The following is a 143085-nucleotide window of genomic DNA, read 5'->3' on the forward strand; positions in this document are numbered from 1 at the left end:
GGGGGAGGGAACCCCAATGTCCCAGTGCGGTGCTAGGGGGCGCTGAGTGACAGGGAGCGGGCAGGGGGCTCGATGTAGAGAGGAATGGAAACTAAATGGAGTGAGATTTGGTCAAGTACTCAAGGCTTGGCCATCAGGGGGCTGCAGGTCAGGAGTGAGGGGCACCGGCAGAGCTGTGGTGGCGGGGTTTGAGCTCAGGACTGGGCTAGCAGAGGCTGCAGGTTGAGAGTGAGGGGCAAAGGCAGAGGTGGGTGCGGGGAGCTCAGGGTTGGTCTCTGTTCTCTGTGGGCCCCACTTCAATCCCTCTCTGTCCCCTGCAGAGTCCCTGTCCCAGCTGCCCGGCTTTAACCTGATGGTGCCACAGTCGGTGTCCATGCAGGAGGGCCTCTGCATTCTCGTCCCCTGCAACTTCACATACCCAGCCCGGTACAATGATGAGAATCCCCTGTCCCAGCTCTACTGATACAAGGATAAGGCCAGCAGTGTCCCCAGCGTGAAGGTGTCGCAGGACACCCATGGCCGGTTCCAGCTGATGGGGGATCCGGCACATGGCAACTGCTCCCTGCAAATCAGTGACTCCCGACAGACGGATGCAGGGAGATATTTCCTTACAATCAAGAAAGGAAAATTGAAATACAATTTAGTCTCCAATTCTGATGGTACTGATCTTATGCGCATGATCTCTGTGCCAGGTAAGAGCAGCCGCAGTCACCGCTAATCGTCCCCCCTGAACCAGCCAGTCCCACCCTGGAGTCAGATCTGGGCCAGCACCTCATGAGGGGAAAGGCCCCGTGTCCCCAAGTGATTCTCTCCCCGTGTCTCAGGGCTGACGGAGGAGCCAGAGATCCAGACCTCGCCAGCACAGGAGCTTCCAGGGATACTGCAGGCCGGGCAGCTGGGGACTGTGACCTGCACGGCCCCCGGGCGCTACTCCGGGATGGGACCCCTCCCCATCACCTGAAAAGGGCTGTTCATTGACACAGCCTGGGACGTCTCAGCCCAGCTGGCAAATGGCCCTCCTGAAGCCCTCTGGCCACTCTTGGATCACCCAGGGTGGGGGCAGCAGTTCAGATTTGGGGTGGGGAGGGAAACTTTAAACATGATTCCAGGGACTACTTAAGCACCTGAAAACTCTCGGGTTTTTACAGATAATAACTTAAGGATTAGCTGACAGGAGCACCGTATCTAGCTATTATACAAACTTGGACTGAGGTAGAGATGGACATAGGAGACGGAAGTGTTGAGAGTCCCTGGGTTAGGCTAAAAGGGGTAAAAAACAAGGATGTTGTCATGCTAGGAGTCTACTACAGGCCACCTAACCAGGTGGAAGAGGCTTTTTTTAAACAACTAACAAAATCATCCAAAGGCCAAGATTTGGTGGTGATGGCGGACTTCAACTATCCAGATATATGTCGGGAAAATAACACAGCGGGGCACAGACTATCCAATAAGTTCTTGGACTGCATTGCAGACAACTTTTTATTTCAGAAGGTTGAAAAAGCTACTAGGGGGGAAGCTGTTCTAGACTTGATTTTAACAAATAGGGAGAAACTTGTTGAGAATTTGAAAGTAGAAGGCAGCTTGGGTGAAAGTGATCATGAAATCATAGTGTTTGCAATTCTAAGGAAGGGTAGAAGGGAAAACAGCGAAATAGAGACAGTGGATTTCAGGAAGGCAGATTTTTGGTAAGCTCAGAGAGCTGATAGGTAAGGTCCCATGGGAATCGAGACTGAGGGGAAAAACAACTGAGGAGAGTTGGCAGTTTTTCAAAGGGACACTATTAAGGGCCCAAAAGCAAGCTATTCTGCTGGTTAGGAAAGATAGAAAATGTGGCAAAAGACCACCTTGGCTTAACCACGAGATCTTGCATGATCTAAAAAATAAAAAGGAGTCATATAAAAAATGGAAACTAGGACAGATTACAAAGGATGAATATAGGCAAACAACACAGGAATGCAGGGGCAAGATTAGAAAGGCAAAGGCACAAAATGAGCTCAATTTAGCTACAGGAATAAAAGACTTTTTATCAATACATTAGAAGCAAGAGGAAGATCAAAGACAGGGTAGGCCCACTGCTTAGTGAAGAGGGAGAAACAGTAACAGGAAACTTGGAAATGGCAGAGATGCTTAATGACTTTGTTTCGGTCTTCACCGAGAAGTCTGAAGGAATGCCTAACATAGTGAATGCTAATGGGAAGGGGGTAGGTTTAGCAGATAAAATAAAAAAAGAACAAGTTAAAATGACTTAGAAAAGTTAGATGCCTGCAAGTCACCAAGGCCTGTTGAAATGCATAATAGAATACTCAAGGAGCTAATAGAGGAGGTATCTGAGCCTCTAGCTATTATCTTTGGAAAATCCTGGGAGACAAGAGAGATTCCAGAAGACTGGAAAAGGGCAAATATAGTGCCCATCTATAAAAAGGGAAATAAAAACAACCCAGGAAACTACAGACCAGTTAGTTTAACTTCTGTGCCAGGGAAGATAATGGAGCAAGTAATTAAGGAAATCATCTGCAAACACTTGGAAGGTGGTAAGGTGATAGGGAACAGTCAGCATGGATTTGTAAAGAACAAATCGTGTCAAACCAATCTGGCAGCTTTCTTTGATAGGATAACGAGCTTTGTGGATAAGGGAGAAGTGGTGGATGTGGTATACCTAGACTTTAGTAAGGCATTCGATACGGTCTCGCATGATATTCTTATCAATAAACTAGGCAAATACAATTTAGATGGGGCTACTATAAGGTGGGTGCATAACTGGCTGGATAACCGTACTCAGAGAGTTGTTATTAATGGTTCCCAATCCTGCTGGAAAGGCATAACGTGTGGGGTTCTGCAGGGGTCTGTTTTGGGACCAGCTCTGTTCAATATCTTCATTAACGACTTAGATATTGGCATAGAAAGTACGCTTAGTAAGTTTGCAGATGATACCAAACTGGGAGGGATTGCAACTGCTTTGGAGGACAGGGTCATAATTCAAAATGATCTGGACAAATTGGAGAAATGGGCTGAGGTAAACAGGATGAAGTTTAACAAAGACAAATGCAAAGTGCTCCACTTAAAAAGGAACAATCAGTTTCACACATACAGAATGGGAAGAGACTGTCTAGGAAGGAGTTCACACTGGCAGAAAGGGATCTAGGGGTTATAGTGGACCACAAGCTAAATATGAGTCAACAGTGTGATGCTGTTGCAAAAAAAGCAAACATGATTCTGGGATGTATTAACAGGTGTGTTGTGAGCAAGACACGAGAAGTCATTCTTCCGCTCTACTCTGCTCTGGTTAGGCCTCAGCTGGAGTATTGTGTCCAGTTCTGGGCACCACATTTTAAAAAAGATGTGGAGAAATTGGAAAGGGTCCAGAGAAGAGCGATAAGAATGATTAAAGGTCTTGAGAACATGACCTATGAAGGAAGGCTGAAAGAATTGGGTTTGTTTAGTTTGGAAAAGAGAAGACTGAGAGGGGACATGATAGCAGTTTTCAGGTATTTAAAAGGGTGTCATAAAGAGGAGGGAGTAAACTTGTTCACCTTAGCCTCTAAGGATAGAACCAGAAGCAATGGGTTTAAACTGCAGCAAGGGAGGTCTAGGTTGGACATTAGGAAAAAGTTCCTAACTGTCAGGGTGGTTAAACACTGGAACAAATTGCCTAGGGAGGTTGTGGAATCTCCATCTCTGGAGATATTTAAGAGTAGGTTAGATAAATGTCTATCAGGGATGGTCTAGACAGTATTTGGTCCTGCCATGCAGGCAGGGGACTGGACTCGATGACCTCTTGAGGTCCCTTCTAGTCCTAGAATCTATGAATTTTGGTCTGTATAAGTAGGGGCATTGCCAGCAGATCGAAGGATGTGATCGTTCCCCTCTATTCGACATTGAGGCCTTATGTGGGGTAGTGTGGGGCCCAAAACTGGACACACTTAAAGAAGGATTTTGAAGCATTGGAAAGAGATCAGGGGAGGGCAACAAAAATGATTAGGGGGCTGAAGCACATGACTTATGAGGAGATGCTGAGGGAACTTGGATTGTTTAGTCGGCAGAAGAGAAGAATGAGGGGGGATCTGATAGCAGCTTTCAACTACCCGAAAGGTAGTTCCAAAGAGGATGGAGCTCGGCTGTTCTCAGTGGTAGCAGATGACAGAACAAGGAATAATGGTCTCAAGTTGCAGTGGGGGAGGTTTAGGTTGGATATTAGGAAACACTATTTCACTAGGAGGGTGGTGAAGCACTGGAATGGGTTACCTAGGGAGGTGGTGGTGGCTTGACAAAGCCCTGGCTGGGATGATTTAGTTGGGATTGGTCCTGCTTTGAGCAGGGGCTTGAACTAGATGACCTCCTGAGCTGGATACTTTAACCAGCTGAGGGAGGGATGTTGGGGCTGGGAGTTGGGGGCTGGGGCCCTGGACTTCTAGATTCTATCCCTAGTTCTGGGACTGGAGTGGTGGGGCTGGGAGCCAAGACTCCTGGGTTCTCTTCCAGCCGTGCCACATGCTCTCTGTTTTTGCAGCTTATGAGCCGGTGTGATGGCCTATGGGATCGGGGTCACCATTGGTTTCTTCCTTCTCGGGCTCTATGTGATCAAGTAAGTCTGAGGCCTCCCACCCTGACCCCCAACTGCCCCTCCCAGATCCCACTGAGATCCCTCGCCATTTCCTCTGGGGTATTCCAGCCTCCCCAACCCCCAGTAAAATTTCCCCTCAACCCCTCTCCCTGTCCTATCCAAGTCCCCTGCACTCTAGCCTCCCACACTTGTGTCCCCCTTTCTCCCTCCCCATGGGGCTATTCTACGCCCCTGCCCCAAAGTGTCATGCATCAATCCTGATACGATTCCCTGCAGAGTGCGGTGCCGGAAGATGACACCCCCCAGTGCCAAGGCCGGGGAGACAGCTAACGGGAGCCAAGCGGAGCACAAAGGGACCCTGGTCTCTGTCTAGGTCAATCAGTGCCATGTGATTAGAACTTCTTAATAACAATGTTCTATTAAAGGTAACTTGTTCACTCCAAAGCCAAAAGCATCTGACTGTCAAATGTCCAGTTCACAAGCTGTTACTTGAAATAGATTTTCATGTGTCATTTTTTGTCACTGCTACTTTTTCAACAAAGGGCCAATAACAAATATGACTTATTTGTGTCCAGTAAAGAATCAGTTTTCACGTCTGCCTTTCCCCTGGAAGGCCCTGATTGCAGCTGGTTTCTGGGCAGGGCCGGGCATAACACGGCCCCAATCCCAGCTGGGGCAGGGCCTGTCTCTCGCTGTGTCTGAGCAGCACCTGGCACAATAGGGCCCTTGTCATAAACATACAGCTAAGAGGAGCATAAAATCCCTCCTTTACCTCTAAGGGGTTAAGAAGCTCAAATAACCTGGTTGGCACCTGACCAGAAGGGCCAATGGGGAAGGAAGATACTTTCAAATCTCGGGTTGGGGAAGGTTTTGTTTGTGCTCTTTGTGTGTGCTCCGTTGGGATAGAAAGGGACCAGGGAAGGAAAAAAAACTCTCCTAAAACCCTATCTGAAATAAGCATCAAAGGTTACAAAAATTGTAAGTAAAGCAAGGAAATGCATTAGATTATCTTTTGTTGTAGCTTGTGAATTTTCCCTATGCTAAGAGGGAGATTTATTCCTGTTTTTTGTAACTTTGCAGTTTTGTCTATAGGGGAATCCTCTGTGTTTTCAATCTTATTACCCTGTAAAATTCCCTTCCATCCTGATTTTACAGAGGTGCTTCTTTTACTTTTTTCTTTATAATAAAGTTCTGCTTTTAAGAACCTGATTGGTTTTTAGTGTCCTAAAACCCAAGGGTCTGGTCTGTGCTCACCTTGTTTACCTATTTGGTTGGTATATTATTCTCAAGACACCCCAGCAATGGGGGTGAAAGGGCTTGGGGGGATATTTGGGGGAAACAGGAACTCCAAGTGGTCCTTTTCCTGAATCTTTCTCTAACTCCCTTGGTGGTGGCAGTGATACCGTCCAAGGACAAGGAAGGATTTGTGCCTTGGGGAAGTTTTTAACCCAAGCTGGTAGAAATAAGCTTAGGGGGTCTTTCATGCGGGTCCCCACATCTGTACCCCAAAGTTCAGAGTGGGGAGGGAACCCTGACAGCCCTGATCCCAGCTGGGGCAAGGCCTGTCCTTTGCTGTGTCTGGGCAGCCCCCAGCTGTCAGTGACTCACAGGACTCATTCTTGCTAACAGCCAGTTTTAAATCTGGGTCACGGTAATTTCATATCCTTCTAGTTTTTGACTCAAAATGTCGAGTGGTGCCAAATGAAACTCCCAACGGACGGCGATGGATATTACATCACCACCACTGCCTGTAGCAACAGGGTGAAAATCAGGACGGAGGACTTGTAAGACCCTATGTGTGCGTGTGATTTGTATTGCAATAGTGCTTTTGAAACCCTGGCTGAGCTCAGGGCTTCGTCGTACCTGGCTAAGTGGTTAGCTGCTAGATCTCCATAAGTAACTGTCACCAGGGAATCAGCAGTGAGCACGTGTTTCCAGAGGGATCCCACAGGGAACTGTCCTTGGCCCAACGCTCGTTAACACCTTTTTTTACAACCTGGAAGACAACATAAAATCAGCCCTGATCAAGTTTGCAGATGACACACAGATGGGAGGAGCGGCAAATAATGACAAGACCAGGTTACAGTTACAGAGCACTCCGGGTCCTTGGTAAACTGGGCACAAGCAAACAGTGTGTGTTTTTAATAGGGCTAAATGTCAACATGTTCACCTAGGAACACAGGGTGTCAGCCGGACTCACAGGATGGGGGACGCTCTCCTGGGCAGCAGGGACTCTGACCACAATTCGGGCGTGATGGTGGATAAGTAGCTGCACATGAGCTCCCGGTGCGATGCTGCAGCCAAAACAGCTGTGGCCGTCCTGGGTGCATCAACAGTGGGCTCTGGAGTGAGAGCAGGGAGGTGATTTTCCCTCTGGATCTGGCCCTGGTGCGACCGCTGCTGGGATCCTGTGTCCAGTTCTGGTGCCTGCAGTTCCAGAAGGACGTTGACCCACTGGGAAGGGCTCAGAGGGGAGGCAGGAGACTGATTAAAAGGTTAGAAAACCTGCCTCAGAGTGCACATCTTTCCTTCAGTAACTGTCTAACGACGACGTGCACATCGTAATCTTTGGAACTGTGTGCTAGTAACGGGCAGTCCCAGAACTCTTTGCCAAAAAAGGTCTTAACAAAGGTAGAAAGACACTCACTGCCCTTAAATTCCCAGGATTTGTCCAGCTTTAGGGACATTACAACAACGTAATTGGGCATGTGCAGCCCCACCTCCTGCGTGCATTCAAAATAATAAAAAATACACTTTTCCAATGATTTGGGCTTTCTAATGCTGTCCATAAAACAGAGGTGGCTGTCTACATCACCGGTGATCAAACCCTGATACTGCTTACACAGCCTCCCTTTACACCTGTGCCCCTTGTCCACTTAAGACTGACACTGATCACATAAAGTTTTAGACAGGCATTCAACTTGTTTTTTCAATGCACAGTCGACGTGTCTGTCTAAACACTCTTTGGAGCGACAATACTGTGTACAGCTAGGACACCTCAGCAGCACAGCCACGCCGTCCGAGCACGTTACACTCAAGCAGCGGCAGCAGCGATACCTGCAAGGGTGGTTGTGACTGTACACCACGTGGCAAAACTCACAATAATTTTTCACCCTGAACAACTTTTTCACATCCAGAACCACGTAGTAATGCTCATCGTGCAACAGGATGAAAAAAAGTCATGGGGTACACCGGGCTCCTCGTTTTAAAAATGCCCTATCCGCCTTTCACCACATACAGCACCACCTGTATATTGACTCCTAAATGCTTTTTAAACATTGCTACGTCCCTGAGCAGAACCTTTTTTTGATCTGACCACCCCAGTTTCTCATGCAACTTTCTCACCCCTGCTAACAATTCTACGTCCATAGGTTTATGGTCGGACATGACAGCCAAGAGCCCACCAGCAAAAAAAAGATTGGTACCGGTATAAGTCAGGTCTACCAAACACTGTCTCTTTTTATGGACGATTTGACTACTGAGGATAGAATTTATAACTCTACGATGGCCCCCACCCCTATTTTTTACAACCGTAACAACGAGGCGCAACGTCCCATCGACATGCCGCTCTCTATTGCTCTGTAGCAGCTTTGAGGTCTGATTTAAGAAATCCTCAGCAGACAGCTCATCCCTGGTTCTTCTGACTGAAAACAAAGGGTTAGTTCAATTCCTGCTCTCTAAATGTAAGTGAACGGAATCATCAGGGCCTACCCTGCCATGAACGTCCTTGAGAACTTACTGTGTCCCCCTGGGCATGGCTTCAACAACCTGCTGAGCTGAATTTATTCACTTAAGATTGACAAAACAAAATTCCTCACAATACATCGACCCCCCAAATCTAGGCAATTCACATTGCCAACGTCTCACTCTCTCCATCTACACCTCTGCATTTTCAGGGTTACTTGGTGGTTCCTCTATGGGACCATCAGTGGCATCTTCTACGTCAGATGCTATTTGAGAGTCAGACTTCGAGGATCCTCCGCGAGGATCATCAGGAGCAGACGGGGACCCCTCTAGAGAGTCTTCTGGGGGATTTTCTAAATCAGACTCTGTGTGAGAATCACCACCACCCTGCAGGTCAGATTCTGTGTGGTGGTGACCGCTGAGGAACTGGAGTTGTGTTTGCGTGGTTGGTTTTTACCAGAGTTTTTTGTTTTGTCCTTGGGTTTGACGTATAGGAGGTTTGGACTGCCCGGATGCTTCATCTGCACTCCTGTGCTGTTTTGCGTTGGTGTTGTTAAAGGACACACAGGAGATTCCTGGTTCTTTGGCTGTTCCGATGGAGGTGTCCCTGTAGCTCCAACTACAGCATTGTCAGGAGAGTTGCACATGCCTGATTGGGGGAAAACACATTTTACAAAATTTAACTTTACCATCTTTCTCACCTACAGCTATGTATTTGCTTTAAATACAAAACAGGATGAATAATAATCAATGATTTAAAAAAAATAAAAAATCGGATTTTTTTTATTTAAATTGAATTATTTTTGATAAAATGCTTTTTGAGGAAAAAAATCTATCTAAAATTGTTTTAATTAAAATACATTATAGCCCCAAAATATCTCATCGTGGAATAGGGATTATAAATTCTAATTCTATAGTATGAGACAATATATTCATGTAATGTTAAGAAAAGTTTTGTAAATGTGTTCCAGTAAGGAATGGCATTATTATTATTAGTTAAACTGGAAAAGATGGGGATCAATATGAAAATTGAAAAGTGGATAAGGAACTGGTTAAATGGGAGAGTACAACGGGTCATACTGAAAGGTGAACTGTCAGGCTGGAGGGAGGTTACTAGTGGAGTTCCTCAGGGACTGGTTTTGGGACCAATCTTATTTAATCTTCTTATTACTGACCTTGGCACAAAAAGTGGCAATGTGCTGATAAAGTTCGCGGATGACACAAAGCTGGGAGGTATTGCCAATACAGAGGGGGACCGGGATATCCTACAGGAAGATCTGGATGACCTTGTAAACTGGAGTAGTAGAAATAGGGTGAAATTTAATAGTGAAAAGTGCAAGGTCATGCATTTAGGGATTAATAACAAGAATTTTGGTTATAAATTGGGGAGGCATCAGTTGGAAGTAACAGAGGAGGAGAAGGATCTCACAGTATTGGTTGATCACAGGATGACTGTGAACTGCCAATGTGATATGGCCGTGAAAGAAGCTAATGTGGTCTTGGAATCCATCAGGCGAGGTATTTCCAGTAGTGATAAGGAGGTGTTAGTACCATTATCCAAGGCACTGGTGAGACCTCATCTGGAATACTGTGTGCAGTTCTGGTCTCCCATGTGTAATAAGGATGAATTCAAACTGGAACAGATACAGAGAAGGGCTACTAGGATGATCCGAGGAATGGAAAACCTGTCTTATGAAAGGAGACTCTATGAGTTTGGCATGTTTAGCCTAACCCAAAGAAGGCTGAGGGGAGATATGATTGCTCTCTATAAATATATCAGGGGGATAAATACCAGTGAGGGAGAGGAATTATTTAAGCTCAGAACCAATGTGGACACAAGAAGAAATGGATATAAACTGGCCATCAGGAAGTTTAGACTTGAAATTAAATGAAGGTTTCTAACCATCAGAGGAGTGAAGTTCTGGAATTGTCTTCCAAGGGTAGCAGTGGGGCAAAAGACATATCTAACTTCAAGCTGGGATGTTCTAATTTTGACAATTAATTGATCTGTGACTATTAGTGGTAAATACACCCAATGGCCTGTGATGGGATGTTAGATGAGGTGGGATCTGAGTTACTACAGATAATTCTTTCCTGGGTGCTGGCTGGTGAGTCTTGCCCACATGCTCAGGGTTTAACTGATCGCCATATTTGGGGTCAGGAAGGAATTTTCCTCCAGGGCAGATTGGCAGAGGCCCTGGGGGTTTTTCACCTTCCTCTGCAGCATGGGGCACGAGTCACTTGCTGGAGGATTCTCTGCACATTTATGTCTTTAAACCATGATTTGAGGACTTCAATAGCTCAGACATAGATTAGGGGTTTATTACAGGAGTAGGTGGGTGAGATTCTGTGGCCGGCATTGTGCAGGAGGTCAGATTAGACTATCATAATAGTCCCTTCTGACCTTAAAGTCTATGAATCTATGAATCTATCTGTCATTGTTTCCCCTCTGGATGGAACCAGCTGGTCAGGTCACCAGGGTTCTCTCTCCACAGCCCATTGTCCTTCCACTGGCCAGAACCGGCTGTGACTCCCGAGCTGAGCTTCCCAGTCACCAGTAGCTGTGGTATCCATTCTCCAGTCCATTCGCTGGCTCCCTGTAACATCAAACTCCCTCTCCCACCACCTCGCTAAACCAGTAACACCCAGGGAAACTGAATCCCAACCCCTCTGCATGCAAACCATTGAAAAAATAAAACAAAAAATCCTGCTTCATCACACCCACTCACCTGCTCTCCGCAGGTTTCGCCCGACCCCGAACTGGGGCTGATCGCTGGAGGTGGAGCAAACTCACCGACTGAAAACTTCCTGTTGGATGAGATCTGCTTAGCAACCAGCCTCCCAGCACAGCCACTGATGCCCACATGCAGGGGCGCAGAGCTGACGTGCCACTGACCTGGGGAAGAGTGGGCCAGAGTGGGAGACTCAGGAGGGCCTGGCCGTCAGGGCTGGCTTCAATGCATCTAGGGGGCGCTGCGTTTCTTTTAGTTATAGGTTTTTCCCAGACATTTCTACAGCTCAGCACAGGGTGAGAGAGCCCTGAAAAAAACAACCCCTGCACCCCACCCCAGATTCAGCGGCATCTCAGCTCTTAAATCGAAGGCTGGAGTCAGCGGCCCCTGGAATCCATCTGCCTTTCCTGAGACCCGCTGACCCAGCTCTCATCACTAGGGAATCCTCAGTGACCCGGGACCTGGGAGGCGTTTGAGGAACCGAGAGACAAAAAACAAACATCTCCGCTCAATGGACCAGTTCCGATCTGCTGACGTTTCCCCTGGTAAGAGACCCCAGAGGGGAAATACCCATGTCCCAATTCCCCCATCCCACAGCCAGTCCCCACCATAGTGGGGTCAGAAGCCATCTGTCCGTGGGAGCTGGCCTGTATCTGTGACAATCTCTCTCCTTGCGTTGATGGCACCGAGATCTCCAGCCAGCGGATCCAGGTTGAGCAAGACATTCTAGGGCCGTGTTTCTCAAATGCGGCTTTTACTGTGGCCAGAGCCTCCTGGGTGGTTATTGGGGGGTCAAAGCAGAGGCCCCTCCCCTGAGGCCACCAGCAGGGGTTTGGCCCTGACCCTCTGGAGACACAAACACTGGAGGAGCAGGGGCAAGTGAGTTCCCCACCTTCCCAGGGGTGGTCGTGTCAGTCTTCAGCCCTGGGGTGGTGGGCTCCGGCTGTGGGGTTTGGGGCTCTAACTCCGGGCCCCGGGGTCTGTCCCTGGGCCCCGTCCCATGGGTTTTGGGCTCTTTCTCCTGGCCACGCAGCGGTGGGCTCTGGCCCTGGACCCTGGCCACGCAGCAGTAGGTTCTGGCCCCAGGCTTATCCCCATATCACCCCTGGCCCCCACTGCCTCCCTACTGACCTCCCCATCCGGGGTTTAATTTGTCCCCTGCACATCCGGGGCTGAGTAAGTCTGCTGGGAAAAAGGATCCGTGTATGTTTGTCCCTTTTCACAGCAGACTTAGGGGCTAGCTGGGAGGCTGTAAAAAGCTCAGGGCCAACTCTGTGGGTGCCCCCGGGCTGGAACACCCATGGGAAAAAATAGTAACAACAACAGAAGACAGGAATGTTCAAAGCCCCTTATTTGTGTTTCTAGTCTGTGTATGTCCAGGAAAGAATAGAGAGACCTGAACATTATTTTTATTATTGAGTCAGCAAAACCCCCTAAATAATTGAATGACAATGATTTTGACATGGATCTGTGCATATTTCTTTGTTTTTCCTAAAGTTAATTCAGTATTTTAGGATTTAGTATTTAGGAGGAATTCTCTGAGCGGCCGCCAGTGCGCTCTTTGCAGCCACCCCACCCCAGAGGCAAATGCATCTCAGCTCCGGGTAAGTGATCAGTATCTGCAGCATGTACAATATGATAAGAGGTGCAAACTGCTAGTGTTCAAATATTGTTTTGTAACTGGAGATAGCTGTGATAAAGGGTTAGAGCCGATGCAGGGGCTGGGCGCCCCACCACTACTGGATTCTATCCCTGGCTCTTGGAGGTGAGGGGGGTCTGGCAGGTTAGAGTAGTGGGGCTGGAAGCAAGGACTCCTGGGTTGTATCCCAGCTCTGGGAGGGGAGTGGGGGTTCGAGGGGCTCAGAGTCTGGACTCCTGGGTTCTATTTCCAGCCCCACAAGCAATATGCAGCCTGCCCCTGTTGCAGGGAAGCCGCAGGCAGCCCCTGCCACAGGGAGAGGAAGTTGGCAGGATGCTGATACTGGGGATTCTGAGAAAGCATCTCCCCCCAACGGCCCCTGCCAGCGCCCACTTCTGCTTTCACGTTCCTGTGCATGCTGCTTCCCCAGGCTCCGAGTCACAAACCCTGGGGAACCCGGGCTGCAGGGTCAGAGAGCCAGGCGCTGAGCCCCCCCTGCAGGTCTAGTGGTGAGTGGAAATAGGGGGGAGGGAGCTGGAAGGTCTGTGGAGACTGGGGTGCCCCTCAATCCCGACCCGCAGCCGCTTGCTATCCCAGCCCTGGGCTCCGCTCCCCCACAGCTCTGCTTGCGCTCCTCAAGCCCGAGCAGAGTCCTGCCCCAGGGCTCCTCCACCATGGGGACCACACTGGAGGCATTGGCTCAGGGGGCCACGTACAGCAGGGGGTTCCCCAGATCTCATCTCTCAGCCTCCTTCCCGAGAACACCTGAGGGCATCACCCATAGTACAATTGCGCTCACTCCATTGCCCCCCATGGAGTTGGGTCAGCAAAAGTGGGGGTGGGGGTGGGGCACAGACCCCCTGGGGCTCCCAGATACTCTGCAGGGGCAGGGCATCCCCCCAGGGATGCCGATGGAGTCTGGATCTCTCGGGGCTGGCCCCTTCCCTTCCAGCCCTGGGCAATGGGGCCCATCCCACCCTGCTCTGGCAGGGGATGGTGCATGGGTAATGGGGGATCTGGGCTGAGACCCACCCAGCCCACAGCAGTGGATGGGGGAGGGGGAGGCAGGAGTGAGAGGCCCGTACCATTTTAACAGGTAAAGACGGGGGGAGGTGTGAATGGCCCAACTCACATGCGAGGAGGGGAAAGGAGGGAGTGGTCCCTACCATTCTCACAAGAATGAAGAGGATGGAGGATCCATAGCACTGACAAGGAGGAGAGTCCCAGCTGCAGAAGGAGCAGGGTGGAGCAGGGGAGGGGGAATGCAGCTGTGGGGCAGAGAGGGCAGCATTAGCCCCCCACCCTGTCTGCAGAGGGTGGAGCCATGAGATCTCTACAGCACACCCCCCCGGGATGATTTACCCACATCCAGTTCCCTTTGGTCCCTGCAGAACCAGCCCCTCACCATGCGGGGGCGACACCATCACTGGGGGGGGGCGCTGAGCCAACGGGCTGCAAACAATGAGGTGTTTGGAGGCAAAGCACAAATCTGTGGATTTTAAAAGCCAATCTCAGGATTTTGAAACCTTTTTCAGCCAATTACATGATTCTTAGAGGAAATCTCTAATCTCAGGATTTATAAGTGAATTTCGGACGGGGGGAGTTGCCGATGTCATGACCTTCACATTAAATCTCGGGATTTTTCAGCGAATCCTGGAATCACAGACCCACAGGGTGAGAAGGGACCGCAGGGGTCACCTAGTCGAATCTCTGCCAAGATGCAGGATTTCTTTGGACTAACTCATCCTAGAGAAATACGGTCCAGCCTCCTCTCGAAACCCTCCAGTGAAGGTGCTTTCATGACCTCCATGGGCGTCTGGTCCATTGTCCAATGGCTCACAGTTGTCCCTCGTCCTACCCTCTGGGGTGAGAGAGAACAATCTTTATGGCAGCCTTTCCAGTATTTGAAAACCGCGATAATGTCCCCTCCCACCCTGCCAATTTCTTTTCCAAACTAACCAAACCCAGTTCCCTCAGGCTGTGTCCCTAGGGCTTGCATTCCATCCCTTTGATCATCTTCATCCCTCGTCTCTGGATCCTTTCCAGTTTCTCTACATCCTTTCTATACATTGGTGACCAAAACTGGACACAGTCCTCCAGCTGAGGCCTAGCCAGTACCGAGTAGAGCGGTACTGTCATTTCCCGTGACTTGTATGCTCAGCCTCTGTTAATGTAATCTAAAATTGCATTTGTTGGGGTTTTTTTGCACCAGCATCACATTGCTGACTCATGTCATGGCTGTGATCCGCCAGAACTCCCAGCTCCTTTTCAGCAGTGCTGCTGCCAAGCCAGTTCTTCCCAATCCTGTATTTGTGCATTTGGTTTTTCTTCTCTAAGTGGAGCACCTTCCATTTCCCTTGATGAATTTCATTGTGTCATCTACAGCCTAGTTCTCCAATTTATCGAGGTCCCTCTGAGTTTTAGCTGCATCCTCCAAAGTGTTGGCAACCCCCACAGCTTTGTGTCATCTGCAGATCTTATCAGTCTGCTTTCTAGTCCTACATCCAGGTCATTGATAAAGATGTTAAACAACACGGGACCTAGAACAGATCCCTGTAGAACCCCACTTGGGACCTCCCTCCAATCCCACATCGTTCCATTAACAGTTACTCGTTGTTTGTGGTTGTTTAACCAGTTATGTATCCACTTAAGGGTAGTTCCACTGAGCCCACATTTCTGCATAAGAACGGCCATACTGGGTCGGACCAAAGGTCCATCTAGCCCAGTATCCTGACTTCTGACCATGGACAATGACAGGCACCCCAGAAGGAATGAACATGTAGAAGCAGAGAAAAGAACTGACAGAAGGGAACTGCAACGCATGACGTTTGTTAGCAAGAGTCAGGCTAACTGTAACCCTAATAACGCGAGATTTGTAGAAGCGAGGATTGTGTGAGGCGGGTGAGAAAGAACTGTGTAAGAAGTCATGGTGACCTCAGTATAGATAAGGTGTAGAAGACCTTGTGTAGATAAGGTATAGAAAATAATTGTATGTTGGCAAGAGTCAAAACAAGTGAGGAAATGAGATATCAAGATGGCCTATGTATAAACAAAACGCAGCTGTCCCTCATTATTTCTGTAATGAAAGGTATAAATGCTTGCTGTAATTAGTTACCAGAGAGAAACCTGCTTTGCTCTCTCCTCTGCACATGTGAGAGTTAATAAAGCTTCTGACTTGCTGTACCTAAACAAAATAGTGAGAACTCAGTTTTTCTCCGACAAACAGAACATGATCCATCCCCTGTCGCCCATTCCCAGCTTCTGGCAAACAGAGGCTACAGACACTATCCCTGTCCATCCTGCCTAATAGGCATTGATGGACCTATCCTCCATGGATTTATCCAGTTCTTTTTGAACCCTGTTATAGTTTTGGCCTTCACAATATCCTCTGGCAAAGAGTTTGACTGTGCGTTGTGTGAAGTAATACTTCCTTACGTTTGTTTTAAACCTGCTGCCTATTAATTTCATTTCAGGACTCCTAGTTCTTGTGTTATTAGAAAGAGTATATATGTATATCTATATTATATACCTTATATGTATAGTTGGGATTATGTTTCAGAATGTGCATTACTTTGCATTTATTAACATTGCATTTCATCTGCCATTTTGTTACCCAGTCATCCATTTTTGTAAGATCCCTTTGTAGCTCTTCGCAGTCAGATTTGAACTTAACTACCTTCAGTAGTTTTATATCATCTGCAAATTTTGCCATCTCACTGTTTACCCCTTTTTCCAGATCATTTATAAATATCTTGAACAGTACTGGTCCCAGTACTGACCCCTAGGAGATACCACTATTTATCTCTCTCCGCTGTGAAAATTGACTATTTATTCCTATCCTTTGTTTCCTATCATTTAATCAGTTACTGATCCAGGAAAGGACCTTCCCATTTATCCCATGACAGCTCATACTGCTTAAGAGCCTTTCAGGAGGGACCTTGTCAGAGACTTTCTGAAAATCTAAGTACACTACATTGACTGGGTCACCCTTGTCCACTCCTTCAGAAAATTATAGTAGATTGGTGAGGCATGATTTCTCTTTACAAAAACCATGTTGACTCTTCCCCAACAAATCATGTTCATCTATGCATCTGATAATTCTGGTTTCAGAGTAACAGCCGTGTTAGTCTGTATCCGCGAAAAGAAGAACAGGAGTACTTGTGGCACCTTAGAGACTAACAAATTTATTAGAGCATAAGCTTTCGTGGACTACAGCCCACTTCTTCGGATGCATCCGAAGAAGTGGGCTGTAGCCCACGAAAGCTTATGCTCTAATAAATTTGTTAGTCTCTAAGGTGCCACAAGTACTCCTGTTCTTCTGATAATTCTGTTCTTTACTATAGTTTCAACCAGTTTGCCCGGCACTGAAGTTAGGCTTAGTGGCCTCTAATTGCTGGGATCACCTCTGGAGCCTTTTTCAAAAATTGGTGTCACATTAGCTATCGTCCAGTCATCTGGTTCAGAAGCTGATTTAAATGATAGGTTACATACCACAATTAGTAGTTCTGCAATTTCACATTTGGGTTCCGTCAGAAGTCTTCTCCAGCTTACTTATGAGAATGTCATGTGGGACTGTGTCAAAAGCCTTCCTGAAGTCCATGTATATATGTCCACTGCGTTCCCCCTGCTACTAACCAGTTACCTTGTCAAAGAAGGAAATCAAGCTGGTTGGGAAGGATTTGTTCTTGGTAAATCCATGCTGGTGACCACCCCTTTGTCCTCACAAATTGAAGGTTTTATACGTTGCTGTAGTAGCTTTTCAGGTGTCGAGGTCAGGCTGACTGATCTGTAGTTCCCTGGCTCCTCCTTTTCCCCCTTTTAAAGATGATCATACTGTTAGCCCTTCTCCCATCTTCTGGGATGTCTCCTGGCATCCATGAGTGGCTCCAAGATTTCTTCAACTAATTCCTTCAGCACCCTGGGTTGAACAGCATCCTGCCCCACTGATTTGAATTTATTCAAATTGGTCTGAACTTCTCTGACATGTTCTTTCCTTATCCAAATTTGCAACTCTTCCCCTTTGCTGTACGAGGTAACTTCGCTGGTCGCCCGCTCGCATGTTGTTTTTTGTGGGAAGACTGAAGCAAAGCAGGCACTGAGCAGCACTGCCTTCCCACCATCTTCTGTCACCAGCTTGGGATTTTCTGGCTGATCACATGATTCTGAGAGAAAATCACAGAGGTTTTTTTTTGCCAATTTATGGAATTTTTTAGCCTACGATCTCTTGGGACCGTCTGGTGACTTGGGGTGTCACTGCGCTGCCAGCAGCCTCAGATCAGATGCCTGCAGATCCCGGCAATATTGATGGTCCCCCAGGCAGATATGTCGTCCCCCGCACAGCCTCCGCTTTCATAGTATCCACCCCCCATCTGTCTCTAGGTCTGTCCCAGACGGACACCGCACCCATGGGCAGAACCCTGCCGCCACAGCAGGAAACTGGGGAATGGGACCACCCATCTCAAGGCACTCCCTGGAGAGGATGGGGTGCTGCCCCCGCTGCAGCCACACTGAGGTTCCTGATTCTCGTCCTGCTCTGGAGGAGTAAGTAAGCGGCACATGCAGCCCCCGTGCAGGGGAGGGCAGAACCTGCGCTAAGCGGGGCCAGGTCTGTCCCAGAACTTGAAAAGGAGACTGACCAGAGGGGGAGGGGAGCCCAGTGCCCCAGTGTGGTGCTAGGGGGCACTGAGTGACAGGGAGTGGGCAGGGGGCTCGATGTAGGGAAGAATGGAAACTAAATGGAGTGAGAATTGGTCAAGGATCCAGGGCTGGGCTCAGAGGGGGCTGCAGGTCGGGAGCGAGGGGAACAGCTGTGGGGTGCAGCTCAGGGTTGGTCTCTGCTCTTTATGAGTCCCAGTTCAATCCCTGTCTGTCCCCTGCAGGGTCCCTGTCCCAGCAGCCCGGATTTACCGTGACGGTGCCACAGTCGGTGTCAGTGCAGGAAGGTCTCTGTGTTCTTGTTCCCTGCACCTTCACATATCCAGCCTCGTATGACACCGACAATGCCCGGGCCCAGCTCTACAGATACTGGTACAAAGATCCGGCCGATGTGCACAATAATCCACCCGTGGCCAGCAGTGATTCCAACCGGAGGGTATCGCAGGAGACCCAGGGCCGGTTCCGGCTGGCGGAGAATCCGGCGCCCGGCGACTGCTCCATGCAAATCAGCGACGCCCGACGGACGGATGCAGGGAGATATTTCCTTAGAGTCGAGAAAGGAGACTTTAAATACAGTTACCTCTCCAGTACCGACTTTAAGCTCACGATCTCCGTGCCAGGTAAGAGCCACCGCAGTCACCGCTTATCAGCCCCCCCTGAGTCAGCCAGTCCCCGCCCTCGGGCCGGATCGGAGACGCTCCTCTAGAGGGGAAAGGCCCCATGTCCCTGAGTGATTCTCTCCCTTCTCCCCATGTCTCAGAGTTGACGGAGGAGCCAGAGATACAGATCTCGCCGGCGCAGAGGGTGCCAGGGACGCTGCTGACTGGGGAGCCGGTGACTGTGACCTGCACAGCCCCTGGGCGATGCTCCGGGTCCCCTCCCCGAGTCACCTGGACGGGGCCGTTCAGCGACACAGCCCGCGATGTCTCAGCCCAGCTGGCGAACGGCACCTGGGCCCACAGCTCCGCGCTCAGCTTCACGCCCAGCCCAGGGGACCACGGCCAAGAGCTCAATTGCAGCGTCATCTACGGCCCAGCACAGGGACCTTCCACCCGCAGAACCATCCGGCTCCACGTTGTCTGTGAGTGACCAAATCCAGCCCCTCCACACCGGCCCCAAACTCCCTATGCTGGGATCCCCACCTCTGGGCTCTCCACCCCCCACCATGCACACTCAGCCAATTCTACTCCAGGCCCTTCTCTCCATACCTTGCAGCCCCTTCTCCCTTGGGATCTTCACCCCTTCCTGCCCCCCTTGGCTATGGCTCCCCCCTCCCATCCACATCCCCAGGCCCCCAAGCCATTCTTTTCTGAGATCTTTTCTACCCCTGCCCTGCCCTGCCCCGGAATCCTCCTGTGCTGGGATCCAACCTCCCCAATTCCAGTCCCCCCTTGCTGGGATTCCCCCCTCACAACAGTGACCCCAGTTCCCCCTGAGATCCCCCCGGGCTGTCCCACTGTGTCTCCTCCATCCCCTCCCTTTTCTGTCAGGATTGGTGGATGCTCTATATGGGGCAGAATTTTAATGACACCCAGACCCAGTCACTGTCCGGCACTAAACATGCTCCGGGCTCAGTGCCCAGAGACCTCAGCCTGTTCTGCCCCAGGGAAACCCCCGTTAAATGGCCCATGACCCTTGTGCTGCAGATCCAGGCCAGAGGGAAAATCAGTGGCCGCCTTTGCAAGGTGAAGGATCAAGTCAGGTATCAGTGTAAGGACGGCCCTTGTTCCATTCAGCCGGAGGGAGATTTAGAAGGAACCTGCCCCCCAGTCCCCCACCATGTCTGAGCCCAGGCCCCAGCCTGATCCCAAATGTCTACACAGACCTCAGAGGAAACGTCCGCGCTGCAATCAGAGACCCACAGCCCGAGCCCCGCGAGCCCGAACCAACGGACCCAGGCTCTGATGCTCGGCGCCTCGGGGCTTTGACGGCAGCGTGGACGGACCCTGCCAGGCCTGTCGAGCCGGTATCAGCGTCCGGCTGTTCCAGGTTTTGCTTTCAGCCACCCCTCTGGGCACAGTCGGGCTGCAAAATACCCCGGCCTGGTAGGCCAAGCCTGTGGGCAAAAGAAGAGGGCTGGGGAGGGGAATTGGGTGGGGAGGGGAATTGGGTGGGGAGGCAAAGGACCCATGACGGGGATTTCTGATGTCCCTGGTGGTGGCCGGGTCTGGGGCGGGGGTGGGAGTGGAGTTATTTAGACCCCTGGCCCCGACCTGCCCTGGGGAGGAGACATTTGGGGAGCAGGATGCTGAACGCCCGGGCACCCAGCACATGGTGGCATTGAGATGGTGACGCTCGCTCCAGTACCCAGGCCTTAACAGCCCAGCCCCTTGTTAATGACTCTGCAAATTAGGCCAAATTTTGACTCACCGGTTTTGGTCTCTTGGGTTTCCATTTCACACGGTTCTGGTTCCCCGGTGCGGCTCTAACCCGGCCCCTGGGTTCCGTCGGACACCTCTTGGGTCGGGCTCGGTGGGGTCTGTCACTTCCCTTCCCCGCCCATGGGTCTTGTGTCACATCAGGGACTTTCCCGTCCCCCAGCTGAGCTCACAGCGAGGGGCCATGATTAGTCTCAGTGATCACTAGTGACCCCCCCTCCGGTGCTGTCCAATCCCCCTGATCCCCCATGTCTGGTTTGTGTTACAGACCCACCTGGGGCCCCCAACATCACCGGGAACCTGACCAGGAACGGACGCCCTGGTGAGAGGCCGCGCTGTGACCCCCGGGAACCAATGAGTGCCTCCTAGTCACGCTCTGCCCGCGCTCAGGGCCAGGCACCAGGCTCAGCGAGGCGAGGCTGGTCCGTCCCCGGAGGGGAGAGCCCAAGGAAGCCGCAGGGCTGTGGGGAGGGTGGTGGGAGCAGTAGGCCCAGTTCCTTCTGTCTCCAGACCCCAGGTTGGCATTAAGGGGGCGCTGGGCAGCGGGGAGGAGATTGGTTAGGGACCGATGTCTGCAACGGAGACCTGCTGCCATGGCAAGGCACTGAGATTGTGCATCAACCCCAGAGGGGGGCTGTGTCTCCACACCAGGCACAGGGTCCCTGTATAAAGAGCACCCGTGGCTCACCCCAAAGGTGGCTGTGTCTTGGCTCCTAGGTGGGGAATCTCTGGGGGGACCAAACTCGCTTGCTTGTCTCTTCTAGTGCGGGCCCCATTGGTAGCTGAGGGCGATATCATGTCTCTGGAGACCCAGGAGGGCGACTCCCTGAGTCTGAGCTGTGAGGCTGTGAGCAAACCCGAGGCCACCCTGAGCTGGGCCAGGACAAATGGGTCCCTGAGCTCTGGCCAGGGAGGGGCCGGGCACCTGGAGCTGTTGAATCTCAGCCGAGGGGACGCTGGGGAGTATCGGTGCTGGGCGAAGAATTCCTATGGGTCGGCCAAACGGGCCCTGCGTGTGCACGTGCAGTGTAAGGCTCTAGGGGGCGCTGTGCACAGGGAGGGGCCTCAATGGAGGGTCCTGGGGGGCGGGTTGTCATTAGGGGCACTGTGCTGCAGGGGGGCAGGGGAGGGGGCTGGGCTTCAGGTAGGGGTGGGGGGTCATTGGGGGGTGCTGGCCTGTGGAGCATGGGGTCAGTGGCGAGCATGCTCTGATCTAATACGTTGCCGTGGGTATTTCAGCTCTAGAGAGGACTCTGCAAATCACCGTCTCCCGAGCTAACAGGAGCGACCCCCAGCTATTCCAAGGTATCTCTAGGGGGTGGGGAGTGGGGCACGGGGCCTTTCCCCTCTAGGGGGTGCCAGCCCCGATCCAGCCCCTGGGCAGGGACTGGCTGGCTCAGGGTGCGAGTGGCTCTGTGTTATTTCTATTCCCAGATCCCGACCCCCTGGTGGGGAATGGGTCACAGCTCACGGGCCGGGAGGGCGACTCCCTACGGTTCCTCTGCTCCGTCGCCAGCAACCCCCCCACTGTGCTGGGCTGGGTGAGGGGGGGGCGAGCCGTCGAGGGCACCCCCCCCGTGGGGGAGAATCAGCTGCGGCTGGAACTGCCCAACGTAACGGCCGAGGACGGGGGGCTGTACGTGTGCTGGGCCCAGAACAATGAGAGCTCTGCCCAGGGGACGTTCCAGCTGCTCGTCGAGTGTAAGTGGAGTTAATCTGCGGGACTCCCTGCGACTGGGTGTGAGTGGGGTAAACCTGTGGGTCTTTCTGCCACTGGATATTAGTGAGGTTAATCTATGGGACTCCCTGCCCCTGGGTATTAGTAGGTTTAACCCATGAGTTTCCCTGACACTGGATTTCTCTCTCTGACTGTGTTGCTGTGTCTCCTGCTCTCCCCAGACAGCCCCCGGCCAGGGACAGGGCTGAACTCGTCCTGCCAGCGCCAGGGGCCCGGCGTCAGCTGCAGCTGCTCCCTGCGCTCCCAGCCCCCACCCCAGCTCCAGTGGCAGGTGGACGGGGAGCCCCTGGCTGGGAATGGCTCACGGGGGGCCCTGCAGGTCAGCTCGTGGGCCCAGGGGGACGAGGCCATCAGTACCCTGAGCTGGACGGGGAGCGTGGATGGAGGCCACCAGATCTTTTGCCTCGGCTCCAACCCCTACGGGTTCCATATTTTACTGCTGAGCCCACCAGAAATAGGTGAGAGTCCCTCCCCTCTAGGGGTCACCAGCTCTATCCTGGCCCCAGGGTGGGGGGATTGGCTTCCTCTGGGGGCAGGGAATGCAGCACAGGGCTTTTCTGCTCTAGGGGGCGCCGTCTCTGACCCAGACCCAGGGCAGGGACTGGCTGGCCCAGGGGGCTGAGAATTTCCCCTCTAGTAGGCATCGGCTCTGACCTGGCCCCAGGACAGGGTTGAGTGGCTCAAGGGTGGCCAGTTGTACCGATTTTATAGGGACAGTTCTGATGTTTGGGTCTTTTTAGTATATAGGCTCCTACTACCCCCCCCCCGTCCCGATTTTAAACATTTGCCTGGTCACCCTAGCTGGCTCATGGGACTGGGAATTTCCCCTCTAGGAGGCACCAGTTCTGACCTAGCCCCAGGGCGGGGGCTGGCTGGCTTGGGACAGGGGTTGCAGTAATATACCCCAGACTCTCGGCTTGTTCCAGCTCCCACAGGTGGCCTCTCTTGGGAAATTATCGAAATCAGCTGCAAACTCATCTTCGTAGCGACTGGATTCTTCCTGGCCTATTACCTCACCCTGCTCTATTACAGATGGTAACTCAGCTACCGACCCACCTACCCATATACCTACCCACCAATCTACCCACCTACTACCCTGCCTAGCTCCCTACCAACTAACTTACCATCCTACTCACCCACCCACCTACCATCCCATCCACTTACCTACCCATCTTCCTACCTATATAACCATTGACTCACCCATCTACCTACTACCCCGCCTAGATACCAACCCATTGACCCAACCAACCACTGATCTACCCACCTACCTCCTAACTAACTACCCACCCACCCACCTATGTACCCATCTACCCACCTACCACCAGGTCTAGCCACCTATTCACCCTCTCAGCCATCTACCTACGCACCTATCATCCCACCCATCTAGCTATCCCAACTGCCAGCCATGAATTGGCCTCATTAGCACTACAAAGAGTAATTTTCCCTCCGTTGATATTAACCCCTTCTTGTCAACTGTTAAGAATGGGCCTCATACACCCTAATTGAATTGTCCTCGTTAGCACTGACCCCCCACTTGGTAAGGCAACTCCCATCTGTTCATGTACTGTATATTTTCCACTCCATGCATCTGATGAAGTGGGTTATATCCAACGAAAGCTTATGCCCAAATAAATCTGTTAGTCTCTAAGGTGCCACAAGGACTCCTTGTTTTTACTGTTACAGACGAACACGGCTACCCCTCTGAAAGCTAATGTACCCCAGAATCTCTCTCTCTCTCTCCCAGGAAACCCTTCTGCTGTCGTGGAAGCAGAAGGAAGGACAGGCCGGGTGCCAGGGAATACATGGTGCCTGAATTCGGCGTCTAGATCGGGCTGTTCCTCAGCCACCAGAGAGATGACAAGGATCTGGAATGTCACGAGACTGAGATAACGGAGAATGAGACCTCAGCTGGGGGGACTGCCACCCGGATGAGGACAACTGAACTGTTTAGCCCAGTATCCCGCTCCCTCCCTACCCCTCCAGCTCAGACCCATGGGCCTGGGAAGCACATGGAAGCTGCCTGTAATATTTGTATGACCAGTAGATGATCTGTTTGTTGCCCTGATGGTTATGACCAGGGCCAGCCTTAGGGAAAAATCGCACCCTGGCTGAACTTGTATTTCATCACCCCCTCCCCCATCACTTCTGCCCCCCACGGGTTCCCTCGACCTCCCCTCACGCCCATCACCTCTGGGCCCTGTTGCCTCCCACAGTGTTTAATTTCTATTGAAAGAGATGCCAGAGCTCAGCTGTGGCTCAGATTAAGCCCTGGCAGGGTGGCCTGATACTGGCGGGAGCTGACCGGGCACCCAGCTCTGAAGGCAATGCCACCTCCAGCAGCAGCGCAGAAGTCAGGGGGGCCTGGCACATGGGGTATTGCCACCTTCCTGCGCTGCTGCTGGAGCTTGTGGTGCCTGGTGCTCGGCATGTGGCTCAAGGCTACGTGCTGTCACACGTGGGCTGCATCTCGCCAGAGCCCACGGCCTCCTGCAGCCCCCTGGCCACTCCTGGCTCACCCGGGGCGGGGGCACCAGTTCAGATTTGGGGTGGGGGTGGTGGCAGGAAACTTTAACCATGATTCCAGGGACTACTTAGGCACCTAAAAACTCTCCGTTTTTTTTCAAGATAACTTCGGGATTAGCTGACAGGAGCTCTGTATCTAATTGTTATATAAAGAAACAAACAATAGATACAAACGCCAGTTAAAGTCATGTTTAAAGCTGATATGTAAATTTAGAACAGTCAGGAGATAATACAGCAAGATATTCCCAATCCCAAGCCTTGAGGTGTCAGTTCTGGAGCTTTAACGCAGATATCAGTGTGGGAGTTGGAAAAGGAGCAGACATCTTAGTCTTCCGGGAAGAGCAAAAGTCAGGCTAACTCTAACAGCTAATAACGCGAGACTTCCCAGCAGGGCCTGGGCGAGTGGCAAAGAACTGTAACAGATGCTGGTTTTCATCCTTGTGTTAGATAAGAACGGAGCACAGACTGTAGCAGAAATTGCTGAGGAAAGTAAGGTATCAGGAAGGAATATGTATAAACAAACTGCAGTTGTTGATCATTACTGTATGTCACAAAAGGTATCAAAGCTTGTCCTCATTGTTTATCTTTTGGGAGACCTGTGGTTGTGCATTCTCCACCTCGCTATATTGCTTGAGAATAAACTGCCTCTGACATGTTGCAACCGACCTCAGAGTGAGGACTCGTTTTTCTCCCACATCTGAAACACACGTTTGATACTTCGCACACTATCTTTAGTAGAGCTAAATAGAAATAAATAAAATCTGCTTACACAGACAGACTGTGTTACTGCCATTATCTCCTCTATTTTAGTCAATTGTTTTTCCACTAAAAACATAATTTTAACATATGTTCTTAAGGTTTTTTTCTCTTGTATTAAGAAAAGGAATTCATTTTTCTAATTCTTTTGGCATTTCTGTTTACCGACCACAATCATGTATGTGACTCACTAACATTTGACTCCATCATTGCTATTGGTATCATAGTTCGAACTGCTTTAATTTTCATGCAAATTAAATTAATTTACAGCTATAACTAAAAATACAATTTCAAAAAAAGCGACTTGCATCTGCCCACTGTCTAAAGCTGTGTTTAGCTAATGTTTATTAAACTGGAATTACTAAAGTGAGTACAAGCTAAAGTTCCATTCTAGGAGGATACTATTATTTGATTGTACCACTTTAAATAATGAATGACAAAGCACAATATGTTAATAACCGTAATAATGATAATTACTCCAGCCAGGACAGGTTAGGCAGTTTAGAACTCACTACTCAAAGAATTCAATGTAATCATTAGAGAGAAATAAAATTATGAAATGCAGAGACCAGTCAAAAAACTCAAATAACGGCACTTTGAAAGAATAAAATTCCAGAGAATATATGTGCATTGCAGGAAGTACCAACAAGTAACACCAACAATATTAATATATGTTGGGGGGTGCCGAGTGTGAAAGAGACTGTGTGTGAGCTGGGGGAGTGGCACTCAGCAGTCTGAACGAAAGCTTCTTCAGACACTACAGCACCTGCCAGCAGCTCCATCCCTCTCTCTCCATGAGCCCTGTCCACCCACCCCACTTTCTCTGCGGAGATGGGGTACCTGGGGGGGGGTCAGGGAACAGCCTGACATCAGAGCCCCTCCTCCCCCTGCTCCTTACAGCAGACAGGAATCTCCGGGGAGCAGCTGGCCAGAGGCCACTGCAAGGCAGTGGGCAGGACACCAGCAGTGGGGGGCACCCCGCTCCAGAGGCACCCCTGTGACTTTGCACTCCAAAAATGCTTTAAAAAAACATGTTTATAAGTGTGAATATAATTTAACTGTAATATGCTTTATGCAAAAGGTCTCTTGTAAGGTATCATTATAAAGCTTATAATCTACTGTGTTCATTCTATTTGTATGAATGCATCATTCTTGTACCTGAATCTAGGATTAGGTAGCATAACTCTGAGGTCCTATTGTAATTATGCAAAGTGTGGGCCATTAATGTTGGTTAGAATCTTGATGGCTCCCATTGACTAGGACAATTGACTCTAGATGGCTTTGTTTACCTGAACATCTCCACTGCATGCCTGTGGGCTAGTCCTGGACAAATGGAGTGGAGCTCACAAGACATGTGATCATGTCACCTGAACTGGAATCCATCTTTAACCTGGTGCTTTTCAAGTTAGAAGGAGGGGTGGGAACCCAGAGAGAGACAAAATATTCCCCTCTTGTGCCAAAGATATAAAAGGAGGTGGAACAGAACAGAGGAGGCTGCCGGTCATGAAGAAATCCTCTAGTTACCACCTGAGCTGGAATTAACAAGGATTGTACCAGGGGAAAGGATTGGGCCCAGACTAGGAAGGAGTCTAGTCTGTGAAAGAAGCTTATTGGAACATCTCTCAGGGTGAGATTTACATGTATTCAGTTTATTGATGTATTAGGCTTAGATTTGCATATTTTGCTTGGTGACTTACTTTGGTCTGTCTGTTATTACTTCAAACCACTTAATTTCTACTTTTTATACTTAATAAAATCACTTTTGTTTATTAATTAACCCAGAGTAAGTGATTAATTCCTGGGGGAGCAAACAGCTGTGCATATCTTTCTATCGGTGTTAGAGAGGACAACAATTTATGAGTTTATCCTTTATAAGCTTTATACAGAGTAAAGCGGATTTATTTGGGGTTTGAATCCCATTTGGAGCTGGGTCTCTGGGTGCTGGAGACAGGAGTGTTTGCTAAGCCATTTGCATTTAAGTCTGCAGCTTTGGGGGCGTGTTGAAGTAGGCTAGCATGTCTGGCTCAACAAGGCAGGGTTCTGAAGTCCCAAGCTGGCAGTGAAAATGGGCTCAGAGGTAGTCTCAGCACATCAGGTGACAGTCCCAAGGGGGTCTCTGTGACAGAACCCATCACAGCCCCGTTCACCCATGGCTAAGGCTGGCCCTGGATGACTGTGTTTGCTCTGTGATCACCACAAGGTGCTGAGATATCCTGGTGAAGACCGCAGTAGAATGCCCTCTAGCACAGTGGTTCTAAAACTGCATCAGGACCCCAAAGTGGGTCACAGTCCCATTTTAATACGGTCACCACGGCTGGCTTAGACTTGCTGGGGCACAGGGCCAAAGCCTGAGCTTCACTGTCTGGGGCTCCGGCAGGCTCAGACTTCTACTCCTCCCCCTGGGGTCCTGTAGTAATTTCTGTTGTCAGAAGGGGGTCATGGTGGGATGAAGTTTGAGAACCCCTGCGAGAACAGAGCAGATCAGCTAATGCTAGTTACTGATTCCTGCAAGGCAACACCCAACCCAGCAGCTCTCATGGTCATTCCCAGCCAGCGCGGGGAGAAATTTTCACAAACTTTTTTGGTGACAAATGCAAATTTGGCAACACCAAAACTTTATGTGAATCTGGTCAATTTTGCCAAATTGCTTGTTTCGGGGGGAAAAAACAACCCAAATCCCCCAAAGTCGAAATACTTCATTTAGGCATTTTCAAAAAGAAACGTTTCACCTTTCTCGATTCAAAATCATTGTATGGTTTGAAATTTCCTGACATTTTACTTTGTAGTTAAAAAACATCTAAAATGCTTGATCAAAAGAAAATATTTCATTCTGAAACCAAATCTATTTCTGACCTTCCGGTTCACTGAAAATTTTGATTTTTGGTATAAAGTGAAAAGATTTCCCCGCCCCGCGACTTTTGGTTCCCTCAAAATTAATCAAATTATGCTTTCAGATTGACCCCCAAATATTTTTTTCAAATGTTTGGTTCAGCAAAAACCTCAACAATTTTTCTTTTTGTTTCGACCCAAACCGTTTTCAGTTTACCAAAAATTTTGACACTTCCCCTCCCCCCATGCCATTAGCCCCATAGGGAATGTGCCACTTTTCCCATCTTGTGGGTGATGGCTTAGATCCAGGCCCAATGTGGGGGACCAGCTAGCTCAGGTGGCAGGGGTGGAATACTTGTGACGGTGAGCAGACACCCACCCAGGCTTACACCGATACTGGGACCCTCAGGCCCAGGTCTGGGCTGTGAGGAAAGAACCCTGCGTATGAGAGATGGGATGGGAGGGGTAGGCCGTTCTGGAGGCAGCCACCAGATGGCGCAGTTACACAAAGCCAGACAAAATCTTAGCATGAAAGTAAGAGAAATGCTGAATCGATTGTGTTCAATATTTTTATGTAGGTAAATACCTCTCTGTGTATATGTATGTGGGTGTGTGTATCTATATCTATTATATACACACAAAGTATAGATAGACTATATATCTAATTATGCTCAATTTTATGTTAATGTAATATTATATATATAGACAGTGAACACACATACACTGGATATATTCACATATTGACTCTTAATTTAGGATACATTTTATGTAATGATGCTAATTTTGTTTTGTTAAAACAGGAATGCAGAGGCAAGATTAGAAAGGCAAAGGCACAAAATGAGCTCAAATTAGCTACAGGAATAAAGGGAAACGCTAATGGTAAGGGGGTAGGTTTAGAAGATAAAATAAAAAAAGAACGAGTTAAAAATCATTTAGAAAAGTTAGATGCCTGCAAGACACTAGGGCCTGATGAAAGGCATCCTAGAATACTCAAGGAGCTAATAGAGGAGGTATCTGAGCCTCTAGCTATTATCTTTGGAAAATCATGGGAGACAGGAGAGATTCCAGAAGACTGGAAAAGGGCTAATATAGTGCCCATCTATAAAAAGGGAAATAAAAACAACCCAGGAAACTACAGACCAGTTAGATTAACTTCTATGCCGGGGAAGATAATGGAGCAAGTACTTAAGGAAATCATCTGCAAACACTTGGAAGGTGGTAAGGTGATATGGAATAGCCAGCATGGATTTGTAAAGAACAAATCATGTCAAACCAATCGGATAGCTTTCTTTGATAGGATAATGAGTCTTGTGGATAAGGGAGAAGTGGTGGATGTGGTATACCTAGATTTTAGTAAGGCATTTGATACGGTCTCGCATGATATTTTTATCAATAAACTAGGCAAATACAACTTAGATGGGGCTACTATAGGGTGGGTGCATAACTGGCTGGATAACCATACTCAGAGAGATTAGTTATTAATGGTGCCCAATCCTGCTCGAAAGGTATAACAAGTGGGGTTCCACAGGGGTCTGTTTTGGGACCGGCTCTGTTCAATATCTTCATTGACGACTTAGATATTGGCATAGAAAGTACGCTTATTAAGTTTGCAGGTTATACCAAACTCGGAGGGATTGCAACTGCTTTGGAGGACAGGGTCATAATTCAAAATGATCTGGACAAATTGGAGAAATGGTCTGAGGTAAACAGGATGAAGTTTAACAAAGACAAATGCAAAGTGCTCCACTTAAAAAGGATCAATCAGTTTCACACATACAGAATGGGAAGAGACTGTCTAGGAAGGAGTACGGCAGAAAGGGATCTAGGGGTTATAGTGGACCACAAGCTAAATATGCGACAACAGTGTGATGCTGTTGCAAAAAAAGCAAACATGATTCTGGGATGTATTAACAGGTACCTTGTGAGCAAGACACGAGAAGTCATTCTTCCGCTCTACTCTGCACTGTTTAGGCCTCAACTGGAGTATCGTGTCCAGTTCTGGGCACCGCATTTCAAGAAAGATGTGGAGAAATTGGAGAGGGTCCAGAGAAGAGCGATAAGAATGATTAAAAGTCTTGAGAACATGACCTATGAAGGAAGGCTGAAAGAATTGGGTTTGTTTAGTTTGGAAAAGAGAATATTGAGAGGGGACATGATAGCAGTTTTCAGGTATCTAAAAGGGTGTCATAAGGAGGAGGGAGAAAACTTGTTCACCTTAGCCTCTAAGGATAGAACAAGAAGCAATGGGCTTAAACTGCAGCAAGGGAGGTTTAGGTTGGACATTAGGAAAAAGTTCCTAACTATCAGGGTGGTTAAACACTGGAATAAATTGCCTAGGGAGGTTGTGGAATCTCCATCTCTGGAGATATTTAAGAGTAGGTTAGATAAATGTCAATCAGGGATGGTCTAGACAGTATTTGGTCCTGCCATGAGGGCAGGGGACTTGACTCGATGACATCTCAAGGTCCCTTCCAGTCCTAGAATCTATGAATCTATGAATGAATCTATGAACAACAAGGGAAAGAAATGCCTGACCAACATGATTGCCTTCTATGATTAGATAACTGGCTCTGTAGACATGGGGGAAGCAATGGACGTGCTATATCTTGACTTTAGCAAAGCTTTTGATACCTCTCCCACAGTATACATGCCAGCAAGTTAAAAAAATATCGATTGGATGAATGGACTATAAGGTGGATAGAAGGCTGGCTAGATTGTCGGGCTCAATGGGTAGGGATCAACAGTTTGATGTCTAGTTGGCAGCCGGTATCAAGCGGAGTGCCCCAGGGGTCGGTCCTGGGGCGGGTTTTGTTCAACATCTTTATTAATTATGTGGATGGTGGGATGGATTGCACCCTCAGCAAGTTCATGGATGATACTAAGCTGGGGGGGAGTGGTCCATATGCTGGAGGGTAGGGATAGGGTCCAGAGTGACCTAGACAATTTGGAGGATTGGGCCAAAAGAAATCTGATGAGGTTCAACAAGGACAAGTGCAGAGTCCTGCACTTAGGAAGGAAGAATCCCATGCACCGCTACAGGCTGGGGACCGACTGGCTAAGCAGCATTTCTACAGAAAAGGACCTGGGGATTACAGTGGATATGAAGCTAGATATGAGTCAGCAGTGTGCCCTTATTGGGCTGTATTGGTAGGAGCACTGCCAGCAGATCGAGGAAAGTGATTATTCCCCTCTATTTTGCACTGGGGAGGCCGCACCTGGAGTATTGCATCTGGTTTTGGGCCCCCCATTACAGAAAGGATGTGGACAAATTGGAGAGAGTCCAGCAGAGGGCAACAGAAATGATCAGGGGGTTGGGGCACATGATTTCTGAGGAGAGACTGAGGGAACTGGGCTTGTTTAGTCTGCAGAAGAGAAGAGTGAGGGGGAATTTGATAGCAGCCTTCAACTACCTGAAGGGGGGGTCCAAAGAGGATGGAGCTCGGCTGTTCTCAGTGGCAGGATGACAGAACATGGTCTCAAGTTGCAGTGGGGGAGGTCTAGGTGGGGCATGCTGTGCTGCCGGCCATGGGGTGGAGAGTTGTGGGGGACTGTGCTGGGGGGAGAGGGGAGAGGCTCACAGCTCACAGCCTGTTTGGGTGATTCCCTGTGGTTCCTCTGCTCTGTCACAAGCAGCCCCCCAGCGGAGCTGCACTGGGTGAGGGGGGGCAGAGCCTTCGAGGGTGCCCACCCTGCGGGGGAGAATCAGCTGTGACTGGCGCTGCCAAATGTGACGGCCGAGGACGGGGGGGTGGGGCTGTACGGGTGCTGGGCCTGGAACAAGGAGAGTTCTGCTCAGGGGATGTTCCAGCTGCTAGTCAACTGTGAGAGAAGTTAACTCACAGAACTCCCTTTCACTGGGTGTGAGTGGGGTAAACCCATGGGACTCCCAGCAATGGGTGTGAGTGGGGTTAATCAACAGGACTCCCTGCCACTGGGTGTGAGTGGGGTTAACACGGGGGACTCCCTGCCCCAGGGTTTCTCTCTCCGACTATTCATTTGTTGCTGTGTCTCCTGCACTCCTCAGACAGCCCCAGGCCAGGGACCAGGCTGAACTCGTCCTGCCAGCGCCAGGGGCCCAGCGTCAGCTGCAGCTTCTCCCTGTGCTCCCACCTGCTGCCCTTGTTCCAATGGCAGGTGGACGGGGAGCCCCTGGCTGTGAAGGGCTCCTGGGGGGCCCTGCATGTCAGCTCCTGGGCCCAGGGGCATGAGGCCATCAGCACCCTGAGATGGAAGAGGATTGGGGACGGGGGGTGCTGGCTGGCTCGGGGCAAGGGTTGCAGGGATCTATCCAAGACTCTCAACATCTTCCAGCTCCATCAGATGGCCTCACTCAGGCATTTATTGAAATCAGCTGCAAACTCGTCTTCATGGCGACTAGATTCTTCCTGGCCTATTACCTCACCCTGCTCTATTACAGACGGTAACTCAGCTACCGACCCACCTACTGACCCACCCACCCGTTTACCCACCTACCCATATACCTACCCACCAATCTACCCATCTACCTACTGTCTATCCACCACCCACCAAACTATGTACCTACCCACCCATCTATGCATCTATTCATCCCCATACACGCACGTATCTAATCTAATCTATCTATCTATCTATCCTGACTGCCAGCCACTTACATACCCCAGAATATTTCTCTCTCTCTCTCTCTCTCTCTCTCTCTCTCTCTATCTATCTCAGGACACCCTGCTGCTCTCATGAAAGCAGAAGGAAGGACCGGCCGGGGGCCAAGGAATCCACTGTGCACGAGTCCGGCGTGTAGATCGGGATGTTCCTCGGCCAACGAAGAGGCGACAAGGAATTAGAAACTCAAGGGACTGAGGAAACAGAGAATGAGACCTCAGCTGGGGGCACTGCCACCCTGGGTGAGGTCAATGGGCCCCGTTGCCTCCCACGGTGTTTAATTTGTATTGAAAGAGATGCCAGAGCTCAGCTGTGGCTCAAATTAAGCCCTGGCAGGGCGGCCTGATACTGGCGGGAGCTGGCCGGGCACCCAGCTTTGAAGGCAACGCCACCTCCAGCAGCAGCGCAGAAGTCAGGGGGGCCTGGCACATGGGGTATTGCCACACTCCTGCGCTGCAGCTGTGGCTTGTGGTGCCTGATGCTCGGCATGTGGCTCAAGGCTTCACGCTGTCACATGTGGGCTGCATCTCGCCAGAGCCCACGGCCTCCTGCAGCCCCCTGGCCACTCCTGGCTCACCCGGGGCAGGGGCACCAGTTCAGATTTGGGGTTGGGGGAGGAAACTTTAACCATTATTCCAGGGACTACTTAGGGGCTTTGTTGAAAACTCTCGGGGCTTTGCAGATAATAACTTAGGGATTAGTTGACAGGAGCTCTGTATCTAATTGTTGTACGTAACCCTTCTGCCCCTCTGAGTTGGCAGCAACAAGGGCCGGGTTCTGTATCTAGGGGTTCCATTTCAATAACACAATGCAAAACCGGCTCGAGCCCCCACCCAGTGACCTGGGACAATTACATACCACCTCCTGGGCGCCTCTAAGAGGCAATACTTCCCCTGTCGCAAGCACGGAGTCTGAGTGTAGCAAACGCCTTTAATAAAGGAGGGAAACAATGCAGCATTATGTTCGGGAAACACCACAAACAGGATTCATAACACAAACCATGAGCAAAAGACCCACCTCCAAGTAAGTTTGGCCTTGTCCTTTTCCCCTCAGGGTCTTAAGTCCAATCACCCCAAAGTCCAACAGCCCCAAAGTCTCTGTCCCTGGTCAGTGCCGCCCCAGAGTTCAAAAGTTTATCTGCAGAGTTTTACCCCCCCCCCCCCCCCCGGCCTGCGCGGAAATGGGGGGGGCACACGGGATGTTAAGGGGCACCTTACGTGGTCCGAGGCCGACTGCCCCACCCCTCCGTGGAGTTCTGTGGCAGCCTTTACCACGAATGACTCCGCTCTACCAGCCGTGCCACGCCACTCCACTCCACTCCGCTCTTCCAGCCGTCCCCGCAAACTGCTCCGCTCTGCTCTGCTCCCCGTTCCGTGGGCCGCTCCAACCATCCCACAAACTGCTGAGCTCTGCCAGCCGCTCCTCTCCACCAGCCGTCCCATGAACTGCTCCAGCTGCCCCTGCAAATGGCTCAGCTCCGCTCTGTGCCACTCCGCTCGCTGAGCCATAGGCTGCTCCAACCGTCCCACAAACTGCTTGGCTCTGCCAGCTGCTTAGCAATATATCTTCAGGCTCCCTCACTAGTTAACACAGCACTCAGTGATCTCAGCTCAGCAATTTTAGCTCTTTTAATGATTTCAGCTTGTAGCAGGGGAGCCCCAGTGCTGGTGCACCATTGGTCCAAAGTGAATTCAGTTCAGCAACTTCTAGCTAGACTCCTAATAGAAGGAAACTTAGCTCTGCCATTCAACAGTGGAGGGGGGGATAATGCAATTGGTGTTCCAGGCCCCAAAAGGGGCCCATACCATCAGGTACACATACTTGTCCCCAACCTCTCTCAATTCACTGGGTTTTGTAACCTATGCCCCTTGTCTAGCAAGTGCTACATAGTTACTGGTGAGTCCCTCTGTCATACAACAGTTACACTGGCCTTGATTCACAGAATCAGGGTAACAAAACTTTATTCTTCCTGCCTATCATAACTATAAAGGGAAGGGTAACAGCTCTCCTGTGTACAGTACTATAAAATCCCTCCTGGCCAGAGACTCCAAAATCCTTTTACCTGTAAAGGGTTAAGAAGCTCGGATAACCTGGCTGGCATCTGACCAAAGGACCAATAAGGGAACAAGATACTTTCAAATCTTGGTGGGGGGGAAGGCTTTTGTTTGTGCTCTTTGTTTAAGGGGTTGTTCACTCCTGGGACTGAGAGGGACCAGACATCAATCCAGGTTCTCCACATCTTTCTAAACAAGTCTCTCATATTTCAAACTTGTAAGTCAAAAGCCAGGCAAGGCGTGTTAGTTTTCCTTTGTTTTCTCAACTTGTAAATGTACCTTTTACTAGAGTGTTTATCTTTGTTTGCTGTACTTTGAACCTGAGACTAGAGGGGGGTCCTCTGAGCTCTTTAAGTTTGATTACCCTGTAAAGTTATTTTCCATACTGATTTTACAGAGATAATTTTTACCTTTTTCTTTAATTAAAAGCCTTCTTTTTGAGAACCTGATTGATTTTTCCTTGTTTTTAGATCCAAGGGAGTTGGATCTGTATTCACCAGGAGTTGGTGAAAGGAAGGAGGGGGGAAGGGTTAATTTCTCCTTGTTTTAAGATCCAAGGGGTTTGGATCTGTATTCACCAGGGAATTGGTGAAAGGTTTCTCAAAGCTTCCCAGGGAAGGGAATTAATTTTTGGGAATGGTGGCAGCGGACCAGATCTAAGCTGGTAGTTAAGCTTAGAAGTCTTCATGCAGGCCCCCACAGTTGTACCCTAAAGTTCAAAGTGGGGATACAGCCTTGACACTGCCCCAATAACAGAGAAACTGGGGATCCCACACCAGCCAAAGTAACCACTTTCAGTTGTTGTTGTCCCAGGCTAGGCGGGTGGGTGTGCCTATGCAAACAAGATCAGCCCCTGAAGTTCTTTACAACCCTCACCATAATTCACCACCAGATGTCAGGGAAGAGCTTATTCTGACTCTGCTTACATATATAAAGAAAGAAAAAATATATACAAACACCAATTAAAGCCACATTTAAAGCTTATATGTAAATATAGAACAATCAGGAGATAATACAGCAAGATGTTCCCAATCCCAAGCCTTGAGGTGTCAGTTCTGGAGCTTTAACGCAGATATCAGTGGGGAAGTTGGAAAAAGAGCAGACATCTTAGTCATCCGGGAAGAGCAAGAGTCAGGCTAACTCTAACAGCTAATAACGCGAGACTTCCAAGCAGGGCCTGGGCGAGTGGCAAAGAACTGTAAGAGATGCTGGTTTTCAACCTTGTGTTAGATAAGAACGGAACACAGACTGTAGCAGAAATTGCTGAGGAAAGTAAGGTATCAGGAAGGAAAATGTATAAGCAAAATGCAGTTGTTGAGCATTACTGTATATCACAAAAGGTATCAATGCTTGCCCTCATTGTTTAGCTTTTGGGAGACCTGCCGTTGTGCATTCTCCCCCTTGCTATATTGCTTGAAAACAAACTGCCTCTGACATGTTGCAACCAATCTCTGAGTGAGGACTCGTTTTTCTTCCACATCAGAAACACGTTAGATACTTCACACACTATCTTTAGGAGAGATAAATAAAAATAAATAAAATCTGCTTACACAGACACACTGTGTTACTGCCATTATCTCCTCTATTTTAGTCAATTTTTTTCACTAAAAATGTAATTTTAACATATGTGATTAAGTTTTTTTTTCTTTTTTATGAAGAAAGGGAATTAATTTTTCTAAGTATTTTGGCATTTCTGTTTACCGACCACAATCATGTATGTGACTCACTAACATTTGACTCGATCATTGCTATTGGTATCATAGTTGGAGCTGCAGTTATTTCCATACAAATTTTAAGTTAATTTACAGATATAACTAAAAATACAATTTGAAAATAAGTGACTTTCATCTGTACAGTGTCTAAAGTTGTGTTTAGCTAATGTTTTTGAAACTGGAATTACTAAAGTGAGTACAAGCTAAAGTTACATTCTAGGAGAATGCTATTATTTGATTGTACCACTTTACATAATGAATGATAAAGCACAATATGATAACAACAATAAAGGTCATTACTTCAGCCAGGACAGGTTAGGCAGTTTAGAACTCACTACTCAAAGAATTCAATGTAAGCATAAAAGAGAAATAAATTTATGAAATGCAGAGACCAGTAAAAAACTCAAATAATGGCATTTTGAAATAATAAAATTACAGAGCATATATGTGCATTGCAGGAAGTAACAACAAGAAACAACAGCAATATAAGTATATATTGGGTGGTGTGAGTGTGAAAGAGACAGTGTGTGTGAACTGTGGCTGTGTGTGAGCTGGGGGAGTGTGTACAAGACCGCATGCTGCCCCTTTAAGAGAGCAGCTCTTAGCAGTCTGAAGGAAAGTTCCTTCAGACATAGCAGCAGCCACTAGCAGCACCGTCCCACTCTCGGTGAGCCTGTCCCCCCACCCCACCTGCTCTGCGGAGATGGGGTACATTGGGAGGACAGGGGACAGCCTGATATCAGAGCCCCTCCCCCCTGCTCCTTACAGCAGACAGGAAGCTCCCAGGAGCAGCTGGCCAGGGGCGGCTCCAAGGCAGGAGGCAGGAGCCACAGGGCTGAAGGCCAGCAGGGGGAGGGGCACCCCTGCTCCGGAGGCGCCCCTGTGACGTTACACTCCATCATGCTTTATAAAAATATGTGTATAAGTGTGAATATAATGTAACTGGAATATGCTTTATGCAAAAGGTCTCTTGTAAGGTATCATTACAAAGCTTATAATCTACTGAGTGTGTTCCTCCTATTTGTACAAATGCATCATTCTTGTACCTGAATCTAGGAATATGTAGAATAACTCTGAGGTCCTATTTTAATTATGCAAAGTGTGGGCCATTCATGGTATTTTGGAATCTTAATGGCTCCCATTGACTAGAATAATTGACTCTTGATGGCTCTGTTTACCTCCAAGTCTCCACTGAATATGTGCGGCCAGTCCTGGAGGAATGGAGGGGGGCTCACAGGACATGTGATCATGTCACCTGAACTGGAATCCATCTTTAACCTGGTGCTTTTCCAGTTAGAAGGAGGGGTGGGGACACAGAGAGACAAAAGATTCCCACCTTGTGCCGAAGATATAAAAGGGGGTGGAACAGAACAAAGGGGGCTGGAGCTAATAAGAATTGAACCAGGGGAAAGGATTGGGCCCAGACTAGGAAGGAGTCTAGTCTGTGAAAGAAGCTTATTGGAACATAGCTGAGGTTGAAATTTACCTGTATTCAGTTTCTTGAAGTATTAGGCTTAGACTTGCGTGTTTTGTTTTATTTTACTTGGTAACTTACTTTGTTCTGTCTGTTATTACTTGAAACCACTTAAATTCTATTTTTTATACTTAATAAAATCACTTTTGTTTATTAATTAACCCAGAGTTAGTGATTTATACCTGGGGAGCAAACAGATGTGCATATCTCTCTATCGGTGTTACAGAGAGTAGACTATTCATGAGTTTACCCTTTGTAAGCTTTACACAGAGTAAAATGGATTTATTAGGGGTTTGGATCCCATTGGGAACTGGGTGTCTGGGTGCTGGAGAGAGGAGCACGTGCTAAGCCGTTTTCAGTTAAGTCTGCAGCTTTGGGGAGTGGCTCAGACCCTGGGTCTGTGTTGCAGCAGGCTAGCATGTCTGGCTCAACAAGACAGATTTCTGCATTCCCAAGCTGGCAGGGCAAATCGGCTCTGAGGTAGTATCAGTACATCAGGTGACAGTCCCAAGGGGGTCTCTGTGACCGAACCCATCACAGCCATGGTCGCCCGTGGCTAAGGCTAGTCCTGGATGACTTTGCTTTTTCTGTGATGACCACAAGGCGTCCAGATACCCCGGTGACGAGCGCAGGACGATACCCTCTAGAGCAGTGGCTCTCCAATTGTGGATCAGGAGCTCAAAGTGGGTCACGATCCCATTTTAATGGGGTCACCAAGGCTGTCTTAGCCTTGCTGCAGCCCGGAACCAAAGCCCAAGCCTCACTGCCCGGGGCTCCGATGGGCTCAGACTTTGATCCCCCTTCCTGGGGTTGTGTAGTAATTTTTGTTGTCAGAAGGGGATTATGGTGCGAGAACAGAGCAGACCTGGTGATGCTAGTTACTGATCCCTGCAAGACAATGCAGTTACCACAAAGCCAGATCTTAGAATGAAAGCAAGTGTTCAGTCTTTGAGAAATGCTGAATCAATTGTGTTTGTCTTTGTGTTACAGTAGCACCTACTATGTGCTTGGATTGCTCCAAACGCAGCAGAATCCTTGGTTTCTAGACATGTCTGAGGATCATAGAAACTGTAAACTTGCAAATAGGAATAAAACTCACTTTTTATTTCCATATGTTTTTCAAATTAGGAAGAGCAATTGTGATCAGGAATCAAGATATACTCCACTGGAGATGCAGGATTGTAATTAGCACATGCCAAAAGAAATCAATACCTTTGCTATGCCATGACACTTTTTAAAACACACTCTGGGGGGTTAAGACTTGGGCTCCAGCACCTCCTGGAATAGCACCTCCCCGAGCCTTCAGCCTGCCTGTGTCTCACCTTCAGGGAGTCCCCTACCTCTGGTCACCTGCGGCCTCCACCCCCAGAGGGAGCAACGCCCCCCGATCTCTATCCTTCAGTGACTCTCAGCCAGCGTAACACAGGAGGCTTATTGAATGTCTGAACTCAGCACAGGCAGTTCTCAGGGCTCTCGGGCCTGGCCAGTCTCAGCAGCGTCCAGCTGGGTCTGATCCCGTCCAGATAGCTCAGGCCCCTCTTTGTCCCCAGTCCAGAAGTGACCTCCTTCCAGCCGAGCTCCCCAACCAGCCCCGCCTCCACCCTTTGTCTTTGTTCCTGGGCAAACAGGTCACCTGAGTCCCCTCTCTTCCGTCCTTTGTTCCCCGACTGGCCAGAACCGACTGCCTTCTGGGCCATCTCTCCTCTGGCCTTTGTCCTCCCATGGGCCAGAACCAGCTGGCTCCCAAGATGGGCTGGGCCTCCAGCTCACCGGTTGCTAAGTTCTACAGTGTCCAGGCCAATGTCCAGGGTCTGGGCTGTTAGGCGAGGTCACTCCTGGCCCTCTGCAACCACAACCCCCCTCTTCCACCACCTCGTTAGACATGCAGCACACAGGGAAACTGAGGCACAGACAGTATTCATGCAAATCACTAACAAAATCCCCCACTTCGTCACAGGCTGTTTTTAAAATAAAAGTTTCATAAAAACTAATCACAGAATTTTTTGGATTTTAGAAAGATTTCACAGAGAATTGGCCATTTAAAACTAATGATCACCAAAAATATCCCACATTTTTCAATTCCTCCCCATGTTTTAAAATATTTTCAGGACACAGAAGAAAACAGACATTTGAATTATTAAGACAGATAGATAGAAAATGACTGGTAATTAACCCTTCCCCTGCCATATCTGTAAGAGACGGACCCCAGTCACCATGATCTTCAGAAATGTAAGATTTCGATCTTGACCTGGCGGTTCCAAGGTTTCCCAGTTCATCATGTTTTTTCCTACATCTCAACCTGGTAATTCACAAGACCAAAGAAATACACACAAGTCATATACTGAGCTCAATACAATGCACAAATATCCCTTGCTCAGCACTGAGATGCAGCCACCTCTGCGGAAGGGTGCGGGGGCTGTTTATACCGGGACCCCTCGGCAAGCGCTGAGATGCAGTGACCTCTGGGGTGGGGTGCGGGGGCTGTTTATATAAGGATCTGTTCCCGGCTGGTGCTAACATGCAGCCACCTCCAGATGGGGCATCTGTTTAACAGCAGCTGAGGGAAAACATCCGGGCAGCTAATTTTAAAAGAGTTTGAAACCAAATGGGGATTAACCAGAGGCAGAATGTACCACAGCAAGCTGGGACCGGCCCGGACACTGGGGTTCCTGACCCGGATCTCACCCCAATGACCAGGGGTCTGCCCTGATCCACATGGATCCAGCGCAGCGAGTTCTAACCCACTAGACGTGGCAGCCACAGTCCCAGCAGGAATCTGCCCCGGGCTCGCCCCTTCCGCCACTGGCTGGGGACATACGTCCAAGCGGCCGCGCCCCACTGTTCAATGGGACCCTCTCCCCTGCTCTCCGCGGCTCTCGCCCGGCCCTGAACAGGGGCCGACCGGTGGAGGAAACTCACCAACTGGAAACTTCCTGTTGTGAAAAATCCGCTAACCAACTAGCCTCCCAGCACAGCCGCCGGTGCCCACACACAGGGGGCAGAGCTGACATGCCACTGCCCTGGGCCAGAGCGGGCCAGGGTCTGGCTGGATTGGGAGACTCGGGAGGGCCCGGCCATCGGGGCTGGAGCCAATGCCCCTAGGGGACGCTGTGTTTGTTTTAGTTCTAGGTTTCTCCCAAACCCTTGTGTATCTCAACAACAGTCAAGAAGTCCTTGTATAAACAGTCCCGGCACCCCACCCCAGGGGCAGCCATATCTCAGCACTGGGGAGAGGTCCCTGTGTAAACAGCCCCCATGACCCAGGCCAAATTCAGCTGCGTCTCAGCTCTTAAATCGAAGGACGGTGTCTATGGTGGGCTGTGGAATCCAGCTGCTTCTCCTGATCCAGCCGATAACCCGGGTCCCATGAAAAGGGATTCCCCAGACTCAGTGACCCGGGACCTGGGAGACGTTTGAGGAACCGAGAGACAGAGAATAAAAGAGACTGTAGAGGGGAAGGACCCCTTGTCCCACTCCCACTCCCCAGAGCCAACCAGTGCCGCACCCTTGAGCAGATTGGAGTCAGGACCCCCTACAGGGGAAAGGCCCCTTGCCCCATTCCCTCCACCCCCAGCCAGTCCCTCTGTGGTGGGGCCAGAAGCCTGCTGTCCCTGGGAGCAGGCCTCTGTCTGTGACAATCTCCCACTTGCGTTGATGGCACCGAGATCTCCAGCAACTGGAACCGGCTTCTGCAACACATTCTAGGGCCAGATTCACACGCTGACTTCCCCTTCCTGTCATGAAATCTCACATCTCTCCACAGCCTACGCCCTGCCACTCACACCCACTCCGTCCCAGGCAGATCTTCACATGCACCGAGCTCTTCAAATTGGAGTCAGGATTCGCTAGCTGTCCTAACCGGGCACCTGCTGTTCCAGTGCGCTGTTCCCAGGCACCCCACCCCAGAGGCAGACGCATCTCAGCTTCGGGTGAGCAACCTCTGGACAGTGTATCTTTTGTGGCTGTTCCCCAGCTATCTTGCCTTGAGGGTCTGCATCTCAGCTCGGGGTGAGTGATTAGCGTCTGCAGCATGTACAATAGGATAAGAGGTGTGAGCTGCTGGTGTTCAGATATTAAAAGAAGTAATGAAGGGATAGAGTTGGGACAGGTGGCTGGGAGCCAGGACTCCTGGGTTCCATCCACGGCTCTAGGAGGAGAGTGAGATATAGAGGGTCTCGAAGCCAGAACTCCTGGGTTCTGTCCTTGGCTCTGGGAGGGGAGCAGGGTCTAGTGGGTTACAGTGGGGGTTGGAGGCAGGGAGTCAGGACTCCTGGGCTCTATCCCAGCTCTGGGAGGAGAGTGAGGTGTAGAGGGGCTCAGAACCCGGACTGCTGGGATCTAGTTCCAGCCCCACAAGCAATATGCAGCCTGGCCCTGTTGCAGGAAAATCACAGGCAGCCCCAGCCAGAATGAGGGGAAGTCGGCAGGATGCTGGTGCTGGGGTTCCTGAGAGAGCATCTCCCTCCAACCCCCTCCCACTTCTACTTTCACGTTCCTGTGCACACCGCTTCCCCAGGCTCCGAGTCTCAAACCCTGGGGAACCCGGGCTGCAGGGTCAGAGACCATAGTGACTCTCAGATCTCTTCCTTGAGCAGTATCAGCTAATTTATACCCCATCACTTTATATGTATTGTTGGGATTATGTTCCCCAATGTGAATAACTTTGCATTTATTAACAATGAATTTCATCTGCCATTTTGTTATCCAGTGACCCAGTTTTGTGAGATCCCTTTGTAGCTCATCACAGTCAGCTTTCAACTTAACTCTTTTGAGCAGTTTTGTATCATCTGCAGATTTTTCGACCTCACTGTTTACCCCTTTTTCTAGATCATTTATGAACATGTTGAACAGCACTGGTCCACATACAGAACGCTGGTGGACACCACTATTTACCTCTCTCCACTGTGAAAATTAGACATTTATTACTACCCTTTTAACAAACTACTGATCCAGGAGAGGACCTGCCTACTTATCCCATGACACCTTACCTTGCTTAAAAGCCTTTTGGGAGGAAACTTGTCAAAGGCTTTCTGAAAATCTAAGTAAATGGACTAGGTCACCCTTGTTCACATGCTGTTGACTCCCTCAAAAAATTCTAGTAGTTTGGCGAGCCATGATTTCCCTTTACAAAATTGGAGGTTTTATACATTGCTCCAGTAGCTTTCCATCTGTCGAGGTCAGGCTGACTGGCCTATAGTTCCCCGGCTCCTCCTTTTTACCCTTTTAAAGATGGCCTCTCTGTTAGCCCTTCTCCTATCTTCTGAGACCTCTCCTGGCATCCATGAGTTTGCAAATATTATTGCCAGTGGCTCCAAGATTTCTTCGACTAATTCCTTCAGCACCCTGGGTTGAACAGCTTCCTGCCCCACTGATCTGAATTCATTCAAATTGGTCGGAACATCTCTGACGTGTTCTTTACTTATCCCGATCTGCAGCCCTTCCCCTTTGTTGTACGAGGTAACTTCGCTGGTCGCCCGCTCACATGTTGTTTTTTGTGGGAAGACTGAAGCAAAGCAGGCACTGAGCAGCGCTGCCTTCCCACCATCTTCTGTCACCAGATCAGGATTTAATGGCCGATCTCATGATTCTTAGAGAAAATCTCAGTTTTTTCCCACCAATTTAAGGATTTTTTTAGCCCACGATCTCTCAGGACCGTCTGGTGATTTGGGGATTTCTGTGTGAGGGGGAGGTCACTGCACTGCCATCAGCCCCAGATCAGCCCCCGGCAGAGCCCAGCAGTACTGACGGTCCCCAGGGAGATCTGTCCCCTTCAAACAGCCTCTGCTCTCACACTTCTAACCCCCCGTCTGTCTCTAGGTCTGTCCCAGCCAGACGGCCCACCCATGGGCAGAGCCCTGCTGCCACAGCATGACACCAGGGAAAGGGAGCTCCCACCTCAGGGCCCCCTCTGGAGAGCAGGGGGTCCTGCCACGCTGAGGGTCCTGATCCTCGCCCTGCTCTGGAGGGGTAAGTAAGCAGCACCTGCAGCCCCAGTGCAGGGGGAAGGTCAGATCCTGCGCTAAGCGGTGCCAGGTCTGTCCCAGAACTTGAATGGGAGATTGGCCAGAGGGGGAGGGGAGCCCATTGCCCCAGTGTGGTGCTAGGGGGCTCTGAGTGACAGGGAGCGGACAGGGGGGTCGATTGAGGGAGGGATGGAAACTAAATGGAGTGAGAATTGGTCAAGGACCCAGGCCTGGGATCACATGGGGCTGTCAGTTGGGAGTGAGGGGCACTGACAGACCTCGAGGGTGGATTGAGCTCGGGGCTGGGCTCGCATGGGGCTGCAGGTCAGGAGTGAGGGGAACCTGCAGTGCTGGGGGGTGCAGCTCAGGGTTGGTCTCTGCTCTCTCTGAGTCCTACTTCCATCCCTCCCCATCCCCTGCAGGGTCCCTGTCCCAGCCACCTGGATTTACCCTGGCGGTGCCGCAGTCAGTGTCGGTGCAGGAGGGTCTCTGCGTTCTCGTCCCCTGCAACTTCACGTACCCAGCCTCGTATGACACCGACAATCCCTCGGCCCAGCTATACGGAAAATGGTACAAGGAGCCTGCTACTGTGGGCCAGTATCCTCCCGTGGCCAGCAGTGTCCCCAGCGCGGGGGTGTCGCTGGAGACCCAGGGCAGGTTCCGGCTGACGGGGGATCCAGCGCACGGCGACTGCTCCCTGCAAATCAGTGATGCCCGATGGACGGATGCAGGGAGATATTTCCTTAACATCGAGAAAGGCATTTTTGAACACACTTACCGCTCCAATTCCGATGGCACTGCCCCTGCGCTCACGATCTCTGTGACAGGTAAGAGCAGCCGCAGGCACCGCTTGTGAGGGTCCCCCCCCACTCTGAACTCTGGGGTACAGATGTGGGGACCCGTATGAAAGACCCCTTAACCTTATATTCTACCAGCTTAGGTTAAAAACTTCCCCAAGGCACAAATTCGTTCCCTTGTCCTTGGACGGTATTGCTGTCACCACCAAGTGATTTATAGAAAAATTCAGGGCAGGGTAACTTGGAATCCCTATTCCCCAAATATCCCCCCGAGTCCCTTCACCCCCTTTCCTGGGGAGGCTTGAGAATAGTATACCAACCAATTGGTGAGCAATGTGAGCACAGACCAGACTCTTTTTAAAACATAGAGGGTTCCCCTCTGGCTCAGCTTCATAGTTACAAAAACAGGAATCAAACTACATCTGTAGCATAGGAAAATTCAGAAGCTAAAACAGAAGATAACCAACGCCTTTCCCTGCCTACTTACAATTTCTGTGGGTTTAGGTCTATTATTCCAGGTATATTTCCAGGAGACGTTGTACCTGCTTGGTCTCTCCCTCCGTCCAGAGAGGGAACAACAAAGAGACAGCAACAAACAAATCCTCCCCTCACCCCCCCAGATTTGAAAGTATCTTCTTTCCTCATTGGTCCTTCTGGTAAGGTGCCAACTAGGTTATTTGAGCGGATTAATCCCTTACAGGGAAGGTGATTTAGTACAGCTGCCAAAGAGGGATTTTATTCAATTGGATACATAAAGTTGTTACTCTTCCCTCTATATTTATGACACTGCTCATCAGCCCCCCTGAGCCAGCCAGTCCCCGTCCTGGGGCCGGATCAGACCCAGAGGCCCTAAAGGGCAAATGCCCCATGTCCCCGAGTGATTCTCTCCACTCTCCCCATGTCTCAGAGTTGACAGAGGAGCCAGAGATCCAGATCTCACCAGCACGGGGGCTGCCAGGGACGTTGCTGGCCGGGGAGCTAGTGACTATGACCTGCACCGCCCCTGGGCGCTGCTCCGGGTTCCCTCCCCAAGTCATCTGGACGGGGCCATTCAATGACAAAGCTCGGAATGTTTCAGCCCAGCTGGCGAACGGCACCTGGGCCCACAGCTCCGAGCTCAGCTTCACGCCTGGCCTGGGAGACAATGGCAAAGAGCTCATCTGCACCGTCACCTACAGCCCACCACGGGGACCTTCCACCAGCAGAACCATCCGGCTCCATGTCAGCTGTGAGTGACCCACCCAGCCCCTCCATGCCGGCCCCAAACTCCCTATGCTGGGATCCCCACCCCTGGGCTCCCCAGCCCTGCTCTCCAGCCCCTCCCAGAACTCAGCCCTGTGCTGGGATACCCACTCCGCACCATGCACCCTCAGCCAATTCTACTCCAGGCCCTTTCCCTTTACGCCTTGGAGCCCTTCTCCCTTGGGATCTTCACCCCTTCTTGTCCCCATTGGTTATGGTTTCCCTCTCTACCCCCGATCTGCCTTGGCTCCAGAATCCACCTGTGCTGTGATCCACCCCCCCCCCCATTGCAATCTCCCCTTGTTGGGATTTTCCCTCACAACAGCCACCCGAGTTCTCCCTGAGATCCCCCCAGGCTGTCCCACCATGTCTCCTCCACCCCCTCCCCTTTCTGCCGGGATCAGTGGATGCTTTATATGGGGCAGAGCATTAATGGGACCGAGTCACCATAGGGCACTAAACATTCTCTGGGCTCGGTGCCCAGAGACCTCGGCCCGCCCTGCCCCAGGGCAAACCCCCATTAAATAGCCTGTGACCCTAGCGCTGCAGATCCAGGGCACAGGGAAAATCAGCGGCCACCTTTGCAAGGTGAAGGATCAAATCAGGCATCAGTGTATGGACGGCCCTTGTTCCCTTCAGCCGGAGGGAGATTTAGAAGGAACCAACACCCCAATCCCCTGCCCGTGTCTGAGCCCAGGCCCCAGTCCGACCCCGAACGTCTACACAGACCTCGGAGGAAACGTCCGCGCTGCAATCAAAGACCCGCAGCCCGAGCTCCCGAGCCCGACCCAACGGACCCAGGCTCTGAGGCTCGGCGCTGTGGGGTTTGAGGGAAGCGTGGATGGACCCTGCCAGGCCTGGCCAGCCAGTATCAGAGTCCAGCTGTTCTACGTGTTACTTTTAGCCGCCCCTCTGGGCGCAGCCGGGCTGCAAAATATCCAGTCCTGACCAGCTAAGCCAGAGGGTGAAAGGAGAGGGCTACAGAGAGACGAACCGAGGGGGGAAGGGAAAGTACCCATGAGGGACATGTCTGATGTCCCTGGTGGTGGCTGGGTCTGGGTTGGGGGTGGGAATGTGGTTACGTAGACCTCTGGCTCTGTCCCGCCCTGGGGAGGACACGTTTCGGGAGCAGGACGCTGAATGCCCAGGAGCCCGGCAGACAGTGGCACTGGTGACGCTCGCTCAAGTATCCAGGCTGAAGCAGCCCTGCCCCTCGTTAGTGACTCTGTCAATTAGGCCCAATTGTGACCAACCAGTTTTGGTCCCTTGGGTTTCCATTTCCCACGGTTCTGGTTCCCCGGAGCAGCCTAACCAGGCCTCTGGGTTCTGTCGGGCATCTCTTGGGTCAGGCCCAGTCGGGTCTGTTGCTTCCCTTCCACGCCCACGTGTCTTGTGTCACTTCAGGAACTTTCCCATCCCCCAGCTGAGCTCACAGCGAGGGGCCATGTCTAGGCTCAGTGATCGCTAGCGACAACCCCCCCCCACGTTGCTGTCTAGTCCCCCTCATGCCCCCTGTCTGGTTTGTGTTACAGACCCGACTGGGCCCCCCAACACCACTGGGAACCTGACCAGGAACAGACGCCCCGGTGAGAGGCCACGCTGCGAGCCCCAGGAATCAGCGAGCACCTCCTAGTCACGCTCTGCCCGCACCGGGCCAGGCTCATGGGCAGTGGATATCACAGGCCAGGAGAAGCTGAGCTGCCCCAAACAGCCCTACGTGGCCCCACCCATCCTCTGCCCCCAGGTCCTCTCCTGCTCACTGCCCATGCTGTTCCCGCTTGGCAGCGTTGGGGCCGGGGCTAGGGTTAGAGGGGTCGGCCTGTGGCCCGGGACTCCAGGAGGCTAGTGCCACGCCTCCCTCCTGCCCAGTGCTCTGGGGCCGGGGTGCTCTGGTGGCCCAGGCCTGGCTCAGGGGGGCCAGAGCCATGGTGGGGGGGCTCCGGACTCCAGTGGGGGTGTGGTCTCTGGCAGAAGGGGTGGGGCCAAGGGCTAGCCTCTCTGAGCTGGCATTTCATATGTCGCCCATGGCCAGACTAGTCTATGCCCGGAGGGGAGAGCCCAACGAAGCCTCAGGGCTGTAGGGACGATGGTGGGAGGTTCGGCCCAGTTCCCTCTGTCTCCAGCCCGCGGGGCGGCAGTTTGGGGCACTGGGCAGTGGGGATGAGATGGGTTAGGGACCAATCTCTGCAACAGAGACCTGCTGCCATGGAAAGGTACCGAGATTGTGCACCCACCTAGAGCTGGCTACGTTTCCACGCTGGGTGAGGGGTGCCTGTATAGCCACCGGTGCTGTCCAGCCGCCCTGATCCACCCTGTCTGGTTTGTGTTACACACCCGACCGGGCACCCCAATATCACCAGGAACCTGACCAGGAACCGAGGCCCTGGTGAGAGGCCCTGCTGTGAGCCCCGGGAATCAGCGAGCGCCTCCTAGCCACGCTCTGCCCGTGCTCAGGGCCAGGCACCAGACTCAGCTGGGCCAGGCTGGGCCGTGCCCAGAGGGGAGATCCCGAGGGATGCCATAGGATTGTATAGAAGGTGGTGGGGGGAGTAGGCCTGGTTCCCTTGGTCTCCAGTCCCTGGGGTGGCATTAAGGGGGCACTGGGCAGTGGGGATGGGATGGGTCAGGGACCGATCTCTGCGACAGAGATCTGCTGCCATGGAAAGTCACCAAGATTGTGCTCCAACCCCAGAGCTGGCTACGTCTCCACACTGGCCGAGGGCCAGGGAGGGGCTGGCATCCTAGAGCTGCTGAATCTCAGCAGAGGGGACGCTGGGGAGTATTGGTTCTGGGCAAAGAATTCCTATGGGTCGGCCAGCCAGGCCTGAATATGCAAACGGAGCAGGGCAGGGCATCAGTGGGGCATGCTGTGCTGCTGGGAGTGGGGTGGAGAGTTAGTGGGGGGAACTGTGCTGGGGAGATTGGGAAGAGGCTCACAGCTCATGGCCCGGGAGGGTGATTCCCTGAAGTTCCTCTGCTCCGTCACGAGCTGGATGAGGGGGTGCTGAGCCTTCGAAAGTGCCCTCCCTGTCGGGGAGAATCAGCTGTGACTGGAGCTGCCCAAGCGATGGCCCAGGATGGGCAGCTGTACGTGTGCTGGGCTCAGAGAGAGGAGAGCTGTACCCTGGGGACATTCGAGCTGCTCATTGAGCGTTAGTGAGGTTAACCCACGGAACTCCCTGTCATGGGTGTGTGTGGGTTTAACCCGGGAAACTCCCTGCCCCAGGGTTTCACTCTCTGAGTATTAATTTGTTGCTGTGTCTCCTGCGCTCCCCAGACAGCCCCCGGCCAGGGACCGGGCTGAACTCGTCCTGACAGCGCCAGGGGCCCAGCATCAGCTGCAGCTGCTCCCTGTGCTCCCACTCCCTACCCTGGCTCCAGTGGCAGGTGAACGGGGAGCCCTTGGCTGTGAAGGGCTCCTGCGGGGCCCTGCAGGTCAGCTCCTGGGCCCAGGGGCATGAGGCCATCAGCACCCTGAGCTAGAAGAGGAGTGGGGATGGGGGGGAAGCTGGCTGGCTCGGGGCAGGGTTTGCAGGAATCTATGCCAGACTCTCAACTTCTTTAGCTCCATCAGGTGGCCTCACTTGGGCATTTATCGAAATCAGCTTCAAACTCGTCTTCGTGGCGACTGGATTCTTCCTGGCCTATTACCTCACCCTGCTCTATTACAGAGGGTAATTCAGCTACCGACCCACCCACAACGTTCCTATGCACCCATCTACCCACCTACGCCTATACCTACCCACCAATCTACCCACCTACCTATCTTCTATCCACCCACCCACCCAACTATGTACCTACCCACCTGTCTATGCATCTATTCATCCCATACAACCACCCATCATCCATCCATCTATCTATCTGTCCCGACTGCCAGCCACTTACATACCCCAGAATCTCTCTCTCTTTCTCTCTCAGGACACCCTGCTGCTCTCGTGGAAGAAGGAAGGACAGGCCGGGGGTCAGGGAATCCACTGTGCCCGAGTTTGGCATGTAGATAGGGCTGTTCCTCAGCCACTGAAGAGCCGACAAGGAATTAGAAACTCAAGGGACTGAGGAAACAGAGAATGAGACCTCAGGTGGGGGACTGCCACTCTGGGTGAGGCCAATGGGCCCCGTTGCCTCCCACGGTGTTTAATTTGTATTGAAAGAGATGCCAGAGCTCAGCTGTGGCTTAAATTAAGCTCTGGCAGGACGGCCTGATACTGGTGGGGGCTGGCCAGGCACCCAGCTCTGAAGGCAACGCCACCGCCAGGAGCAGCGCAGTAGTCAGGGGGGACTGGCACATGGGGTATTACCATCCTCCTGAGCTGCTACTGCGGCTTGAGGTGCCTGATTCTTGGCATGTAGCTCAAGGCTTCGCGCTGTCACACGTGGGCTGAATCTCACCAGAGCCCACGGCCTCCTGCAGCCCCCTGGCCACTCCTGGCTCATCCGGGGTGTGGGCACTAGTTCAGATTTGGGGCGGGGGAGGAAAGTATAACCATGATTCGAGGGACTCCTTAGGCACCTGAAAACTCTCGGGGCTTTGCAGATAATAACTTAGGGATTAGCTGACAGGAGCTCTGTATCTAATTGTTATATAAAGAAAGAAAAAATAGATACAAACACCAATTAAAACCACATTTAAAGCTTATATGTCAATTTAGAACAATCAGGAGATAATAGAGCAAGATATTCCCAATCCCAAGCCTTGAGGTGTCAGTTCTGGAGCTTTAACACAGATATCGGTGTGGAAGTTGGAAAAAGAGCCGACATCTTAGTCTTCCGGGAAGAGCAAGAGTCAGGCTAACTCTAACAGCTAATAACGCGAGACTTCCAAGCAGGGCCTGAGCGAGAGGAAAAGAACTGTAAGAGATGCTGGTTTTCAACCTTGTGTTAGATAAGAACGGAACACGGACTGTAGCAGAAATTGCTGAGGAAAGTAAGGAATCAGGAAGGAATATGTATAAACAAACTGCAGTTGTTGAGCATTACTGTATGTCACAAAAGGTATCAATGCTTGCCCTCATTGTTTATCTTTTGGGAGACCTGCCGTTGTGCATTCTCCCCCTTGCGATATTGCTTGAGAATAAACTGCCTCTGACATGTTGCAACCGACCTCAGAGTGAGGACTCGTTTTTTTCCCACATCCGAAACACACGTTTGATACTTCACACACCATCTTTAGTAGAGATAAATAGAAATAAATAAAATCTGCTTACACTGACACACTGTGTTACTGCCATTATCTCCTCGATTTTAGTCAATTGTTTTTCACTAAAAATGTAATTTTAACATATGTGATTAAAGTTTTTTTTCTTTTTTATTAAGAAAGGGAATTAATTTTTCTAATTCTTTTGGCATTTCTGTTTACCGACCACAATCATGTATGTGACTCACTAACATTTGACTCCATCATTGCTATTGGTATCATAGATGGAATTGCAGTTATTTGCATGCAAATTTTAAGTTAATTTACAGATATAACTAAAAATACAATTTGAAAATAAGCTACTTTTATCTGCCCACTTTCTAAAGTTCTGTGTTTAGCTAATGTTTTTTAAACTGGAATTACTAAAGTGAGTACAAGCTAAAGTTCCATTCTAGGAGAATGCTATTATTTGATTCTACAATTTTACATAATGAATGATAAAGCACAATATGATAACAACAATAATGATAATTACTCCAGCCAGGACAAGTTACGCAGTTTAGAACTCACTGCTCAAATAATTCAATGTAAGCATAAAAGAGAAATAAAATTATGAAATGCAGAGACCCGTCAAAAAACTCAAATAACGGCACTTTGAAAGAATAAAGTTACAGAGCATGTATGTACATTGCAGGAAGTAACAACAAGAAACACCAGCAATACAAGTATATGTTGGGTGGGGTGAGTGTGAAAGAGGCAGTGTGTGTGACCTGCGGGTGTGTGTGAGCTGGGGGAATGGGTGCGAGACCGCATGCTGCTCCTTTAGGAGAGCAGGTCGTAGCAGTCTGAAGGAAAGCTCCCTCAGACACAGCAGCAGCTGCTAGTACAACCAACCCACTCTCGGTGAACCCTGTCCCCCCACCCCACCTGCTCTGCGGAGATGGGGTACATTGGGAGGACAGGGGACAGCCTGACATCAGAGCCCCTCCCCCCTGCTCCTTACAGCAGACAGGAAGCTCCCAGGAGTAGCTGGCCGGGGCAGCTCCAAGGCAGGGAGCAGGAGCCACAGGGCTGCAGAGGCCAGCAGGGGGAGGGGCACCCCTGCTCTGGAGGTGCCCCTGTGTCGTTACACTCCATCATGCTTTATAAAAATATGTGTATAAGTGTGAATATAATGTAACTGGAATATGCTTAATGCAAAAGATCTCTTGTAAGGTATCATTACAAAGCTTCAGAGGCGTAGCCGTGTTAGTCTGAATCTGTAAAAAAGCAACAGAGGGTCCTGTAGCACCTTTAAGACTAACAGAAGTATTGGGAGCATAAGCTTTCGTGGGTAAGAACCTCACTTCTTCAGATGCAAGTAATGGAAATCTCCAGAGGCAGGTATAAATCAGTATGGAGATAACGAGGATAGTTCAATCAGGGAGGGTGAGGTGCTCTGCTAGCAGTTGAGGTGTGAACACCAAGGGAGGAGAAACTGCTTCTGTAGTTGGAAAGCCATTCACAGTCTTTGTTTAATCCTGATCTGATGGTGTCAAAGTACAGGTTTTTGTATATTGCAATTCCTGATATCTGACTTGTGTCCATTTATCCTCAATCACCTGCACGTCCCCCAATGTTATATATGCCATCATATGCCAGCAATGCCCCTCTGCTATGTACATTGGCCAAACTGGACAGTCACTACACAAGAGGATAAATGGACACAAGTTGTCAAGGCTGTATCCCCACTTTGAACTTTAGGGTACAAATGTAGGGGCCTGCATGAAAACTTCTAAGCTTAACTACCAGCTTAGTTCTAGTCCGCAGCCACCATTCTCAAAAACTAATTCCCTTCCCTGGGTAGCCTTGAGAAACCTTTCACCCATTCCATGGTGAATACAGATCCAAACCCCTTGGATCTTAAAACAAGGAGAAATTAACCATCCCCCCTCCTTCCTCCCACCAACTCCTGGTGAATACAGATCCAACCCCCTTGGATCTAAAACAAGGAAAAATCAATCAGGTTCTTAAAAAGAAGGCTTTTAATTAAAGAAAAAGGTAAAAATCATCTCTGTAAAATCAGTATGGAAAATAACTTTACAGGGTAATCAAACTTAAAGAGCTCAGAGGATTCCCCTCTAGTCTTAGGTTCAAAGTACAGCAAACAAAGATAAACACTCTAGTAAAAGGTACATTTACAAGTTGAGAAAACAAAGAAAAACTAAGACAGCTTGCCTGGCTATTTACTTACAAGTTTGAAATAGGAGAGACTTGTTTAGAAAGATGTGGAGAACCTGGATTGATGTCTGGTCCCTCTCAGTCCCAAGAGCGAACAAACTCCCAAACAAATAGCACAAAGAAAAGCCTTCCTCCCCCCCCCCCCCCCCAAGATTTGAAAGTATCTTGTCCCCTTATTGGTCCTTTGGGTCAGATGCCAGCCAGGTTACCTGAGCTTCTTAACCCTTTACAGGGAAAAGGATTTTGGAGTCTCTGGCCAGGAGGGATTTTATAGTACTGTACACAGGACAGCTGTTACCCTTCCCTTTATAGTTATGACACGCCCCCCAAATCACAGATAGTGTTGGACATTCGGTTCTATAGTGGCTGTGATTTCTTCCTGGAGTTCTAGGAGAAAACAGAGTTAATAAGACACATGTACCTTTAGACATACTACTGATTATATAAAAACTAACAATATGTTTCATTCCAAGAACAATTGTTAACCAGTTAACTCTGGGAAACTTTCCCGGGAGAGTGCATCAGCCACTTTGTTAGAAGCTCCCGAAATGTGTTGTATTTCAAAATCAAAATCTTGGAGAGCTAAACTCTACCGAAGAAGTTTTTTGTTATTCCCCTTGGCGGTATGAAGCCACTGTAGCGCAGCATGGTCTGTTTGTAGTTGGAAACGCCGTCCCCAAACATATGGGTGTAGCTTTTCCAGCGCGTACACAATGGCATAGCATTCCTTTTCGCTGATTGACCAGTGGCTTTCCCTCTCAGACAGTTTCTTGCTGAGAAACATGACAGGATGGAATTCTTGATCTGGTCCTTCCTGCATTAAAACTGCTCCCACGCCTCGCTCGGATGCATCTGTGGTTACTAGGAACGGTTTGTCAAAGTCTGGGGCCCTTAGCACAGGGTCAGACATGAGTGTTGCCTTAAGCTGGTTAAAGGCCTTTTGACACTCATCAGTCCACTGAACTGCATTTGGCTGTTTCTTTCTGGTTAGGTCTGTCAGCGGGGCGGCGATTTGGCTGTAGTGGGGTAGAAATCACTTATAATATCCAGCCAAGCCTAAGAAGGATTGGACCTGTTTCTTAGACTTTGGAACCAGCCACTTTTGGATAGCATCCACTTTGGCCTGTAGGGGATTTATAGTTCCTTGACCCACCTGGTGCCCCAGGTAAGTCACTCTGTTTTGGCCTATTTGACACTTTTTAGCCTTAACAGTTAGTCCTGCTGCCGGATGCGCTCGAAGACTTTTTCAGGTGCTCCAGGTGCTCTGCCCATGAATCAGAAAAATGGCCACATCATCGAGGTAGGCAACTGCAGATTCTCCCAATCCCGCTAGGAGACCATCTACAAGTCTTTGGAAGGTGGCGGGCGCATTTTGCAACCCGAAAGGGAGTACATTGAATTCATACACCCCTGCCTGGGTGACGAAGGCTGACCTTTCCTTAGTGGGTTCATCTAGTGGTACTTGCCAGTACCCCTTGGTTAAGTCTAAAGTAGAGATGAATTGGGCATGTCCCAATTTCTCCAATAGCTCATCTGTGCGTGGCATTGGATAGTTGTCAGGACGAGTTACAGCATTTAGCTTACGGTAGTCCACGCAAAAGCGTATTTCCCCATCTGGTTTGGGAACTAGAACCACTGGAGATGCCCATGCACTCTTAGAGGGGCGGATTATACCCATCTGTAGCATGTCCTGGATCTCCCTTTGTATAGCAGTTTTGGCATGAGGTGACTCCCGGTAGGGTGGGGTTCTAATTGGGTGAGCATTACCTGTGTCAATGGAGTGGTATGCCAGTTCGGTCCGTCCTGGAGTGGCTGAGAAAATTGGTGCAAAGCTTGTGCACAGCTCCTTGATCTGCTGTCACTGCAGACGTCCAAGGGTCTTGGAGAGGTTCACCTCTTCCACGCCACCATCCTTTTTTCCTTCATAGTAGACACCTTCAGGCCACTCCGCATCATCTGTTTCCTGGGCTGTAAACTGGCAAACGTTTAATTCTCTGGAATAAAAGGGCTTAAGCGAGTTAACATGGTATACCTTAGGCTTTATGTTGGAGGTGGGGGAGGCTATGAGATAGTTAACAGCTCCTATGCGCTCCTGGACCATGAATGGTCCTTCCCACGACACTTCCATTTTATGGGCCTGGAGCGCCTTTAAGACCATGACTTGGTCTCCTCCTTTGAAGGACCGTTCTCTGGAATGTTTATCATACCAGGCCTTTTGCTCTTCCTGAGCATCCTTTAGGTTTTCTTTAGCAAGGGCTAAAGAGTGTCGGAGCGTGCTTTGTAGGTTGCTTACAAAGTCTAGAATGTTAGTTCCTGGAGAAGGCGTAAACCCCTCCCATTGCTGCTTCACCAACTGTAATGGCCACTTAACCTCGCGGCCATACACAAGTTCAAATGGTGAAAACCCTAAACTGGGATGTGGTACAGCTCTGTAGTCGAAAAGCAACTGCTGCAACACTAGGTCCCAATCATTGGAGTGTTCATTTACGAATTTACGTATCATGGCCCCCAAAGTTCCATTAAACCTCTCCACCAGGCCGTTGGTTTCATGGTGGTAAGGGGTGGCAACCAAGTGATTCACCCCGTGAGCTTCCCACAGGTTTTCCATGGTCCCTGCCAGGAAATTAATTCCCGAATCTGTAAGGATGTCGGAGGGCCAACCTACCCTGGCAAAAATGTCTGTTAATACCTGGCACAGACTTTAGCCCTGGTGTTGCTTAAGGGTACTGCTTCCGGCCATCGGGTAGCAAAATCCATGAAAGTCAGTACGTACTGCTTTCCTCTGGGTGTCTTCTTTGGGAAAGGACCCAGAATATCCACAGCTATTCGCTGAAATGGGACCTCAATTATTGGTAGTGGCTGGAGAGGGGCTTTAACCTGGTCTTGGGGCTTTCCCACTCGTTGGCACACCTCACAAGACTGGACATAATTAGCAATGTCCTTGCCCATTCCCTCCCAGTGGAAGGACTTCCCCAACCGGTCTTTGGTTCTGTTCACCCCAGAATGGCCACTGGGATGATCATGGGCTAAGCTCAAGAGCTTTACCCGATACTTAGTGGGAACTACCAACTGTCTTTGAGGATGCCAGTCTTCCTGGTGCCCACCAGAAAGAGTCTCCTTGTATAAAAGTCCTTGTTCTACAACAAACCGGGATCGATTCGAAGAGCTGAGAGGCGGTGGGGTGCTCCGCGCCGCCGCCCAAGCTTTCTGAAGGCTGTCATCTGCTTCCTGCTCGGCCTGGAACTGTTCACTTGATGCTGGAGACATCAGTTCCTCCTTGGACTGTGGACTGGGGCTTGGTCCCTCTGGAAGCGATGCAGGTGCTGGGGCTGTTTCCATTGACTGTGAACCGCTGTCCACTGGTGCACTATGTGGTATCTCAGGCTCTGGCTGAGCCTCTTGGGTAGGGTTATCTGCTGCTTCTGCCAGGTCAGGTTCGCTGGTGCCCTCTGGCATTGGAGTTGTAGACGGGTTTGCAAGCGCTGGACTCAGTGCTGGCAATGGTTCTGGTGCTGGTTGCGTTGCCAGTTCCGGTTCCGGGACTGGCTTTGGCTGGGTCTCTGGGATTCGATCCACTACGGCTGTTGCAGTCGTTGGCAGGGGATCCGGTTCCACCACCTTTGTTTGGGTCTCTGGTAACACTGACGGAGCCCTGGTGGACGGCTCAGGAACAGGGATGGGGGTGAAAGCTTGCTTAGCCTGGCTGCGGGTGACTATTCCCACCCTCTTGGTTAGCTTCACATGGTTGGGATAATTGTCATAGACCACAAAAGTCCGCATTCCTGACCAGCCTTTGTACTGGACATGCAACTTGGCTGTAGGCAAGGTTACAGACTGTGACACAAAGGGTTGAATTGTCACTGGAGCCTCCGGGTTGATGAGTTTGGGGTCCACTAGGGATTCATGGATAGTTGAAACTTGGGCCCCAGTGTCCCTCCAAGCGATAACCTTCTTTCCGCTCACTCTCAAGGTTTCCCTTTGCTCCGAGGGTATGAGAGAGGCATCTGGGTCTGGGGATCTTTGGTGTGATTGTGGTGTAATGAACTGTAATCGGTTGGGGTTCTTGGGGCAGTGAGCCTTTATATGTCCCAGTTCATTACATTTAAAACATCGCCCTGCTAAGGTATCACCGGGGCGATGTTGGTTGGTGGAGACTGGTGTGGTGGGGTGAGAAGGCGTCTGGGGTTTCCCTTGGGATGTGGGTGGGGCCTTGGGTTGTCCCCAGTGGTAAGGTTTGGTTTCGGGGTGCCCCTTCTGATATTCGCTCCAACTGCTACTAGTTTTTTTCTTTTCTGTCACCTCCACCTATTTGGCTCCAATCTCCCCCACCTTGGTTACAGTTTTGGGCTTCCTATCTAGGATGTACCTTTCTATTTCCTCAGGAACACCCTCTAAAAACTGCTCCATTTTTACTAGGGAAACCAGATCTTCCAGAGATTTAACATTTGCTCCTGATACCAGGCATCACAATTTTTGTCAAAGTGGTAGGCATCCCGGGTAAATGACACATCTGGTTTCCACCTTAGGGCTCTGAACCGCCGACGGGCATGCTCGGGTGTTAGCCCCATTCTGAGTCTGGCCTTGTTTTTAAAAAGTTCATAACTGTTCATGTGTTCCTTAGGCATTTCAGCCGCCACCTCCACTGAGCTGCGGCCTCAGCTCTACCATGTACTGGTCTATAGGGATGCTGTATCCAAGGCAGGCCCTCTCAAAATTTTCTAAGAAGGCCTCAGCATCATCGCCTGCCTTGTAGGTGGGAATTTTCTGGGATGGGAAGTGGTACTTGGAGAGGGGTTGTTAGGCTTGGCTGTTGTATCCGGCCTAGCCTTTGCTACTTCCAGTTCATGCTTCCTTTCTTTTTCTCTCTCCTCCATCTCTTTTTCTTTCAGCTCCATTTCTCTCTTGTGGGCCTCCTCTTTGGCTTTCTCTTCTCTTTCTCTCTGCTCTGTCTTGAGTTTTGTTAATTGAAGCAGTCTCTGATGTTTTCTTTCATTTTCTTCTGCTTCTAGTTTGGCCAGTTCTATTTTTTTAGCTACTTCTTTGGTAGTCATTTTCCTGTTTTCTTGTGCTGGGTCACCCCCTCTGCAGTTGACTGAAACTGGGATGTACTCGGCTCTGGCTGCTGCTGAGTTAACAGAGACTTTCTAACTAGCTACTCCCGAGGATGTAAAAAGAAAAAAAAAACAATTCAACTTGTAAATTCCTTTTACCAGTCATTTGTTTGCTCATTAATTGAACCCTTCTCTTAACAAAGGACCTTGTTAAAAAAACTTAACACCTCTGCCTTCAGGCAAGGAGAGATAAGATATGCATCTACCTTCAGCTCTGCTTTCCAAGCAGCTAGAAGGAAAAAAAACATCTTACTGGCTTTTGGGTTTAAAATGAATCCCACCGCTCTGCCACCATGTCAAGGCTGTATCACCCTTTGAACTTTAGGGTACAAATGTAGGGGCCTGCAAGAAAAATTCTAAGCTTAACTACCAGCTTAGTTCTGGTCCGCTGCCACCATTCTCAAAAACTAATTCCCTTCCCTGGGTAGCCTTGAGAAACCTTTCACCAATTCCCTGGTGAATACAGTTCCAACCCCCTGGGATCTTAAAACAAGGAGAAATTAACCATCCCCCTCCTTTCTCCCACCAACTCCTGGTGAATACAGATCCAACCCCCTTGGATCTAAAACAAGGAAAAATCAATCAGATTCTTAAAAAGAAGGCTTTTAATTAAAGAAAAAGGTAAAAATCATCTCTGTAAAATCAGTATGGAAAATAACTTTATAGGGTAATCAAACTTAAAGAGCTCAGAGGACTCCCCTCTAGTCTCAGGTTCAAAGTACAGCAAACAAAGATAAACACTCTAGTAAAAGGTACATTTACAAGTTGAGAAAACAAAGGAAAACTAAGGCAGCTTGCCTGGCTATTTACTTACAAGTTTGAAATAGGAGAGACTTGTTTAGAAAGATGTGGAGAACCTGGATTGATGTCTGGTCCTCTCAGTCCCAAGAGTGAACAATCTCCCAAACAAAGAACACAAACAAAAGCCTTCCCCCCTTGTCCCCTTACTGGTCCTTTGGGTCAGACGCCAGCAAGTTACCGGAGCTTCTTAACCTTTTACAGAGAAAAGGATTTTGGAGTCTCTGGCCAGGAGGGATTTTATAGTACTGTACACAGGACAGCTGTTACCCTTCCCTTTATAGTTATGACACAAGTCAGATATCAGGAATGGCAATATACAAAAACCTGTAAGAGAACACTTCAACCTCCCTGGCCACTCAATAGAAGATGTAAAGGTAGCCATCTTACAGCAAAAAAATTTCAGGACCAGACTCCAAAGGGAAACTGCTGAGCTCCAGTTCATTTGCAAATTTGACACCATCAGAACAGGATTAAACAAAGACTGTAAATGGCTTTCCAACTACAGAAGCAGTTTCTCCTCCCTTGGTGTTCACACCTCAAACTGCTAGCAGAACACCTCACCCTCCCTGATTGAACTAACCTCGTTATCTCCATACTGATTTATAACCTGCCTCTGGAGATTTCCATTACTTGCATCTGAAGAAGTGAGGTTCTTACCCACGAAAGCTTATGCTCCCAGTACTTCTGTCAGTCTTAAAGGTGCTACAGGACCCTCTGTTGCTTATTACAAACCTTATAATCTACTTAGTGTGTTCCTTCTATTTGTACAAATGCATCATTCTTGTACCTGAATCTAGGAATAGATAGCATATCTCTAAGGTCCTATTGTAATTATGCAAAGTGTGGGTCATTAATGGTGGTTTGGAATCTTAATGGCTCCCATTGACTAGGACAATTGACTCTAGATGGCTCTGTTCACCTGCAAGTCTCCACTGCATAGGTGCGGGCCAGTCCTGGAGGAATGGAGGTGGGCTCACAGGAAATGTGATCATGTCACCTGAACTGGAATCCATCTTTAACCTGGTGCTTTTCCAGTTAGAAGGATGGTTGGGGACACAGAGATACAAAAGATTGCCACCTTGTGCCAAAGATATAAATGGGGGGTGGAACAGAACACAGGGGACTGGAGCTAACAAGGATTGAACCGGGGAGAGGATTGGGCCCAAACTAGGAAGGAGTCTGATCTGTGAAAGAAGCTTATTGGAACATAGCTGAGGGTGAGTTTTACCTGTATTCAGTTTCTTGATGTATTTGAGTTAGACTTGTGTGTTTTGTTTTATTTTGCTTGGTAACTTACTTTCTTCCATCTGTTATTACTTGAAACCACTTACATTCTATTTTTATACTTAATAAAATCACTTTTGTTTATTAATTAACCCAGAGTTAGTGATTTATACCTGGGAACAAACAGCTGTACATATCTCTCTATCAGTGTTATAGAGAATAGACAATTCACGAGTTTACCTTTCATAAGCTTTATACAGAGTAAAATGGATTTATTTGGGGTTTGGATCCCATTGGGAACTGGGTGTCTGGGTACTGGAGACAGGAGCATGTGCTCAGCTTTGAGGGCGTGGTTCAGACCCTGGGTCTGTGTTGCAGCAGGCTAGCATGTCTGGCTCAGGTTTCTTCAGTCCCAAGCTGGCAGGGAAAATGGGCTCTGAGGTAGAGTCAGCACATCAGGTGACATTCCCAAAGGGGTCTCTGTGACCGAACCCATCCCAGCCCCGGTTGCCCATGGCTAATGACGGCCCTGGATGACTTGGTTTTTTCTGTGATGACCGCAAGGCGTCCAGATACCCCGGTGACGAGCGCAATACCATACCCTCTAGAGCAGTGGCTTTCAAATTGTGGATCAGGACCTCAAAGTTGGTCATGACCCCATTTTAATGGGGTCACCAAGGCTGGCTTAGACTTCCTGTAGCCTGGGACCAAATCCCAAGCCTCACTGCCCAGGGCTCCAATGGCCTCAGACTTTGATCACCCCTCCTGCGATTGTGTAGTAATTTTTGTTGTCAGAAGGGGGTTATGGTGCGAGAACAGAGCAGACCAGGTGATACTGATCCTGCAAGACAATGCAGTTACCACAAAGCCAGATCTTAGCATGAAAGCAAGTGTTCAGTCTTTGAGAAATGCTGAATCGATTGTTTGTCTTTGTGTTACAGTGACACCTACTATGTGCTTGGATTGGTCCAAACGCAGCAGAATCCTTGGTTTCTAGACATGTCTGAGAATCATAGAAACTGTAAACTTGCAAATAGGAATAAAACTCACTTTTTATTTCCATATGTTTTTCAAATTAGGAAGAGCAATTGTGATCAGGAATCAAGATACACTCCACTGGAGATACAGGATTGTAATTAGCACATGCCAAAAGAAATCGATACCTGTGCTAGGCCATGACACTTTTAAAAATGACTTATAAACCCCTTGCTGGCTTGGAATGATTCAGCCCCTCTTAAATTTTCAAATTTTGTTGCTTGGGCTTGAAGAATTGGGCCACTTAGCGGCATTCCTTCCAGCCTTTCCTGAGCAAACCACGTGCGCATGGCTTTGTCTATTGTGGTTTTGCTGAATAGCGCTCAAGATTTCCCTTAAGCCCCATGGCAGAATCGATAATTTGTACAAAGCCATTCAGTTTAGATTAGTTTTTTAGCCATCCTCGGAGAGTAGATTCAGCAATCCCAATAGCTTTTGAAACTTTGCACTGGATTTCTCCGCTATTTCTTCGATGTATTGCAGCTAGCTTTTCTTCTACTCTGCAAGGAACGCTGACACTTGCCCTCTGCCCTCTAGCGTGACAATGACTAAGTGTGCTAGATACGTCTTTATGAATATTGGTAAAGACATACAACGTGTTTCCGCTACACACTTCCTGTCAATTTCTATGTCAGTGAGTTAATGAGCTAATATGTAGCACTACATAGCCATTTCCTGTACCACGTGTTAATGAGTCTCGCATGTTTCCTAGGTAGCACTGGAAAGCATGGAGCTACCGTGCGTTAAGCGGATTCGCGCATAAACTAGTCTGTACTGTACATACACGCACGCACACGCTACACACACACACATATATATACAGAGAGAGAGAGTACATATAGACAGTGCACACACACATACACTGATATATAAATACATTGACTACTATTTTAGGATATATTTTATATAAGGATGCTATTTATGTTTCATTTCTTGTATTAAACCTATTACACCAGATCTGGGTTGTGTCACAGACTCCCAGGCCCCAGACTTTCTTGACTCCGTATGGTCCCCGGGAGGACCCCCCTTCAGTGTCACAGCCCTTCTCGCGGGTCACACACACTCTAGGGGGTTAAGACTTGGGCTCCAGCACCTCCTGGATTGGCACCTCCCCAAGCCTTCAGCCTGCCTGTGTCTCACCGACAGGGAGTCCCATACCTCTGGTCACCCGCGGCCTCCACCCTCAGAGGGAGCAACACCCCCCCGATCTCTATCCTTCAGTGACTCTCGGCCAGCGTAACACAGGAGGTTTATTGAACGTCTGAACCCAGCACAGGCAGTTCTCAGGGCCCTCGGGCTTGGCCAGTGTCAGCACCGTCCAGCTGGGTCTGACCTCGTCCAGGTGGCTCAGGCCCCTCTTTGTCCCCAGTCCAGCTGAGCTCCCCCAACAGCCCCGCCTCCACTCTTTGTCTTTGTGCCTGGGCAAACAGGTCACCTGAGTCCCCTGTCTCCTGTCCTTTGTTCCCTGACTGGCCAGAACCAGCTGCCTTCCTGGGCCACCTCTCCTCTGGCCTTTGTCCTCCCATGGGCCACAACCAGCTGGCTCCCAAGATGAGCTGGGCCTCCGGCTCACCGGTTGCTAAGTTCTACAGTGTCCAGGTCGATGTCCAGGGTCTGGGCTGTTAGGCGAGGTCACACCTGCCCCTCTGCAACCACAACCCCCTTCTCCCACCACCTCATTACACACACAGCACACAGGGAAACTGAGGCACAGACAGTATTCATGCAAATCACTAACAAAATCCCATACTTTGTCACAGGCTGTTTTTAAAATAGAAGTCTCATAAAAACTAATCACAGTACTTTTTGGATTTTAGAAAGATTTCACAGAGAACATGGCCATTTAAAACTAATGATCACAAAAAATATCCCACATTTTTCCATTCCTGCCCCATGTTTTAAAATACTTTCAGGACACTGAAAAAAACAGACTTTTAAATTATTAAGATAGATAGATAGATAATGACTGTTAATTAACTTTGCCCTGCCATATGTGTAAGAGACGGACCCCAGTCACCATGATCTTCAGAAATGTAAGATTTCGATCTTGACCTGGCGGTTCCAAGGTTTCCCAGTTAATCATTTTTTTCCCTACAACTCAACTTGTTAATTCACAAGACCCAGGAAAAACACATGAGTCATATACTGAGCTCAATACAATGTACAAATATCCCTTGCTCAGCACTGAGATGCGGCCACCTCTGGGGTAGGGTGTGGGGGCTGTTTATACAGAGACCCCTCGGCAAGTGCTGAGATGCAGTGAACTCTGGGGTGGGGTGCGGGGGCTGTTTATATAAGGATTTGTTCCCGGCTGGCACTGAGATGCAGCCACCTCCAAGTGGGGCATCTGTTTAACAGCAACCAAGGTTAAACGCTCGGGCAGCTAATTTTAAAATAGTTTGAAACCAAATGGGGATTAACCAGAGGCAGAATGTACCACAGCAAGCTAGGGGCCGGCCCGGACAATGGGGTTCCTGCCGTGGATCTCGCCACAATGACCAGGGGTCTGCCCTGATCCGCATTGATCCAGTGCAGCGAGTTCTAACCCACTAGACCCGGCAGCCACAGTCCCAGCAGGAATCTGCCCCGGGCTCGTCCCTTCTGCCACTGGCTGGGGACCTGTGTCCAAGCGGCCGCGCCCCACTGTTCAATGGGACCCTCTCCCCTGCTCTCCATGGCTCTTGCCCAGTCCCAAACAGGGGCCAACCAGCAGGAGCTGGAGTAAACTCGCCAACTGGAAACTTCCTGTTGTGGAAGATCCTCTCAGCAACCATCCTCCCAGCACAGCCGCCGGTGCCCACACACAGAGGGCAGAGCTGACGTGCCACTGGCCTGGGGCAGAGCGGGCCAGAGTCTGGCTGGGGTGGGAGACTCGGGAGGGTCCGGCCATCGGGGCTGGTGCCAATGCCCCTAGGGTGCGCTGTGTTTCTTTAAGTTCTAGGTTTCTCCCAAACCCTTGTGTATCTCAGCACCGGTCAAGAAGTCCTTGTATAAACAGTCCCGGCATCCCACCCCAGAGGCAGACATATCTCAGCAATGGGGAGAGGTCCCTATGTAAACAGCCCCCATGAACCAGGACAGATTCAGCTGCGTCTCTTAAATCGAAGGACGGTGTTTGTGGTGGGTCGTGGAATCCAGGTGCCTCTTCTGATCCAGCCGATAACCTGGGTCCCATCAAAAAGGATTCCCCAGACTCAGTGACCAGGGACCTGGGAGATGTTTGAGGAACTGAGAGACAGAGAATAAAAGAGACTCTAGAGGGGAAGGCCCCTTGGTCCCACTCCCACTTCCCAGAGCCAACCAGTGTCGCACCCTGCAGCAGATTGGAGCCAGGGCCCCCTACAGGAGAAAGGCCCCGTGCCCCATTCCCTCCACCTCCAGCCAGTCCTCCTGCGGTGGGGCCAGAAGCCGGCTGTCCCTGGGAGCAGGCCTCTGTCTGTGACAATCTCACACTTGCATCAATGGCACTGAGATCTCCAGCCATTGGAACCGGCTTCTGCAAGACCTTCTAGGGCCAGAATCACACGCTGACTTCCCCTTCCTGTCTTGAAATCTCACATCTCGCCACAGCCCACGCGCTGACACTCGCGCCCGCTCCGTCCCTGGCAGCTCTTCACACACACCCGGCTCTTCAAATTGGAGTCAGGATTCGCTAGCTCTCCTAACCGGGCACCTGCTGTTCCTGTGCGCTGTTCCAAGACACCCCAACCCAGAAGCGGACGCATCTCAACTCCGGGTGAGCAACGTCTGGACAGTGTCGCTCTGTGGCTATTCCCCAGCTGCCCTGCCTGGAGGTGGCTGCATCGCAGCGCTGGTGAGTGATTAGCATCTGCAGCATGTACAATAGGATAAGAGGTGTGAGCTGCTAGTGTTCAAATATTAAAAGAAGTAATGAAGGGATTGAGCTGGGACAGGCGCCTGGGAGCCAGGACACCTGGGTTCCATCCACGGCTCTGGGAGGAGAGTGAGATATAGAGGGTCTCGAAGCCAGGACTCCTGGGTTCTGTCCCTGGCTCTGGGCGGGGAGCAAGGTCTAGTGGATTAGAGTGGGGGTTCGAGGCAGGGAGTCAGGACTCCTGGGCTCTATCCCAGCTCTGGGAGGAGAGTGAGGTGTAGAGGGGCTCAGAGCCAGGAATGCTGGGATCTAATTCCAGCCCCATAAGCAATATGCAGCCTGCCCCCGTTGCAGGGAAGCCACAGGGAGCCCCAGCGGAAAAGAGGGGAAGTCGGCAGGATGCTGGTGCTGGGGTTCCTGAGAGAGCATCTCCCCCCACCCTCGTCCTGTCTGCACCCACTTCTACTTTAACATTCCCGTGCATGCCGCTTCCCCAGGCTCTGAGTCATAAACCCTGGAGAACCCCGGCTGCAGGGTCGGAGACCCAGGCTCCGTGCCCCCCTCTGCAGGTCTAGGGGTGAGTGGAACTGTGGAGGGAGCTGGATGGTCTGTGGCAACTGGCGTGACCCTCAATCCCGACCCGAAGCCTTTTGTGATCCCAGCCCTCGCTCCCTGCCCCCACAGCTCTGAGAGTGCCCTGCAGCCCAAGCATTGTCCCACCACAGGGCTCCCCGACCATGGGGACCACACTGGAGGTGTTGGCTCCGGGGGCCACGTACAGCGGGGGGATCCCCAGCTCTCATGTCTCAGCCTCCTTCCCGAGAACACCTGAGGGCAGCAGAGGGATGGTGGGAAATGGAACTCCTCCGGCTTTCCCCTTCCCCAAATGGATAATTTTGGGCGGAAAGGAGGGTAGATACCCGAGGTTGAGCACATATGTGCAAACTTCTCACCCATAGTCCAACTGCGCTCACTCCATTGCCCCCTATGGAGTTGGGTCAGCATAAAGTGTGTGTGGTCCCCAAGGGATGGGGATGGAGTCTGGATCTCTCGAGGCTGGCCCCTTCCCCTCCAGCCCTGGGCTACGGGGCCCGTCCCACCCTGCTCTGGCAGGGGATGGTGCATGGGCCTTGGGGGAATCCAAGCTGAGACCCACCCAGTTCACTGCAGTGGATGGGGTAGGGGCAGGCAGAAGTGAGAGGACCATCCCATTTAACAAGAAAAGACGGGGCGGAGGGAAGGTGTGAGTGGCCGAAATCACATGTGCGGAGGGGAACGGAGGGAGTGGTCCCTACAATTCTCACAAGAATGAAGAGGATGGAGGATCCGTAACACTGACAAGGAGGAGAGTCCCAGCTGCAGAAGGAGGAGGGTGGAGCAGGGGAGCAGGGAAGGCAGCTGAGGGGCAGGGAGAGCAGCATTAGTGCCCCCCCCTTTCTGCAGTGGGGGGAGCCATGAGATCTCTACAGCACTCCCACCCCAGGGATGATTTACCCACATCCAGTTCCACTGGGTCTCTGCAGAACCAGCCGCTCACCATGCGGGGGTGACACCATCACTGGGGGGGTAGGCTGAGCCAACGGGCTGCAAAGAATGGGGTGTTTGGAGGCAAAGCACACATCTGTGGATTTTAAAAGCCAGTTTCAGGATTTTGAAACCTTTTTCAGCCAAGCACATGATTCTTAGAGGAAATCTCAGGATTTATTAGTGAATTTCGGAAGGGGGGGTTGCCGATGTCATGACATTCACATTAAATCTCAGGATTCTTTAGCAAATCCTGGAATCACAGATCCACAGGTGAGAAGGGACCTCAGGGGTCACCTAGTACAACCCCTGCCAAGGTGTAGGATTGGTTGGGTCTAACCCATCCAAGACAGATGCGGTCCAGCCTCCTCTCGAAACCCTCCAGGGAAGGACCTTTCATGACCTCCATGGGTGTCTGGTTCATAGTCCAACTGCTCACACAGCTGGGGAGTTTTCTATGAGATTTAATCTCAATTGACTCTACTGTAGTTTGAACCTGTTGCCCCTCGTCCTGCCCTGTGGGGCGAGAGAGAACAATCTTCTTGATGGCAGCCTTTCCAATATTTGCAAACCGCGATAATGTACCCTCCCGAGCCACCAATCTCCTTTCCAAACTAACTATGCCAAGTTCCTTCCGGCTGTGCCCCTAGGGCTTCCATACCACCCCTTTCATCATCTTTATCCCTCACCTCTGGACGTTTTCCAGTTTCTCTACATCCTTTCTATACAATGATGGCCAAAACTGGACACAGTCTCCAGCTGAGGTATAGAGAGGTACTGTCACCTCCCGTGACTTGCATGCTCTGCTTCTGTTCATGCAACCTGAAATTGCATTTGCTTTTTTGCAACAGCATCGCATTGCTGACTCATGTCATTGCTATGATCCCCCATGACTCCCAGATCCTTTTCAGCAGTGTTGCTGCCAAGCCAGTTCTTCCCCATCCTGTATTTGTGCATTTGTGTTTTCTTCCCTAAATGGAGCACCTTCCATTTGTCCTTCATGAATTTCATTGTGTCTTATTCTATACAGCCCAATTCTCCAATTATCAATATTCCTCTTAATTTTAGCTCCATCTTCCAAAGTGTTGGCAACCCCCACTAGCTTTGTGTCATCTGCAGATTTGAAAAGTCTGCTCCCTAGTCCTAAATCCAGGTCAATGATAAAGATGTTAAACAACACGGGACCCAGAACAGATCCCTGTGGAACCCCACTTGAGACGTCCCTCCAATCCCACATCATTCCATTAACAGTTACTTCTTGTTTGCGGTTGTTTAACCAGTTCTGTATCCACTTAATAGTAGTTTCACCAAGCCCCCATTTCTCCATAAAAATGGCCATATTGGGTGAGACCAAAGGATAATCTAGCTCAGTATCCTGTCTTCCGACAGTGGCCAGTGCCAGGTGCCCCAGAGGGAATGAACAGAACAGGTAATTAACAAGTGATCCATCACCTGTCGCCCATTTTATAGACCGCTGTCATAGCCCCCCTTAGTCGTCTCTTCTCCAAGCTGAACAGTCCCAGTTTTATTAATCTCTCCTTTTATGAAAGCTGTTCCACACCCATAATCATTTTTGTTGCGCTTTTCTGAGCCTTTTCCAATTTAAATTGGAGATAGGGCCACCAGAACTGCACGCAGTATTCAAGATGTGGGTGTACCATGGATTTATATAGAGGCAATATGATATTTTCTGTCTTATTATCTATCCCTTTCTTAATGATTTTTGATGGCCGCTGCACATTGCGTGGGTGTTTTCAGAGAACTATCCATAGTGACTCTCAGATCTCTTACTTGACCAGTATCAGCTAATTTGTATCCCATCACTTTATATGTATTGTTGGGATTATGTTCCCCAATGTGCATAACTTTGCATTTATTGACATTGAATTTCATCTGCCATTTTGTTATCCAGTCACCCAGTTTTGTGAGATCCCTTTGTAGCTCATCGCAGTCAGCTTTGTATTTAACTTTCTTTAGAAGTTTTGTATCATCTGCAAATTTTTCCACTTCACTGTTTACCCCTTTTCCAGATCATTTATGAACATGTTGAACAGCACTGGTCCCAATACAGAACGCTGGTGGACACGACTATTTACCTCTCTCCACTCTGAAAATTAGCCATTCATTACTACCCTTTTAACCAATTACTGATCCAGGAGAGGACCTGCCTACTTATCCCATGACACCTTACCTTGCTTAAAAGCCTTTTGGGAGGAAGCTTGTCAAAGGCTTTCTGAAAATCTAAGTAAATGGACTAGGTCACCCATGTTCACATGCTGTTGACTCCCTCCAAAAATTCTAGTAGTTTGGCGAGCCATGATTTCCCTTTACAAAACTGGAGGTTTTATACATTGCTCTAGTACCTTTCCATCTGTCGAGGTCAGGCTGACTGGTCTATAGTTCCCCGGCTCCTCCTTTTTCCCTTTTTAAAGATGGCCAGTCTGTCAGCCCTTCTCCTGTCTTCTGAGACCTCTCCTGGCATCCAGGAGTTTGCAAATATTATTGCCAGTGGCTCCAAGATTTCTTCGACTAATTCCTTTAGCACCCTGGGTTGAACAGCTTCCCGCCCCACTGATCTGAATTCATTCAAATTGGTCGGAACATCTCTGACGTGTTCTTTACTTATCCCAATCTGCAGCCTTTCCCCTTTGTTGTCCGTGGTAACTTCACTGGTCGCTCGCTCACATGTTGGTTTTTTGTGACTGAAGCAAAGCAGACACGGAGCAGCGCTGCCTTCCCACCATCTTCTGTCACCAGATCAGGATTTTCTGGCCGCTCTCATGATTCTTAGAGAAAATCTCATTTTTTTTCCACCAATTTAAGGATTTTTTTAGCCCACGATCTCTCAGGAAAGTCTGGTGATTTGGGGTTTTCTGTGTGAGGGCAGGTCACTGCACTGCCAACAGCCCCAGATCATCCCCCTGCAGAGCCCAGCAGTACTGATGGTCCCCAGGCAGATCTGCTCCCCCAAACAGCCTCTGCTCTCACACTTCTCACCCCTCGTCTGTCTCTAGGTCTGTCCCAGCCGGACGCCCCAGCCATGGGCAGAGCTCTGCTGCCACAGCATGACGCCGGGGAAAGGGAGCTCCCACCTCAGGGCCCCCTCTGGAGAGCAGGGGGTCCTTCCACGCTGAGGGTCCTGATCCTCGCCGTGCTCTGGAGGGGTAAGTAAGCAGCCGCTGGAGCCCCAGTGCAGGGGAAGGGCAGAACCTGTGCTAAGCAGTGCCAGGTCTGTCCCAGAATGTGAAAGGGAGACTGGCCAGAGGGGGAGGGGAGCCCAGTGCCCCAGTGTGGTGTTAGGGGGCGCTGAGTGACAGGGAGCGGACAGGAGGCTCCATGTAGGGGGGAATGAAAACTAAATGGAGTGAGAATTGGTCAAGGACCTAGGGCTGGGCTCACATGGGGCTGTCAGTCGGGAGTGAGGGGCACTGATAGACCTCGAGCGGGGGGTTGATCTCATGGCTGGGCTCATAGGGGGCTGCAGGTCAGGAGTGAGGGGAACCTGCAGTGCCGGGGAGTGCCGCTCAGGGTTGGTCTCTGCTCTCTATGGGACCTACTTCCATCTCTCCCCGTCCCCTGCAGGGTCCGTGTCCCAGCCACCTGGATTTACCCTGGCAGTGCCGCAGTCGGTGTCCGTGCAGGAGGGTCTCTGCGTTCTCGTCCCCTGCAACTTTACGTACCCAGCCTCGTACGACACCGACAATCCCTCGGCCCAGCTATACGGAAAATGGTTCAAGGAGCCTGCTACTGTGGGCCAGGATCCTCCTGTGGCCAGCAGTGTCCCCATCGGGAATGTGTCGCAGGAGACCCAGGGCCGGTTCCGGCTGACGGGGGATCCGGCGCACGGCGACTGCTCCGTGCAAATCAGTGATGCCCGACAGACGGATGCAGGGAGATATTTCCTTAACATCGAGAAAGGCATGTTAGATCACACTTACCGCTCCAATTCCGATGGCACAGACCCTGCGCTAACGATCTCCGTGCCAGGTAAGAGCAGCTGCAGTCACTGCTTGTGAGGGTTCCCCCCACTCTGAACTCTGGGGTACAGATGTGGGGACTGGCAGGAAAGGCCCCTTAAGCTAATATTCCACCAGCTTAGGTTAAAAACTTCCCCAAGGCACAAATTCCTTCCCTTGTCCTTGGACGGTATTGCTGTCACCACCAAGTGATTTATAGAAAAATTCAGGGCAGGGTAACTTGGAATCCCTATCCCCAAAAATATCCCCCCAAGCCCCTTCACCCCCTTTCCTGCGGAGGCTTGAGAATAATATACCAACCAATGAGTTAGCAATTTGAGCACAGACCAGACTCTTTTTAAAACACAGAGGATTCCCCCCGGGCTCAGCGTCACAGTTACAAAAACAGGAATCAAACTACATCTGTAGCATAGGAAAATTCAGAAGCTAAAACAAAAGAGAACCTAACGCCTTTCCCTGCCTACTTATGATTTCTGTCGGTTTAGATCTATTATTACAGGTATATTTGCAGGAGATGTTGTACCTGCTTGGTCTCTCCCTCCGTACAGAGAGGGAACAACAAAGAGACAGCAACAAACAAATCCTCCCCCCACCCCCACAGATTTGAAAGTATCTTCTTTCCTCATTGGTCCTTCTCGTAAAGTGCCAACTAGGTTATTTGAGCGGATTAATCCCTTACAGGGAAGGCGATTTAGTACAGCTGCCAAAGAGGGATTTTATGCTACTACATACAGAAAGTTGTTACTCTTCCCTCTATATTTATGACACCACTCATCAGCCCCCCTGAGCCAGCCAGTCCCCGTCCTGTGGCCGGATCGGACCCGGCGCCCCAAAGGGCAAATGCCCCATGTCCCCGAGTGATTCTCTCCCCTCTCCCCATGTCTCAGAGTTGACGGAGGAGCCAGAGATCCAGATCTCGCCGGCGCGGGGGCTGCCAGGGACGTTGCTGCCCGGGGAGCCGGTGACTGTGACCTGCACGGCCCCTGGGCGCTGCTCCGGGTCCCCTCCGCAAGTCACCTGGACCGGGCCATTCAATGACACAGCTCGGAATGTCTCAGCCCAGCTGGCAAACGGCACCTGGGCCCACAGCTCCGAGCTCAGCTTGACACCTTGCCTGGGAGACAAAGGGAAAGAGCTCGTCTGCACCGTCACCTACAGCTCAGCACAGGGACCTTCCACCAGCAGAACCATCCAGCTCCACGTAGGCTGTGAGTGACCCACCCAGCTCCTCCATGCCGGCCCCAAACTCCCTATGCTGGGATCCCCACCCCTGGGCTCCCCAGCCCTGCTCTCCAGCCCCTCCCCGAACTGAGCCCTGTACTGGGATACCCACCCCGCACCATGCACCCTCCGCCAGTTCTACTCCAGGCCCCTTCCCTCCACACCTTGGAGCCCTTCTCCCTTGGGATCTTCACCCCTTCTTGTCCCCACTGGTTATGGCTTCCCTCTATACCCCCGACCTGCCCTGCCTCCAGAACCCACCTGTGCTGTGATCCACCCCCCCCCCATTGTAATCTCCCTTTGTTGGGATTTCCCCTCACAACAGCCATGCCAGTTCTCCCTGAGATCCCACCAGGCTGTCTCACCGCTTCTCCTCCACCCCGTCCCCTTTCTGCCAGGATCGGTGGATGTTTTATATGGGGCAGAGCATTAATGGGACTGAGTCACCATCCGGACTAAACATCCTCCGGGCTTGGTGCCCAGAGACCTCGGCCTGCCCTGCCCCAGGGAAACCCCCATTAAATGGCCTGTGATCCTAGCGCTGCAGATCCAGGCCAGAGGGGAAATCAGCGGCCGCCTTTGCGATGTGAAGGATCAAATCAGGCATCAGTGTAAGGACGGCCCTTGTTCCCGCCAGCCAGTGGGAGATTTAGAAGGAACCTGCCTCCCAGTCTCCCGCCCGTGTCTGAGCCCAGGCCCCAGTCCGACCCCGAACGTCTACACAGACCTCGGAGGAAATGTTCGCGCTGCAATCAAAGACCCACAGCCCGAGCCACCGAGCCCGACCCAACGGACCCAGGCTCTGAGGCTCGGTGCCGTGGGGCTCTGAGGGCAGCATGGACGGACCCTGCCAGGCCTGGCCAGTCAGTATCATGGTCCGGCTGTTCTGCGTGTTACTTTTAGCCGCCCCTCTGGACGCAGCCGGGCTGCAAAACATCCAGTCCTGACCAGCTAAGCCAGAGGGTGAAAGGAGAGGGCTGCAGAGAGACAAACCAAGGGGGGAAAGGAAAGGACCCATGAGGGACATGTCTGATGTCCCTGGTGGTGGTTGAGTCTGGGGTGGGGGTGGGAATGGGGTTACGTAGACCCCTGGCTCTGTCCCGCCCTGGGGAGGACACGTTTGGGGAGCAGGACGCTGAATGCCCAGGTGCCCGGCAGACAGTGGCGCTGGTGACGCTCGCTCAAGTACCCAGGCTGAAGCAGCCTGTCCCCTCTTTAGGTCCAATTTTGACCAACCAGTTTTGGTCCCTTGGGTTTCCATTTCCCACGGTTCTGGTTCCCCGGCGCAGCCCTAACCCAGCCCCTGGGTTCTGTCGGGCGCCTCTTAGTTCAGCCCCAGTCGGGTCTGTCGCTTCCCTTCCACGCCCACGTGTCTTGTGTCACTTCAGGAACTTTCCCGTTCCCCAGCTGAGCTCACAGCGAGGGGCCATGTCTAGGCTCAGTGACCACTAGCGACACCCTCCCCCCCCGGTGCTGTCCAGTGCCCCTCATGCCCCCTGTCTGGTTTGTGTTACAGACCCGACTGGGCCCCCCAACACCACTGGGACCCTGACCAGGAACGGACGCCCCGGTGAGAGGCCACGCTGCGAGCCCCGGGGATAACCGAGCGCCTCCAAGTCACGCTCTGCCCGCGCTCAGGGCCAGGCGCAAGGCTCAGCCGGGCCAGGCTCATGGGTGTTGCATATAACAGGCCAGGGGAGGCTGAGCTGCCCCAAACAGCCCTACGTGGCCCCGCCCATTCTCTGCCCCCAGGTCCTCTCCTGCTCACTGCCCATGCTGTTCCCCCTTGGCAGCGCTGGGGCCGGGGCTAGGGTTAGAGGGGTCGGCCTGCGGCCTGGGACTCCAGGAGGCTAGTGCCACTCCTCCCTCCCGCCCAGTGCTCTGGGGCCGGGGTGCTCCGGTGGCCCAGGTCTGATTTGGGGGGGGCAGAGACACTGGCGGTGGGGCTCTGGACTCCAGTGGGGGTGTGGCCTCTGGCAGAAGGGGTGGGGCCAGGGGCTAGCCTCTCTGAGCTGTCAGTTCATAAGTCGCCCCTGGCCAGACTAGTCTATGTCCGCAGGGGAGAGCCCAAGGAAGCCTCAGGGCTGTAGAGAGGATGGCGGGAGGTTCGGCCCAGTTCCCTCTGTTTTCAGCCCGCGTGGCAGCTGTAGGGGGCGCTGGGCAGTGGGGAGGAGATGGGTTAGGGACCGATCTGTGCGACAAAGATCTGCTGCCATGGAAAGGTACCGAGATTGTGCACCCACCTAAGAGCTGGCTACGTTCCCACGCTGGGTGAGGGGTGCCTGTATAGCCACCGGTGCTGTCCAGCCCCCTGATCCACCCTGTCTGGTTTGTGTTACAGACCCGACCGGGCACCCCAACATCACCGGGAACCTGACCAGGAACGGACGCCCCGGTGAGAGGCCGCACTGTGAGCCCCGGGAATCAGCGAGCGCGTCCTAGTCATGCTCTGTCAGCACTCAGGGCCAGGCACCAGGCTGAGCCAGGAAGCCAGAGGAAGCCACAGGACTGTAGGGAGGGTGGTGGGGGAAGCGGACCCAGTTATTTCTGTCTCCAGACCCAGGGGTGGCATTAAGGGGGCACTAGGCAATGGGGAGGAGATAGGTCAGGGACTGACCTCTGCGACAGAGACCTGCTGCCATGGAAAGTCAGCAAGTTTATGCTCCGACCCCAGAGCTGGCTATGTCTCCAAACTGGGCGAGGGCTCCTCATGCAAACAGCCCCCGTTTCCTACCCCAGAGGTGGCTGAATCTCAGTTTCTTGGCAGAGAATCTCTGGGGGGGGCCTAACCTGCCTGCTCGTCTCCTCCAGTGCCGGCCCCATTGGGAGCTGAGCGTGACATTGTGTCTCTGGAGACCCAGGAAGGCGACTCCATGTGTCTGAGCTGTGACGCTGGGAGCAGAGCTGACACCTACCTGAGCTGGGCCAAGGGGAAGGAGTCGCTGAGCTCCAGCCAGGGATGGGCCGGGTGCCTGGAGTTGCTGAATCTCAGCAGGGGGGATGCTGGGGAGTATCGGTGCTGGGCGAAAAATTCCTATGGATCGGCCAGTCAGGCCCTGCGTGTCCAGGTGCAGTGTATGGTGCGAGGGGACGCCATGCTGCAGGCAGTGTCGCAGGGGACCAGTGGGGGTCACTCTCCAATTTAACATGTTGCCGTGGGTATTTCAGCTCCAGTGAGTACTCTGCAAATCACCGTCTCCAGAGCTAACAGGAAGGACCCGCAGCTATTCCAACGTATCACTAGGGTTGGGGAGTGGGGCACGGGGACTTTCCCCTCCATTGTCGCTGTCCCTGATCCGGCCCCTGGGCAGGGACTGGTTGGTTCAGGCTGTGAGTGGCTTCCTGTTATTCCTGTTACAGGATCCGGGCACACTGGTGACCAACGGTTCACAGCTCATGGCCCGGTAGGGCAACTCCCTGCAGTTCCTCTGCTCCCTCACCAGCAGCCCCCCCGTGGAGCTGGGCTGGGTGATGGGGAGCTGAGCCGTTGGGGGCAGCCGCCCCATGGGGGAGAATCAGCTGTGGCTGGAGCTGCCCAATGTAATGGCTGAGGACAGGGGGCTGTACAGGCACTGGGACCAGAAAGAGAGCTCTGCCCAGGGGACATTCCAGCTGCTCATCGAGTGTGAATGGGTTTAACCCATGGGACTCCCTGCCACTGGATTTCTCTCTCTGACTATTGTCACTATATCTCCTGCTCTCCCCTGACAGTCCCCAGCCGGGGACCGGGCTGAACTCGTCCTGCCAGCACCAGGGGCCCAGTATCAACTGCACCTGCTCCCTGCGCTCCAACCAACCTCCCTGGCTCCAGTGGCAGGTGGACAGGGAGCCCCTGGCTGGGAACGGCTCACACTGGGCCCTGCACATCAGCTCGTGGGCCCAGGGGAACGAGACTGTCAGAAAAGTGTAGGCGACAATTTCCTAGTGCAAGTGCTGGAGGAACCAGCTAGGGGCAGAGCTCTTCTTGATCTGCTGCTCACAAACCAGGAAGAATTAGTAGGGGAAGCAAAAGTGGATGGGAACCTGGGAGGAAGTGACCATGAGATGGTCGAGTTCAGGATCCTGACACAAGGAAGAAAGGAGAGCAGCAGAATACGGACCCTGGACTTCAGAAAAGCAGACTTTGACTCCCTCGGGGAACTGATGGGCAGGATCCCCTGGGAGAATAACATGAGGGGGAAAGGGGTCCAGGAGAGCTGGCTGTATTTTAAAGAATCCTTATTGACGTTGCAGGAACAAACCATCCCAGTTTGTAGAAGGAATAGTAAATAAGGCAGGCGACCAGCTTGGGTTAACAGTGAAATAATTTCTGACCTTAAACACACAAAAAAATAAAGCTTACAAGAAGCGGAAGATTGAACAAATGACCAGGGAGGAGTATAAAAATATTGCTCAGGCATGCAGGAGTGAAATCAGGAAGGCCAAATCACACTTGGAGTTGCAGGTACAAGAGCTGTTAAGAGTAACAAGACGGGTTTCTTCAGGTATGTTAGCAACAAGGAGAAAGTCAAGGAAAGTGTGGGCCCCTTACTGAATGAGGGAGGCAACCTAGTGCCAGAGGATGTGGAAAAAGCTAATGTACTCAATGCTTTTTTTGCCTCTGTCTTCACGAACAAGGGCAGCTCCCAGACTGCTGCACTGGGCAGCACAGCATGGGGAGGAGGTGACCAGCCCTCTGTGGAGAAAGAAGTGGTTCGGTGCTATTTAGAAAAGCTGGATGAGCACAAGTCCTTGGGGCCGGATGCGCCGCATCCGAGGTGCTAAAGGAGTTGGCGGATGTGATTGCAGAGCCATTGGCCATTATCTTTGAAAACTCATGGCGATCGGGGGAGGTCCCAGATGACTGGGAAAAGGCGAATGTAGTGCCCATCTTTAAAAAAGGTCAGCTTCACTTCAGTCCATGGAAATATCATGGAGCAGGTCCTCAAGGAATCAATTCTGAAGCACTTAGAGGTGAGGAAAGTGATCAGGAACAGTCAGCATGGATTCACCAAGGGCAAGTCATGCCTGACTAACCTAATTGCCTTCTATGATGAGACAACTGGCTCTGTGGATGAGGGGAAAGCAGTGGATGTGTTAATCCTTCACTTTAATAAAGCTTTTGATACAGTCTCCCACAGTTTTCTTGCCAGCAAGTTAAAGAAGTATGGGCTGGATGAATGGAATATAAGGTGGATAGAAAGCTGGCTAGATCGTCGGGCTCAACGGTTTGTGATCAATGGCTCCATGTCTAGTTGGCAGCCGATATCAAGTGGAGAGCCCCAAGGGTCGGTCCTGGGTCGGCTTATTCAATATATTCATTAATGATCTGGAGGTTCGCGTAGACTGCACCCTCAGCAAGTTTTCAGATGACACTAAACTGGGAGGAGTGGTAGATACGCTGGAGGGTAGGGATAGTATACAGAAGGACCTAGAAATTTTAGAGGCTTGGGCCAAAAGAAATCTGATGAGGATCAACAAGGACAAGTGCAGAGTCCTGCACTTAGGACGGATGTATCCCATGCACTGCTACAGACTAGTGACCAACTGGCTAGGCAGCAGTTCTGCAGAAAAAGACCTAGTGGTTAAAGTGGAGGAGAAGCTGGATATGAGTCAACAGTGTGCCCTTGTTGCCAAGAAGGCTAACGGTATTTTGGGCTGTATAAGTAGGGGCATTGCCAGCAGATCCAGGGATGTGAGCGTTCCCCTCTATTCGACATTGGTGATGCCTAACTGGAGTACTGTGTCCAGTTTTGGGCCCCACACTACAAGAAGGATGTGGAAAAATTGGAAAGAGTCCAGCGGAGGACAACAAAAATGATTAGGGCTCTGGAGCACATGACTTATGAGCAGAGGCTGAGGGAACTGAGATTGCTTAGTCTGCAGAAGAGAAGAGTGAGTGGGGATTTGATAGCTGCTTTCAACTACCTGAAAGGGGGTTCCAAAGAGGATGGATCTAGACTGATCACGGTGATACTAGATGACAGAACAAGGAGTAATGGTCTCAATTTGCAGTGGGGGAGGTTTAGGTTGGATATAAGGAAAAACTTTTTCACCAAAAGGGTGGTGAAGCAGTGGAATGGGTTACTTAGGGAGGTGATGGAATCTCCTTCCTTAGAGGTTTTTAAGGTCAGGTTTGACAAAGCCCTGGCTGGGATGATTTCGTTGGGGATTGGTTTGAGCAGGGGGTTGGACTAGATGACCTCCTAAGGTGCCTTCCAACCATGGTATTCTATGATTCTGCCCTGACCTGGACTGGGAGTGGGGAAAGGGGGCTCTTGATCTTCTGCCTTGGCTCCAACCCCCATGGAAGCTACATCACCCTGCACTTTGAACTCAGCCCCCTGCACAGAGGTGAGACATTTGTCTCCTGGAGTCTGTAACCAGCTCAGGATGGGAAGTTGGGGGCTGGGGCTGGGATCCAGGAATTCTAGATTCTATCCCCAGCTCTGGGATGGGAGTGGCGGGCTGGGAGCCAGGATTCGTGGGCTCTCTTCCAGCCATGTTCTGTGTTTTTCCAGGTTTGGAGGATCCTGACAAGCTGGTGTTCATCGGGATGGGCTGTGGGCTGGGGTTCGCCATTGGATTCTTCCTTCTTGGGCTCTGTGTGATCAAGTAAGTCTGAAGCCTCCTGCCCTGACCCCCAACTGCCCCTCCCACAACCCTCTGAGATACCATTCCATTATCCCTGGTGTGCCTTCATTCTCCCTCCCCACGGGGCTATTCTGTGCCCCTCCCCACGGGGCTATTCTACGCCCCTCCCCACAGTCTCATTCATCAGTCCTGATACATTTGTCTGCAGATGGCGGAGCAGGGAGCCGGCGCCCCCCAGCGCAGAGACCATGGAGACAGCTAACGGGAGCCAGGCGGAGCACACGGCCGACGAGGCCAGCCTGATCTACACTACTGTCACCAGCATCCCCATGGTATGTACCTGGGGGGAGCAGGGGACCAAGCCCACCTGTCCTTCCCACCCCACCCCTTCTCTGCCCCCTCCATTTCTTCTCCTTCCCACCCCAAATGCACAAATATAAGTCAGGCTTCCAGCAGGGCACCCGACCCCCCACGCATGCCTGGTGCAAGAAATACATCCCTGCCACCAGCCTGGGCTCCCCAAACTGCGTGGGATCGGCTCCTGCATGTAGAAAATGCACCTCATCCCTCGGGTCTCGCTCAGAGGGGAAGACATGCAGCGAATGCATTCATGTGCATTCACAAAGTGCATGGACTAGATTGGGGCTGCAATGCTGCCAGTCCCTGGGTATCTCCGGAATGCACCAGCTGGGCAAGAAATGCATTTCTGTGGCTGCCTGCTATCGTATGACGTACACGTAATCAGACAATGCCTGCAGGGTGCACCTTGTCTGTTGCAAATATATGCACCCTCCAGAAAATGCAATGAACACATCAGCATCGTCTATAGAAACACGACATGCATGGGATCAAATCATGCATGCACAGTGCATAAAATGTACACAACCCCTTGCATATTGCTACTGCATGGTGAGTGCAGGGAATGCAGAGAATGCATTAACTTAACCAGTGCTGCCCCAAGTGCTCGGTGCCTGAAATGCAGAAAATACATTTTCTGAACCTGTTCTACAATGAGATGCATGGGATGTAATACTTCATTCATAGTGCATAAAATGCACACACCCACATTCATCTTGCGAATGCATAGCCAATGCAGGCAATGCAGAGAATGCATTAACTTAACCAGTGTTGCCCCAAGTGCTCGGTGCCTGAAATGCAGAAAATACATTTCCTGAACCTGTTCTGTGATGAGATGCATGGGATGAAATACTTCATTCATAGTGCATGAAATGAACACACCCACATGCATCTTGCGAATGCATGGCCAGTGCAGGTGAGGCAGTGAATGCGTTAAATGGGCTGGTGCTGGCATGGGATTGGCTCATGCGTGCAGAGTGTGAAACAAACCCAATCCCACGCCTCTTGCTAGTGCACGCCCGATGCAGGAAATGCATTTGCACGGAGGGTGGGAGAAACGAGGCCTGGGGCAGCCCATGCAATCAGCTCAACAGGGTGGATGCAAGTCTCTGCCTGGTGTCTCTGCCTTGCTTCTCGCTCAGGATCACAAGACTCCAGCCGCCCGCCGGACCAAAGGCATCCAGGACAGGGCTGCCACAGCACAGGCCCCGGACGAGCTGCACTACGCCTCCATCGAATTCTCCAAGCCGCAGCGCAAACGGGGGGAGCCTCTGGAGGCACCAGCCATGGTATATGCTGAGGTCCGGCGGAAATAGCCCCCTCGCGCCATGGGCCCAGGCTGGGCATCTCTGGCCCATCCAGTGCAGGGGGGGTCACAATGTGGAGGGAAGGGGGAAGGGGTCGGCCCAGGGCTGGACTCACGATGTGGGAAACCTGGGTACAAACCCCTGCTCTGGCCTGGACTCAGGGCGGAGTCAACTAGGCCTTGGAGATGCTGGAGCACTGCATTGAGGGGAGGTATCCCAGAGTCCTCTGCAGCCGGGTCTCAAAGCCTGCCCCCTCCCAAACCCCACTGCCCCCGGGGGAAAGAGCCTCTCACCCCTCAGCCACAGAGAGTCTCTCTTCTACCCTGCCTGAGCCATCACCCCCTCATTTCACAGATGGACAGAATTTTCAAGCTCAGGGGTAGCAGTTGGCAGGAGTGGAGGGATGGGCTTGTGTCTAAGCTGCTGGCTGGGTACTCTGGGTTCTAATTTCTGCTTTGCTAAAAATGCTGTCGGTGAGGTTAGCCCAGTTGCTACATCTGTCTAGTCTCAGTTTTCTTACCCCAAAAATCAGGATAATAATGGTGCCCTGGGTTACTTACAGTATAAACTCTTAGGGGCAGGGAAGGTCTCTCGCTGTGTCTGGGCAGCGCCTGGCACAACAGGGACCTGGTCTCTGTCTAGGTCAATCAGTGCCACGTGATTCTAACTTCTTAATAACAATGTTCTATTGAAGGTAACTTGTTCACTGCAAAGCCAAAAACATCCGACTGTAAAATTCCCTGTTTACAAACTGTTACTTGAAATAGATTTTCATGTATCATTTTTTGTCACTGCTATTTTTTCAACGAAGAGCCAATAACAATTATGACTTATTTGTGTCCGGTAAAGAATGAGTTTTCACTTCTCCCTTTCCCCTGGAAGGCCCTGATTGCAGCTGGTTTCTGGGCAGGGCCGGGCATAACACAGCCCCGATCCCAGCTGGGGCAGGGCCTGTCTCTCGCTGTGTCTGAGAAGCACCTGGCACAATAGGGCCCTTGTCATAAACATACAGCTAAGGGGAGCGTAAAATCCCTCCTTTACCTCTAAGGGGTTAAGAAGCTCAAATAACCTGGTTGGCACCTGACCACAAGGACCAGTGGGGAAGTAAGATACTTTCCAATCTGGGGCAGGGGAAGATTTTGTTTGTGCTCTTTGTGTGTACTCCCTTGGGATAGAAAGGGACCAGGGCAGGAAAAAAACCTCTCCTAAACCCCTACCTGAAATAAGCATCAAAGGTTTCAAAAATTGTAAGTAAAGCAAGGAAATGCGTTAGATTATCTTTTTTGTGGCTTGTGAATTTTCCCCATGCTAAGAGGAAGGTTTATTCCTGTTTTTTGTAACTTTGCAGTTTTGCCTGGAGGGGAATCCTCTTTGTTTTCAATCTTATTACCCTGTAAAATTACCTTTCATCCTGATTTTACAGAGGTACTTCTTTACTTTTTTCTTTATAATAAAATTCTTCTTTTAAGAACCTGATTGTTTTTTAGTGTCCTAAAACCCAAGGGTCTGGTCTGTGCTCACCTTTTTTACCTATTTGGTTGGTCTATTATTCTCCAGCCTCCCCAGTAAAGGAGGTGAAGGATCTTGGGGGGATATTTGGGGGAAACAGGAACTCTAGGGTTACCATATCTCATAAATAAAAAAAGAGGACCCTCCACGGGCCATGGCCCCGCCCCTTTCCCCACCCCTAGCCCCGCCCCAACTCCGCCCCTTCCCCCACCCTAACACCGCCCCCTCCTCCCTCCCACTCCCAGCCAGGGGGAAAGGGCTGCCCCAGTGCTACCAGCTTCACGGTTTGCCAGGCAGCCCCCAGACCCTGCGCCCCCGGCCGGCGCTTCCCCAGCGCAGCTGGAGCCCCAGCGCGCAGGGTCTGGAGGCTGCCCAGCAAACCATGAAGCTGGTAGCGCTCGGGCTTTGGGCAGCCCCTATGCCTCCGGACCCTGCGCCCCCAGCCGGGCACTTCCCCTCCGGGGCTCTGGCGGCTCTGCGTAACTTACACTGTATAAGTTACACAGAGCCGAAGAGGAGCAGAGCCCCCGCAGCTGGAGGCTCTGCTCCTCTTAGGCTCTAAGAGCCGGGCTGCCCCAGCGCTACCGGCTTCGGGCAGCCCCCGTGCCTCCGGACCCTGCGCCGCCGGAGCCCGGGAGGGGAAGTGCCCGGCTGGCGGCGCAGGGTCCGGAGGCAAGGGGGCTGCCTGAAGCCGGTAGCTCTCGGGCAGCCCGGTTCTTAAACAGAGCCTCTGTGTCAGTTACACACAGCCCAGGGGGCTGGAGGCTTTGCTCCTCTTTGGCTCTGTGTAACTGACACTGGGTCAGTTACACAGAGCCCCGGGGGCTGGAGGCTCCAGCCGCCCCCGCTCTGTTTAAGAGCCGGGCTGCCCGAGCGCTACCGGCTTCGGGCAGCCCCCGTGCCTCCAGATCCTGCACCCCCAGCCGGGCACTTCCCGTCCCGGGCTCCGGCGGCGCAGGGTCTCCAGGCACGGGGCTGCCCGAAGCCGGTAGCTCTGGGGCAGCCCGGCTCTTAAACAGAGCCTCCAGCGGCTGGGGCTCTGTGTAACTGACACTGTGTCTGTTACACACAGCCCCGGCGGCTGGAGGCTCCAGCTGACCCCGCTCTATTTAAGAGCCGGGCTGCCCGAGCGCTACCAGCTTCGGGCAGCCCCGTGCCTCCAGACCCTGCGCCGCCGGAGCCCGGGAGGGGAAGTGCCCGGCAGCAATGATACCTGCAAGAGTGGTTGTAACTGTACACCACCTGGCAAAATTCACAATATTTTTTCACCCCAAACAACTTTTTCACATCCAGAACCCCATAGTAATGTTCATCGTGTAACAGGATGAAAAAAGTCTTGGGGTACACCGGCCCCCCATTTAAAAAAAGCCCCATCAGCCTTTCGTGGTGTACCGCACCACCTGTATGTTGACTCCTAAATGCTGTTCAAACATTGCTACGTCCCTGAGCAGAACCTTTTTTTGATCTGACCACCACAGTTTCTCATGCAACTTTCTTGCCCCCGCTAACAATTCCACGTCCATAGGTTTATGGTCGGACATGACATTCAAGAGCCCAAAAGCAAAACACAGATTGGTACCGGTGTATGTCAGGTCTACCAAACACTGTCTCTTTTTATGGACGATTTGACTACTGAGCACAGAATTTATAACTCTATGATGGCCCCTACCCCTGTTTTTTACAACCGTAACAACGAGGTGCAATGTCCCATTGACATGCCTCTCTCTATTGCTTCGTAGCAGCTTTGGGGTCTGATTTAAGCAATCCTCAGCAGACAGCTCATCCCTGGTTCTTCTGACTAAAAACAAAGGGTTAGTTCAATTCCTGCTCTCTAAACGTATCTGAACAGAATCATCAGGGCCTACCCTGCCATGAACGTCATCAAGAACTTACTGTCTCCCCCTGGGTACGGCTTCAACAACCTGCTGAGCTGAATTAATTTGCTCAAGATTGACAAAACAAAATTCCTCAAAATACATCGACCCCAAAATCTAGGGTTACCATATTTCCACAATCAAAAAAGAGGACACTGGGGGGGGGGGAGGAGCCCCGCTCTAGCCCTATCCCATCCACTCCCTCTCACTTCCCACCCCTTGACTGCCCCCCTCAGAACTCCCAACCCCCCCTGCTCCTTGTCCCCTGACTGCCCCCTCCTGGGACCTCTGCCACTAACTGCCCCCTAGGACCTCACCCCCTATCTAAGCCTCCCTGCTTCTTTTCCCCTCACTGTCCCCTCCTGAGAACCCCCCACCCTAACTGCCCCCCTAGGACCCTACCTGTCCCCTGATTGCCCCGACACTTATCCACACCCCCACCCCATATTTACACCCCTGCCCCCAGACAGACCACAGGGACTCCCATGCCCTATCCAACTGCTCCCTGCCCACTGACAGGACCCCCAGAACTCCTAACCCATCCAACCCCCTCCGCTCCCTGCCTGCCTCGTACCCTCTCCACACCCCTGCCCCCCTGACAGCCCGCCCAGAATCCGTGACCCATCGAACCCCCCTGCTGACTGTCCCAACCCCTCTCCACACCCCTGCCCCGCTGACAGGCTTCCCCGAACTCCCGACCCATCCAACCCCCACCTCCCTGTCTCCTGACCAGGGCCGGCTTTAGCCAGAGCCCAGGAATTGGGCTTTGCTCCAGCTGGGGTCACAGGGCTTGGGGCCAGGCTGGAGGTGGTTGGCCGGTGCCGGGTGGCGCGATCGGCAGGAACCGGGGCCGCCGCCCTGGGGCCCGAGCTGGGGTGGAGCTCCTGGGGCCGGCGCACTCGACCAGAAGCATGGCTGGTGCCCCGGGGCTCGAGCCAAGCTGGACTGGAGCCACTGGAGCCAGGGCCGGAGCCGGAGCTGGAGCCGGGGCTGGGGGTGCTTGGTCGGTGCTGCTCGGCCGGGGCCGGGCCGACGCATTCAGCCGGGGCCGGTGACCCGGGGCCCGAGCTGAACTGGGCCAGAGCTGCTGGGGCCAGGGCCAGAGCCGCTGGGGCTGGCCAGGGCCGGAGCCGCTTGGTCAGGGCTGGAGGGGGACGCTCGGTCAGGGCAGGACTGGGCCGTGCCGCGCTGCTTCTCCCCGGAGCCCTCCTCCTCATGTCCCCGCCCTGCTACAGCTTACTTGCTGCTGCCCGCCTGTCCCTGCTTGTTTTCAGACTTCCCGCGACTATCTGATTCGCAGGAAGCAGGGGAGGGGGAGGAGCAGGGGGGCAGAGCGTTCAGGGGTGGGGGAAGACAGCTGCGGGGCCGGGGGCATGATAAGGCTGCAGGGGATGGGGGGAGCCCTGAAGGGGCTTTGGCTGCCCAGCTAAAAATAGCTGACTGGGGGGAAATCCCGGACATTTTTAAATTTTTAGAATACCCTCCCCCGGATGGCTATTTATAGACTGAAAAGCCGGACATGTCCGGGGAAATCCGGACATATGGTAGCTCTAGCCAAATCTAGGTAATTCGTGTTGCCAACTTCTCACTCTCCATCTACACCTCTGCATTTTCAGGGTTACTTGGGGGTTCCTCTATGGGACCATCAGCAGCATCTTCTACGTCAGATGCTATTTGAGAGTCAGACTCCGAGGGGCCTCCGTGAGGATCATCAGGAGCAGACAGGGACCCCTCAAGAGAGTCTTCTGGGGTGTTTTCTAAATCAGATTCTGTGTGAGAGTCACCATCACCCTGCAGGTCAGATTCAGCCTCCCCATTTTTAGATGAGCCAGTTGGAGAGAGTCCACTAGGGAGCATCTCTTTTTTTTCCTCATTACCTCTTTAGCCTTTTGAAAAATCTGTATAGCAACCCTGGCCTGGAACTTTTTGGCAGCCATCTGTTTATCTCCCATGCGCTGTCCCCCTTTTGTTTACACCTGAGCTGACGTGTACCCTTGAGGGTGCCCCTTTTACCCAGGCCCCTTTCCACTACTAGTCACACCTGCTCAGAGCCACCCTTTGGAAAAATTGAAGTTTTTTCAAAAAGTCACCCTCAAGAGCTTTTGCATTTTTATGTAGTTTCCAGCCATCCTTTCTTTTAGAACCCCCGAGGATACAGTGTCCATCAGTTTTCTGAACAAAGCATCATACTTTTCTGAAATACTAGCATATGGGGGAGCTGTAACGAGCTTATGGTGTTAGGAGAATGGTTTGTCAGTCCTTGGTTTTTTATTCACAACCCCTAGAGCGCGTGCTCCAGGCTTGTGAATGTGGGCATTTTTGCTCACAGTTTTCTCAGGGCTTGGTGTGGTTGTGGCCGCTGACGAACTGAAGTTGTGTTCGTGTGGTTGGTTTTTACTAGAGTCTTTCGTGTTGTCCTTGGGTTTGACGTATAGGAGGTTTAGGACTGCCCTGATGCTTCATCTGCACTCCTGTGCTGTTTTGCGTTGGCGTTGTTAAAGGCCTCAAAGCAGATTCCTGGTTCTTTGGTTGTTCCGGTGGAGATGTCCCTAATCTATCTATCTATCCAGACTGCCAGCCACATAAATACCCCAGAATCTCTCTCTCTCTCTCAGGATACCCTGTTGCTCTCATGAAAGCAGAAGGAAGGACAGGCTGGGGGTCAGGGAATCCACGGTGCCCAAGTCTGGCATGTAGATCGGGTTGTTACTCAGCCACCCAAGAGCCAACAAGGAATTAGAAACTCAAGAGACTGAGGAAACAGAGAATGAGACCTCAGCTGGGGGCACTGCCACTCCGGGTGAGGCCAATGGGCCCCGTTGCCTCCCACGGTGTTTAATTTGTATTGAAAGAGATGCCAGAGCTCAGCTGTGGCTCAAATTAAGCCTTGGCAGGGCGACCTGATACTGTTGGGTGCTGGCCGGGCACCCAGCTCTGAAGGCAACGCCACCTCCAGCAGCAGCGCAGAAGTCAGGGGGGCCTGGCACATGGTGTACTGCCACCCTCCTGCGCTGCTGCTGGAGCTTGTGGTGCCTGATGCTCGGCCTGTGGCTCAAGGCTTCGCGCTGTCACATGTGGGCTGCATCTCGCCAGAGCCCACGGCCTCCTGCAGCCCCCTGGCCACTCCTGGCTCACCCGGGGCGGGGGCACCAGTTCAGATTTGGGGCGGGGGAGGAAATTTTAGCCATTATTCCAGGGACGACTTAGCCACCTACTTAGGGGCTTTGCTGAAAACTCTCGGGGCTTTGCAGATAAGAACTTAGGGATTAGCTGACAGGAGCTCTGTATCCAATTGTTATATAAAGAAAGAAAAAATAGATACAAACGCCAATTAAAGCCAAGTTTAAAGCTTATATGTCAATTTAGAACAATCAGGAGATAATACAGCAAGATATTCCCAATCCCAAGCCTTGAGGTGTCAGTTCTGGAGCTTTAACGCAGATATAGGGGGGAAGTTGGAAAAAGAGCAGACATCTTAGTCTTCTGGGAAGAGCAAGAGTCAGGCTAACGCTAACAGCTAATAACGCGAGACTTCCCAGCAGGGCCTGGGCGAGTGGCAAAGAACTGTAAGAGATGCTGGTTTTCAACCTTGTGTTAGATAAGAACGGAACACAGACTGTAGAAATTGCTGAGGAAAGTAAGGTATCAGGAAGGAATATGTATAAACAAAATGCAGGTGTTGATCATTACTGTATGTCACAAAAGGTATCAATGCTTGCCCTCATTGTTTATCTTTTGGGAGACCTGCCGTTGTGCATTCTCCCCCTTGCGATATTGCTTGAGAATAAACTGCCTCTGACATGTTGCAACCAACCTCAAAGTGAGGACTCGTTTTTCTCCCACATCAGAAACACGTTTGATACTTCACACACTATCTTTAGTAGAGATAAATAAAAATAAATAACATCAGCTTACACAGACACACTGTGTTACTGCCATTATCTCCTCTATTTTAGTCAATAGTTTTTCACTAAAAACATCATTTTAACATATGTTTATGTTTATTTAACATAATTTTTCTCTTTTATTAAGAAAGGGGAATTAATTTTTCTAATTCTTTTGGCATTTCTGTTTACCAACCACAATCATGTATGTGACTCACTAACGTTTGACTCCATCATTGCTATTGGTATCATAGTTGGAACTGCAGTTATTTCCATACAAATTTTAAGTTAATTTACAGATATAACTAAAAATACAATTTGAAAATAAGCGACTTTTATTTGCCCACTGTCTAAACTTCTGTGTTTAGGTAATGATTTTAAAACTGGAATTACTAAAGTGAGTACAAGCTAAAGTTCCATTCTAGGAGAATGCTATTATTTGATTTTTCAACTTTACATAATGAATGATAAAGCACAATATGATAACGACAATAATGATAATTACTCCGGCCAGGACAGGTTAGGCAGTTGAGAATTCACTACTCAAAGAATTCAATGTAAGAATAAAAGAGAAATAAATTTACGAAATGCAGAGACCAGTCAAAAAACTCAGACAACGGCACTTTGAAAAAATAAAGTTACAGAGCATAGATGTGCCTTGAAGGAAGTAACAACAAGAAACAACAGCAATATAAGTATATGTTGGGTGGGGTGAGTGTGAAAGAGACAGTGTGTGTGACCTGCGGGTGTGTGTGAGTTGGGGAGTGTGTGCGAGACCGCATGCTGCCCCTTTAAGAGAGCAGCTCTTAGCAGTCTGAAGGAAAGCTCCTTCAGACAAAGCAGCACCGTCCGACTGTCGGTGAGCCTGTCCCCCCACCCTACCTGCTCTGCGGAGATGGGGTACATGGGGGGACAGGGGACAGCCTGACAGCAGAGCCCCTCCCCCCTGCTCCTTACAGCAGACAGGAAGCTCCCAGGAGCAGCTGACCAGGGGCAGCTCCGAGGCAGGGGGCAGGAGCCACAGGGCTGCAGAGGCCAGCAGGGGAAGGGGCACCCCTGCTCTGGAGGCGCCCCTGTGACGTTACACTCCATCATGCTTTATAAAAATATGTGTATAAGTGTGAATATAATGTAACTGGAATATGCTTTATGCAAAAGGTTTTTCGTAAGGTAACATTACAAAGCTTATAATCTACTTAGTGTGTTCCTCCTATTTCTACAAATGCATCATTCTTGTACCTGAATCTAAGAATATGTAGCATAACTCTGAGTTCCTATTGTAATTATGGAAATAGTGGGACATTAATGGTGGTTTGGAATCTTAATGGCTCCCATTGACTAGGATAGTTGACTCTAGATGGCTCTTTTACCTGCAAGTCTCTACTGCATAGGTGCAGGTCAGTCCTGGAGGAATGGAGGGGGGCTCAGAGGACATGTGATCATGTCACCTGAACTGGAATCCATCTTTAACCTGGTGCTTTTCCAGTTAGAAGGAGGGGTGGGGACACAGAGAGACAAAAGATTCCCGCCTTGTGCCGAAGATATAAAAGGGGGTGGAACAGAACAAAGGGGGCTGGAGCTAACAAGAATTGAACCAGGGGAGAGGATTGGGCCCAGACTAGGAAGGAGTCTAGTCTGTGAAAGAAGCTTATTGGAACATAGCTGAGGGTGAGTTTTACCTGTATTCAGTTTCTTGATGTATTAGGCTTAGACTTGAGTGTTTAATTTTATTTTGCTTGGTAACTTACTTTGTTCTGTCTGTTATTACTTGAAACCATTTAAATCCTATTTTTTATACGTAATAAAATCACTTTTGTTTATTAATTAACCCAGAGATAGTGATTTATACCTGGGGAGCAAACAGATGTGCATATCTCTCTATCAGTGTTATAGAGAGTAGACAATTGATGAGTTTACACTTTATAAGCTTTATACAGAGTAAAATGGATTTATTTGGGGTTTGGATCCCATTGGGAGCTGGGTGTCTGGGTATGGAGACAGGAGCACGTGCTCAGCCATTTTCATTTAAGTCTGCAGCTTTGGGGGCGTGGTTCAGACCCTGGGTCTGTGTTGCCACAGGCTAGCATGTTTGGCTCAACAAGGCAGATTTCTGCAGTCCCAAGCTGGCCAGGAAAATGGACTCTGAGGTAGTGTGAGCACATCAGGTGACAGTCCCAAGGGGGTCTCTGTGACCGAATCCATCACAGCCCTGGTCGCCTGTAGCTAAGGTCGGTCCTGGATGACTTTGTTTTTTCTGTGATGACCGCAAGGCGTCCAGATACCCCTGTGACAAGTGCAGTACGATACCCTCTAGAACAGTGGCTCTCAAATTGTGGATCAGACCTCAAAGTGGGTTATGACCCCATTTTAATGGGGTGACCCAGGCTGGCTTAGACTTGCTGTAACCCGGGACCAAAGCCCAAGCCTCACTGCCGGGGGCTCCGATGGGCTCAGACTTTGATCCCCCCTCCTGGGGTTGGGTAATAATTTTTGTTGTCAGAAGGGGGTTATGGTGTGAGAACAGAGCAGACCAGGTGATGTTAGTTACTGATCCCTTCAAGACAATGCAGTTACCACAAAGCCCGATCTTAGCATGAAAGCAAGTGTTCAGTCTTTGAGAAATGCTGAATCGATTGTGTTTGTCTTTTTGTTACAGTAGCACCTACTATGTGCTTGGATTGCTCCAAACACAGCAGAATCCTTGGTTTCTAGACATGTCTGAGAATCATAGAAACTGTAAACTTGCAAATAGGAATAAAACTCACTTTTTATTCCCATATGTTTTTCGAATTAGTAAGATCAATTGTGATCAGGAATCAAGATACACTCCACTGGAGATGCAGGATTGTAATTGGCACATGCCAAAAGAAATCGATACCTGTGCTAGGCCATGACGCTTTTTCAAATGACTTATAAACCAATTGCTGACTTCGAATGATTCATCCCCTGTTAAATTTCCAAATTTTGTCACTTGGGCTTGAAGAATTGGCCCACTTAGCGGCATTCCTTTCAGCCTTTCCTGAGCAAACCATGTTCACATGGCTTTGTCTATTGTGGGTTTTGCTGAATAGCGCACACGTTTTTGCTTAAGCTCTGCAGAAGAATCCATATTTTGCACAAAGCCATTCAGTTTAAATTCGGTTTTTAGCCATCCTCGGAGAGTAGATTAGACAATCCCAATATCTTTTGAAACTTTGGCCTGGGTTTCTCCGCTATTTACTTGCTCTATTGCAGCTAACTTTCTTCTACAGTGTAGGAACGCTGACGCTTGCCCTGTGCCCTCTAGCGTGACAATGACTAAGCGTGCGTGATACGTCTTTACGAATATTGGTAAAGACGTACAACACGTTTCCGCTACACACTTCCTGTCGATTTCTATGTTAGTGAATTAGTGAGCAAATCTGTAGCACTACGTAGCAAGTTCCTGTGCCATGTATTAGCATGTCTCGCATGTTAACAAGTCTTGCGTGTTAAATAGGTGGCATTGGGCACCACGGCACCACCGCGTGTTAAGCGGATTCGCGCATAAACGGGTCTGTACTGTACATGCACACACACAAACACAGAGACACACATGTATATATACAGAGAGAGAGACAGGGAGAGAGAGAGTACATATAGACAGTGGTCACACACATACACTTATATATACATACATTGACTATTATTTTAGGATATATTTTATATAATGATGCCATTTATGTTGTATTTCTTGTATTAAACCTATTACACGAGATCTGGGTTGTGTCACAGACTCACAGACCCCGGGCTTTCTTGACTCTGAATGGTCCCTGGGAGGACCCCCCTTCAGTGTGACAGCCCTTCTTGGGGTCACACACACTCTGGGGGGTTAAGACCTGGGCTCCAGCCCCTCCTGGAACCGCACTTCTCTGAAACTTGAGCCTGCCTATCTCTCGCTGTGGGCCCCCTGAGGGAGTCTCCTCGCTCTGCACCCCACGGCCTCCCCATCCAGAGGGAGCAATGCCCCCCCCGATCTCTACCCTGCAGTGACTCTCAGCCAGTGTAACACAGGAGGTTTATTGAACGTCTGAACCCAGCACAGGCAGTTCTCAGGGCCCTCGGACCTGGCCAGGCTCAGCACCGTCCAGCTGGGTCTGACCCCATCCAGGTAGCTCAGGCCCCTCTTTGTCCCCAGTCCAGAAGCGACCTCCTTCCAGCCGAGCTCCCCCACCCGCCCCGCCCCCACCCTTTGTCTTTGTTCCTGGGTGAACAGGTCACCTGAGTCCCCTCCCTCCCGTCCTTTGTTCTCCGACTGGCCAGAACCAGCTGCCTTCCTGGGCCATCTCTCCTCTGGCCTTTGTCCTCCCACGGGCCAGAACCGGTTGGCTCCCAAGATGAGCTGGGCCTCCAGCTCACCGGTTGCTAAGTTCCACAGTGTCCAGGCCGATGTCCAGGGTCTGGGCTGTTAGGCAAGGTCACACCTGCCCCTCTGCAACCACAACCCCCCTCTCCCACCACATCGTTACACACGCAGCACACAGATAAACTGAGGCACAGACAGTATTCATGCAAATCACTAACAAAATCCCACACTTCGTCACAGGCTGTTTTTAAAATAAAAGTTTCATAAAAACTAATCACAGTATCTTTTGGATTTCAGAAAGATTTCACAGAGATCTTTGCCATTTAAAAGTAATGATCACAAAAAATATCCCACATTTTTGAATTCCTGCCTCATGTTTTAAAATATTTTCAGGACACAGAAAAAAACAGACATCTAAATTATTAAGATAGATAGATAGATAATGACTGGTAATTATCCCTTCCCCTGCCATATCTGTAAGAGACGGACCCCAGTCACCATGATCTCCAGAAATGTAAGATTTCAATATTGACCTGGCGGTTCCAAGGTTTCCCAGTGAATCATTTTTTTTCCTGCATCTCAACCTGGTAATTCACAAGATCCAGTAAAAACACACGAGTCATATACTGAGCTCAATACAATGCACAAATATCCCTTGCTCAGCACTGAGATGCGGCCATCTCTGGGGTAGGGTGTGGGGGCTGTTTATACAGGGACCCCTCGGCAAGCGCTGAGATGCAGTGACCTCTGGGGTGGGGTGCGGGGGCTGTTTATATAAGGGTCTGTTCCCGGCTGGCACTGAGATGCAGCCACCTCTAGGTGGGGCATCTGTTTAACAGCAACCGAGGGAAACCTCCTGGGCAGCTAATTTAAAAGAGTTTGAAACCAAATGGGGATTAACCAGAGGCAGAATGTACCACACCAAGCTAGGGGCCAGCCCAGACACCAGGGTTCCTGCCCCGGCTCTCACCCGAAGGACCAGGGGTCTGCCCTGATCCGCATGGATCCAGCGCAGTGAGTTCTAACCCACTAGACCCGGCAGCCACAGTCCCAGCAGGAACCTGCCCCAGGCTCGCCCCTTCCGCCACTGGCCGGGGACCTATGTCCAAGCGACTGTGCCCCACTGTTCAATGGGACCCTCTCCCCTGCACTCCGCGGCTCTCGCCTAGCCCCAAACAGGGGCCGACCAGCTGGAGGTGGAGCAAACTCACCAACTGGTAACTTCCTGTTGTGGAAGATCCGCTCATCAACCAGCCTCCCAGCACAGTCGCTGCGGCCCACACATGGGGGGCAGAGCTGACATGCCACTGGCCTGGGTCAGAGCGGGCCAGGGTCTGGCTGGGGTGGGAGACTCGGGAGGGCCCGACCATCGGAGCTGGTTCCAATGCCCCTAGGGGGCGCCGTGTTTCTTTTAGTTCTAGGTTTCTCCCAAACCGTTGTGTATCTCAACACCGGGCAAGCAGTCCTTGTATAAACAGCCCCCGTGGCCCCCCCCCCAGAGGCAGCCATATCTCAGCACTGGGGAGAGGTCCCTGTGTAAACAGCCCCCATGAACCAGGACAGATTCAGCTGCGTCTCAGCTCTTAAATCGAAGGACGGTGTCTATGGGGGGCCGTGGAATCCAGCCGCTTCTCCTGATCCAGCCGATCACCTGGGTCCCATGAAAAGGGATTCCCCAGACTCAATGACCCGGGACCTGGAAGACGTTTGAGGAGCCGAGAGACAGAGAATAAAAGAGACCCTAGAGGGGAAGGACCCCTGGCCCCACTCCCCAGAACCAGCCAGAGACCCACCCTGGAGCAGATTGGAGCCAGGGGCCCCTACAGGGGAAAGGCCCCATGCCCCATTCCCTCCACCCCCAGCCAGTCCCCCTGCGGTGGGGCAGAAGCTGGCTGTCCCTGGGAGCAGGCCTCTGTCTGTGACAATCTCCCGCTTGTGTCGATGGCACCGAGATCTCCAGCCACTGGAACCGGCTTCTGCAAGGCAATCTACAGCCAGAATCACATGCTGACTTCCCCTTCCTGTCTTGAAATCTCACATCTCTCCACAGCCCACGCCCTAACACTCGCGCCCGCTCCATCCCAGGCAGGTCTTCACACGCACCCTGCTCTTCAAATTGGAGTCAGGATTCGCTAGCTGTCCTACCGGGCACCTGTTGTTCCAGTGCGCTGTTCCCAGACACCCCACCCCAGAGGCGGATGCATCTCAGCTCCGGGTGAACAACCCCTGGGCAGTGTCGCTGTGTGGCTGTTCCCCAGCTACCCCGCCTGGAGGTGGCTGCATCTCAGCTCGTGGTGAGTGATTAGCATCTGCAGCATGTACTATAGGATAAGAGGTGTGAGCTGCTAGTGTTCAAATATTAAAAGAAGTAATGAAGGGATAGAGCTGGGACAGGCGCCTGGGAGCCAGGACTCCTGGGTTCCATCCACGGCTCTGGGAGGAGAGTGAGGTATAGAGGGTCTCAAAGCCAGGACTCCTGGGTCCTATCCCTGTCTCTGGGAGGTGAGCAGGGTCTAGTGGGTTAGAGTGGGCGTTGGAGGCAGGGAGGCAGGACTCCTGGGCTCTATCCCAGCTCTGGAAGCAGAGTGAGGTGTAGAGGGGCTCAGAGCCAGCAATGCTGGGATCTAGTTCCAGCCCCATAAGCAATATGTAGCCTGCCCCTGTTGCAGGGAAGCCACAGGCAGCCCCAGCCAGAAGGTGGGGAAGTCGGCAGGATGCTGGTGCTGGGGTTCCTCAGAGAGCATCTCCCCCCAATCCCCTCCTGTCAGCACCCATTGTGCATGCCGCTTCCCCAGGCTCCGAGTCACAAACCCTGAGGAACCCGAACTGAAGGGTCGGAGAGCCAGGTGCCGGGCCCCCCTCTGCAGGTCTAGGGGTGAGTGGAACTAGGGTGGGGGAGGGAGCTTGATGGTCTGTGGCGACTGGCATGCCCCTCAATCCCGACCCAAAGCCCTTTGCGATCCCAGCCCTCGCTCCCTGCCCCCACAGCTCTGAGGGTGCCCTCCAGCCCAAGCAGGGTCCCGCCCCAGGGCTCCCCGACCCTGGGGACCACACTGGAGGCATCAGCTCAGGGGACCACGTACATCGGGGGTTACCTAGCTCTCATCTCTCAGCCTCCTTCCTGAGAACACCTGAGGGCAGCAGAGGGATGGTGGGAAATGGAACTGCTGGGGGTTTCCCCTTCCCCATATGGGTAATTTTGGGCTGGAAGGACAGCAGATACCCCAGGTTGAGCACATATGTGCAAACTTCTCACCCATAGTCCAACTGCTCTCACTCCATTGCCCCTATGGAGTTGGGTCAACACAAAGTGTGGGGTGTGTGGGGCACAGACCCCCTGGGGCTCCCAGATAGCCTACAGGGGCAGGGCAACTTTGCCTTGTGTGAAGAAACACTTCCTTACATTTCTTTTAAACCTGCCACCCATTAATTTCATTTGGGGACTTCTAGTTCTTGTGTTATGGGAAGGAGTAAATCGTACTACCTTATTTACTTCCTCCACACTAGTCAGGATTTTATAGACCTCTATCATAGCCCCCTTATTCGTCTCTTTTCCAAGCTGAACAGTCCCAGTTTTATTAATCTCTCCTTTTAGGAAAGCTGTTCCACACCCATAATCAGTTTTGTTGCGCTTTTCTGAGCCTTTTCCAATTCCAGTTTGAGATAGAGCCACCAGAACTGCACGCAGTATTCAAGATGTGGGTGTACCATGGATTTATATAGAGGCAATATGATATTTTCTCTCTTATTATCTATCCCTTTCTTCATGATTTTTGATGGCTGCTGCACATTGAGTGGGTGTTTTCAGAGAACTATCCAGAGTGATTCTCAGGTCTCTTCCTTGAGCAGTAACAGCTAATTTATACCCCATCACTTTATATGTATTGTTGGGATTATGTTTCCCAGTGTGCATAACTATGCATTTATTAACAATGAATTTCATCTGCCATTTTGTTACCCAGTCACCCAGTTTTGTAAGATCCCTTTGTAACTCATCACAGTCAGCTTTGAACTTAACTCTCTTGAGTAGTTTTGTATCATCTGTAAATTTGTCCACCTCACTGTTTACCCCTTTTCTAGATCATTTATGAACATGTTGAACAGCACTGGTCCCAATACAGAACGCTGGTGGATACCTTACCTTGCTTAAAAGCCTTTTGGGAGGAAACTTGTCAAGGCTTTCTGAAAATCTAAGTACATGGACTAGGTCACCCTTTTTCACATGCTGTTGACTCCCTCAAAAAATTCTAGTAGTTTGGTGAGCCATGATTTCCTTTACAACATTGAAGGTTTTATACTTTGCTCTAGTAGCTTTCCAGGCGTTGAGGTAAGCCTGACTGCTCTATAGTTCCTGACTCCTCCTTTTCCCCCTTTAAAGATGGCCACTCTGTTAGTCCTTCTCCTGTCTTCTGGGACCTCTCCTGGCATTCAGGACTTTGCAAATATTATTGCCAGTGGCTCCAAGGTTTCTTCCACTAATTCCTTCAGCCCCTGGGTTGAACAGCTTCCTGCCCCACTGATCTGAATTCATTCAAATCGGTCAGAAGATCTCTGACGTGTTCTTTACTTATCCCGATCTGCAGCCTTTCCCCTTTGTTGTCCATTGTAACATCACTGGTGGCCTGCTCACATGTTGTTTTTTGTGGGAAGACTGAAGCAAAGCAGACACGGAGCAGCGCTGCCTTCCCACCATCTTCTACCACCAGATCAGGATTTTCTGGCCGCTCTCATGATTCTTAGAGAAAATCTCATTTTTTTCTGCCAATTTAAGGATTTTTTTAGCCTACGATCTCTCAGGAAAGTCTGGTGATTTGGGGATTTGGAGGGTCACTGTGCTGCCAACAGCCCCAGATCAGCCCCCTGCAGAGCCCAGCAATACTGATGGTCCCCCAGGCAGATCTGTCCCCCCCAAACAGCCTCTGCTCTCACACTTCTCACCCCCCGTCTGTCTCTAGGTCTGTCCCAGCCAGACGGCCCACCCATGGGCAGAGCCCTGCTGCCACAGCAGGACGCCGGGGAAAGGGAGATCCCACCTCAGGGCCCCCTCTGGAGAGCAGGGGGTCCTGCCACGCTGAGGGTCCTGATCCTCGCCCTGCTCTGGAGGGGTAAGTAAGCAGCACCTGCAGCCCCAGTGCAGGGGGAAGGGCAGAACCTGCTCTAAGCGGGGCCAGGTCTGTCCCAGAACTTGGAAGGGAGACTGGCCAGAGGGGGAGGGGAGCCAGTGCCCCAGTGTGGTGCTAGGGGGCGCTGAGTGACAGGGAGCGGGCAGGGGGCTCGATGGAGGGAGGAATGGAAACTAAATGCAGTGAGAATTGGTCAAGGACCCAGGGCTTGGCTCATATGGGGCTATTGGTCAGGAGTGAGGGGCACTGATAGACCTCGGGGGGGGGGGGTTGATCTCAGGGCTGGGCTCGCCGGGGGCTGCAGCTTGGGAGTGAGGGGAACCAGCAGAGCTCGGGGTGCAGCTCAGGGTTGGTCTCTGCTCTCTATGGGTCCCACTTCCATCCCTCCCCGTCCCCTGCAGGGTCCCTGTCCCAGCCACCTGGATTTACCCTGGCGGTGCCGCAGTCAGTGTCCGTGCAGGAGGGTCTCTGCATTCTCATCCCCTGCAACTTCACGTACCCAGCCTCGTATGACACCGACAATCCCTCGGACCAGCTATACGGACAATGGTACAAGGAGCCTGCTATTATGGGCCAGGATCCGCCTGTGGCCAGCAGTGTCCCCAACGTGGGGGTGTCGCAGGAGACCCAGGGCCGGTTCCGGCTGACGGGGGATCCAGTGCACGGCGACTGCTCCCTGCAAATCAGTGATGCCCTACGGACGGATGCAGGGAGATATTTCCTTTACATCGAGAAAGGCATGTTAGATCACACTTACCGCTCCAATTCCGATGGCACAGACCCTGCGCTCACGATCTCTGTGACAGGTAAGAGCAGCCGCAGTCACCACTTGTCAGGGTTCCCCCCCCACTCTGAACTCTGGGGTACAGATGTGGGGACCCGCAGGAAAGAACCTTAAGCTTATATTCTACCAGCTTAGGTTAAAAACTTCCCCAAGGCACAAATTCCTTCCCTTGTCCTTGGACGGTATTGCTGCCACCACCACGTGATTTATAGAAAAATTCAGGGCAGGGTAACTTGGAATCCCTATCCCCCAAATATCCCCCCAAGCTCCTTCACCCCCTTTCCTGTGGAGCCTTGAGAATAATATACCAACCAATTGGTTAGCAATGTGAGCACAGACCAGACTTTTTGTCTTCAGGACACTGAAAATCAATCAGGTTATTAAAAGAAGATCTTTATTTATATATATGGAAAAAAATAATCACAGCTGCAAAATCTGTTCTGCAGGTAACTTCACAGGGTAAATAAAAGATTTCAAACACAGACGACTCCCCTCTGGCTCAGCTTCACAGTTACAAAAACAGGAATCAAACTACATCTGTAGCATAGGAAAATTCACAAGCTAAAACAAAAGATAACCAACGCCTTTCCTTGCCTACTTACAATTTCTGTGGGTTTAAATCTATTATTCCAGATATATTTTCAGGAGATGTTGTACCTGCTCGGTCCCTCCCTCCGTCCAGAGAGGGAACAACAGAGACAGCAATAAACAAATCCTCCCCCCACCCCCACAGATTTGAAAGTATCTTCTTTCCTCATTGGTACTTCTGGTAAGGTGCCAACTAGGTTATTTGAGCGGATTAATCCCTTACAGGGAAGGTGATTTAGTACAGCTGCCAAAGAGGGATTTTATGCTACTGCATACAGAAAGTTGTTACTCTTCCCTCTATATTTATGACACTGCTCATCAGCCCCCCTGAGCCAGCCAGTCCCCGTCCTGGGGCCAGGTCAGAGCTGGCGCCCCTGAAGGGCAAATGCCCCATGTCCCTGAGTGATTCTCTTCCCTCTCCCCATGTCTCAGAGCTGACGGAGGAGCCAGAGATCCAGATCTCACCGGCGCGGGGGATGCCAGGGATGCTGCTGGCCGGGGAGCCAGTAACTGTGACCTGCACGGCCCCCGGGCGCTGCTCCAGGACCCCTCCCCGAGTTACCTGGATGGGGCCATTCAGCAACACAGCCCGGGGCGTCTCAGCCCAGCTGCCAAACGGCACCTGGGCCCACAGCTCCGAGCTCACCATCACACCCGGCCTCGGGGACCACGGCAAAGAGCTGGTCTGCAACGTCACCTACCACCCACCACAAGGACCTTCCACCAGCAGAACCATCCAGCTCCACGTTGACTGTGAGTGACCCACCCAGTCCCACCATGCTGGCCCTCAGCCCCCTCTGCTGGGTTCCACACCACTGGGCTCCCCAGCCCTGCCATCCAGCCCCTCCCCGAACTCTGCCCTCTCCTGGGATCCCCACCCCCCACCATGCACCCTCAGCCAATTCTACTCCAGGCCTCTTCCCTCCACACACCAGCCCCTTCTCCCTTGGGATCTTCCCCCTTCCTGCCCCCCTTGGCTATGGCTCCCCTCTCTACCGCTGACCTGCTCTGCTCCAGAATCCTCTTGTGCTGGGATCCACCCACATCCCCATTCCAGTCCCCCCTTGCAGGGATTCCCCCCTCTCAGAACAGCCACCCCAGTTCCCCCTGAGATCCCCCCAGGCTGTCCCACCACGTCTCCTCCATCCCCTCCCCTTTCTGCCGGGATCGGTGGATGCTCTATATGGGGCAGAGTGTTAATGGGATCTAGTCGCTGTCCGGCACTAAACATGCTCCGGGCTCGGTGCCCAGAGACCTCGGCCCGCCCTGCCCCAGGGCAACCCCCCATTAAACGGCCCTTCCCCGCCCACGGGTCTTGTGTCACTTCAGAGACTTTACCGTCCCCCAGCTGAGCTCACAGTGAGGGTCCATGCCTAGGCTCAGTGATCACTAGTGACCCCCCCCGGTGCTGTCCAGCCCCCCTGATCCCCCTGTCTGGTTTGTGTTACAGACCCACCCGGGCCCCCCAACATCACCGGAACCCTGACCAGGAACGGACGCCCCGGTGAGAGGCTGCGCTGCGAGCCCCAGGAATCAGCGACCGCCTCCTAGTCACGCTCTGCCCGCACTCAGGTCCAGGCGCCAGGCTCAGTCAGGCCAGGCTGCTTCATGCCCAGAGGGGATAGCCCGAGGGATGCCAAAGGACTGTGGGGAGGGTGGTGCGGGGAGTGGGCCCGGTTCCCTCTGTGTCCAGACCCCGGGGTGGCACTAGAGGGCGCTGGGGAGTGGGGATGAGATGGGTCAGGGACCGATCTCTGCGACAGAGACCTGCTGCCATGGAGAGTCAGTAGGGTTGTGCTCCAACCCCAGACCTGGGTACGTCTCCACACTGGGCGAGGGCTTCTCATGTAAACAGCCCCCGTTTCCCACCCCAAAGGTGTCTGAACCTCGGTTCCTTGGCAGAGGATCTCTGGGGGGGCCTAACCGGCCTGCTCGTCTCCTCCAGTGCCAGATGTGTGGGGAGCTGAGGGCGATGTTGTGTCTCTGGAGACCCAGGAGGGCGACTCCCTGAGTCTGAGCTGTGAGGCTGGGAGCAGAGTTGACGCCAACCTGAGCTGGGCCAAGGAGAACGAGTCCCTGAGCCCCGGCCAGGGAGGGGCCGGGCGCCTGGAGCTGCCGAATCTCAGCCGAGGGGACGCAGGGGAGTATCGGTGCTGGGCAAAGAATTCCTATGGATCGGCCAGCCAGGTCCTGCGTGTGCACGTGCAGTGTAAGGCTCTAGGGGGCACTGTGCTGCAGGCAGTGTGGCAGAGGGTCAGTGGGGGGGGGCGCTCTCCAATCTAACATGTTGCAGTGGGTATTTCAGCTCCGGTTAGGATTCTGGAAATCACCGTCTCCAGAGCTAACAGGAGCAACCCCCAGCTATTCCAATATATTGCTAGGGGGTGAGGAGTGGGGAATGGGGCCTTTCCTCTCTAGTCGGGGCTGGCCCGATCCGGCCCCCGGGCAGAAACTGGTTGGCTCAGGGTGCGAGTGGTTTCTTGTTATTCCTGTTCCCAGATCCCGGCATCCTGGTGGCCACCGGTTCACAGCTCACGACCTGGGAGGGCGACTCCCTGCAGTTCCTCTGCTCCCTCGCCAGCAGCCCCTCCATGGTGCTGGGCTGGGTGAGGGGGGGCCGAGCCGCTGGGGGCACCCACCCCATGGGGGTGAATCAGCTGTGGCTGGAGCTGCACAACGTGACATGACAGCTGAGGACAGGGGGCTGGGCCTATAATGAGAGCTCTGCCAATGGGACGTTCCAGCTGCTCACTGAGTGTGAATGGGGTTAACCCACGGGACTCCCTGCCACCAGGTGTGAGTGGGGCTAACCCGCGGGACTCCCTGCCACTGGATTTCTCTCTCTGACTATTGTTGCTGGGTCTCCTGCTCTCCCCAGACAGCCCCCAGCCGGGGACCAGGCTGAACTTATCCTGCCAGCGCCAGGGGCTCAGCATCAGCTGCAGTTGCTCCCTGCGCTCCCACCCCCCACCCCAGCTCCAGTGGCAGGTGGACGGGGAGCCCCTGGCTGGGAATGGCTCACAGGGGACCCTGCAGGTCAGCTCGTGGGCCCAGGGTGACGAGACTGTAAGAAAAGTGTAGGGGACAATTTCCTGGTGCAAGTGCTGGAGGAACCAGCTAGGGGCAGAGCTCTTCTAGACCTGTTGCTCACAAACCAGGAAGAATTAGTAGGAGAAGCAAAAGTGGATGGGAACCTGGGAGGCAGTGACCATGAGATGGTCGAGTTCAGGATCCTGACACAAGGAAGAAAGGAGAGCAGCAGAATACGGACCCTGGACTTCAGAAAAGCAGACTTTGACTCCCTGAGGGAACTGATGGGCAGGATCCCCTGGGAGAATAACATGAACGGGAAAGGGGTCCAGGAGAGCTGGCTGTATTTTAAAGAATCCTTATTGAGGTGCAGGAACAAACCATCCCGATGTGTAGAAAGAATAGTAAATATGGCAGGCGACCAGCTTGGCTAAACAGTGAAATCGTTGCTGATCTTAAACACAAAAAAGAAGATTTGACAAATGACCAGAGAGGAGTAAAAAATGTTGCTCAGGCATGCAGGAGTGAAATCAGGAAGACCGAATCACACCTGGAGTTGCAGGTACAAGAGATGTTAAGAGTAAGAAGAAGGGTTTCTTCAGGTGTGTTAGCAACAAGAAGAAATTCAAGGAAAGTGTGGGCCCCTTACTGAACGAGGGAGGCAACCTAGTGACACAGGATGTGGAAAAAGCTAATGTACTCAATGCTTTTTTGCCTCTGTCTTCACGAACAAGGTGAGCTCCCAGACGGCTGCACTGGGCAGCACAGCATGGGGAGGAGGTGACCAGCCCTCTGAGGAGAAAGAAGTGGTTCGGGACTATTTAGAAAAGCTGGACGAGCACAAGTCCATGGGGCCGGATGCGCTGCATCCGAGGGTGCTAAAGGAGTTGGCGGATGTGATTGCAGAGCCGTTGGCCATTATCTTTGAAAATTCATGGCGATCGGGGGAGGTCCCGGATGACTGGAAAGAGGCTAATGTAGTGCCCATCTTTAAAAAAGGGAAGAAGGAGGATCCAGGGAACTACAGGCCAGTCATCCTCACCTCAGTCCCTGGAAAAATCATGGCACAGGTCCTCAAGGGCTCAATTCTGAAGCACTTAGAGGAGAGGAATATGATCAGGAACAGTCAGCATGGATTCACCAAGGGCAAATCATACCTGACTAACCTAACTTCTTTCTACGACGAGATAACTGGCTCTGAGGATGAGGGGAAAGCAGTGAATGTGTTATTCCTGGACTTTAGCAAAGCTTTTGATATGGTCTCCCACAGTATTCTTGCCAGCAAGTTAAAGATGTATGGGCTGGATGAATGGACTATAAGTTGGATAGAAAGCTGGCTAGATCGTCGGGCTCAATGGGTAGTGATCAATGGCTCCATGTCTAGTTGGCAGCCAGTATCAAGAGGAGTGCCCCAAGGGTCGGTCCTGGGTCCGGTTTTGTTCAATATCTTCATTAGGGATCTGGAGGATGGCGTGGACTGCACCCTCAGCAAGTTCGCAGATGACACTAAACTGGGAGGAGTGGTAGATACGCTGGAGGGTAGGGATAGGACACAGAAGGACCTACACAAATTACAGGCTTGGGCCAAGAGTAATCTGATAACGTTCAACAAGGAGAAGTGCAGTGTCCTGCTCTTAAGATGGAAGAATCCCATACACTACTACAGACTAGGGACCGAGTGGCTCTAGGCAGCAGTTCTTCAGAAAAGGACCCGGGGGGTTACAGTGAATGAGAAGGTGGATATGAGTCGACAGTGTGCTCTTGTTGCCAAGAAGGCTAATGGCATTTTGCGCTGTATAAGTAGGGGCAGCAGGCTCCGCTCTCTACCCTAACTTGCCCTGCCCCCCAAATCCTCCTCTGCTGCCATCCACACTCCTCATTACAATCCCCCCTTGTTGGGATTTCTCCTTACACCAGACACCTCGGTTCCCCCTGAGATCCCCCCAGGCTGTCCCACCATTTCTCCTCCACCCCCTCCCCTTTCTGCCGGGATCGGTGGATGCTCTATATGGGGCAGAGTGTTAATGGGACCCAGTCACTGTCTGGCACTAAACATGCTCCAGGATCAGTGTCCAGAGACCGCGGCCTGCCCTGCCCCAGGGCAAACCCCCATTAAATGGCCTGTGACCCTCGCGCTGCAGATCCAGGCCAGAGGGGAAACCAGCGGCTGTCTTTGCGAGGTGAAGGATCAAATCAGGCATCACTGTAAGGACGGCCCTTGTTCCCTTCAGCCGGAGGGAGAGTTAGAAGGAACCTGCCCCTCAGTCCCCCGCCCGTGTCTGAGCCCAGGCCCCAGCCAGACCCCGAACGTCTACATAGACTTTGGAGGAAACGTCTGCGCTGCAATCAAAGACCCACAGCCTGAGCCCCGCGAGCCCGACCCAACGGACCCAGACTCTGAGCCTCAATGCTGCAGGGCTTTGAGGGCAGTGTGGACGGACCCTGCCAGGCCTGGTCAGCCAGTATCAGTGTCTGGCTGTTCTGGGTGTTTCTTTTAGCCACCTCACTGGGTGCAGCCGGGCTGCAAAATATTCAAGCCTGGCCAGCTAAGCCAGGGGGCAAAAGGAGAGGGCTGGGGAGAGATGAACCGCGGGGGGAAGGGAGCCGGCCGGCCTGCCAGGCTGTTTGCATCGGCCTCGGCAGCTCCTCCTCCCCTGCAGCCCAGCGCCCCGCTCCGGCAGCACTGTGCGGGGGTAGGGACCGGGTTGTGTGTTGCGCTGGGGAGTGCAGCCACGTGTCCGGCTCCGCACAGAGCCCAACACCATGTTCTGAGCGGCAGGGTAAAGGGGCCAGGGGGCAGGAGAAGGGGCAGGGAGATTTTGGAGGGGGCAGTCAAGAGACAGGGGGGTCGGGAGTTCGGGGGGGCTTTTTGGGGGGGTGGAGAAGGTTTTGGGCACTCAGGGTACAGGTAGGGGGTAGGGTCCTGGGGGGCAGTTTGGGGGGGTCTTAGGAGGGGGCAGTTAGGGGACAAGGAACAGGGAGGCTTAGGGAGGGGGTGGGGTTCTGGAGGGCAGTTAGGAGCAGGGGTCCCAGGAGGGGGCAGTCAGGGGACAAGGAGCGGGGGGGGTGTTTGGGAGTTCTGGGGGGGAGCTGTCAGGGGGCATGAGTGGGGAGAGGGATCGGAGCAGTCAATGGGACAGGGAGCAGAGGGGTTTAGATGGGTCGGGAGTTCTGGGGGGGCTGTCAGGGGGTGGGGAGTGGTTGGATGGGGCGTGGGAGTCCCAGGGGTCTGTCTGGGGGTGGGGGTGTGGATAAGGGTTGGGGCAATCAGGGTACAGGTAGGGGGTAGGGTCCTAGGGGGCTAGTTAGGATGGGGGGAGGGTCTCAGGAGGGGGCAGTCAGGGGACAAGAGGCAGGGAGGCTTAGGTAGGGGGTGGAGTCCTGGGGGGCAGTTAGGGGCAGGGGTCCCAGGAGGGGGCAGTCAGGGGACAAGGAACGGGGGGAGGGTTGGGGGTTCTGAGGGGGGCGGGAAGTGGGAGGGGCAGGGCGGGGCTAGGGCAGGGCTCCTCCCGTCCTCTTTTTTGCTTGCTGAAATATGGTAACCCTACTCAAGGGCGACGGGTATTGCAGGCCAGAGGAGGCTGAGCTGCCCCAAACAGCCCTACGTGGCACCGCCCATGCTCTGCCCCCAGATCCTCTCCTGCTCACTGCCCATGCTGTTCCCTCATTGCCAAACTGGGGCTGGGGCTAGGGTTGGAGGGGGCCGGCCTGCAGCCTGGGACTCCAGGAGTCTAGTGCTGTGCCTCCCTCCCACCCAGTGCTCTGGGGCTGGGGTGCTCTGGTGGCCCAGGGCTGGGTCAGGGGGGCCAGCGGCCCCAGTGGGGGGCTCTGGGCTCCAGTGGGGTGTGGCCTCAAGCAGAAGGGGTGGGGCCAGGGGCTAGCCTCCCTGAGCTGGCAGTTCATTTGTCGCCCGTGGCCAGACTAGTCTATGCCCAGAGGGGAGAGCCCGAGGAAGCTTCAGGGCTGTAGGGAGGGTGGTGGTAGGATCGGGCCCGGTTCCCTCTCTCTCCAGCCCGTGGGGCGGCACTAGGGGGCGCTGGGCTGTGGGGAGGAGATGGGTTAGGGACCGATCTGTGCAACGGAGACCTGCTGCCATGGAAATGTATCGAGATTGTATACCCACCTCAAAGTTGGCTACGTCCCCACGCTGGGTGAGGGGTGCCTGTATAGCCATCGGTGCTGTCCAGCCTCCCTGACCCCCCTGTCCGGTTTGTGTTACAGACCCAACCGCGCCCCCCAACTCCACTGGGAACCTGATGATGGATGGACACCTTGGTGAGAGGCCGCACTGCGAGCCCCGGGAATCAGCAAGGGCCTCCTAGTCACACTCTGCCCGTGCTCAGGGCCAGGCGCCAGGCTCAGTCAGGCCAGGCTGGTCCGTGCCCGGTGAGATCGAGGCAGCCACAGGACTGTAGGGAGGGTGTTAGGAGGAGCGGGCCCAGTTCCCTCTGTGTCCAGCCCTGGGGTGGCATTAAGGCGGCGCTGGGCAGTGGGGATGAGGTGGGTCAGGGACCTGCTGCCATGGAAAGTCACCGAGATTGTGTTCTGACCCCAGAGCTGGCTATGTCTCCACACTGGGCGAGGGCTCCTCATGTAAACAGCCCCCGTTTCCCACCCCAGAGGTGGCTGAATCTCACTTCCTTGTCAGAGGATCTCTGTGGGGGCGAAACCTGCCTGCTCGTCTCCTCCAATCCCGGCCCCATTGAAGGCTGAGCACGACATTGTGTCTCTGGAGACCCAGGAGGGCGACTCCCTGAGTCTGAGCTGTGAGGCTGGGAGCAGAGCCAAGGTCACCCTGAGCTGGGCCAAGGGGAATGAGTCCCAGAGCTCCAGCCAGGGAGGGGCCGGGCGCCTGGAGCTGCTGAATCTCAGCAGAGGGGACGCTGGGGAGTATCGGTGCTGGGCAAAGAATTCCTATGGGTCGGCCAGCCGGGCCCTGCGTGTGCACGTGCAGTGTAAGGCACTAGGGGGCGCTGTGCCAATCAAAGCAGGGCAGGGCATCAGTGGGGCGTGCTGTGCTGCTGGGAGTGGGGTGGAGAGTCTGTCGGGGGCACTGTGCTGGGGGAGAGGCTCACTGCTCACGGCCCAAGCATGTGATTCCCTGCGGTTCCTCTGCTCTGTCACGAGCAGTCCCCGCATTGCATTGGGCTGGGTGACGGGAGGCCGAGCTTTCAACGGTGCCTGCCCCATGGGGCAGAATCAGCTCTGACTGGAGCTGCCCAATGTGACAGCTGAGGAGGGGCTGCTGTATGGGTGCTGGGCCCAGAGAGAGGAGAGCTCTGCCCAGGGGACGTTCCAGCTGCTCGTTGAGTGTTAGTGAGGTTAACCCATGGAACTCCCTGCCACGGGTGTGAGAGGGGTTAACTCATGAGATTCCCTGACACTGGGTGCGAGTGGGGTTAACCTGCGGGACTCCCTGCCACTGGGTGTGAGTGGGATTGACCTGGGGACTCCCTGCCCAAGGATTTCTCTCTCTGACTATTCATTTGACGCTGTGTCTCCTGTGCTCCCCAGACAGCCCCCGGCCTGGGACCGGGCTGAACTCATTCTGCCAGCACCAGGGGCCCAGTATCAGCTGCAGTTCCTCCCTGTGCTCCCACCACCTGCCCTGGCTCCAGTGGCAAGTGGACGGGGAGCCCCTGGCTGTGAAGGGCTCACGGGGGGGAGGGGGGTGGGCCTGCAGGTCAGCTCCTGGGCCCAGGGGCATGAGGCCATCAGCACCCTGAGCTGGAAGAGGAGTGGGGATGGGGGGCTGGCTGGCTCGGGGCAGGGTTTGGAGGGATCTATGCCAGACTCTCGACTTCTTCTAACTCCATCAGGTGGGCTCACTCAGGCATTTATCGAAATCAGCTGCAAACTCGTCTTCATGGCAACTGGATTCTTCATGGCCTATTACCTCACCCTGCTCTATTACAGACGGTAACTCAGCTACTGACCCACCCACAACCTGCCCACGTACCCATCTACTCACCTACCCATATACCTACCCACCAATCTACCCACCTACCTACCATCTATCCACCCACCCGCCCAACTATGTACCTACCAACCCATCTATGGATCTATTCATCCCCATACACCAACCCACCTGTCTATCTATCTATCTATCTATCTATCTATCTATCTATCTATCTATCTATCCAGACTGACAGCTATAAAATACCCCAGGATCTCTCTCTCACAGGAGACCCTGCTGCTGTCGTGGCAGCAGAAGGAAGGACGGTGGGGAGCCCGGGAATCCATGGTGCCCGACCCACCCACTGACCTACCCACCAACCATCCTACCCATCAATCAATCCACCTACCACCCTACAAGCTAACTACCTCCGAACGTACCATCCTACTCAACCAACCAACCAACCACCCACCTACCTTTGTACCCATTCACCCAGCCATCTACCTACCACCCCTACCAACCCACTGACCCAACCACCCACTGACCTACCCACTGACCAACCACCTACTGATCTACCAACCTACATACCCACATACCTCCTATCTATCTACCTACACAACTAACTACCTAACCACCCACCTATGTACCAATCTACCCACCTACCACCTGGCCTAGCTACCTACTCACCCACCCATCTACCTACTCACCTACCATCCCATCCACTCACCCATACATCTATCTATCTCTCTATCTATTCTGACTGCCAGCCACTTACATACCCCAGAATCAATCTCTCTCTCTCTCTTTCTCTCTCAAGCAGAAGGAAGAACAGGCCAGGGGCCAGGGAATCCACGGTGTCTGAGTCCAGCGTGTAGATTGGGTTGTTCCTCAGCCACTGAAGAGCCGAAAAGGAATTAGAATCTCACAGAACAGAGGAAACAGAGAATGAGACCTCAGCTGCGGGGACTGCCACCCCGGGTGAGGCCAATGGGCCCCGTTGCCTCCCCCGGTGTTTAATTTGTATTGAAAGAGATGCCAGAGCTCAGCTGTGGCTCAAATTAAGCCCCGGCAGGGTGGTCTGATACTGGCGGGGGCTGGCCGGGCACCCAGCTCTGAAGGCAACGCCACCGCCAGGAGCAGCGCAGAAGTCAGGGGGGCCTGGCACATGGGGTATTGCCACCCTTCTGTGCTGCTGCTGGGCCTTGTGGTGCCTGATGCTCGGCATGTGGCTCAAGGCTTCGCGCTGTCACATGTGGGCTGCATCTCGCCAGAGCCCACGGCCTCCTGCAGCCCCCTGGCCACTCCTGGCTTCACCCGGGGGCACCAGTTCAGATTTGGGGTGGGGGGAGGAAACTTTAACCATTATTCCAGGGACTACTTAAGGTCTTTGCTGAAAACTCTCGGGGCTTTGCAGATAATAACTTAGGGATTAGCTGACAGGAGCTCTGTATCTAATTGTTATATAAAGAAAGAAAAAATATATACATATGCCTATTAAAGCCATGTTAAAGCTCCTTCAGACATAGCAGCAGCCACCAGCAGCACCGTCCCACTCTCGGTGAGCCCTGTCCCCCCCACCCCACCTGCTCTGCGGAGATGGGGTACATTGGGAGGACAGGGGCAGCCTGACATCAGAGCCCCTCCCCCCTGCTCCTTACAGCAGACAGGAAACTCCCAGGAGCAGCTGGACAGGGGCAGCTCCGAGGCAGGGGGCAGGAGCCACAGGGCTGTAGAGGCCAGCAGGGGGAGGGGCACCCCTGCTCCGGAGGTGCCCCTGTGACGTTACACTCCATCATGCTTTATAAACATACGTGTATAAGTGTGAATATAATGTAACTGGAATATGCTTTATGCAAAAGGTCTCTTGTAAGGTATCATTACAAAGCTTATAATCTACGGAGTGTGATCATCCTATTTGTACAAATGCATAATTCTTGTACCTGAATCTAGGAATATGTAGCTTAACTCTAAGGTCCTATTGTAATTATGCAAAGTGTGGGCCATTAATGGTGGTTTGGAATCTTAATGGCTCCCATTGACTAGGACAATTGACCTGCAAGTCTCCACTGCATACCTGCAGGCCGGTCCTGGAGGAATGGAGGGGGGCTCACAGGACATGTGATTATCATATCACCTGAACTGGAATCCATCTTAGAATCATAGATTATCAGGGTTGGAAGTGATCTCAGGAGGTCATCTAGTCCAACCCCCTGCTCAAAGCAGGACCAATCCCCAACTTTTTTTTTTTTGCCCCAGATCACTAAATGGCTCCCTCAAGGAATTGAACTCACAATCCTGGATTTAGCAGGACAATTCTCAAACAACTGAGCTATGCCTCCCCCAAAATAGGAGTAAGGGGTAATCATAGAATATCAGGGGTGGAAGGGACCTCAGGAGGTCATCTAGTCCAACCCTCTGCTCAAAGCAGGACCAATCCCAAGACAGATTTTTGCCCTAGGAAGGAGTCTAGTCTGTGAAAGAAGCTTATTGGAACATCTCTGAGGGTGAAATTTACCTGTATTCAGTTTCTTGATGTATTAGCCTTAAACTTGTGTGTTTCGTTTTATTTTACTTGATAACTTGCTTTTTCTGTCTGTTATTACTTCAAACCACTTAAATCCTACTATTTTACTTAATAAAATCATTTTTGTTTATTAATTAACCCAGAGTAAGTGATTAATACCTGGGGGGGCAAACAGCTGTGCATATATCTCTATCACTGTTATAGAAGGCAGGCAATTGATGAGTTTACCCTTTATAAGCTTTATACAGAGTAAAATGGATTTATTTGGGGTTTGGATCCCATTGGGAGCTGGGTGTCTGGGTGCTGGAGACAGGAGCACGTGCTAAGCCATTTTCATTTAACTCTGCAGCTTTGGGGGCGTGGTTCAGACCCTGAGTCTGTTTTGCAGCAGGTTAGCATGTCTGGCTCAACAAGGTAGGTTTCTGACATCCCAAACTGGCAGGGAAAATGGGCTCTGAGGTAGTGTCAGCACATCAGGTGACATTCCCAAGGGGGTCTCTGTGACCGAACCCATCCCAGCCCCGTCTGCCCGTGGCTAAGGCCGGTCCTGGATGACTTTGTTTTTTCTGTAATGACCCCAAGGCGTCCAGATACCCCGGTGACGAGCACAGTACAATACCCTCTAGAGCAGTGGCTCTCCAATTGTGGATCAGGACCTCAAAGTGGGTCACAACCCCATTTTAATTAGGTCACCAAGGCAGGCTCAGACTTGCTGTAGCCCAGGACCAAAGCCGAAGCCTCACTGCCCGGGGCGCCGATGGGCTCAGACTTTGATCCCCCCTCCTGGGGATGTGTAGTAATTTATGTTGTCAGAAGGGGGTTATGGTTTGATGAAGTTTGAGGACCCCGGCGAGAACAGAGCAGACCAGGTGATGCTAGTTACTGATCCCTGCAAGACAATGCAGTTTCCACAAAGCCAGATCTTAGCGTGAAAGCAAGTGTTCAGTCTTTGAGAAATGCTGAATTGATTGTGTTTGTCTTTGTGTTACAGTAGCACCTACTATGTGCTTGGATTGCTCCAGACGCAGCAGAATCCTTGGTTTCTAGACATGTCTGAGGATCATAGATATTGTAAACTTGCCAATAGTAACAAAACTCAGTTTTTATTACCATATGTTTATCAAATTAGGAAGAGCAATTGTGATCAGGAATCAAGATACACTCCACTGGAGATGCAGGATTGTAATTAGCACATGCCAAAAGAAATCGATACCTGTGCTAGGCCATTATGCCTTTTAAAATCACTTATAAACCCCTTGCTGGCTTGGAATGATTCATCCCCTGTTAAAGTTTTAAATTTTGTCGCTTGGGCTTGAAGAATTTGTCCACTTAGTGGCATTCCTTTCAGCCTTTCCTGAGCAAACCACGTGCGCATGGCTTTGTCTACTGTGGGCTTTGCTGAATAGCACACACGTTTTCCCTTAAGCCCCGCGGCAGAATCGATATTTTGTACAAAGCCATTCAGTTTAGATTCTGTTATAGCCATCCTCGGAGAGTAGATTCAGCAATCCCAATATCTTTTGAAACTTTGGCCTGGGTTTCTCTGCTATTTACTTGCTCTATTTTATTCACGCTTACAGAAATGTAAGATTTTGATCTTGACAGGGCGGGTCCAAGCTTTCCCAGTGAATCACTTTTTTTCCTGCATCTCAACCTGGTAATTCAAAAGACCCATAAAAAACACACGAGTCATATACTGAGCTCAATACAATGCACAAAGATCCCTTAATCAGCATTGAGATGCGGCCACCTCTGGGGTGGAGTGTGGGGGCTGTTTACACAGGGACCTTCGGCAAGCGCTGAGCTGCAGTGACCTCTGGGGTGGGGTGTGGGGGCTGTTTATACGGGGCCCCCTCAGCAAGCACTGAGCTGCAGTGACCTCTGGGGTGGGGTGCAGGGGCTGTTTATATAAGGATCTGTTCCCCGGCTGGCGCTAACATGCAGCCACCTCCAAGTGGGGCATCTGTTTAATAGCGACTGAGGGAAACCTCCTGTGCAGCTAATTAAAAAGAATTTGAAACCAAATGGAGATTAACCAGAGGCAGAATGTACCACACCAAGCTAGGGGCCGGCCCGGACACTGGGGTTCCTGCCCCAAATCTCACCCCAATGACCAGGGATCTGCCCGCATCTTCATGGATCCAGCGCAGCGAGTTCTAACCCACTAGACCTTGCAGCCACAGTCCCAGCAGGAATCTGCCCCGGGCTCACCCCTTCTGCTCAGCAACCAGCTTCCCAGCACAGCCGCCGGTGCCCACAAGCAGAGGGGCAGAGATGATGTGCCACTGGCCTGGGCAGAGCAGGCCAGGATATGGTTGGGAGTTGAGACTCGGGAGGACCCGGCCATCGGGGCTGGTCCCAATGACCCTAGGGGTCGCTGTTTCTTTTAGTTCTAGGTTTCTCCCAAACCCTTGTGTATCTCAACACCAGGCAAGGAGTCCTTGTATAAACAGCCCCCGTGCCCCACCCCAGAGGCAGCCACATCTCAGCACTGGGGAGAGGTCCCTGTGTAAACAGCCCCCAGGACCCAGGCCATATTTAGCTGCGTCTCAGCTCTTAAGTCAAAGGATGGTGTTTCTGGTGGGTCATGGAATCCAGTTGCCTCTCCTGATCCAGCTTATGACCCAGGTCCCATCACAAGGGAATCCCCAGACTCAGTGACCTGGGAAGCATTTGAGGAACCAAGAAACAGAAAACAAACATCTGCACTCAATGGACCGGCTTTAATGTGCTGGCATCTCCCCTTCCGAGAGACCCTAGAGGGGAAGGGCCCCGGTTCCCTTTCCCACCCCCGAGAGCCAGACTGTGCCCCACTGTGATGTTCCCCTGGTATTATCTGGACCAGTGATCTGCTAGGTCACTCCAACCCTTGACTCTGGGAGCCAGCCTTATCCTGCTCTGCTGTGAGAACCCCCACTCCTGGGCTGTTCATGCACAGCCTCTGGAGTGTAAGCTGCTCCTTGGATTGTGCAACTGAATGACACTAGCCAATATTTCTGGTCCCAGATGCAACCCTAGGAACCTCCATCTAGCAGTGTCCAGTCATGTCCATTGGATGCTGCAAGCTTATATGAGTTCCTCAATTTAACAAAGAAATTGATATGTGCCAGGCTTGTTATCTCAAGGGGAGGCTCTGACACACTTCAAGCCAAACGCACTGCTTCAGGTCGAATAAACACACAGATTTAATAACTATAAATGGTACATTTTAAGTGATTATAAGTCAAAGCACAACAAGTCAGATTTGGTCAAATGAAATAAAAGCAAAACGCATTCTAAGCTGATTTTAACACTTTCAATACCCTTACAAACTTAGGCTACATCTACACTACGGGGGGGGGGGGGGGGTTCGATTTAAGATACGCAAATTCAGCTACGTGAATAGCGTAGCTGAATTCGACGTATCGCAGCCAACTTACCGCGCTGTGAGGACTGCGGCAAAATCGACCTCTGTGGCTTCCCGTCGACGGCGCTTACTCCCACCTCCGCTGATGGAGTAAGAGCGTCGATTCGGGGATCGATTGTCGCGTCCCGACGTGACGCAATAAATCGATCCCCGAGAGGTCGATTTCTACCTGCCGATTCAGGTGGGTAGTGTAGACCCAGCCTTAGATGCTTCTCACCACAGGCTGTCTGGTTGCCCTTCAGCCAGGCTCTCCCCTTTGATCAGCGCTTCAGTTGGTTGGTGGTGGTGTCTGTAGATGGAGTAGGAAGAGAGAGGAAGAGCATGGCAAATGTCTCTCCCTTTTATCATGTCCTTTCTTCCCTCTTGGCTTTGCCCCCCCTTCACAGTCAGGTGAGCATTACCTCATCGCAGTCCCAAACTGACGAAAGGAAGGGGAGTGAGTCACTCAAGGGTCCAACAGATCCACTGTTGCTGCCTAGGCCAGTTTCCTTTGTTCCTGTGAGACTGGGCTGTGTTTGTCCCATACATGCCCTGATGAGGTGTGAACTGCCTCTCTGTTCTTGGAGAGCTTTTTTGCCTGGATGTGTTTTAAGCCATGAGGACACATTTTCAGCCTTATAATGATATACATGAAATTACAACCTATAACATTACGATAAAATTACTACAACACACTTACAAACATACTTACTATAACATACTTACAAACAAGGAAGAATTGGTAGGGGAAATAGAAGTGGGTGGGAACCTGGGCAGCAGTGACCATGAGATGGTCGAGTTCAGGATCCTCACAAAAGGATGAAAGAAGAGTAGCAAAATACAGAGCCTGGACTTCAGAAAAGGAAACTTAGACTCCTTTAGGGAACTGATGGGCAGGATCCCCTGGGAGGCTAACATGGGGGGGGAAGGAGATCAGGAGAGCTGGCTGCACTTTAAATAAACCTTAATGAGGGCGAAGGAACAAACCACCCTGATGTGCAGAAAGAATAGCAAATATGGCAGGCGACCAGCTTGGCTTAACAGTGAACTCTTTGGTGAGCTTAAACACAAAAAGGAAGCTTTCAAGAAGTGGAAACTTGGACAGATGACTAGGGAGGAGTATAAAAATATTGCTAGAGCATGCAGGGGTGTAATCAAAACACAACTGGAGTTGCAGCTAGCAGGGATGTGAAAGGTAACAAGAAGGGTTTCTACAGGTATGTTAGCAAGAAGAAAAAGGTCAGGGAAAGTGTGGGACCATTACTGAATGGGGGAGGCAACCTAGTGACAGATGATGTGGAAAAAGCTGAAGTACTCGACACTTTTTTTGCCTCTGTCTTCACAGATAGGGTCACCTCCCAGACTGCTGTCCTGAGCAACACAGAAGGGGGAGGAGGTGAGCAGCCTCAGTGGTGAAAGAAGGGGTTAATGACTATTTAGAAAATCAGGAGATGCACAAATCAAAGTACCAGATCTAATGCATCCGAGGGTGCTGAGGGAATTGGCTGATGTAATTGCAGAACCTTTGGCCATTATCTTCGAAAACTCATGGCGATTGGGGGAGGTCCCGGACATTTGGAAAAAGGCAAATATAGTTCCCATCTTTAAGAAAGGGAAGAAGGAGAACCCGGGGAACTACAGACTGGTCAGCCTCACCTCAGTCCCTGGAAAAATCATGGAGTAGGTCCTCAAGGAATCCATTTTGAAGCACTTGGAGGAGAGGAAGTTGATCTGGAACAGTCAACATGGATTCAACAAGGGCAAGTCATGCCTGACCAACCTGATTGCCTTCTATGATGAGATAACTGGCTCTGTAGATATGGGGGAAGCAATGGAAGTGATATATCTTGACTTTAGCAAAGCTTTTGATACCGTCTCCTCCGACAGTATTAATGCCAGCAAGTTAAAAAAATATCGTTTGGATGAATGGATTATAAGGTGGATAGAAGACTGGCTAGAGTGCCAGGCTCAATGGGTAGTGATCAATGGTTTGATGTCTAGTTGGCAGCCGGTATCAAGCAGAGTGCCCCAGGGGTCGGTCCTGGGGCCGGTTTTGTTCTACATCTTTATTAATGATCTGGATGATGGGATGGCTTGCACCTTCAGAAAGTTCGCGGATGACACTAAGCTGGGGGGAGAGGTCGATATGCTGAAGGGTAGGGATATGGTCCAGAGTGACCTAGACAAATTGGAGGATTGGGCAAAAAGAAATCTGATTAGGTTCAGCAAGGACAAGTGCAGAGTCCTGCACTTAGGACGGAAGAATCCCATGCATCACTACAGGCTGGGGACCGACTGGCTAAGCAGCTGTTCTGCCGAAAAGGACCAGGGGATTACAATGGATAAGAAGCTGGATACGAGTCACCAGTGTGCCCTTATTGGGCTGTATTAGTAGGAGCATTGCCAGCAGATCGAGGAAAGTGATTATTCCCCTCTATTCGGCACTGGGGAGGCCACAACTGGAGTATTGCGTCCAGTTTTGGGCCCCCACTACAGAAGGGATGTGGACAAATTGGAGAGAGTCCAGCGGAGGGCAACAAAAATGATTAGGGGTCTGGAGCACATGACTTACGAGGAGAGGGTGAGGGAACTGGGCTTGTTTAATCTGCAGAAGAGAAGAGTGAGGTGAGATTTGTTAGCAGCCTTCAACTACCTGAAGGGAGGTTCCAAAGGGGATGGAGCTCGGCTGTTCTCAGTGGTAGCAGATGACAGAACAAAGAATAATGGTCTCAAGTTGCAGTGGGGGAGGTCTAGGTTGGATATTAGGAAACATTATTTCACCAGGAGGGTGGTGAAGCACTGGAATGGGTTACCTAGGGAGGTGGTGGAATCTCCTTCCTTAGAGGTTTTTAAGGCCCGGCTTGAGAAAGCCCTGGCTAGGATGATTTAGTTGGTGTTGGTCCTGCTTTGAGGGGGTTGGACTAGATGACCTCCTGAGGCCCCTTCCAACCCTAATCTTCTATGATTCTATGAACATTACAGTAGCAACAGGTACTATAACATCACTATATCAGCAATGCTCAGTGCATCACAAGCCTTCTGAAGAAACCCGACATGACAAACTTTGCATTGGATACCACACAACCATTTTCTAACGATAAAAATAGGGGTGTAGGTTGTTCCCCCGAGATACAGCGCCTCAAGCCAGCCCCTCATAGAGGGGAAGAGCCCTCTGCCCCATTGCCCTCCCAGCCAGTCCCCCCAGCCACTACGCCCCCCGATGTGGTGGGATCAGAAGCCGACTGTCTGTGGGAGCTGCCTGTATCTGTGACAATCTCCCTCTTGCGTCGAGATGGCACCGAGATCTCCAGCCAGTGTAACCAGCTTGTGCAAGACATTCTAGGGCCAGATTCACCAGCTGACTTCCCCTTCCTGTCTTGAAATCTCACATCTCACCACAGCCCTCGCCCTGACACTCGCGCCCGCTCCATCCCAGGCAGGTCTTCACACACACCCGGCTCTTCCCATTGGAGTTGGGATTCACTAGCCGTCCTAACCAGTCATTAGCTGTTCCAGTGCACTGTTCCCAGCTGCCCCACCCCAGAGGCGGACGCATCTCAGCTCCAGGTGAGCAACCCCTGGGCAGTGTCACTGTGTGGCTGTTCCCCAGCTGCCCCGCCTGGAGGTGGCTGCATCTCAGCTCGGGGTGAGTGATTAGTGTTTGCAGCATGTACAATAGGATAAGAGGTGTGAGCTGCTAGCATTCAAATATTATTGTGTGATGGGAAATGCAATAATAAAGGGATTGAGCTGGGACAGGGGGCTGGGAGCCAGGACTCCTGGGTTCCATCCACAGCTCTGGGAGGGGAGTGGTCATAACAGTGGGGCTGGGATCCAGGACTGCTGTGTCCATCCAGAACGCTGGGACCAGAGTGGGATGTAGAGAGTCTCAGAATCAGGATTCCTTTCCAGTCCTTGGCTCTGGGAGGGGAGCAGGGTCTAGTGGGTTACAGTGGGGGTTGGAGGCTGGGAGTCAGGACTCCTGGGCTCTATCCCAGCTCTGGGAGCAGAGTGAGGTGTAGAGGGGCTCAGAGCCCGGACTGCTGGGATCTATTTCCAGCCCCACAAGCAATATGCAGCCTGCCCCTGTTGCAGGGAAGCTGCGGGCAGTGCCAGCCAGAAGGAGGGGAAGTTGGCAGGATGCTGGTGCTGGGGTTTCTGAGAGATCATCTTCCCCCAATCTCTGCCCATCCGCACGCACTTCTGCTTTCACATTCTTGTGCATGCCACTTCCCCAGGCTCTGAGTCAGGAACCCTGGGTAACCCGGGCTGCTGGGTCGGAGAGCCAGGCACTGGGCCCCCCCTCTGCAGGTCTAGGTGTTAGTGGAAATAGGGGAGAGGGAGCTGGATGGTATGTGGAGTCTGAGGTGCCCCTCAATCTCGACCTGCAGCCCCTTGCTATCCCAGCCCTGGGCTCCCCACCGCCACAGCTCTGCCAATGCCCCTCAAGGCCAAGCAGGTTCTTGCTCCAGGGATGAGGATGGAGGCTGGATCTCACAGGGCCAGCCCCTGCTCCTACAGTCCTGGGCAGCGGGGTCCGTCCAACCCTGTTCTGGGTTGGTGCATGGGCCATGGGGGATCCAGGCTGAGACCCGCCCAGCTCACTGCACCAGCACCCAGGTGGGGTGGATGAGTCAACAGGCCGCAAACAACCGGGTGTGGGGAGACAAAGCACAAATCTGTGGATTTTAAAAGGCAATGTCACAATTCTTTGAGCAAATCTCACAATTGTTGGCCAATCTCAGGATTTTTAAAACAAACCGCCTGATTTATCAGCGAATTTCAGGGAGGGGTTGGGGTTGTCATGATGTTCACATTAAATGTTGGGATTTTTTAGCGAATCCTGGAATCACAGACCCACAGAATGAGAAGGGTCCACAGGGGTCATCTAGTCCAACCCCTGCCAAGATGCAGGATTTGTTGGGTCTAAAGCACCCAGACAGATGCTATCCAGCCTCCTCTTGATACTCTCCAGTGAAGGAGCTTTTACGATCTCCCTGGGTGTCTGGTCCATTGTCCGACTGCTCTCACAGCTGGGGAGTTTTCCCTGAGATTTCATCTCAATTGACTGCAGTTTGGACCCCTTGCCCCTTGTCCTGCCCTCTGGGGCGAGAGAGAACAACTTTTCTCCAGCTTCTCTATGGCAGCCTTTCAAGGATTTGAAAACCACAATCATGTCCCCCCCCCCCAATCTCTTTTCCAAACTAACCATGCCCAGTTCCTTCAGGCTGTGCCCCTAGAGCTTCCATTCCATCCCTTTGATCATCTTAATCCCCCTCCTCTGGATCCTTTCCAGTTTCTCTGCATCATTTCTATATATTGGTGACTGAAACTGGACACCGTGCTCCAGATGAGGCCTAGTCAGCGTCGAATAGAGCGGTACTGTCACCTCCCGTGACTTGCATGCTCTGCCTCTGTTAATGCAACCTGACATTGCATTTGCTCTTTCTGCAACAGCATCGCATTGCTGACTCATGTCAAGGCTGTGATCCATAGATTCATTGATTCATAGACTCTGGACTGGAAGGGACCTCGAGAGGTCATCGAGTCCAGTCCCCTGCCCTCATGGCAGGACCAAATACTGTCTAGACCATCCCTGATAGACATTTATCTAATCTACTCTTAAATATCTCCAGAGATGGAGATTCCACGACCTCCCTAGGCAATTTATTCCAGTGTTTAACCACCCTGACAGTGAGGAACTTTTTCCTAATGTCCAACCTAAACCTCCCTTGCTGCAGTTTAAGCCCATTGCTTCTTGTTCTATCCTTAGAGGCTAAGGTGAACAAGTTTTCTCCCTCCTCCTTATGACACCCTTTTAGATACCTGAAAACTGCTACCCCAAATCCCAGCTCCTTCTCAGCAGTGCTGCTGCCAAGCCAATTCTTCCCCATCCTGTATTTGTGCATTTGGTTTTTCTTCCCTAAGTGGAGCACCTTCCATTTGTCCTTGATGAATTTCACTGTGTCATCTACAGTCCAGTTCTGCAATTTATCGAGATGCCTCTTAGTTTAGCTCCATCCTCCAAAGTGTTGGCAACACCCCCCAGCTTTGTGTCATCTGCAAATTTGATCAGTCTACTCCCTAGTCCTACATCCAGGTCATTGATAAAGACGTTAAACAACACAGGACACAGAACAGATCCTTGTGCAACCCACTTGAGACTCCCTCCAATCCCACATCGTTCCATTAGCAGTTACTCGTTCTTTGCGGTTGTTTAACTAGTTAGATATCTACTCAATGGTAGTTTCACGAATCCCACATTTCTCCATATGAACAGCCATATTGGGTCAGACCAGTCTAGATCAGTATCCTGTCCTCCGACGGTGGCCAATGCCAGGTGCCCCAGAGAGAATGAACAGAACAGGTAATCATCAAGGGATCCATCCCCTGTCACCGATTCCCAGCTTCTGACAAACAAAGGCTAAGGACACCATCCCTGTCCAACATGTCTAATAGCCATTGATGAACCTACCCTCCATGAAATTATCCAGTTCTTTTTTGAAGCATGTTATAGTTTTGGCCTTCAGAACATCCTCTGGCAAAGAGTTCCACAGGTTGACTGTGCGTTGTGTGAAGAAATACTTCCTTTTGTTTGTTTTAAACCTGCTGCCTATTAATTTCATTTGGGAACTCCTATTTCTAGTGCTATGGAAAGGAGTAAATAACACTTCTTTATTTACTTTCTCCACACCAGTCATGATTTTATAGACCTCTCTCATATCCAAGTTAAACAGTCCCAGTCTTAGTAATCTGTCCTCATACGGAAGCTGTTCCATACCCTTAATCATTTTTGTTGTCCTTTTCTGAATCTTTTCCAATTCCAATTTGAGATAGGGTCTCCAGAACTGCACGCAGTATTCAATATGTGGGTGTACCATGGATTTATATAGAGGCAATATAATATTTTCTGTCTTATGAACTATCCCTTTCTCAAGGATTCCCAACATTCTGTTCGCTTTTTTGATGATATTTACACATTGAATGAATGTTTTCAGAGAACTATCCACAATGACTCAAAGATCTCTGTTCTTAGTGGTAAAAGTTCAATTTATATGTATAGTTGAGATTATGTTTTCCAAAGTGCATTAGTTTGCATTTATTAACATTGAATTTCATGTGTCATTATGTTACCCAGTCACTCAGTTTTGTAAGATCCCTTTGTAGCTCATCGCAGTCGGGTTTGAACTTAACTATCCTGAGTCGTTTTGTATCATCTGCAAATTTTTTCACCTCACCGTTTACCCCTTTTTCCAGATCATTTATGAACAGGTTGAACAGCACTGGTCCCAATAGAGAATGCTGGAGGACATCACTATTTACCTCTCTCCACTCTGAAAATTAGCCTTTTATTCCTATCCTTTGTTTTCTATCTTTTAACCAGTTACTGATCCAGGAGAGGACCTTCCCACTTATCCCATGACAGCTTACTTTGCTTAAGAGCCTTTTGCAAGGAACCTTGTCAAAGGCTTTCTGAAAATCTAAGTACATGGAATTGGTCACCCTTATCCACATGCTGTTGACTCCCTCAAAAAATTCTAGTAGTTTGGTGAGCCATGATTTCCCTTTACAAAAACCATACTGAGTCTTCCCCAACAAATCTATGCATCTGATAATTCTGTTCTTTGCTATACTTTCACTTTACTATAATTTCAACCGGTTTGCCCATCACTGAAGTTAGGCTTTTTGGCCTTCAACTGCCAGGATCACCTGTGGAGCCTTTTTTAAAAATTGGTGTCACATTAGCTCTCCTCCAGTCATCTGTTACAAAAGCTGATTTAAAAGATAGTTAGTAGTTCTGCAAATTCACATTTGAGTTCCGTCAGAAGTCTTCTCCAGCTTACTTATGAGAATGTCATGTGTGACTGTGTCAAAAGCCTTGCTGAAGTCCAGTTATATTATGTTCACTGCTTTCTCACAGCCCCCAACTAATTACTTGTCAAAGAAGGAAACCAAGCTGGTTTGGGAGGATTTGTTCTTCGTAAATCCATGCTGGTGATCACCCCTTCGTCCTCACAAATTGAAGGTTTTATACATTGTTCTAGTAGCTTTCCAGGTGTCGAGGTCAGGCTGACTGGTCTATAGTTCCCCGGATCCTCTTTTTTCCCCTTTTAAAGATGGCCACTCTGTTAGCCCCTCTCCAGTCTATTGAGAAATCTCCTGGCATCCATTAGTTTGTAAATATTATTGCCAGTGGCTCCAAGATTTCTTTGACTAATTCCTTCAGCACCCTGGGTTGAACAGCGTCCTGCCCCACTGATCTGATGTGTTCTTCACTTATCCCGATCTGCAGCCTTTCCCCTTTGTGGTCCGTGGTAACTTCACTGGTTGCCTGCTCTCATGTTTTTTGTGGGAAGACTGAAGCAAAGCAGGCACTGAGCAGCGCTGCCTTCCCACCATCTTCTGTCACCAGATCAGGATTTTCTGGCCGCTCTCATGATTCTTAGAGAAAATCTCAGTTTTTTTTTTTTTTTTTTTTTTTTGCCAATTTAAGGATTTTTTAGGCTTCAGTCTCTCAGGACCGTCCGGTGATTTGGGGTTTTCTGTGTGTGTGTGGGGGGGGTCACTGCACTGCAAGCAGCCCCAGATCAGCCCCCTGCAGAGCCCAGCAGTACTGATGGTCCCCCAGGCAGATCCACATCCCCAAACAGCCTCTGCTCTCACACTTCTCACCCCCCGTCTGTCTCTAGGTCTGTCCCAGCCGGACGCCCCAGCCATGGGCAGAGCCCTGCTGCCACAGCATGACACCGGGCAAATGGAGATCCCGCCTCAGGGCCCCCTCTGGAGAGCAGAGGGTCCTGCCATGCTGAGGGTCCTGATCCTCGCCCTGCTCTGGAGGGGTAAGTAAGAAGCATCTGCAGCCCCAGTGCAGGGGGAAGGGCTGGCACGTCAGACAGACCCTGATCACACAAAGTTTTAGACAGGCATTCGACTTGTTTTTTCAATGCACAGTCGACATATCCGTCTAAACACCCGTTGGAGCGACAATACAGTCTACAGCTAGGACACCTCAGCTGCACGCCCACGCTGTCCGAGCACGTTACACTCAAGCAGAGGCAGCAACAATACCTGCAAGAGTGGTCGTGACTGTAGACCACCTGGCAAAATTCACAATATTTTTTCTCCCCAAACAACTTTTTCACATCCAGAACCCCATAGTAATGTTCATCGTGTAACAGGATGAAAAAAGTCTTTGGGTACACCGGCCCCCCACTTAAAAAAAGCCCCATCCGCCTTTCGCGGCGTACAGCACCACCTGTATGTTGACTCCTAAATGCTGTTCAAACGTTGCTACATCCATGAGCAGAACCATTTTGTTAATCTGACCACCCCAGTTTCTCATGCAACTTTCTCACCCCCGCTAACAATTCTACGTCCATAGGTTTATGGTCGGACATGACAGCCAAGAGCTCACCCGCAAAACACAAATTGGTACCGGTTAAAGTCAGGTCTACCAAACACTGTCTCTTTTTATGGACGATTTGACTACTGAGGATAGAATTTATAACTCTATGACGGCCCCCACCCCTGTTTTTTACAACCGTAACAACGAGGCGCAACATCCTATCGACATGCCTCTCTCTATTGCTTTGTAGCAGCTTTGGGGGCTGATTTAAGAAATCCTCAGCAGACAGCTCATCCCTGGTTCTTCTGACTGAAAACAAAGGGTTAGTTCAATTCCTGCTCTCTAAACGTAATTGAACAGAATCATCAGGGCTTACCCTGCCATGAACGTCATCGAGAACTTACTGCCACCCCGGGTATGGTTTCAACAACCTGCTGAGCTGAATTTATTCGCTCAAAATTGACAAAACAAAATTCCTCAAAATACATCGACCCCCCCCCCCAAATCTAGGGTTACCATATTTCCACAATCAAAAAAGAGGACACGGGGGGGGGGAGCCCCACTCTAGCCCCACCCCATCCACTCCCTCCCAGTTCCCACCCCCTGACTGCCCCCCTCAGAACCCCTCAACCCCCACTGCTCCTTGTCCCCTGACTGCTCCCTCCTGGGACCCCTGCCACTAACTGCCCCCTAGGACTCCACCCTCTATCTAAGCCTCCCTGCTTCTTGTCCCCTGACTGTCCCCTCCTGAGAACCCCCCACCCTAACTGCCCCCCTAGGACCCTACCTGTCCCCTGACTGCCCCGACCCTTATCCACACCCCCACCCCATATTCACACCACCTCCCCCAGACAGACCCCCGGGACTCCCACGCCAAATCCAACTGCTCTCTGCCCCCTGACAGGACCCCCAGAACTCCTGACCCATCCAACCCCCTCTGCTCCCTGCCTGCCTCGACCTCTCTCCACACCCGTGCCCCTGACAGCCCCCCCAGAACCCCTGACCCATCTAACCCCCCTGCTCTCTGTCCCTGATGGTCCCAACCCCTCTCCACACCCCTGTCCCCATGAAAGGCCCCCCTGAACTCCTGACCCATCCAACCCCCACCTCCCGGTCCCCTGACCAGGGCCGGCTTTAGCAAAAGCCCCGGAATTGGGCTGCGCTCCGGACCGTTTCACAGGGCTTGGGCCTGGGCCGGAGGTGCTCGACCGGGGCCGGGCCGGCGCCGGGCCAGTGCGCTTGGCTGGAACCTGGACTGCCGCCCTGGGGCCCGAGCTGGGCTGGAGCCACTGGGGCCGGGGCTGGGGCTGGGGCCGGGGCCGGTGCGCTCAACCGGAACCGTGGCTGATGCCCCGGGGCCGAGCTGAGCTGGGCTGGAGCCACTTGGGCCAGGGTCGGAGTTGCTGGGGTCGGGGCCAGGGGTGCTCGGTCAGCGCTGCTCGGCCAGAACCAGGACCGGTGCCCCGGGGTCTGATCCGAGCTGGACCAGAGCCGCTGGAGCTAGGGCTGGAGCCGCTGGGGCCAGGGCTGGGGGTGCTCGGCTGGCGCCACTCGGCCGGGGCCGGGCCGGCGCGCTCATCCGGAACCGGGGCTGGTGCCCCGGGGCCCGAGCTGAGCCAGGCCAGAGCTGCTGGGGCCAGGGCCAGAGCCACTTGGCCAGGGCCGGAGGTAGACGCTCGGCCAGGGCTGGACTGGGCCACGCCGCGCTGCGCCTCTCCAGAGCCCTCCTCCTCCTCCTCGTGTCCCCTCCCCGCTCAAGCTAACCTGCTGCTGCCCTCCTGCCCCTGCTTGTTTTCAGACTTCCTGCGAATATCTGATTCGCAGGAAGCAGGGGAGGGGGAGGAGCAGGGGGCGGAGCGTTCAGGAGAGGGGAGGAGAGGGAAGACAGATGTGGGGCCGGGGACATGATAAGGCTGAAGGGGATGGGGGGAGCCAGGAAGGGGCTTTGGCTGCCCAGCAGCACTGGGCTGCCACTTTTTGACCTATAAATAGCCGACCGGGGGGAAATCCCCGACATTTTTAGATTTTAAGAATACGACTCCCCCCAACCCCCCCGATGGCTATTTATAGATCAAAAAGCCGGACATGTCCGGGGAAATCCGGACGAATGGTAGCTCTACCCAAATCTAGGTAATTCGTGTTGCCAACTTCTCACTCTCCATCTATACCTCTGCATTTTCAGGGTTACTTGGGGGTTCCTCTATGGGACCATCAGCGGCATCTTCTACGTCAGATGCTATTTGAGAGTCAGACTCCGAGGGGCCTCCGTGAGGATCATCAGGAGCAGACAGGGACCCCTCAGGAGAGTCTCCTGGGGTGTTTTCTAAATCAGACTCTGTGTGAGAGTCACCACCTCCCTGCAGGTCAGATTCTGCCTCCCCATTTTCAGATGAGCCAGTTGGAGAGACTCCACTAGGGAGCATCTCTTTTTTTTCCTCATTACCTCTTTAGCCTTTTGAAAAATCTGTATAGTGACCCTGGCCTGGAACTTTTTGGCAGCCATCTGTTTATCTCCCAGACGCTGTCCCCCTTTTGTTTACACCTGAGCTGACGTGTACCCTTGAGGGTGCCCCGTTTACCCAGGCCCCTTTCCACTACTAGTCACACCTGCTCAGAGCCAGCCTTTGGAAAAATTAAAGTTTTTTTCAAAAGGTCACCCTCAAGAGCTTTTGCATTTTTGATGTAGTTTCCAGCCCTCCTTTCTTTTAGAACCTCCGAGGATACAGTGTCCATCAGTTTTCTGAACAAAGCATCATACTTTCCTGAAATACTAGCATATGGGGGAGCTGTAACGAGCTTATGGTGTTAGGAGAATGGTTTGTCAGTCCTTGTTTTTTTATTCACAATCCCTAGAGCGCGTGCTCCAGGTTTGTGAATGTGGGCATTTTTGCTCACAGTTTTCTCAGGGCTTGGTGTGGTTGTGGCCGCTGAGGAACTGGAGTTGTGTTCGTGTGGTTGGTTTTAACTAGCGTCTTTTGTTTTGTCCTTGGGTTTGACGTATAGGAGGTTTGGACTGCCCTGATGCTTCATCTGCACTCTTGTGCTGTTTTGCATTGGCGTTACAGGGGTTTCTGCATAGAAAGATTAACCTAAATAATCTGTCTTCCCAATAGGACTCAGTGCTCAGTCTAGAAGTTACCATCAGAGATGCTTAGTGGATTTGTGTCTCCAGAGATAACATGCTTCTTAACAGCAAAAATGTTTTTATATATGTAAATAAATAAATAATATAGAGAGGTGAGAAATAACAGACCTCAACTCTATTGTCCCTCTGCAGATTTGTGTATACAGAGTCAATCCCTTACCTCTCTCTAAAACTGCAAACTTTCAAAAAGTTCAATGAATAAAAGAGAATAAGTCTGGAGATAAATGTGAGAACGGAGGGACAGGCAGTAGAAACAAAAGTGAAACTGTTTGAGCAGCATATTCCAGAAGTCTTCAGGTCTTTCTGAGTGTAGCCTTCATTGATTTGAGATCTACCATACCATTCTCTCACTAGAAGGGAAAACCTATAATGACAGCAGGCCGTAAAACCGAGTTTGGGAATAAGAACCATTCAAGACATGTATGTTTGCTGATGATGTTTTAAAGAAAGTCACACCAGTGAACTGGTGGAAGTCACTTAAGCACTTGGATTCAGAGACTGTTGAAGTGATAATCTCACTTTTAACAGCAGTAGCTGCTTCTGCTGGTGTAGAAAGAATAGTTTCTTCCATTGGACTCATTCATTCCAAACCGAGAAATCATTTCAGACCTAAAAAAGCAGGAAAGCTTTTTTCCCCCCAGATTCTGGACAAACAGGAAAATGAAGGTGAAGACAACTGAGTTAGCTGCAGATGCCAATAGTTTAAGATTCTCATGTTGACCTGGCTGACATAGTTAATTAATTTATTTATTTAAATATTTCATTTAACTATTTTAGTTAAAAACAATTTTAACAAAAACAAACCTGATTTTAAATAACTTGAATGTTTCACTAAATTCAAAAATTCATATGCTTCTTTTGTTAAAATATTATATGTTTGCTGTTGAAGAAAAAAATTGAGACTACATAATGTTGTTGTGTTAGTTAAATAAAACAATTTAAATGTCTGTCTGGTGATGTTCCCCTCCTAATACAGCATGACAAGAAAATCCTCCAAATATTAACGATTAACCTGTTGAATTGAAGATAGTTCACCTCCCAGTGACTTCATAAATATCTGCTTCAATTACTTTTGGTAAATGAAATAACCAAACAATCCTTCATTTTCTGACACAGCTGTAAAACTAATCTGAAAAGTTTTCAAAATAAATCACTTTAAAAATGTATAGTGTGTACCTTCTAAAAATGAAACCTTCGTCTATCTCTGAGTTGTGAAGAATATATAGGAAGGTTATAACCACCAACAAGAACGCACCTTTATGTAGAAATCCATGATTAAATCGAGTCTTCCTGACTAGTGATTTAAATCAAATCCACCCTGATACAAAACCTCATAAAATAACCAAACCAATAAGCAAAATATATTTACTGGGCTTCATTCATCCATCAGCCATTGATACTGGGGAATTTTCCTTTTCAGCTGTTTTCCTTTTTCTTTCGAGCTTGTTTTCCCTCTGGTCTAAGGATCTCTCCTGTTTTGACCGTACTGTGGAGCAGACAACACTATTATTATAAAACACATGAAACTGTCTCATAAACTTAAAAAATAAAATAGTCATTAGAGTGTTTTTCAATTTAAAAAGTCATAGCTTCAAAACAAAATAATCCATTTCAGGCTGTACAACAAACAGAGGTTTTCAGTTTATTTCTACCACTTTAAAAAGAAAACAACCCACAAACATTTTTAAAAACACATCTCATTTTGCAGAATAAAAACCAAACTGCTTTAAAAACCAACTTTTAAAATCCATTTAAAAACACACTGCACAGAAACCCCATTTGTTTGAAATATATCATGCCATCAGTTTGCAGCCATATACTTAAAAATAAAAAATAAAAAATAAAAAAGCAATGTACTTTTTAAAAAACAACACTTATATTTTCCACAAATTCAGACACACACACACCCTAGCAGTTTAAAACACCAAACCAACAGTTTGCAAAAAATACTTTTTTTCACACCCACAGATATCTCTAGCTTTGACCCCTGAATCACTAACAATTTAAACATTAAAGCCACATCTTTTAAGAAGAGAAACAACCCCATTAAAATGTCTTTTTTGCAGAATAAAAATCAAACTGCTTTTAAAAAGCAATTTCTAAAAACCATTTTGCACAGAAAAACATTCTGTTAGTTTGAAACACACCATACCATCAGTTTGCAGCCATAAAATCCCAGCAGTTTAAAACCACCATATTGCAACAAAATACTTTTCAATAAACCACATGCATTTAAAAACCAATTGCAGAAAGTTACCTTCTACCACAGGATAAAGGGTTGCTGGCACAGTAGGGATATACCGACAACCTGACCAGGATGGTGATAGTGGCCGTGAAATGCTCAGGGAGATTAGAGAGGCTATTAAAATTAAAAATTTAACAATAATAATGGGGGATTTCAACTATCCCCATATTGACTGGGTACATGTCACCTCAGGATGGGATGCAGAGATAAAGTTTCTTGAGATCTTAAATGACTGCTTCTTGGAGCAGCTGGTCCTGGAACCCACCAGAGGAGAGGCAATTCTTGATTTAGTCCTAAGTGGAGCAAAGGATCTGGTCCAAGAGGTGAATATATCTGGACTGCTTGGTAATAGTGACTGTAATATAATTAAATTTCATATCCCCGTGGCTTGAAAAACACCACAGCATCCCCCCATGGTAGCATTTAATTTCAGAAAGGGGAACTACACAAAAATAAGGAGGTTAGTTAAACAGAAATTAAAGGGTACCGTGCCAAAAGTGAAATCCCTGCAAGCTGCGTGGACACTTTTTAACGACACCATAAAAGAGGCTCGACTTAAATGTATCCCCCAAATTAAAAAAACATAGTAAGAGAACCAAAAAAGAGCCACTGTGCCTAAACAACGAAGTAAAAGAAGCAGTGATAGGCAAAAAGGCATCCTTTAAAAAGTGGAAGTTAAATCCTAGTGAAGAAAATAGAAAGGAGCATAAACACTGGCAAATGAAGTGTAAAAATACAATTAGGAAGGCCAAAAAAGAATTTGAGGAACTGTTAGCAAAAGACGCAAAAAGTAAGAGCAATTTTTTTTAAGTAATCAGAATCAGTAAGCCTTTTAAACAACCAATGGGGCCACTGGATGATCCAGATGCTAAAGGAGCATTCAAGGATGATAAGCTGTGGTGAGAAGCATCTAAGTTTGTAAGGACATTGAAAGTGTTAAGATCAGGTTAGAATGCGTTTTGCTTTTATCTCATTTGTCCAAATCTGACTTGTTGTGCTTTGACTTATAATCACTTAAAATCTACCTTTTGATCGATGTATGGCTCAGACCCATGTGTTTGTTTATTCGACCTGAAGCAGTGCGTTTGGTTCAAAGCATGCCAGAGACTCCCCTTGGGATAACAAGTCTGGTATATATACATTTCTTTGTTAAATTGAGGAACTCATATAAGCTTGCAGCATCCAGTGGGCATAACTAGACACTGCAAGACGGAGGTTCCTAGGATTGTGTCTGGGACTGGAGATACTGGCTAGTGTCATTCGGTTGCCCAATCCAAGCAGTGGCCAAAAGTGCTCACTCACGTAACTGAGAGCAGCTTACATGACAGAGGCTGTGTGTGAACAGCCCAGGAGTGGGGTTCTTACAGCAGAGCAGGGTAAGGCTGGTTCCCAGTGTCGAGGATTGGAGTGACCTAGCCGATCAATAGTCCAGATAACACCAGGGGAACATCACAGTCTCCCAGTGGTGAAAAGGTGGAAGTGAAATTACCATTTTTGTTGGCCAGACATAACTCATCTCTATTTGGGTGGGGCCACTGTCAAGAACCTGCCAGAGGGTGAGAAACACAGCAGATTAAACACACAGGCCCCCCCAATGCACGACCTCTTCCCACCACCACAGTGGAGGGAAACCGAGTCACAGCAGCCCATTCTGTGAAAGATGGGGCCAACTGCTTCCAAGGGTGCAGTTTCTCCATGCAGCGGCGGCGGCTCCAGGCACCAGCGCTCCAAGCACATGCCTGGGGCAGAAAGCCACGGGGGACGCCCTGCCGGTCCCTGAAAGGGCGGCAGTCAGGCTGCCTTCGGCGGCATGCCTCTGGGAGGTCCGCCGGTCCCGCGGCTTCGGTGGCAATTTGGCGGCAGGTATGCCAAAGCTGCAGGACGGGAGGACCTCCCGCAGGCATGCCGCCGAAGGCAGGCTGCCTGCCGTGCTTGGGGCGGCAGAATAGCTAGAGCTGCCCCTGTCTCCATGGGCCTCTGTGCAGCTAGGAATGGGTCTGAGCCTCAGCCAAGTCATTGCATGTCAGGGGTCAGGCAGTGGCACTCAGAGGTCTGACATCCCAGCTTCCTTGGATCCCACCAGGCCGAGGAAGGAGGAAGGAGCCAATGGTAAATTCCCCTTGTCAGTTGAAGCATCGGGGTTAATGGGTTTCCACTGTGCTTCTCCTGGAGGGAGACAGAGCAACTCAGAGAGGGATGAAAATGGGCACAAGCCACTCGCTGCAGAGATCAGCCCTGAGCTATGCGAAGACACAAGCTGTCTTTGTCTGGAGTGGAGCACAGGGGGCTGTTTACACAGGGACCCCTTGCCCAGTGCTGAGATGCAGCCACCTCTGGGGTGGGGTGCAGGGGCTGTTTATCCATGGATCCCTCCCCCAACACTGAGATGCAGCTGCCTCTGGAGTGCAGCAGCTGGCTAGCAGCCACACACAATTGGAACAGGGTGTGGAGGAAAATCCTGTAGCTGCAGGGGTTTGATGGATGCAGAACAGACACACACAGCTGGGGATATCACCAGGACACTGGGGTTCACGTGCCAGCTCGGGGGGAAACTTGCCCAGGATGTCGTGGGGCGTCGTTAATGGTCTGTATTTGCTTTTTCCAATTTGTTTCCTGAGCTGGGTGTTATACTGCAGATGCTAAAGCATTTCCTTCCCCCTTCTTTCACCGTTAGACCCCACTCCCCTCCCAGAGCCAAGGCTAGAACCCAGGAGTCCTGGCTCTCCGTGCCCCCCAGGCTAATCACTAGGCCACACTCCCTTCCTGGACCTGGATGGGGGTCACTCCCAGCCAACCTGGAGCCAGAGAGCACTATGGGTGGAGACCCCAACCAGGGGGCACGCAATGCCGCAGATGAGCACTTTGCTGTGGTCCTCTGGGGCCGGCGTGAAGCTGAGCATGGAGATGTAGGAGATGCTGATGTTCACCAGGGAGAATGAGAGGTCACTGGCTCTGGAGTTGAACCCTCCCATCCAGGTGATTTGGGGAGGGGTCCCGGAGCAGGTCTCTGCAGCCTGGAAGATCATGTTAATTGGTTGCCAGACAGCAGCATCTCGGGGACCCCCAGCAATGGCTGCTCCATCAGCTCTGTGACACCAAAGACAGGATGGGGTTAGCTTGGGAGATAAGGCTTTTGGTTTTCACCACTAGGGGGTGCCAGGTCCAATTCAGCCCCAGGGTAGGGGTTTGGCTGGCTTAGGAGGGATGGGAAATGTGAGACGGGGCCTTTCCCCTCTAGAAGCCACTGGCTCCAGTCTGTCCCAGTGCAGGAGACTGGCTGGCTCAGGTGTCAGCGGTGGGATACCTGTGACAATGAGTGCATGCTGTGTTGCTCAGTAGCTGTGCCAGAATGATTTCTCCCCGGTGATTTGTAGATAATAGCAGCCCCCATCCCTGTCTCTCACATCCTCGATGCCCAGAGAGCAGCCCACCTTCTTCAGGTCCCCCAGTAACCAGAAGTGGCCCCGCTCCTCCTTCAACAACTCCCTGTAGACGATGTTGGCAGCGATGGTTTTCCCCCAGAAGACATCCACTTGCTCCATGAACCAAGATAGAGACCCCCGCTCCGATCTGGGGTTGGTTGTCGGCCTGAAAGTGCAGGAATCCTGCATGGCAGAGATGGAGCAGGAAGAAGAGCCTCTTCTGGAGGGATCCACCAGATGGCGCAGTTACACAAAGTCATACAAGGTCTTAGCATGTGAGCAAGTGTTCAGTCTTCGAAGAAATGCGGAATCAATTATGTTCATTATTTTATGTAGATATATAGACCTATCTCTATATGTGTATATACATATTATACTATAATATTACTATATATTTACCCATATATATACCCATACACAAACACGGTATATAGAGAGCATCTAATTATTCTTACCTTTATGTTAATATGTAGAGAGAGGGAGACTGTGTGTGTATATATATATGTTGACTATTATGTTATGATATATTTTATATAATAATGTTAATTAAGTTGTCATGGGATAAAAGGGCAGGTCCTTTCATGAACTAAGAACTGGTTAAAAGACTGGGAACAAAGGGTAGGAATTAATGGTAAATTCTCAGAAAGGAGAGGGGTAACTAGTGGTGTTCCTCAAGGGTCAGTCCTCGGAAAAATCCTATTCAACTTATTTATAAATGATCTGGAGAAAGGGGTGAACAGTGAGGTGGCAAAGTTTGCAGATGATACTAAACTGCTCAAGATAGCTAAGACCAAAGCAGACTGTGATGAACTTCAAAAAGATCTCACAAAACTAAGTGATTGGGCAACAAAATGGCAAATGAAATTTAATGTGGATAAATGTAAAGTAATGCACATTGGAAAAAATAACCCCAACTATACATACAATATGATGGGGGCTAATTTAGCTACAGCAAGTCAGGAAAAAGTTCTTGGCGTCATCGTGGATAGTTCTCTGAAGATGTCCGCGCAGTGTGCAGAGGCGGACAAAAAACAAACAGGATGTTAGGGATCATTAAAAAGGGGATAGAGAATAAGACTGAGAATATATTATTGCCCTTTTATAAATCGATGGTACGCCCACATCTCGAATACTGCGTACAGATGTGGTCTCCTCATCTCAAAAAAGATATACTGGCACTAGAAAAGGTTCAGAAAAGGGCAACTAAAATGATTAGGGGTTTGGAATGGGTCCCATATGAGGAGAGATTAAAGAGGCTAGGACTCTTCAGCTTGGAAAAGAGGAGACTAAGGGGGGATATGATAGAGGTCTATAAAATCATGAGTGATGTGGAGAATGTGGATAAGGAAAAGTTATTTACTTATTCCCATAATACAAGAAGTAGGGGTCACCAAATGAAATTAATAGGCAGCAGGTTTAAAACAAATACAAGGAAGTTCTTCTTCACGCAGCGCACAGTCAACTTGTGGAACTCCTTACCTGAGGAGGTTGTGAAGGCTCGGACTATAACAGCGTTTAAAAGAGAACCGGATAAATTCATGGTGGTTAAGTCCATTAATGGCTATTAGCCAGGATGGGTAAGGAATGGTGTCCCTAGCCTCTGTTTGTCAGAGGATGGAGATGCATGGCAGGAGAGAGATCACTTGATCATTGCCTCTTGGTCCACTCCCTCTGGGGCACCTGGCATTATCCACGGTCGATAGACAGGATACTGGGCTAGGATACTGGACATTTGGTCTGACCCGGTATGGCCGTTCTTATGTTCTTATGTTCTTATGCAGTCATGAGCAATTCCCTAGCTACCACCTGAGCTGGAACAAGGGCTGTACCAGGGGAAAGGATTGGGCCCAGACTAGGAAGGCGTCCAGTCTGTGACAGACACTTATAGAAACATCTCTAAGGGTGAGATTTTATCTGTATTCTGTTTTCTTACTCTATTAGGCTTAGACTGGCATGCTTTATTTTATTTTACTTGGTAATTCACTTTGTTCTCTCTGTTATTACTTGGAACCACTTAAATCCTACTTTTTGTATTTAATAAAATCAGTTTCTACTTATTAATTAACCCAGAGTATGTATTAATAACTGGGGGGGGGGGGGGGCAAACACCTGTGCATATCTCTCTATCAGTGTTATAGAGGGTGAACAATTTAAGAGTTTACCCTGTATAAGCTTTATACAGGGTAAAAGAGATTTATTTGGGGTTTTGACAACATTGGGAGCTGGGTATGTGAGTGTTGGCGACAGGAGCACTTCTTAAGCTGTTTTCACTTAAGCCTGCGGCTTGAAGGGGACGTGGTTCATACCTGGGTCTGTTTTTGCAGCAGACAAGCGTGTCTGGCTCAAACAAGGAAGGTACTGAAGTCCCCATCTGGCAGGGTAAACAGGTTCATATGTAGTCTAGGCACATCAGGTGGCAGCCCCAAAGGGGGTTAGTGTGACACAACCTGTCACATCCTCGCTACAGGCACCTTGATGGGGGGCCCAAACACCTCCCTCAGGCCTCGGTATGCGTTGGGCCCTAGCTGGTCTGGGTCCACCACCTCCGGCCGGGCCAGTGTCACCTCTGCGCCCGGGTCCCAGAACCCCTGGCCGCTCCTTCCCCTCAGCTCAATGGAGATAATGTGGTGATTGTCCCCACAGGTCAGTCGGAGAATTCAGTGTGGGTGCTCTGGGGTGGAGCCCCGCCTTCCCCAGCTGGCCTGGCCTGGCGGTCCCCTCCCCCTGGCACAGACCTATTGACTGTGCCTTCGGGCCCAGCGGTGCCCCCTCTCAGTGGCCTTCTACCTAGTTGACACCCCACGGGTTGTGCTTGGCCGCCATTTCCTTCATTTTCAGGCACTATGCAACCTTGTGTCCTTTTTGGCCACAGTAATTACATTTCAGGTCCCTCAAATCCCACAAGGAGGATTGGCCCACCCTGACCTTCACGGGCACCCCTGAGTTGGGCTCCCTGGAGTCCCACCTTTGAGCCGTCTCTGCGTGACTCTCCTTATGCTGGGTCAATCTGGTTCAAATCACCAGCTTCCTCAAAGGCTGTGAGGTAGGCGTCGATATCCCCCCCCCCTCCTTAAACTGGGGCAACAATTTGGTGTCCAGATTCCCTGAAGAATTGGCATTTCGGGGACCTTCTTCACTTCCTCCCGGCAGGCCCACTTGGCCCACTGCTCCTTCAACTACAGTTCGTGCTTTTGCTGTTCTGAATGGTCCTCTCATTCTCTCTCTCTGTCTGCCAGCCTCTGCTCCTCCAGTTCCAGCTCCTTCGCTTTCAGCTCCAGCTCCAGTCTCTGCAGCTCCTCCCGGAGGAAACCTGATTGGGGAGCCCCCCTGCTGACCAGGAAATTGGGTCTGATGGACTCCTGGCTGATACACTGACTGCCCCCCTGACTACTCCCAGGCTCTCCAGGCATCCCGGAAACCCTGATGGGATCTGGAACTTGCTCCTCGGACTGGTCACTCTGTACCAGCCGGGCAATCAGCTGCTTCTGGGTGACCCTCCCAATGCTCAGCCCTCTCTCTCCACACAGACGTGCCAGTTCCCTTTTAGGAAGCTGGTTGTAGGCCATTTCCCCACTGGTTCCTTCAATTCCCTTGTTTTATCGCTGGCAGCCACTCACTGCAGAGCTCCTCTGCTTGCAACCAACTGCAAACAGGGTGCGTCCATCTGTAATAGGAAGAGAGCGTGAAATATTCGGCCATGTATAAGAGGCCTGGTCTGAGGCCTAAGGCCTGGGCTAAAGTAATGGTAAAAACTTGCTAATATAAACGAAAGTCAGGTTGTGAGCAAGAGGCAGGCCCTGCTCACAGAATTTGGCAAGCACAGGGCCGATGTTGCCAGGCACAGAGCACATTCCAGAAGGGTGGTACGAGAACACTCGATACCAGCACATTCCCCACAGATACCAGGAACATGCTGACCCATCCAAAAGAGGAGGTCAGGATGACAGGGTGATGGATAGAGATGTTTTGATCAAATCAACATGTACAAGGTAATGGGAGGCCCCTGGACACATCAATGGGTGGCACCCTGATACCTCAGGAGTGATGCGCAACTTGTTAGTATTGGTGTATAAAGATGTATGTCATAAGGAGTGTCTTTGTCTAGCCTTGTGGCTAGTGGAAAGTCCCACCACTAACTGAGCTGGTCCATTGTCACAGGCAACCATGTGCTAGCATAACTGTAGACATTGATCTGGGGAGCAAGGACCATGCTTTGCTGACAATAAACCTGACCAAGCGACTTCGCATCTTGACAGATCTTGTGGTCATTGGGTGGTTCGAACATCTGATGATACCTCCAAGCAGAGCCGTCCCATCCATAGGACGGACCCGGGCTCCATGCTTTGGGGGGCCCGCGCTTCGGGATGCAGGGTCCAAGGTGGCCTGGGGGGTTAGCAGTAGACCTGGACCCCGAGGGTCACTTGAGGGAGGGATGGAAGTTAGAAAGAGGCTGGGTGGGGGCTCGGATAAAGGGGTGGAATGAGGGAAGGGAGGGAGCGGAGTAGGGGTGGGAAGAGGTGGGGTGGGATGGGGCAGGGCCAGAAAGAGGTGGGGCGGGGTGGAGTGGAGTGGGTGAAAAAGGCCGGGTGAGGTCTTTGATGAAGGGGTGGAATGGGGGCAGGGAGGGGTGGAGCAGGGGTGGGAAGGGGTGGAGTGGGGGTGGGCCCTGGCGCAGAGGGGGGGTTGTCTCGGGACCCGAACCTCCCTAGGAACGGCCCTGCCACCAACCATCCTCTGTTATCAAGTAGTCACAGATTCACAGGACTCATGCAGTCTCCTGGCTCCCCATGGTCCCTGGGATGAACCCCCTTCAGTGCAACAGCCCTTCTCGAGTGTCCACTCTCTCTTGAGGTGTGATGTTATTAATATGAACTGGGACCGTATAGATCATTGTTGCAACCAAGGTCCTGTAGTGGCACCAAATCTTGTATAACGGGGGTCAAATAAGCTGTCTAAGACAAGGTTATGCTTTGCTGGTTAGGATTATGCTCTCTGTATGCGTGTATCATTTTGTATTAAGAGTTGTAAATATTGGATCTATCCTGTCTGTATTTCAAACTTGTGCTGTGCTTCTGGGTCACACCCCAGACAATGTGGCATCAGCACAGCCTAGCCCGCTTGATGGCCCATTAAGGACCATCAGCTATACAATGGACCCATTGAGTGACGGCAGATACAGCTGCTCTCCACGGCTCTTGCCCGGCCCTGAACTGGGGCCGAAAGGCCGGAAGTGGAGCAAACTCACCAACTCAAAACTTCCTATTGTACAAGTTCCGCTCAGCAACCAGTGTCCAAACACAGCCACTGGTGCCCACATGCAGGGCGGGCAGAGCTGACGTGCCACTGGCCTGGGGCAGAGCGGGCCAGGGTCTGGCCGGGAGACCGGGCCAAGGTGGGATACTAGGGAGGGCCCAGCCATCAGGGCTGGCCTCAATGCATCTAGGGGACACTGAATTTTTTTTAGTTATAAGTTTTTCCCAGACACTTCTGCAGCTCAGCACAGGGTGACAGATCCCTGTATAAACAACCCCTGCGCCCCACCCCAGATTCAGCTGCATCTAAGCTCTTAAATCGAAGGCTGAAGTCAGCAGCCCCTAGAATCCAGCTGCCTTTCCTAAGACCCGCTGACCCAGCTCTCATCACTAGGGAATCCTCAGTGACCCGAGACCTGGAGGCATTTGAGGAACTGAGAGACAGAAAACAAATGTCTGAGCTCAATGGCTCTGATATGCTGATGTTTCCCCTGCTAAGAGACCCCAGAGGGGAAATACCCATGTCCAATTTCCCCATGCACAGCCTGGCTCCCCCATGGTGGGGTCAGAAGCTGGCTGTCCGTGGGAGCTGGCCTGTATCTGTGACAATCTCTCTCCTTCCATCAATGGCACCCAGATCTCCAGCCACTGGATCCAGGTTATGCAAGAAGTTCCAGGGCAGTGTTTCTCAAATGCGGCTTTTCTTGTGGTCACAGCTTCCTGGGTGGTGATTAAGGGGGCAAAGCAGGGACCCCTCCCCTGGGCCCACCAGCAGGGGTTTGGCCCAGCCCCCTCTGGAGACACAAACACTGGAGGAGAAGGGGGCAAGTGAGTTCCCCACATTCCCAGGGGTGGTGGAGTCGGTCTTCAGCCCTGGGGTAGCAGTCTCCAGCTGTGGGGTTTCTGGCTCAAACTCCGGGCCCCGGGGTCCATCCTTGGGCCCTGTCACATGGACTTTGGGCTCTGTCTCCTGGCCATGCAGCAGTGGGCTCTGGCCCTGGGCTCACCCCCCCTCACCCATGGGCCCCACTGCCTCCCCAAGCCCCCCCTCATCCAGTCCCCCTATCGCCTTTGGCCCTCACTGCCTCCCTACCCGCCTCCCCATCCGGGGCTTAATTTGTCCCCTGCACTTCCGGGGCTGAGTAAGTCTGCTGGGAACAGGGATACGTGTATGTTTGTCCCTTTTCACAGCAGACTTAGGAGCTAGTTGGGAGGCTGTAAAAAGCTCAGGGGCCGACTCTGTGGGTGCTCCCAAACTGGAACACCCATGGGGAAAAATAGTAACAACAACAAAACACAGGAATGTTCAAAGCACCTTATTTGTGTTTCTGTTCTGTACAGGTCCAGGAAAGAATAGAGAGAACTGATCATTGTTTTTATTATTGAGTCAGCAAAATCCCCTAAATAAATGAATGACAATGATTTCGACATGGATCTGTGCATATTTCTTTGTTTTTCCTAAAGTTAATTCAGTATTTTAGGATTTAGTATTTAGGAAGAATTCTCTGAGCGGCCGCCAGTGCGCTCTTTGCAGCCGCCCCACCCCAGAGGCGAACGCATCTCAGCTCCGGGTGAGTGATCAGGATCTGCAGCATGTACAATATGATAAGAGGTGCAAACTGCTCATTTTAAAATATTGTTTTGTAACTGGAGAAAGCAGTAATGAAAGGTTAGAGCCAATTCAGGGGCTGGGCGCCCCACCACTACTGGGTTCTATCCCTGGCTCTTGGAGATGAGAGGGGTCTGGCAGGTTAGAGCAGGGGGGCTGGGAGCCAGGACTCCTGGGTTCTGTCCCAGCTCTGGGAGGAGACTTGGGTTTAGCAGGGCTGAGAGTCTGGACTCCTGGGTTCTATTTCCAGCCCCACAAGCAATATGCAGCCTGCCCCTGTTGCAGGGAAGCCGCTGGCAGCCCCAGCCAGAGGGAGGGGAAGTTGGCAGGATGCTGATTCTGGGGTTTCTGAGACAGCATCTCCCCCCAATGACCCCCTGCCAACACCCACTTCCGCTTTCAGGTTCCTTTGCATGCTGCTTCCCCAGGCTCCGAGTCACAAACCCTGAGGAACCCGGGCTGCAGGGTCTGAGAGCCAGGCACTGCACCCCCCTCTGCAGGTCTAGGGGTGAGTGGAAATGGGGGGGACGGAGCTGGAAGGTCTGTGGAGACTGGGGTGCCCATCAATCCCGACCCAGAGCCCCTTGCTATCCCAGCCCTGGGCTTCCCACCCCCACAGCTCTGCTTGTGCTCCTCAAGCCCAAGCAGGGTCCCACCCCACGGCTCCCCCACCATGGGGACCACACTGGAGGCATCGGCTCAGGGGGCCACATAGAGCAGGGGGTTCCCCAGCTCTCATCTCTCAGTCTCCTTCCCGAGAACATCTGAGGGCATCACCTTGGGGGTGAAGGGGGGATATGGGGGTGAAGGGTGGGGTGTGTCGGACAGAACCCCCTCCCCCGGTCCCAGAGCCAGGGGTAGAACCCAGGAGTCCTGGCTCCCAGCCTCCCTGCACTAATCCCTGGACCCCACTTCCTTCGCCCAGAGCCAGGGCAAGAACCCAGGAGTCCTGGCTCCCCCTCCCCGGGTTTTCTTTGGCTGAGACCCTGAAGGACTGAGCCCCCCACCATCACTCCCCTTCGCAGCATCAGCCACCCCGAGCCTGGGGCGGGGGTCAGGCCCAGGGGGGTAAGGGGAGGCCAAGGGCGGGAGAGTGAAACTGACCAGAAATAGGTACAGGAAAGTGAAACTGACCAGGAGCTTGTGACTGGGCCCTGAGAGAAGTGTGGGAGCCCAGAGTGCAGGGGGGCGGGGGGGGGGGGGTAACGGGCTAGACAGGCGGGGATAGATAGTGGTAGATAATTAGAGGTGTGGATGGATGGATGGATGGATGGATAGACAGAGGGATGGATGGGCATGGATAGATGGGATGTGTGGGGATACATGTGGGGGTGTATTGGGATGGATAGATAGAGGGGTGCATGGGGGACGGAGGAATAGATAGGGTGTGTGGGGGAGGATAGGGAGATGGGGTGGCTGGGGGTGGGAGAGGGAGTGGGTGGGGATAGATGGGTGGGGGAGGGAGATGGGGTGGCTGGGGGTGGGAGAGGGAGTGGGTGGGGATAGATGGGTGGGGGAGGGAGATGGGGTGGGATAGATGGGTGGGGGAGGGAGATGGGGAGATCGTGGAGGGAGATGGGGTGGCTGGGGGTGGGAGAGGGAGTTGGTGGGGATAGATGGGTGGGGATAGATGGGAGGGGGATGGGGTGCGAGTGGATGGGCAGATGGTGGAGGGAGATGGGGGCATGGGGGAGGGAGGCCTGGGTCCGTGCAGAGGCCGTGAGCTCCCCCGAGATGGGCCTGGGCAAGCGGCCAGCAGCTGAGGGGGGACTGCGCTGGGTCATGTGCCTCCGTGTGTGTCTGCTCTGCCCGTGCCCGGCTCTTGCTGGCTCCCCTCCCCCCACCCTGACCTCAGAGCCCACTTGTCTCCCAGAGCCAGGGAGAGAACCCAGGAGTCCTGGCTCCCAGGACCCCCCTGCTCTAGCCACTAGACCCCACTCCCCTCCCAAAGCCAGGGAGAGAACCCAGGAGTCCTGGCTCCCTGCCCCCTCTGCTCTAGCCACTAGACCCCACTCCCCTCCCAAAGCCAGGGAGAGAACCCAGGAGTCCTGGCTCTATTTTGAGCTCTGCTGCTGCCTCAGTTTCCCTGCTGTAGAAGGGGGGATGGAGGGGAGTGAGCACAGCCCCAATCTAGCCCCAGGGCGGGGACTGGCTGGCTCGGGGGGTGGAGAATGGGGCATGGGGCCTTTCCCATTATGGGGCAGGCACTGGCTCCAATCCAGGCTAGAGCAGTTCCACTTATAACCCACGGCTCTCTCTCCACCCCCAGGGGTCACAGCAGAGAGGGGGAGGGGACGGACACCTGGGGTCCTAATTCAATCCACCCGACATGGCCGGATCCCCCGAGGCCGGACACGCTGTGAGTCTCACGTGGCAGCACCTCCTGCTGGCCCTGCTGGAAGGTAAGTCTCTGCCATCCCTGTTCCCCAGCTGCCCTGCCCCAGAGGTGGCTGCACCTCAGCGCTACATTCTGTCTTTCCAGCGTTGTGTTACAGCCATGTCTCTGGGTCTTGGACATCCTCGCTCCCTGGGACCATCCGGGCTCTGAAGGGTTCCTGTGTGGTCATCCCCTGCTCGTTCACCTACCCCGGCTCCCGCGAGTCCCTGGGCGGTCCATTCAACGTGGTCTGGTACCAGTACCGGAGCAGGGGCTACCCCGAGATCTATAACAGCAAGGGCACGGCCAGCGTGCTGGCCGAGTACCAGGCCCGGACGCAGCTGCTGGGGGATCTGGAGATGAAGAACTGCACCCTCCGTATAAGTCCCGTGCGGAGCGAGGACGCCATGAGCTACTACGTCTGGATCAACCCCGACTCTGTCAGGCATCGCTTCTACGATGTCACAGTCCGGGTGGAGGTGGCAGGTAACTGGAGACCCCCCCACCTCGCACAGGGCATCCCCAGGGATACAGCCAAAGGGAGGCTGGCAGCAGAGGGTTCCGCCCCAGAGGCGGTCGCATTGCAGGATGCCTGTATAAACAGCCGCCCAACCCCATATGCAGACACCACATGAAGGAAAAACACAGAGATCCCTGCACAGCCCCCAGGAACCCCACTTCTTCCCCCAGCCCTTCCCCCAAAACTGCTTCCTCTGTTACCAGCCATTAAAAGCACAGACCTCAGCAACACTCCCTGCTCTAACCATTAGACTCCACTCCCCTCCCAGAGCCAGGGGGAGAATGCAGTCCCTGCACCCCACCCCAGAGGCGGCTGCATCTCAGCACTGGGGAGGGGTCCTTGTATAAACAGCTGCCCCACCCCAGAGGCGGCTGCATCTTGGCGCCGGGCGAGGAGCCCCTGTATAAACAGCTCCTGTGACCCACCCCAGAGGTGGCTGAATCAGAGGCCAATCACTCGCCGCAGTCTGTGACACCCTCCCCGTCTGTCTCCCCCAGACACTCCAGACCCGCTGATGCTGAGCGACCCCGGGGTGCTGATCGAGGGCGACCGAACCACTATCACCTGCTCCATCCGCCACACCTGCCCCTCGGCCCCTCCCAGCCTGGGCTGGAGCCCCGGGGGTGGCAAAGCCGCGACCAGCCACAAGCGGCTGGCGGAGGGCGGCTGGCGGGCGGAGTCGGAACTGAGCTACACCCCCTCGTACAAGGACCACGGGCGGTACCTGCGGTGCACGGCCACCTTCCCCAACCAGCAGCAGGCTCGCAACGGGCTGTACCTGCAGGTCAAGTGTGAGTGAGAGGGTGGTAGGGGGCGCTGTGCTGCAGGGGGCGGGGTGGGGGCTCTCCGCTGGCAGCCAGGGCTGGCCCCGATGCCCCAGCCTGGCACTAGGGGGCGCACTGCTCCAACGGGCAGGGCGAAGGTCAGCAGGGGGTGCTGTGGGGCATGGGGCAGGGCAGAGGATCAGCAGGGGGCGCTGTGGGGGATGGGGCGGGGCAGAAGGTCAGTAGGGGGTGCTGTACTGTAGAGGGTGGGTGGGTGGGGTCAGTAGGAGTCGCTGTGGTGCAGGGGCAGGACAGGAGGGGGTGCCATGCTGCAAAGGATGGGCGGAAGGTCAGCAGGGGGTGCTGTGGGGCATGGGGCAGGGCAGAGGGTCAGCAGGGGGCGCTGTGGGGGATGGGGCGGGGCAGAAGGTCAGTAGGGGTGCAGTGCTGTAGAGGGTGGTGGGTGGGGTCAGTAGGAGTCGCTGTGGTGCAGGGGCAGGACAGGAGGGGGTGCCATGCTGCAGAGGGTGGGCGGAAGGTCAGCAGGGGGTGCTGTGGGACAGGGGGAGGGGCGGAGTTTCAGGAGGGGGTGCTGTGGGGCATGGGGCAGGGCAGGGGGTCAGCAGAGGGCACTGTGCAGGACGGGGTGGGGCAGAGGGTCAGTAGGGGGTGCTGTGCTGTAGGGGGCAGGGTGGGTGGGGTCAACAGGGGGTGCTGTGGGGCAGGGGGCGGGGCAGAGGGTCAGGAGGGGTCGCTGTGGGGCAGGGGCAGGGCAGGGGGTTACTGGGGGCGC

The 143085-nt window shown here is 51.5% G+C and overlaps 2 protein-coding genes across 3 annotated transcripts in view; both read left to right on the plus strand.

The window, feature by feature from the left end:
- Positions 1-46035: 46035 nt before the first annotated feature.
- Positions 46036-101464, plus strand: LOC103306859 (sialic acid-binding Ig-like lectin 13). The gene is made up of 6 exons (XM_065574642.1): positions 46036-46358; positions 97807-98211; positions 99210-99530; positions 100228-100281; positions 100723-100986; positions 101277-101464. Exons 1-6 carry the CDS (start codon positions 46118-46120, stop codon positions 101462-101464), a joined length of 1473 nt encoding a protein of 490 aa, XP_065430714.1. The 5' UTR covers positions 46036-46117.
- A 37527-nt stretch (positions 101465-138991) lies between these two features.
- LOC101943082 (myelin-associated glycoprotein-like) overlaps positions 138992-143085 on the plus strand; it is a 13533-nt gene continuing 9439 nt past the window's right edge. For both annotated transcript variants that reach the window (XM_065573757.1, XM_065573758.1), the window contains exons 1-4: positions 138992-139139; positions 140901-141033; positions 141114-141494; positions 142026-142319. In XM_065573757.1, the coding sequence (XP_065429829.1) occupies positions 140961-141033; positions 141114-141494; positions 142026-142319 (748 nt within the window). In that variant the 5' untranslated portion in view covers positions 138992-139139; positions 140901-140960. The remainder of the gene's footprint in view (positions 139140-140900; positions 141034-141113; positions 141495-142025; positions 142320-143085) is intronic.

The sequence above is a fragment of the Chrysemys picta genome, chromosome 20 (assembly GCF_011386835.1).
Source record: "Chrysemys picta bellii isolate R12L10 chromosome 20, ASM1138683v2, whole genome shotgun sequence".
Taxonomy (NCBI): Eukaryota; Metazoa; Chordata; order Testudines; family Emydidae; genus Chrysemys; species Chrysemys picta.

Excerpts from the sequence above, each read along its gene's own strand:
- LOC103306859 (XM_065574642.1), top strand. The coding sequence starts at position 46,118 with ATGACCTGCACCGCCCCTGGGCGCTGCTCCGGGTTCCCTCCCCAAGTC. Across the intron at positions 46,359-97,806 it reads CATCCGGCTCCATGTCAGCT|GGTCCCTGTCCCAGCCACCT; the intron begins GTGAGTGACCCA and ends CGTCCCCTGCAG. Across the intron at positions 100,987-101,276 it reads CCTGCGTGTGCACGTGCAGT|ATCCCGGCATCCTGGTGGCC; the intron begins GTAAGGCTCTAG and ends TCCTGTTCCCAG.